This window comes from Leuresthes tenuis, unplaced genomic scaffold, assembly GCF_036924035.1.
Source record: "Leuresthes tenuis unplaced genomic scaffold, fLeuTen1.0.hap1 SCAF_17, whole genome shotgun sequence".
Taxonomy (NCBI): Eukaryota; Metazoa; Chordata; class Actinopteri; order Atheriniformes; family Atherinopsidae; genus Leuresthes; species Leuresthes tenuis.
Window position 1 is genome coordinate 2,685,265 of NW_027325371.1, and position 121,896 is coordinate 2,807,160.

Below are 121,896 nucleotides of genomic sequence, written 5' to 3' on the forward strand. Positions count from 1 at the left end.
GGTTATGTTTTAGTTTCTTCAAAGATAATCTCATTCTTTCAGTTACCACCCAGCTCTCAGGACCATAGATAAGGGTTGGAACGAAGATGGACCAGCTTTGCCTTCCAGCTCAGCTCCCTCTTCACAACAACAGATCAGAGTAGTGCCCTCATTACAGCTGACAACTCCCTAATCCATCTGTTTATGTCTTGCTCCAACTTGCCACAAGATACCAAGATACTTAAACTCCTGCTTTTGAGGTAGAGACCCATCCCTGACCCGGAGGGAGCATTCCATCTTTTTCCGGTTGAAAAGCATGGCCTCAAATTTGGAGTAGACTTCCATCCTCGGCTGCAAACTGCTGTGTGCTGAAGGTCATAGCTTGAAGAAGCCAACAGAACTACATCATCCGCATAAAGCAGAGAACTAACCCTGAAGTTCCCAAACCAGATGCTCTCCTCTCCCCGACTACGCCTCGAGACACTGCCCACGAACGCCACATCCAGGATCGGTGACAAAGGGCAGACCAGTCAGAGTCCAACATGCACTGTAAAAAAGCTCGACTTTGCGCCAGAAATGCGGACACAGCACCCTTCAAAAGTTGTCTGGGGTCATCCTTAGAGATAGGGTGAGCCGTTTCAACATCCGGAAGGAGCACAGAGTAAAGCTGTTGCTCATCTTCATCAAAACGAGTCAGCTGAGGTGGTTCTTTGGGCATGTTGAACTGGGAGGAAGCCCTGGGCAGACCCAGGACACACTGGGGGATTAAATATCCCCACTGGCCCGATTAGTGTTGGGGATACTCAATGAACCCAACAGGACCTAATAATCTGTAACCCCCCCGGGGCAGAGTGCTACCCTGGAGGGGTCCAACTCCCAACATTAAACCAAAGCATTCCCTCTGTTGCACATCGATGAATGGCCAGTAGCAACAGCCCCAATACACCATACTCCCAATTCAGCTCCAAAATGACACCACAAACAACATGTTCCTATACTTTTTCCAAGCCAAAAAGGAGCATGTAGAGTAGTTGGGCAACTCCCATGCGCCCTCCAGAATCCTTGAGAGGGTATAGAGATGGTCGAACACTACCAGTGGAAAGAAACACATTATTCCTAACTGTCGGGTTGAACTATCGGCCAAACTCCTCTGCAGTACCGAAGCACTGATTTTACCAACAAAGGTGAGTAGTGGGACCCCCTTGTAGAAAGAAAACACCTTCTGGTCCCCCTTTCTTAATAAGTGGAACCAACACCCCAATCTGCAGTCGACTCAGCCAGAGCAGCACAATTAAATGCAGATCAGAGTCTGAAGAAACACATTTATGAAAGACATATCAAGAGATGATTGCTGGTTGCTATCTATCCCTTAAATTACCTGCTCCAGTGTAAACAGTGCTGTACAAATGCTGTCAGCTGTTGTTGCAGTCCCACAGTTTTGTATGGAGGTCTGGAACTCTTGCAGAACTTGCTCTTCTAAAGTTTTGAATAAAGAAACAAACCAACTTAATAACACTGAAGTGCATCTTCAAGTTTAATCTGTGACAGTTTAGATTTATTGTGTCAGTATTTATTCTGTAGACTCACCTCCTCCTTGCCCGGATCTCCAGCTGGCTATCCAGCAGGTCAGGCCCACAGGGAAGGTTCGTCCGTTGTCCAGACAGATGGGCTGGATGTAGTCGGTCAGGGTTGGTTGGGTTGACAGCTGCAGCAGCGCAATGTTGGATCCGGTCAGGTTGCTCAGAGTGATGTTTGTCACACTTAGGGACACCTCAAAGGGGTTTGATCCGTTCTGCTTCAAACGACCCAACACGACCGTCCACTCAGACGCTACAGGGGAGCTGTGGTGAGAAGACAAACTAAATTAGGACAAACAATAACCGAAAACATCGTACTGACTGCAAAAAAGAAGTTGGACCTTTTCAGGTTTTGCTGTTTAGGATGTAGCTTTCTTTAATTTGCGTTCATGGTGATCATGAGGATAAGCTGTAATAACGTTTAATCTCATCATTGTCCAAACTAGCCAAATATCTAATGTCATCAACCTTCAGCTGTAACTCACCCTGAGAAGCAGTTTGCATTGCTCATCACCGAGTCCACAGCCACCAGCGTCCCACCGCACACATGCTGTCCATTCTTCTGCAGGCTCGCCATCCACGGCCACTCGCCAGCCCTCGCCACTACACTTCCCCCCAAAATACGAGAATTCAGTGGGGCTTGTCCACAGACCACCGCTGGAGAGAAACATAGAACATGTTAAAAATGTCTTGTAGATCAGATCCACAAATTCAAATCCATGTTATTTACTCAGATTTTATTCAAACCCACACAAACACAAAAAGGTTTCAGCAAACGTTTTGTGTAAACATTGCACTCTTCAAAAACCTGTTAAACTGATTATAAGAAATGGTCAAAGGTTTAAAAAATCGAAACATGACAGGTACTGACGTATGGGTGTGGTGCTTTGAGGGGGACTTATTGTAGTGGTTGTTGTAAGTGTTGGCAAGGAGGTGTTTGGTGTGGTGGTGGTTGTAGAGTCGTTTTGAGTGGTTGTTGTAGGTGTTGTTGATGTTGGCGAGGAGGTATTTGGTGGGGTGGTGGTTGTAGAGTCGTTTGGAGTGGTTGTTGTAGGTGTTGTTGATGTTGGCGAGGAGGTATTAGGTGTGGTGGTGGTTGTAGAGTCGTTTGGAGTGGTTGTAGTAGGTGTTGTAGGTGTTGACGAGGAAGTATTTGGTGGGGTGGTGGTTGTAGAGTCGTTTGGAGTGGTTGTTATAGGTGTTGTCGATGTTGGGGAGGAGGTGTTTGGTGGGGTGGTGGTTGTAGAGTCGTCTGGAGTGGTTGTTATAGGTGTTGTAGGTGTTGACGAGGAAGTATTTGGTGGGGTGGTGGTTGTAGAGTCGTTTGGAGTGGTTGTTGTAGGTGTTGTCGATGTTGGGGAGGAGGTGTTTGGTGGGGTGGTGGTTGTAGAGTCGTCTGGAGTAGTTGTTGTAGGTGTTGTTGATGTTGGGAAGGAGGTGTTGGGTGGGGTGGTGGTTGTAGAGTCGTCTGGAGTGGTTGTTGTAGGTGTTGGCGAGGAGGTATTTGGTGGGGTGGTGGTTGTAGAGTCGTCTGGAGTGGTTGTTGTAGGTGTTGTTGATGTTGGTGAGGAGGTATTTGGTGGGGTGGTGGTTGTAGTGGTGGCGGTTGTAGTTAAAGTGGTTGTAATTGCCGGGAGGCCTGGGCACGAGACGCTGAGGTCACTGTCAGTCCCAGTGGATGTGAAGCTGATAAAACCCGGCTGGTTACTTGTTATCTGGTTGTTGATCCATGTCTCATACTGGGACACTCGAGCATAAACTCCTGGTAGATTAGGCTGAGCACATCCTGCTCCAAAACTAACAATGCCCGCCTGAATCCACCGACCGCCCTGCTTACTTACCAGCGGACCTCCTGAGTCTCCCTTCAAGACCAGAAACATTTTGGTTAGAGCAAGTGAGGAGAAGGAATCTTTGCAAGAGGTAAAAATCTGATGAAAACACGTCAAAATTATTACCTGGCAGGAGTCTTTCCCTCCCTCAGCTAACCCGGCACACACCATGTTCTCTGTGATTGCGTTCACTCCATAGCTACACTTACACTGTCTGTTTCCTACAATTGGCACCTCCACCTCCATTAGGTTTTGTGGAGAAGGAAGGGACACTAAGGGAACAGACACAGATACAGTCAAAGCAGTCAGCTACCCAGAGAGCCTCTGGGCTTAATCTAGGCTGATTTTAGCACTTTTACATAAGATATACTTTTATTGTCGTTAATTTTATTGATGGAAAAGACGCCTTCATTATTCAAACTAATGGGTTCAGGTTAGGGATGCACCGATCCGCTTTTTTAACCTTTGTTACCGATATCTGAGGTTTAGTATCTGCTAATATAGATACGATACCAATACAGAAAAACAGCACAGAATTATGGTAATAAACCGTAGGATCATTCTTTTGTGCAAGGCAACATCAGACTTGACTTAAACATTTTTTTCCTATTTTTTTAATAGATATAAATGTACGGAATTGCTTATTTATTTTATGATTGTGCACCAGTAAAACAATCTGAACCATAAAAATATCATTGGTTTAACTGGCTTTAAGTGTAACTGGTTCAGTTTTTTCACCACTTGAGGAGGCACAAAGCCCTTGGATGGATGCCAATGTTGAACAGGACAAGGGGGAAAAAGAAAAAAAAAATCACCCTATGTGGATCGGCCCATTGTCACGATCTCGAATTTTCTTCGATATCGGTATCGATATCCAATCAAAATATAGGATCGGTGCATCCTTATTTGGGTTTAATGAACATTTTTTGTGCCTTTAATAGACCGGTTAGTAGAGAGAGACAGGAAAGGAAATGCAGGACAAGCAGCAAAGTTCGGTACAGTCAAGAGGTACTGCCAACACAAGACATGCTCTTTATCAAGCTGCCCCTATTTTAGTATTTTATTCTATTCTATGACCCACCTCCACTTCCAATGTTGCCCCAGCCAGTGACCCAGGTGTCAATGCCGCTGAAGAAGGTGCTATTTGAGGCCGCCAGGCAGACGGGTGCAATGAAGTTGGTAAAATTCACTGATGAAGACAGCCTCAAGAGGGCGATGTCGTTGTTGAAGTTAGTTCCTGAGTTGTAGTCAGGATGACGGATGATCTGTGACACTGTCTGAGACACCTCATTAGGGTTGGATCCTTCCTGACTCTGACGACCCAGAAACACAGTCAGGCCCGATGGGTTGTTACTGAGATCAGAAGAAGGGACATTTTAAAGGTTGATCCTCCGTGTTTCACGCAGCATATTCATTTATTTCTTAAATAATGTAAATTAGTTTAGACTAGAGATTTTCAAGATTTGGCTTTAGCCTGTTTGGTGTTTATGAGATTAAATTATATAATAATGAGTAACACATAAACATCAAGGACTTGAGCTTTGTTTCAGGAAGGTGTTTTATTCCTAACTCAGTCCCCGACTTTGATGACTCCTGATTCAGAATAAACCACTTGTGTCTCTGTTGCTACTGGATACCTGAAGAACATCCCACCAGATTTATTCAGAAACTGATAAACTGTGAAGCTCTATGAGCTCTACCCTTGTTGCTCACCTTGAGAAGCAGTGAGCAGCACTCAGCACCCACTGATTGTTGATGAGGGATCCTCCACAGAAGTGACTGGAGAAATGCAGACTGACCTGCCAGGGCCAGCTGCCTTCAGGAGCAACCTGTCCTCCAACAATCCTGGTGTTGAGTCGTGGCTGGCCACAATCTAAGGAAAGACACATTAAAATCTGAATTATCTGTCTGCTGTGAGCAGGATCACAAACTGCTGCAGTAAAATTTGTTATATTTGTTTCATCTGGACTCTAAATTGGAGTTTGACTAAAGAATAAAAAGAGTATAAATCAGTAAATGTTGCATTATGTAGAGAAGCTTTGACTCACCACTCAGCTGTGACTCCGACTCTGAAAGATAAAAGCAAACAAGTCAAACAAAAGATTTGTTCGCTGTGAAGCTTCAAAGGTTCAAAGCTGGTGTTAACAGAGTTGTGATTCTCCACCATTATCCCTCTGTTCTGTGTGAACCAGTCTTTCCTTTTTTTCCCATCACAGCAGAGCAAAAAACCTACTTTTAAATCCACCACATGAACACTGATCAGACGGCTGCAGCAACATCTTAATGTGACACTTTACTTTAGACCCTTTCCTGATCATTATTGTGGGTTTTGACACATTTTCCTTCATGAACATGAACTCTGGCCCTGAAACTGATCCAGGTGTGTGCACTGAGTAGATTCTTACCTTGATTCAGCAGAGCCAGCACCGTCACCACGTAGATCAGCTCCTTTAAAGCCATAACTGTAAGATAGCTTCTTCAGATCAGCTCCAGCATTTATAACTCGCCCTTCCTCTATTTTCTCGTAAAGTCACACCTCCGTCTGCAGTCACCTGTCCAACGACACGCCCAACACCTCACCTGTTCCTCCTCACATCAAACATCTTTTCCATTTAAGGTTGTTCACGTCATTTTCTGGAGCATTTCAAAGCCATCTTGGTTCTGCCCTCATTTGCTTTGTAAATAGAACTGAATTGAATTGAATCAACAGAGTTAAATCATGCATTCAAACTCGACTCAGTCACAAGTTACAGATACTTAATCTGAAGGAAAATAGCTGAATATTGGTGCTGAATAAAACAGTTCTCTTTGTTGTTGTGTGATTATCAAAGTCTCCATTAATCCAAATAGATGTTTCAATTAATAATACACTCAAGACAGTTTATTCTGGTATTTCCTCAAGCATTGCCTTCCAAGCCAAGGAATGAAATTAAGTTTAAAGGCTGAATTTAAAGGTTCTATGTTCTGCTTTTCCATCTGCAGATAAAATGTTGTATTATCGTCTCAAATATCATTCAAAGTTAGAATCTATAGCACAGGGAACTTGTTTCTGCAACTTTTCACTCACTCGTCATAGTTTAGAATTTCCTTGTTGGGTGAAATTCTCCAGGCAGAGTGTTTCTATGTTACTGAGTGATCTGGTACTTTCCAAAGCTTTTGTTTTGTTTTTGACCAACTAACTACAAACTATTTGGAGAACAGAATCACAGTTTGTTCTTGTTTGTGATTGGTTCTCTGATATCAAGTCTGCCCATTTTACTGTAAATCCAAACCTAGATTAATATCAGTGCTGAGACACTGAGCTCATGGAGACATTCTTCAAGATCCAGAAAGCAACAATGAATGTGTTTTCGACCTTTAAATATAGCACGCAAACAAACACATATCCAGACTTTAAGGTCATGCATGACATAATGGTTAAGGAGACGTTTAGAGGCATTTCTATTGTTCCAGGTTAGACATTGTTCCCTGCAAAGGTAAACTGGGTCTGCAGGTTGAACTTCAACAAGGAAACTAAATGGTAGTTAAGATCAGTGATAGAAAAGCAGGGAAACAGGAGTGCAAAGTCATTTGCATGAGGCCAAATGTTTCTGAACAGAAATCCTGAAAAGGAAAAGAACGGAGGTGGGTTGGGTCCGAACAGCCTGGTCTCAGCAGAGCTGTTTCTGTTGGGCTGGGAGAGGAATCAACAGATACAGTCTCACACATTTCAGTAAGACCTCAGGAAAAATTATGTGAAATGGTTAAAAAGGGCATATTATGTCAGTTTTAAATATTTATGATGGAATGTTTTTCCATTCTTGTGTATTTAATCCTCAGGAGTACTTACATCGTTTTATCCATCACGTTGCTGATTTATATCTAATTCTGCAACAGTTTAGTGTTTAATCTCTTGTGATGTTGCTAGTTTAACCATTTTGGAGTCTTTCGGTTGATGTCAGATTAAATTCCTGTCAACATAAACATCTTAAACACATCTGCTTGCCTTCCTTTACACTTCGTCACAATCAGATGGCTTTGTTCACCACAGCAACGAGCAACAAAACAGTGAAGGCAGGATATGGAGAGAGAGAGGTAGCGATGTGAAGCTGCTGAACTTTAGACAAAAAGTGAAACCATGTCGAACACCAGAGATCTCTAGAAATTAGGGTTGCACCGTTACGATATTTGGATCAAATATCGGTACCGATATCTATGAATATTCGAGATCGGGTATCGTGACAATGGGCCGATCCATATTGGCCGATCTTTTACATTTATTTTTTCCCCCTTGTCTTGTCCAGCATTGGCATTAATCCATCCTTCTGCCCCCTCTAGTGGTGAAAAAACTTGTTAAGTTGGGACAAACTGATATTCTTACCAAGCCAGAGAAACTATTGTTTTGTTCAGATGCTTTTGTAATGGATGTTTAATTCCCATTTGCACTGATTGCTATTTATTTTGAAAGGTTACCAACCAAGCCAGTGAAGTTATTGTTTTTTTTTTCTCAATTTCAGCTCCTTTATTATTTAATATTCTGTTTTACATTTGATTTTGAATCCCTTTTTGCACTGACTGAACCAGTTACACTTGTTATATTTTTATGGTTAAGATTGTTTTACTGGTGCACAATTATTGAATAAATAATTAATTCAGTATATTTATATCTATTTATTTGTTTTTAAGAAAATGGGAAAGAAATGTTTAAGTCAAGTCTGATGCTTCCTAGCACAAAAAAATTTTCTTTTCCACACAGTGACACTTACTGTTTATTACCATAATTGTGAGAATGCTTTAAGGCATTCTCACTATTGTTTTCCGGTTTCCCTTTATTATTATTATTCCGCCGTTTTTTGGAGCTTAACTACTCCTGCAATCTTTCACCGATTTCAACAATTTTGGTATCAAAACGTTCAGCTTGTTCAGGAGATTTCTGCTTTAACCTTTGGTGTTGATATCTTTTACACTTTTTAAACTATTCAACTTCTATTCAACTTTTTTCCTCATTCAAATTAATGGAAATTTCTTTCAACTCTTCAAAAACTTCCTCCTCTTTCCAACCTAACTAGTTGAGCATACGTTCAGCTAGAGACACCATTCAAACTTTAAAATGTTCACAAGACATTCAGCTATTACCAAATGATTCAGCTTTTTCAAATATTAAGCCAATTTTGAAATATGACAGTTTCAAAAACATGAACATTTTTGCTCCTTCTTGATTTTTATGCATGAAAATAGGACAGTTTGGGGCTCTCCTATTTTAGAGGGCTCATAACTCAGCCATACGGTATCACAGAGACATCATTCAAAGTTTATATGTGACAGGAAAGACTCCACTTTAACTGTGGTAAAGGGCTTGTCGATATCTTATACAGCTTTGACACAACGGCAATTTACGTTTTAGGTGTCCAGAGGACCTCGTCTCATGTCGCTCACACTCTAACTGCCACTCTAAAATGATTTTTAAAAAAAACTTCCTCAAACAAATGCCTCTCACGTCCAAAATGTCTGCCTGATCTAAACAAATTATACATCAAAACGTAGGTATTTTAGTCCTCTTTCCCACAAAGTCACTCTCATTGAGCTTGGCCTCACAGATTTCTCACAAACCACCTCTATGCGCAGAGAGGCGCACTCCAGCTCCCATACTTTTCCATTATAAACAGGCCGAGCAATGAAATCAGTGTGAAAGACTCATTTTAAAACTGCCATAAAAAACAAACCTTACACAAGATCAGAATAAAAATTACACCTCTGGCTTCCCACATCCCTTCTGGCGCTCACGGTGCAAGAATTATTGGGATACGACTTCTACTTTTCGAACAGCGACCGTTTGTTCCAGACTTGTGCTTCATTATTAAACCCCCAAATTTTAAGGGGACAAAGTGAGGTGCAGATTTGTCAGTGGGCACGTGCAGCTGTTGCCCATAGCAACTAATGAGGAGGCCAGACTCAACATGGCTGCCGTATTGTAAAAGCTTTACGCCAGCCTGTGTTATATGTGCTCCTAATGCAATGTAACATGATGTTATCTGTCTCTCAGCCATCACAGCACAATATTCACACTAAATATTCACATTTTCCTGCATTTCCTGTTTGTCATCTTTCTGATTTTTTTCCCCTTTTAGTTTTGCATTGTTCTTCTCTTTGCTGTACTTCTCTGCCTTCATCTAGCTCCAGGCCCTTTCAAAAATACATTCCAGGCCTTTTGAAACTGCAGCAAATGACTTTCTACTAATATTTCACATTTTTAGCAATATTTAACATAACTAACTGCACATTTTTCCACAAACAAATTCAATCCTTTAAATCTTTCTGTTGTTTTTAACCTTTCAACTTTTTCAACCAAGACTTCTGCATTTTTTTCCAAAAGGTTTAAATGATTCCACTATTTTATTTTCACCTTCACTGCTTCAACCAGGATTTCAGCAACTTCTTGTTTAGTTATGGGTGCCAATGGCAAAGGCAAGGCCCATATATTACTATTGTTCATACTTATTATTATGGGTGCAAGGTATTCAGACTGGATTTGCAATATTTAATGCTTGACTGGCAATTAGCAGGTCTCTCAGCAAGGCATCTTCCAACTGCCAGTCCTTTTTGCATTGTTCTTCTCTTTGCTGTACTTCTCTGCCTTCATCTTGCTCCAGGTCCTTTCAAACATACATTTAAGGCCTTTTGAAACTCCAGCAAATCATTTTCTGCTAAATATTCACATTTTCCTGCATTGTTTGTCATCTTTCTGATCTTTTCCCCTTTTACTTTAGCATTTTTCTTCTCTTTCTTGTACTTTTATGCCTTCATCTAGCTTCAGGTGGCTTAAACATTCACATTTTTCTGCATTATGAACAGAATTCATCTCACATCTCCTTCTTTAAACCTTCAGTTTTTTCTGCTAGGTCTTGTAACTTTTTTTAAGACATTTAATCAATTCTGCCTTTTTTCCAGTAAGTTCAAGTCATTCCAATATTCAAATATTCAATCTTCAAATTCTTTCAACCCAGATTTCAGCAACTGATTTTCTGCTAAATTTTCACTATTTTCAACTTTTTGAGCATGGTCAACTAATCCATTCAACTTAAAAAGCATTCTCACAGCTGTTTCGCAGGAACAGCTTTTTTTTCTAGTTCCACACTATTTGTCTATATCGGTATCGGCCGATACTAAACCTCAGATATCGGTATCGGCCGATACTAAACCTCAGATATCGATATCGGTATCGGTCCATACTAAACCTCAGATATCGGTATCGGTCGATACTAAACCTCAGATATCGATATCGGTATCAGAGATGAAAAAAGCAAATTGGTGCATCACTACTAGAAATGTGCTAGAACAGAACAAGAAAGTCTGTGATGGAGTTTACAATGTGAAATGTGTCATTATAAGAATAAATTTAGTGAGATTTAGGAATCCAAGAAGAGTGCAAAGTCCCACTGAACACAAATGTGGTAACAGGAAGTGATGTAATACGTCTTACTGCGGGAAAACATCAGCACATCAGGAAGAAGAAGTGACTCTCAAAGCCCTGTGTAACAGCACAAGTGGAAGTTATTCATTAAACATTGGACACAGTTATATTTAATAGGTATTAATGTAAACAAGCCTGACATGAATTAACATCTTATCGTCGCTGCACAGCACAACAGAAAATGTTGGTCAGGAAGGATTTTTCCTTCATTCATAAAGCAGGTCAATACAACAAGAAGACATTTAGACAATATTAATGCTTTCCTTGGAAGACTCTTTGGTTTAATAAAGGATTAGATACTACTGATTATAGTGCAGATTGATCATTATCATTTCAGTGCAAATACTGACAATGAAAATTAAGTGCTAAGAATTTCAGATAAAAAAATATACTCAATAATAATAATATAAGAGGTAGTTCGATGAACAGGCTAAACATTCACATCACATTACTGAAACATCTAAAATATGATGCTCCAAATCCACTGACTGCAAAGTAATGCTTTGTTCATCAAATCATTCTTCTTAAAATGGATGTTAAATGGTCTCATTTAACAAAAATTATTCTACAAAATCTAACAAAAAACAACCAGGCTTCAATAGAGGCCCAAAATATTATTGAAACATATACAACTGGAGCCCTGAGTGGCTGATTCATCGTGCTTCTGAGTCAGTTGGGTTAGGGTTTATGCCTATAAAGTGGAAGATTTTAGTACATTTTTGCATTAATTTGTGCCTGACACATCATGTAAATTAGATTAAACTGAACTCCTCTATGAGAAGAGTTGGAGACACAAGGATAAGACGAGGAGATGGAGGCTGAGGAGGACAGAAGAGTGAACAGGAGCGCTCCCGTTGGTCGTCATCACGGTGGTCAAGGTGGTGGAGGCCGTGGTGGCCGTGGTGACCGTGGTGACTGCGGTGCTGTTGTCAGTGGTGCTGGTGTTGGAGGTCGGAGACAGGAATGTTCCCAGTGACCGAGTCAGGAAGGTCTGGAAGCGACTCAGTTTTTCGAAGACCATCACTGTGTCCTCTCGTTTCTGCCGGGTGGATGTGCCTACAAACGATAACACGGCCGCCTGAAACCAAGATCCATCGCTCTTACACATGAGCGGGCCTCCAGAGTCACCCTGAACAAACAGAAGGGAAACTTATCAGTTTGTCTAATCTTTTGCAATATATGATGCAAAGACTGTTTTCTTGTGTAGTTTCATGTGAGGTTTTATGCCAAGCGCAGAGATTTTTCCCATGACCACAGGGATGGGTTGGAATGAAGAAAACAGAAAATTTTGCCTTCCAGCTCAGCTCCATCTGTCCACGTCTCGTTTTAAATTAACATCACTTGTTCCAAGGAACCAAGATACTTAAACTTTTGCATTTGAGGCAGAGACCCATCCCTGATCCGGAAGGTGCACTTCACCTTTTCCCAGCTTGAAGAAGCCAACAGAAATGCATCATCTGCAAAAATGTAACTCTGAGGTTCCCAAACCAGACGTCCTCCCCTCCCAGACTACGCCTAGAAATCCTGTCCATGAAAGTCACAAACAGGATTGGAGACAAGAGGTGACCCTGTTGGAGTCCATCATGCAATGCAATCAAACTCGACTCTGTGCCAAGAATGTGAACAAAGCACCCTTGGGAGGGTATCTGGGCTCAGTTTTAGAGATAGGGCGAGGACTTTGAAGGGGCTCAGAGTATAGCCACTGCTCATCTACATCAAAAGTAGTCAGCTAAAGTGATTCATCTGTCTGTAGAGCATTTTTGGACATGTTCAACTGAAAGGAGACCCTGCGGCAGAACCAGAACACCTCAGGATCTCCCAGGAAGAGCTGGAGAGTGTCACTGGGGAGAGGGATGTCTGGGTTTCCCAAAGGACTCCATGACCCGACCTCGGATAAGCAGAAGACATTGCTCTGGATGGATGGGTTTAGTTTAGTGTCTTGATCTTGGGTCTTGAGTCTTTGATCTATGACCTCAAGTCCATAATAGAGCTTAATTGATTGACTGAATAAATCCACCTTTGCTGGGCTGAAACTATTGCTTCACACTTTGAGTTGTTCATTTTCATCGCAGCCTCTTCACACTTTGCGATAACCCCCCCCCCGATGGGTGTTGAAGGTCACCCCTGAATGAACCCAATAGGACCACATCACCTGCAAATAGCAGATATACCAACCTGAGCCTACTGAACTGGACAGTTTCTGCTCTTTGGCTCCCACCATTAAATCAAAGCATTTCTCTCTGGTGCATATGACCAAAATGGCCAACGGGCCCAGCAAGCCATATTCCCAAAGTAGCTCCAAAAGGATACCCAAAACACCATATTCATATCCTTTTTCCAAGCCCAAAAGGTACATGTAGAGTAGTTGGGTGACTCCCGTACACCCTTCAGAATCCTTGAGAAGGTATGGAGATGGTCCAGTACCCCATACCCTGTATCAAAACCACAATGGTCATAGCTGTGAACTATCAGCCAAACTGCTCTCCAGGGCATAGGCACTGACTAACGCTAACGCTACGAAGCTGAGTAGCGTGATCTCATTGTAGATCTCATTCTGGTGCCCCTTTCTTAAAGGGTAACTCAGGTATTTTCAAACTTAGACCTTATTTCTGGCATGAAATACGTTCATCTACTCACCGAGAACAGTTTGGTGAAAGTCGGCGTCCTTCGGAAGATATTTAGATTCCTCGAGATCCATATAACGGAGTGAACGGGGCTTAGACGATACAGCCTCTAAATAAGGCATTATCTGTCTTTATTTCACCAATACTTTAAGAAGAATGAATGAATGAACGTGTGCTATAGCTCTGTTAGCTCATAGCTGCTGTTATGTGGCTACTTGCAGCTAAAGGAGAGCTAACGGAGGGAATTCTACACAGGCACTCTACTGGGACCACTTCATCCACACGCCCCCCTGCAGCACAGCTCATTCACTCCGGTAAGAACGTCCATCTTACTCAAAGCCGTCGTTCACATTGTCAAAATCTGATAAATATCCTGCCATGTTGCACAAAACTATCAGTAGCAAACTCTGTGTGAAGTTAGCCGACTGTCACAGAGCACGGAGTGAATAAACTGTGCTCCAGGGGGGCGTGTGGATGAAGTGGTCCCAGTAGAGTGCCTGTGGAGAAATCCCTGTTAGCTCTCCTATAGCCGCAAGTAGCCACATAACAGCAGCTATGTGGATATACACTGATCGCAAGTTATCTAAATAGCTTCTGATGGACCCCGACTTTCACCAAACTGTTCTCTTTGAGTAGATAAACGTATTTCATGCCAGAAATAAGGTCGAGGTTTAAAAATACCGGAATTCCCCTTTGAGAGAGGGAACCACCCTCGATATCTTATTGGTGTTTTTCAGTCTTTTGCACAAACTCAGCTCCTGGCGTGATATTTTATGTCCCTCAACGCAATTTAGAATCACAGGGATCAAACCTGCCTTAAAAATTAACTCTGACCCACAGAGGAGGGTGGTTGCTCAATCCTCTTCTCAGTTAAGTCCAGTTGGGCTCAATTGATAAAGGTCCAACCTTTTGTTGTCTAACCTACGTCTGGCTCCAAAGTAGGGAGCGGTATTTCAAGCTATTTGTATTTCTTCCTTGTTTGTTATTGGGATCGCACTTTGTCTGGTCCCTCATCCAGGATTGATTTGCCACGTGAGACCCTACTGAAAGGAAACTGCCCCCAACAACATAAATCATGGCCCTCCATCACGAAAAGATAGCACTTTGTGCAGGAATCTGAAGAAACACATTTATGAAAAACATGTCAAGAAATAGTTTGTGATTACTATCTCTGATAATCCCATGATTTACCTGCTCCAGTGTAAACAGTCCTGTGCAAATGCTGCTGGCTGTTGATGCATTCCCACAGTTGAGTATCGTGGTCTGGAACTCTTGCAGAACTTGCTCTTCTAAAGTTTAAAACAAAAACATATGGTTTAATCTGTAACAGTTTAGATTTATTGTGTCAGTATTTATGCTGTAGACTCACCTCCTCCGCGCCCAGAGCTCCAGCCGGCTATCCAGCAGGTCTGGCCCACAGGGAAGGTTCGTCCGTTGTCCAGACAGATGGGCTGGATGTAGTCGGTCAGGGTTGGTTGGGTTGACAGCTGCAGCAGCGCAATGTTGGATCCGGTCAGGTTGCTCAGAGTGATGTTTGTCACACTTAGTGACACCTCAAAGGGGTTTGATCCGTTCTGCCTCAAACGACCCAACACGACCGTCCACTCAGACGCTACAGGGGAGCTGTGGTGAGAAGACAAACTAAATTAGGACAAACAATAACCGAAAACATCGTACTGACTGCAAAAAGGTTTTGCTTTTTAGGATGTAGCTTTCTTTAATTTGCGTTCATGGTGATCATGAGGATAAGCTGTAATAACGTTTAATCTCATCATTGTCCAAACTAGCCAAATATCTAATGTCATCAACCTTCAGCTGTAACTCACCCTGAGAAGCAGTTTGCATTGCTCATCACCGAGTCCACAGCCACCAGCGTCCCACCGCACACATGTTGTCCATTTTTCTGCAGGCTCGCCATCCACGGCCACTCGCCAGCCCTCGCCACTGAGCTTCCCCCCAAAATACGAGAATTCATTGGGGCTTGTCCACAGACCACCGCTGGAGAGAAAACATTTTCTGTGTAAGCACTGCACGATTTTAAAAAAGCTGTTAAACTGAGTTTTTAACAGATACAGATAAGTTTAATAAGACTGAAAATTAATTTGTCAGTAAGACAGAACATGACAGGTACTTACGCTTGGGTGTGGTGCTTTGAGGTGTAGTTGTTGTAGTGGTTGTTGTTGTAGTGGTTGTTGTTGTTGGGGGGGAGGTGTTTGGTGGGGTGGTGGTTGTTGAGTCGTCTGGACTGGTTATTATTATTATTGAAGGTGTTGTAGGTGTTGTTGATGTTGGTGAGGAGGTATTAGGTGGGGTGGCTGCTGCAGTGGTGGCTGCTGCAGTGGTGGCTGCTGCAGTGGTGGCTGCTGCAGTGGTGGCTGCTGCAGTGGTGGCTGCTGCAGTGGTGGCTGCTGCAGTGGTGGCTGCTGCAGTGGTGGCTGCTGCAGTGGTGGTGGCTGCAGTGGTGGTGGCTGTAGTGGTTGTAATTGCCGGGAGGCCTGGGCACGAGACGCTGAGGTCACTGTCAGTCCCGTTGGATGTGAAGCTGATAAAACCCGGCTGGTTACTTGTTATCTGGTTGTTGATCCATGTCTCATACTGGGACACTCGAGCATAAACTCCTGGTAGATTAGGCAGCGCACATCCTGCTCCAAAACTAACAATGCCCGCCTGAATCCACCGACCGCCCTGCTTACTTACCAGCGGACCTCCTGAGTCTCCCTTCAAGACCAGAAACATTTTGGTTAGAACAAGTGAGGAGAAGGAATCTTTGCAAGAGGTAAAAATCTGATGAAAACACGTCAAAATTATTACCTGGCAGGAGTCTTTCCCTCCCTCAGCTAACCCGGCACACACCATGTTCTCTGTGATTGCGTTCACTCCATAGCTACACTTACACTGTCTGTTTCCTGCAATTGGCACCTCCACCTCCATTAGGTTTTGTGGAGAAGGAAGGGACACTAAGGGAACAGACACAAATACAGTTAAATAAACAACATGTGACCATGAAGAAGTTTTTTTTAAGAAGTTTTGACTTGTCAAAGCAGTCAGCTACCCAGAGAGCATCTGGGCTTAATCTAGGCTGATTTTAGCACTTTTATATAAGATATACTTTTATTGTCGTTCATTTTATTGTTGGAAAAGACGCCTAGATGCAAATTATATAAATAATAAAAAACAATGAATAGTACAAATATACAGATAGGATTGCAAAACCCATCACACATAAAACATTACAGGAATCACCAGGAAAGATCAAAATTGAATGTGACTTAATTACTGGTGGTGGTTAATTTCCTATTTGGGTTTAATGAAAATTTTTGGTTCGCTTAATGGACCGATTAGTGGAGAGAGACAGGAAAGAAAATGCAGGACAATCAGAGAAGATTAGCACAGTCAGGACTCAAACTGGCAATCACTGCAAGAGGTACTGCCAACACAAGACATGCTCTTTATCAAGCTGCCCCTATTTTAGTATTTTATTCTATTCTATGACCCACCTCCACTTCCAATGTTGCCCCAGCCGGTGACCCAGGTGTCAATGCCGCTGAAGAAGGTGCTATTTGAGGCCGCCAGGCAGACGGGTGCAATGAAGTTGGTAAAATTCACTGATGAAGACAGCCTCAAGAGGGCGATGTCGTTGTCGCTAGTGTCTGGGTTGTAGTCAGGATGACGGATGATCTGTGACACTGTCTGAGACACTTCATTAGGGTTGGATCCTTCCTGACTCTGACGACCCAGAAACACAGTCAGGCCCGATGGGTTGTTACTGAGATCAGAAGAAGGGACATTTTAAAGGTTGATCCTCCGTGTTTCACGCAGCATATTCATTTATTTCTTAAATAATTTGAATGAATTTAGACTAGAGATTGTTACAGCGGCAGAGACACAAAACAACCAAAACCTGATGTAACAGCCAGCAAAACAAGCAAAATTACCTCAATGAATTACAAAATAACAACAAAGACACTCTTAACAACCATAAAGAGGCATAAAAGTGACAAAATAACCAAAAACAGTTGCATAACAGCCACCATGAGACGTAAAACAGCTACTAGGACAATATAATCATTTATCATTCAGTCAAACAACAAGATTTGGCTTTAGCCTGTTTGGTGTTTATGAGATTAAATTATATAATAATGAGTAACACATAAACATCAAGGACTTGAGCTTTGTTTCAGGAAGGTGTTTTTTTCCTAACTCAGTCCCCGACTTTGATGATCCCCGATTCAGAATAAACCGCTTGTGTCTCTGTTGCTACTGGATACCTGAAGAACATCCCACCAGATTTATTCAGAAACTGATAAACTGTGAAGCTCTATGAGCTCTACCCTTGTTGCTCACCTTAAGAAGCAGTGAGCAGCACTCAGCACCCACTGATTGTTGATGAGGGATCCTCCACAGAAGTGACTGGAGAAATGCAGACTGACCTGCCAGGGCCAGCTGCCTTCAGGAGCAACCTGTCCACCAACAATCCTGGTGTTGAGTCGTGGCTGGCCACAATCTAAGGAAAGACGCATTAAAACCTGGATTATCTGTCTGCTGTGAGCAGGATCACAAACTGCTGCAGTAAGATTAGTTCTATTTGTTTCATCTGGACTCTAAACTGGAGTTTAACTAAAGAATAAAAAGAGTATAAATCAGTAAATGTTGCATTATGTAGAGAAGCTTTGACTCACCACTCAGCTGTGACTCCGACTCTGAAAGATAAAAGCAAACAAGTCAAACAAAAGATTTGTTCGCTGTGAAGATTCAAAGGTTCAAAGCTGGTGTTAACAGAGTTGTGATTCTCCACCATTATCCCTCTGTTCTGTGTAAAAGGTTTCCTGTTATATGAGGACATCGTCTGCTGCTCCTGAATCCAGAAAGCAGCAAACATCTCATCCTGGTTCCTGGACAGTAAAACAGTTTCTGTCCTGGGCCTTCACCACACTGAACGCTAACTTCATCATATCACCATTTCAGTTCAGTCATTCTTCATAGAGAGCTCTGCTTACTTAGTGCTAAGAATTTATTTGGTTTACTTACAATGAGAATAAAGGAATCTAATCTAATCTCTCCAGCACTTTTGTTCTCTTCTACTGAGTAAAACTTTGCAAACACAACTTAGGATCAGGTCAGAGACACAAAGAGATTTGGTTTCATCGCATGATAAAAGCATTTATTGCACTGATTCATCAGAGCTGTTATGATGGAAACTGCGGTCATACCGCGTGTCAATTCAATAAATGGCTGAAATGAAGAAAAACTATGCTATTTCACGCTCTATTTTCTCTGAAAACTACTTTGTCCTCTATGCTGAGAAAAACCTGTGATCATAACATGCTGAGATAAAGTTTGCTGAAAGTGTATGATAGAGGTCTACTTATGGGCGCAGTCACACACACACACACACACACACACACACACACACACACACACACACACACACACACACACACACACACACACACGTGCATCTCGCCCGTATTTAAGGCGGCAAACATCGCCGATAAAACCGGTGATTAATGTCCCGTTACTTTGACTCATTTCCATCGCAGCGTGTATTGAGAGCAACAACTAATGGTGCGTTCCCGTTGTAAAGGGATGTCGGAATTTCTTAAATCCAAGTCAGATTTTTAATCTGAGCCCCACGTGAAGTCGGATCCGGCTCGTAAAGTCGGATTAATTTTACCAGCCATACATAGAATTCATGCTATCTGCTACCCGCGTAAACAGTAGTTACATACTTTTTTTGTACGTTTGTAAGACTGCGATGCGCTGGGAGCTCAACTTTGGACACACATTGTTCCGAGTTTTATTGTAATTGAACGCACCAAAGGGACGACTGTCACTCCCCAGGGTCCTAAAGAGGAAAGGGTTGCTGCACGTGTGTCAGTGACGGAGCGGATCATTTCAGTTCAAGAAAAAAAGAAACAAAATTAAGAAAACTAAAGACATCAGAGCGTTTTTTAAGTAGTAAGTAGGCTATCCTACGATGATTGTTGTTTATCTATGATTTCAAATAGTTCTACAATGTCTTTTTAGTGCAAACTACTGGCCCATGGGGAATCACAAAAGTAACTATTTGAGCACCAGTTAATGCCCAAATTACTCAAAAATAACTTATTGAGATCAAATTATTTGTTAATAGCTTGGTTCCCCCCAGTTCAAAAATCCCACATGCGCCCCTGGGTCTACTACTAAATCAAAATGTTCTTTTAATTACACAAAAGCTTCTGCAACCTCAATGCTAACATTAAAGCTTGGCCATAAGGTCTAAAACTGATTCAATTCTTTCCCTTTCAGTGTTTTTTTCCTTGAAATAACTCAATCAGCATCCCCTGGTGTGCAGGCAGATTCCTGCATTTCCACGAGAAAGAGGGTCTTTCTGACATATTAACTATAATTGTACAAATATAAGAAATGACGAGTTTAAAAGTCTTGGTATTGATTTGTGACCAATGGAAATGTCTTCCAATCACCTAACAGGTGACATTTTAAGGGAAAACGGGTTTATCCATAAAGCATTAAAATTCAAAAAATATTCATTATTATTTGCTTTCTCTGAGAGGTTTTTAAACGTTAAATATCTGTAAAATCAGGAAGAATCTGCTGGGACTGAAACAAGTTAATGAGCCTTTTCAAACAAATAAAAATGACTCTGAAAAATGATTTTCTGTCTAATTTATCACCTGATTCATTAAGGAAAGCAGCTAACGTTATCACAGGCCTTCCATCCATTTTCTACTCCCGCTTAATCCAATTCTGTGTCGCGGGGCGGCTGGAGCCTTCCCCGCCTAACATGCATGTTTACACGGGAGAACATGTGATCTCAGGAAGCCTCGGCTGTGAGGAGTCGTGCTAAACAACGCGCCTCCATGTACATTTTTAATTCAGTATTACAGAAAACACCACAGTCATACATGTGGAAACATCCCAAATAAATGCTCAGATGTCATGAACAGGTCCTTCAGATCAGGAATTTATATTAGTGTTAAAAGTTTCCCGAAACAAAGTGTTTAACGTCTCAGATAGATTAAGTTGTCATGTTTGAATCCCCCCCCCCCCCCACAGAGACAGCCGACTGAGCAGCATGTCACGTTAGCCCTCAGGATAAGTCTGCAGGCGTCTGAACTCAGAGGTGGAAATGTGCTGAGGTCAGTCGTCTCAGCAGAGTGTGAACCAGTCTTTCCTCTTTTTCCCGTCACAGCAGAGGAAAAAACCTACTTTTAAATCCACCACATGAACTCTGATCAGACGGCTGCAGCAACATCTTAATGCAACACTTTATTTTAGACCCTTTCCTGATCATTATTGTGGGTTTTGACACATTTTCCTTCATGAACATGAACTCTGGCCCTGAAACTGATCCAGATGTGTGCACTGAGTAGATTCTTACCTTGATTCAGCAGAGCCAGCACCGTCACCACGTAGATCAGCTCCTTTAAAGCCATAACTGTAAGATAGCTTCTTCAGATGAGCTGCAGCATTTATAACCAGCCCTTCCCCTCCTTTTCTCTGTCACTCAGTCACACCTCCGTCTGCAGCTCAGTCACCTGTCCAACAACACGCCCAACACCTCACCTGTTCCTCCCCACATCAAACATCTTTTCCATTTGAGGTTGTTTACGTCATTTTCTGCAGCATTTCTGTTCCCTGTGAACATTTGTGTCTTTTTAAAATGCATTTGTCTTCAGAAAGAAATGAATTGTTGTGGTTAAAACCATTTTCTTTGCTTTATTCAGCTGAGATTTGTTCTCTAGAACCCTTTAGAACACAAGAGTAACTTTATGCATAGAATAATTTAAACATTAAAAAGGTTAGCAACAATTTAAAAACTGTAAGGTTGAGGACTGCCAGGAAGGGAGACTGGTGAGAAAGGTGTTGACATGGCAGGAATAAAGACAAAATGGACGAAATCTAAACAGAACAGAGGAAGGACAAAGCAACTGCTTACAAAACAACAAGAAAATCCCAAGAGGGCTGAGTTAGAGCATGCAGGGATCTGAGAAAATGTATCCTGGGGGAATAATTAACAAATGAACAGTGGATGAGACAATCAGAGCTGGAAACCAGGTATTATAGAACCAAAATACACAAACTCTCCAAAATAAAACAGGAGACAGTCAGACCTGTTAAACCCAATCAGGTTGTGAACTGGGAACATCTGGCAGAGGCTCCTTCACCTGCGGCAGATGTTTTCTCACATATCGGAGAAGGCTGGGGCATGGAATCGTGTTCAGGGCCTCCGTCATGGACGGAGCTGAAGGTCGTTGGTGCCTGTCATGGCTGGTGGACTCCAGCTGTGAGGGAAGCTGTCGAGCTGAAGAAGAAGGCCTCTCCAGCTTGGTTCCTGCTCCAATGGGTCACCTTGAGCAGCTGACGGTGACCAAGTGACTGAAAGGGCTGCAGAGCCACAACTCAGGCATGGAGGAATTCGGTGAAGCCATGGAGAAGCACTCAAAGATGATCTGGCAACTCAGAAAGGGGAAGCAGGGTCTGTCCCAGGTTGCTCTGCTGACCCAAACCCAGGATCTCCTTAATCTGACCAGATGTCCTCCACAGAGGACAGTCTGAGGCCTGGGGGAAGACTCGCTCATCACCATGGCAGCGGAGGCTGAGGTAGTTAAAAGGCTTCCTGCCCATAAGGTGAAGCACATCTGTACTCTTTATTCTACGTCTTCCATTGTGGCGTCACTATTACAGCCCTGGCAGAACCAAGCCCGGTAAAGAACAAAGGTTATTTGTGACAGATTACTAATTATTGAACTCTATCAATCCTTATTTAACCTGAAAGTCTCCCACTGAGACCAAAGATCTCTGGGCCAAAACCTTCATGCCTGCACATCACGTCTGGGTTTTCCCAGCATTAACAGGAAAGAACGTCTGCTGGTAAGAGAACGTAACGTACAGCACGTGAACTACGCTGTGCATGTGTCAGAGTTCAGGGCTGAAAGAATGTTAAGACCTCTGACAGCAGTTATTGTTTACCAGACACTTTAAAGCGTGTTGGAATGTCACTCTGTAAGATCTGCTTTTTATTGGCCTTTCTTTAAGCTGCTGTTGCTCGTCTTCACGGACTGAGCCCCGAGGCATTGATCTACGGTAATATTATGTAAGCTCCTTTTTGCACGTGTCCATGTTCAGAAAATTAGAGATTTGAACAGCAGTGGAGCAAATATCTTCAACCCAAATGAAGCTCTGTAAAAAGTAGCCTCACTAACAAAGAATCAGGTCCCTTTCATGGTGAATCTGAGCATGTGCTGCTTCAAGTTGTACAGTAACTGAGCTCAGATGTTGCTCTTTCTTTGCATGGGGGAGTTTCAACACAAAGCGTGCTGCTCTGAGTCTGCTTTCAATGCAGATCAACAACATTCAGCATCAGTTTTCAGCCTCGTGTTCAGAGCTGCTTCAGTTCTCTGTGATTCTGCAAAGAGAAGCTTTATTATCTCACCCTGTCTGTTGTTTTATACCCATCCGCTTCGGCAGGTCACCTGCTGTTTTATCTTTCTTTAGGAGTTTTTTGTGCTTAATTACAGATAAATTCAACGGGTTTTGTTTCTGCTCGAGTTAAAACTTTATGAGCAAAATAACTGAAGGCTCAAAGGGACGTGAGCGCGAAATAATGCAGTAAAAATCTGAAGAAAAGTACCGTACAATAACATTCAGATTGCCCCGGAGGCAACTGACGTAAGAGCTGTTTTAATGGACTTATTCCAAGAAGTAAAGAGTTACCAGCAGCTGACTGGGAGGAAGGAAACAGCTCTGAATACTAGTTTAATGATCTCACAGCAACATGGAACAAGGCCACGAGTTTAGAGTCAAGCTCTGACTGACGAGACTCATAAGAAATAAGAAAATCCATCAGGCTGAGTCACAGGGAAGAGTTCACAAAGTAGATTCATCTGATCAACAGACAGAAAAGTATTGGTGCTGAATAACACCGTTCTTTGCTTTTTAATACAAGTTTCTATCAATCCAAACAGACGGCTCAGTGTTTCGAAATCAAGTTTCTTCTTCATCAAAGACATGAAAGTAGGTTTTTATTAATATTTTATCATATCATATCAGCAGTAATTTAGCGCATTTCATTTCTTGGACTTGAATCTCTCCCCTGCACCCACATGCATGTCGTTAACTTTGCATCCAAAACTGCATTTCAACGGCATTGATGCAGGACAGTGGAGCTGAAAAGTCTTTTATTCCTTTTCTACTCGCATGAAAACACAGTTCAGAGTCGACATTGTTCTGTTCAGGAAGCAGACGCAGACATAACTTCAGTTAACGCAACTAAACAACAATGCAGACGGAGGACTGAACTAACTGGGTCTGTGGAAACAGTGACGATGTGGGAGAGAGCAAAGAAACCCTGAAATTATCTTTCCAGAACAGAGAAAGCACCGAAAGAATCGGAGAAGACGTGAAACTTGGTGTAAAAACAGAGCAGCAGCTGAAATAAAAGCTAAATAATATGAAAAAGATGCAAAGCAAACACATTAAGAAAGATTTCAGACCAAAAGATCCCACTGGAACTTGAATAATTACAGATCACATGCTTTAAATACATGAAATACATAAACATTTAAGGACAAAGTGGGGATATTGATCATCTTAACTGACTTTTACATCCTTCTTCTGGTCAGCAGGCATCAACTCTGCACATTTTACACAAATAACCTGCGTGAGAGAACCTGAGCTGATATCTGGAGATGATGAGCTCCTGCTTTAACGAGTCACTTTGCAGAGTTTCACACAGATATTCTCCAAGGCCCGGAAAGCGACTCTGGACGTATTTTAGACCTTTAAATAAAACACGAAAACAAACTAATGCAAAGCCAGACTGTGGCGTCATGGTCAGGGGATTTTTACAGGCATTTCTATTGTTTAACGCGTGCCAAACTGGATCTGCAGGTTGAACCTCAACAAGGAAGCACAATAGGTGGATGATCGGTAAGATTAGTGCCAGAAAGGCATGGAAACAGAAGTGCAAAGTCATTATGGCGTTGATCCACGACAGGAAACAGAACACTCTGATCTGGTGAAACCAGAATATTAACCAGCAAAGAAAAGAGATAAGATATCAGCTCCTTTTCCATTTAAATGTAGGTTTTAGAAGGCCTCGTGTGGTCATTCTAATCCACCATCAACACACTGTGAAGATAGAAAAACAACAGAAAACATCCATAACCCACCATAAACAAGGTCAAGTTCATTTGAAGCACATTTCATGTACAAAACAATTCAAAGTTCTTTATATTAAATAAAAGCATTGCAGCGGGAAGCAGAAAAAGCATTAAAAATATGTAAAATAATTCAAATTAATTCAAATGAATAGATAAGTTAAAAGATTTCATGCAGAGATACATGAGAAAAGACATGTTTTTAACCTGGATTTAAAAATGTCTACATTTGGTGACAGTTTAATCTCCTCTGGCAGTTTGTTCCACTTGTTTGCAGCATAGAAGCTAAATGCTGCTTCTCCAGGTTCAGTCTGGACTGGACCAGCTGACCCGAGTCCTTGGCTCTAAGAGCTCTGCTGGGTTTATATTCTCTGAACATATCACAGATTCTGGGATTTATAAACCATCAGCAGGCTTTAAAATCTCTTCTGTGACTGACTGGAAGCCAGAGTAAAGACTTTAAAGCTGGTGTGATGCGTTCAGGTCTCAGAGTTCTGGTTAAAACTCCAGCAGCAGCGTTCTGGATGAGCTGCAGATGTTTGATGAAGTCCAGTTTAAAGACCAGTACAGTAATAATGAATAAACTGAAAAAGATGCATATCTGCACACTGTGAAGATAGAAAAACATGACAACAGAAAGCAAGAAAAGACATGCGGAAATAACTTTGGCAACTAAAATAACAACAGATGAATAAAACTAACAATGAGGAAACAACGAGGATGTGAGACACGCAAAGAAACTTCATGTGGTGAGTCATTTTTGACTGACATCATTGATACTTTCATCCTTTTATCAGGATTTATATTAAATTCAGCAACAGTTTCATGTTTAATCTCTTTGTGTTGATGGTTCCAGTGACAGCTTCCACCTGCTTTATTACTGCGCTGATAACCTGTTTAGCATCGTTAGCGCTCAGGTTGTACTGATGGAGGCTGTGTTCTCCTCCTCCTGCCAACACAGTGGAGACCATAACAGGAGGAGGTTCATGCTTTCATCCCTCTTTGTTGGTGTTTACCACCTGAGACGTAATAAATGCACAAAAAAACAATTTTCTGGTGAAAATTCGCATGAAGAGTGGCTGCTTTCAGTGACAGTGAGGACGCGTTATCTGACACCTGTCATCAGTGAGAATCTGAGCCGTGTGCCAACAGGAGTGGCAGCCAATTAATGACAGTAATGACAGGTTAATGACCTCAGAGTTTCTGGCCCTGCTCCATCATCACATTCCTGTGTAAAAACCTTAATTATATCCGCTTATTTAACCCTGAATGCAGATTAAACTCTGTTAAACTGCCCACCAGCTGGCTGCCGTTGTGGATATTCATCATTTAGATGTTTTCATCGAAGGCTGAAACCTGTAACAAGGACGCAGTTTGATGGGGGCTTGAATGTTTTGTGACCTTTATGTTAATTTGTCCTAAAACCTGCAGCTCGTAAGAAAACGATCATGAGAAAATACTTCCAAGTAACCCCTCCCATGCTCAGTTGGTACTGAGGGGCCAAGAAAGTCCTAAAATGCTCGATGTGACTCGTGTTGCTGAGTCGTTGCTTGAAGCGACTCGTGTTGGTGAGTCGTAGCTTGAAGCGACTCGTGTTGGTGAGTCGTAGCTCGATGTGAGTCGTAGCTCGAAGTGACTCATCGCCTAAATCCTAAAAACAAGCTGCACGCTCCCAACTATTGAGGAATGGATAATAACTGTACATGAAATACACTTAAAGACCACTTTATCACTTTATCAATCACCTGTGAACACAAACAGCTGATCAGCCAATCGCATGGCAGAAACTCAACGTATTTAGGCATGTGGAGGTGGTGAAGAAAACCTGCTGATGTTCAAACCGAGCAGCAGAACGGGGATTTAAGGGACCTTGAACGCGGCATGTTGGTGCCAGACGGTAACTCCAAGGAAAGCAGAACAGCATCTCTGAGCCAGTGGAGCCCTGAAGAAGATGGGCTGCAGCAGCAGGAGACCACAGCGGGTGCTGCTCCTGTCAGCTGACAGCAGGAAACTGAGGCTACAATTCACACAGGCTCACCAGAACTGGACAACAGAAGGTTGGAAAAACTGGTCTGACGAGTCTCCAGTTCACGGTCAGAATGTGGCGTAAACAGCATGAAAGCATGGATCCATCCTGCCTTGCATCAACGCTTCAGGCTGCTGCTGGTGTAATGATGGGGGGGGGGGGGGGGGGGGGGTATTTTCTTGGCCCCTCAGTACCAACTGAGCATCGTTTAAATGCCGCAGCCTTCCTGAGTATTGCTGCTGACCGTCTCCATCCCTTTATGAGCCCAGCGTCCCATCCTCTGATGGCTGCTTCCAGCAGGATAATGCACCATGTCCCAAAGCTCATATCACCTCAAACTGGTTTATTTAACATCACAATGAGTTCCCTGAACTCCAACGGCCTCCAGTCACCAGATCTCAGTCCAACAGAGCAGCTTTGGGATGTGGTGGAAGAGGAGATCGGCATCACAGATGTGCAGCCGACACATCTGCAGCAGCTGTGTGATGCTGTCATGTTAATATGGACCAAAGTCTCTGAGGAATGTTTCCAGCACCTTGTTGAAGGTTTGCCACGAAGAATTAAGGCCGTTCTGAAGGTAAAAGAAGGTAAAAGCCTTTTACTAAGAAGGTGTTCCTGAGAAAGTGTCCGGTGAGTGTAAACACTGTGGAAAGTTATCCTGTGAACCTCATAAGATCTTTCTCTCTTCTGCTTTTTGCATTTTACTCCCCGGTTCTTTTGTGTAGTTACAAAAACTGATGGATCTAAAAATGGAAAATTACGGAAAAACACTGTTGATCAGGACATTTGGACTTTTTCCAGCGTTTGTTCCCGTTTTCAGTGGGAAGCAGAAGTAAAAGCATCCCCAGCCGGACTGAGACCCGCTCTGCCGGGACCACAGAGCCCTTCGGATCTCTGCAGAACTGTTCCATCCAACATGGCTCAGTAAATGTTCTGTGGAACAGCTGACAAAGCCGTGAGCTCAGAGCTGAGGCAGTCTGAAGGAGGTCTGATGTTCAGCAGTTGCTGCATTACACAGAACAGTGAAAAACAACCTGTGGATGTGGTTTACGGTTAAAATGAGCTTTCATTCCACTTTAATCTGCTGCTCCAGCTGACTGAACACATTGTGAAAACAGTTCAAGATCAGGTTACTTATTCTTCTTCTTCTCCTCAGTCATCCAACCAGTTTGCTTTGTTTGTTTTTACGTGAGGTTGAAGTACTTCTTACACCCTGCTCTTACAGCTTTGTTTGGTAAAATGTGAGTAATGATGCCAAACATGTTGAAGTTTACTCTGCGTCACACTTCCTCAATGACCCCGAACAGATCAAACGAAGCTCTGAACAGCCATTAAATGCCAAAGATGAGGCGCTCACAGCTCCCTCTGCTGGACACCCAGAGTATCTGAGGCTGTCCTCCATCATGTGGTTTGACTGGTTTGACTTCCACTGTCGTGCTTTTCAGTCTGAAAGCTCAACACGCTGCACCTGCTCTGCATGTTTCCACAGTTCAAGTCCAGCTGCATTCAGAAAAACTTCAGAAACGATAAAAAGAGGACACAGAAGCAGCGACTTCAACGTTTTAAGTTTCGGTTTATTATAAGAAAATACAGACGGATGCTACTGACAACTATGTACACGGCGTGAGAAACGGGCGAGAGTCACACGCCGACTGACGCCACTTCGCAGGCTCTCACTTTTTCGACAACTTGGCCTGTTTGTTTTTGGGAGGCGCCCACTTCAAACACATCGTGTCCACTGTGAAGGAGAGAAGAAGAAGAAGAAGAAGCGTGAGACGCGTCACATGATGAGCGAAGACACCAAATCAGCACCGAAAATTTAACTCCTGTGAGTAATAACTCAGAATAGATCATTCAGGAAGCAACTTATCAATCAATCATATCAGAATTAAAGGATCAAAATCAATATACACCCTGTACTGTTCCTTTATTCTTCATTTATATGACAAACTGAGTTAGAAGTGAGACGAAACGTCCATTATACAAACTCCAAGAAGAAGAAGTAGGAAGAAAAACGCTTTTTATCACCTCAAAAACACTCAAATTCAAGGATTTGGTTGATCTCCAGACATGAGAACATGAATTTATTCAGCTGTGAGGAGATAAAACAAGGCTTAAAGCTTCTAAAGCTCACAGGAACATTTAAAGCGACGTATTCAGTGAACATGCAGAGGAAGAGGAAAGTTTCATCAACGATTTTAGCATTAAAAATGCTAAATAGTTCATTTACAGATGCACAAAGAGAGAAAGTCTATTCCCATCACCACAAAGCTGCTGAATGAGTGAGAATAACTGAATTAGGATTATTTGTTCAAATAAATAAATAAAAAATAAGAGAAGCGGGAATATTGAGGTAGAACACCAGAATTACAGCTTTTATTCATGTATTTAACATGATTTTTTAGGGTTTTATACGGCTTAAACAGAGCATGAAACTGAGCAGCCGGTAGACATGCTTCAGGTTTATGAATGTCGACCATCATGAAACAAACCAGGAGTAACTCCAATGTTCAGTGGAAGTTCGCCTCCTTTTTCACGTGCGTTTAAAGACGCCGTTCGCACCCGTTTAAATCCAACACGGCGTGTGAAACGGACAAAGAACAATAAATCTGGTTTAAGTTTTGGAGCGAAACTACAACTCGTGTTGCCGAGTCGTAGCTCGACTCGTCGCCTAAATCCTAAAAACAAGCTGCACGCCCTCCAGCGCGTCAGTGAGAAACATCTGAGGAAGTTCGGTTCCCTCGAACTGAAGGTAAACAGGCTGCACCTACCTGTGATGGGAGGCTTCTTGTACTGGGCGCTCTTCAGGTGCTCCTCCACCAGTTTGGGCGTCACACAGATGACGTGCTGACCCTTCCAGTATTTCACCATGTTGAGCGACTGCAGCGTGCTGATGATGTCGCTCTGTGTGATGCTGGTCATCTGGCTGCAAAACAGCAGCAGACTCGTCTGACAGAGGCAACAGGATGAACTACAGGATGAACTACAGGATGAACTACAGGATGAACTACAGGATGAACTACAGGATGAACTACAGGATGAACTACAGGATGAACTACAGGATGAACTACAGGATGAACTACAGGATGAACTACAGGATGAACTACAGGATGAACTACAGGATGAACTACAGGATGAACTACAGGATGAACTACAGGATGAACTACAGGATGAACTACAGGATGAACTACAGGATGAACTACAGGATGAACTGGGTCTGCTAACTGATGACAGGTGTTTAAAGCTGTAAACTCTTAATCTGAAAAAACAAAGCATGAAAACAAGCCAAACTGGCCTCTGTAGTTCAGCTTCCTGCCCCTTTCTGCGGTTTCTACCTGAGGTCTTTGATGGACAGCGTCCCTCTGAAGTCTCTCAGGATCTCCAGCAGCACCCAGGACCAGTAACTTCTGTAGCTCAGCTTCCCCAGATCAGACAGAGGCTTCTCAGGGGAACCCACCGTGTTCTCCAGCTTCGACAGCTCATAACCTGCACCAGCAGCAACACGTTACACGTTAAACACTCCAAACGTTTAGATTTAAGGTCTGAAAAGTGTCCAGATTTCACAGCAGGTTCATTTTCTTCCTTCTGACAATTTATTAGAAACCAAAAACTGATTCAAAGTGTCTCAGAAAAAGAGAGAAAACAGCATGAATGCCAAGTAAAACTGATGTAAGATGGAGGGTCAGAGGGCATCTCAGGTGAAGGTGTGCAGAGTTAATGGACACTTCATTGTTAATCACTCTGGTTTTACTCACTGAATGCGATGAGGAACTTTCCGTAGCCTCTGCGCTGGTAAGGCGGCAGCGTGAGAATACACGCCACGTTATTTCCATCCGGAGACTCTTTCTCCTGAAAAACAAACCAAAGAGAGAGCTAAAGCTTCTCCTGACGCAGTGTTCCACCCTTCTGCTGTGATGCACAGAGCCGTCTGGGAGGTTTGGAGAAGCTAAAGTCGCTTCCTTCTGTTTCAGCTCCCTTTCAGGCTCCATAACGTTCAGAGACACGGGTCAAAGCTTAAGATGACAGCATCAGCTGTCCGGAAGATCATTAGGAAGACAGAATGCTCTGTGATCACAAATAAGTCCTCAAAAGTCCTCAAAGACCCGTCCAACAGATCAGAACCAGTCCTCAGGAGGCCGGTGTGTCTCTGTCAGAGACGACTGTCCTCAGAAGAAGCAGAAACACTCAAACTGTCTCTGTAGGACAGGGATGTCAAACTCCGGTCCTGGAGGGCTGCTGTCCTGTAGGTTTTAGACGTTTCCCTGCTTCAACACACCTGATTCAGATGAAATGGATCCCTTCCAAAGATTGTTAAGTTCTGCAGCAGCCTGCTAATGATGCATCGATCTGAATCAGGTGTTGGAGCAGGAAAACATCTAAAACCTGCAGGACAGCGGCCCTCCAGGACCGGAGTTTGACGTCCCTGCTGTAGGAGGACTGCCAGCAGTGTCTGAAAGGCTGACAGCAAACTGTCTGGGTGGGTTTGTCTGTTTACGAGTAAAGGAGTAAAACACGTGAAGAAGACCATCAATCAGCAGCTGAGAACCTGTGTCAGTGTTAGAATGAAGCAGAAACCTCAGTAAAACCTGGGAAACACGATGCAGCAGGTTCCTTAATTCAAGGCTTTGATCAGGATTACCTCCACAGGCGTGTTTTCTCTGATCTGTTCACATGTTCGACTCGTGCTCCTGCTGTGAGGCCGCTGTGTGTCGGCCATTCACTGCAGACTGCAGAGACCTCTGGGTCTCAGGGAAAACCGTGTCATTATCAACCAAACATGTTGGGACACTGAACAGAAGGTCAGCAGGTCAACTGGGCCTGGGAACCAGCATTTCCTGTTGATATAATCACCCCCGGAGGAGGAACTTTAGGCTAAGACTGAGGACTTTTAGTTCCACACAGACGAAAGTCCTCCATCCACAGAATCTACCATCTCTCCACAGTTTTTGGTGCATTTTAAAACTTGCAGACATAAATAAAGTTAATTCAACGCTTACAGCTCTGTCAGATAAAGAATGAAGGAGTTAGGAAGACAGAAAACTCTGCTGTGGAACAGTGCTGCCACCTGCTGGTCCCAGCCGGTGTATCACTGCGTTTACCTTCTCTGACATCTTTAACAACTCTTCACCCTCTGGTTCATTTCTTTTACTCTTCATACACACATCTGTGTGCTTAAGCCCAAAGCAGCTACTCGCCAGGGTGAGTTTCTGTGTGTGTGTTCGTTGGCTGAGGAAACGCCGTCATGTGGAGAGTTCAGGTGCGTTTACGGACGTTACCTTTCATCAGCACCTGGACACCTGCTGTGTGATTTAATGCAGTAACACAGACAGAATGAAACTGTTCCTCCAGTCAGAAACACTCCAGCTCTCTCTCTCTATATATATATATATCTATAATTACTCTATTGATCCCAGAAGGAAACAGTTTAGCAGTTAGCTGGAAGTTAGCAGTTAGCTGGAAGTTAGCAGTTAGCTGGAAGTTAGCAGTTAGCTGGAAGTTAGCAGTTAGCTGGAAGTTAGCAGCAGATGCTAGCAAACAATTCTTTCTCATCAACAGTAATGGACCGAGCCTTCTTTCTTTATCAGAAACCTGGCAGTTTTTCCACTGGGCTCTTACATCCTCTGAGGCTGCTGATACAACTGAAAACAGAACTTTCACACAAAGGAAAACTGTTTTTGGGGAGTTTCACACCTGCTGGTGACTTCAGACGCCCTGATATCTGCTCCCAGGAGCAGGAAGAAGGGATTTTACACAATATGTCCCCTTTGATTCGATCCAACTGTGAGATTCTTCCTTTGGAAGCTTTGGAAATGAATGTATTTTAATGCCATTTTCGGCCCACAGACACAGCCCTCCGTGACGGGACTCACTTTGGAGAAGTAGCCGACGATGTGCGCTCCCTGCTTGTTGACCTCCGTGAGAATGTAAAAGATGAACGGCTCCACGTCAAAATACAGCGTCTTATGGTCAAGAAACAGCTTCGCCAGCAGACAAAGGTTCTGACAGTAGATCTGCAACCAGACACCAGCATTCACAACATAAATATTCCCTCAGAGTAACGGAGGCATTTCGGATGAATCCATGATGCTCACCTTGTGGTCTCGCCCGTCCACTTCATACACAGATATGTTACTCCTCCTGTAGATCTCTTTGCCTGAAGGCTGCCTCCACTGACAGTTTGACTGAGGAGGAAGAGATGTTCTCATCATCTATTTGACCTTTGACCCAAACATATCGAGCCCACACCACTGCTCCTGCTTTTAGCCTCTGACCCAAACACTAAAAACCTGAAGAAGAAGACTCAGAGCAGGACTGACCAGGTGGTGTCTGAACGTCTTCTCGTACTTCATGTATTTGAGACAGTACTCGCAGATCCACAGCTTGGGCTGCTTGCCGTAGTCCTCAGGAAACGGCGAGAAGTACCAGGCGTCGATCTCAAAGTTTCCGATCTGGATCTTATCCACATATTTCACTTTGGTGATCTGCGGGGGAGGCATGAGGTTATTTAGCCAGAAGAAACGGCACCAAGAGCAGCAGAAACAGGCCATGGTTACACACCGCCTCGTGCTCCTTCTCCAGCGCCGCGGTCGTCGGGTCCATCTCTGCATACGTCTACAAAGAAAACCAAAGCCAGATAAACACGACGCACCCCAGCAGCATGACCAAAAACTGCACGGCTTCACCGACAGCCCCACCTTCTGCACATGGTTGATCTCGTCGTGCTTTCGCTTCTGGTTGCGAGTGATCTTCCTCTCCGGCTGCTCGCCGAGGTCACCAACACCTCCGATCTCTGTGCTCTTTCTCACGGCGTCCTTCACCGTCTTGGTCAGCGCCAGGCGGGACTTTCCCACCCATTCATCCAGGCGCCTGTTGACTGCACCAAAGAAAATCAGGTGAATATCCTGGAGAGCACAGGTGACTTCAGGGGTTAGTTTTGCACTTACATCCCACGTAGTGAACATAAAACTCCTCTCTGCCCTCCTGCTCGTTCAGCCGGGACTGAATCACCTCTGCTGTGTCTGAAGAAGGAGCAAAAACAATCTGTCACTTTTTTAATTTGAATTAATCCAGCTCTCATATCATCCAAACTGCAGTTTATTCCACATGGTTGAACATTTTTGGAGATTTAAACTGAAGTTTACACTGTTCGGCTTCATCATATCTGCCGAATCTTCCAGAAAACTTTATTTAAAATCAGTGTCCGCAATAACAACACTTTAATTTAGAAGTTTGTTGTGAATTTCTACGCTAAAGTATTAGCACGAGCAGGTTAACAGACTCACGCCACGTCTTGTCGGCTCTTTGACACAAATACGTCTCTCCGATTTCCACCGACACCTCCTGCTCCCTGCCGCTGCCGAGCACCCCGCCCCCGTCCGGGGTGTGCTGATTACTCGAGCCGCTGGCTTCTCTCGACCTGCCCAAGGCCTCCGCTTCGTCCTCTTCCCCGCCACTGCCGTTAGAGGAGCACGGAGCCGGGATACTGCTGTCCAGGTCCCCGCGCTCACTCTCGGTACGACTGGAGTCCATGTCGACGTCCATCCCGGACTCGGAGTCCTTGTTGCTGGAATAATTCTTGTGAAACGAGTTCCCGCCAGTCATAGCTGATCGTTTTCCAAACAAATGCACGCTGTGACTCTGCGCACTTTGAGTACAGGGGCTGGTCCTTCCGCAACAACAACAAAAAAAAACGGCCAAGATGGCGTCACAGAAAACAAACGCCTCCTTTAACACGTAACGACTACATCTCCCATGAGTCTTAGCGCCGCGATGTGCAAAGTTCTTATTTTCTATGGTTTTATTTCGTAACTTTCTACGAATAAAAAGCTTTACGTTTACTATCGAGAACATCAGAAAGTATATTTATATAGAGTTGGAGTATATTTTCAGATTTACTCATTATTCTGTTAATTTTATGTCGTTATCTAACAATTACATAACAAACCGCTTAAACCACAATCTCGAACATTCTTTTGTAATGATTGTGCAATATAACTTAAATTGATCTGATTGCCTGTGTAATGGGGTTGTGCTGCGTTTCAATAGATTCTATAAGCTGCTAATTATTTCTTTACTGAATTTGGCTTGTTTTGGCAGCAGAAAATGCACTTTAATGTCATTGTACCGAGACAAATAAAGATCTATTCCACACCATGTCATACATGTAGCTGTGTCTCAGGAGAATATGAAGTCATTTTTATGGCTGGTAGCTGCAGCTGGACTCTGTGAAGCACTTTGGTCAGCCTCGGTGGTTTTTAAATAAAGGTGACTTGACTTTATTGGAATCACATTTTCTTTGAGAAAAAGTATTGCAGGAATCAACAAAGTTACACTGAGTATTATTAAACACAATGAACAAAGAAGATCACAACGATCTGCATATAAATTAGTTAATTCCATTAGTTTCAACTGAAAATGTCTCAGGTTGCAACATTTTGATATTTCTTTGGCATTCAGATAGAGCCTCTCACCTTCTTCTATGAGGCCATTTTAACACAGATTCAGTGAACTGAAATTGAATAGGTTAAAGTGAGTGAATAACTTACATTTTAAGAGTATTTACCTTTGAACGGTGCAGGAGGCAGCAGACCCTCTCAGTATCTACGATCATCTATCACTGCATCAAATCACCAAATGTCAACATAAACAGATTAAAAATTTGATTTAACCAAAGAGGAATTACAGTCACACTGTAATTCACTGAGATCCAGGGGGGGTTTAATGTTAAGTCCTTTCAAGTCAAATGGCATCACAACAAGAAGCAACAGCCACCTGTATCTGACATTAGTGAGCATGGAGGTGCAAACCGGGCCGGCTGAGGCGACACCACAGTGAACGTCACGTCCGTTGCAGGGCTTTAATCCAAGCAGGCTGAGCATGGAGCCGCACACACACTTGTTCACTGACCCCCCAGTTGCCTTTTGTCATAGCACCTCCTCCCTTCCCCTCTCCACCACCTTCTGGTGGAAGCCCCTCCCGTGTTGGCCTCGGTGGGGTCCGCTTCCGCTGCTTCTTGTGGCTCGACTGTCCCAGTGGTGCCGTGGAGGCCTATTGGCCCCGGCGTGTGGGACGGGTCTGTGGGGGCCCCTTCTCCTGCCTCCATGGCCCCGACCGCCTCCAGAATCTGCGCCATGTTTCGGGCACTCGGCCTCTAAACCCGACTGGTATGTGGCCCGATGTTCTGAAGAAGCCTTCACCTCCGGCTGCACTGCACAGGCTTCCCTGCCGGTCCTGGACTGACACCCCTCTAAGTGTTCTTGCATCTGTCGGCCCTCATCGCCCTGACTTTGGGCTTTTATCGATGCTTTAGTGCAGTCTGAGGACAGAGAGAGTTGGTCCAGGTGCTCTGTGAGGGGCGCAGCTCTTGCATGTTGGGGTCTGGGCCTGCCCCCTCTTCTGGGTCCCCTCGTGTGGTTCTGATGCTTGTGGCCCTGAGCGCCTCTACAGTGAAACTGTTCTGTAACAAACTGCTCCACTCTGACAGCAGCTTCGGTGGAGCAGGAGGATATCTGGGGCCCCGTGGAGACGTCAGCCTCCGGGTTTCCATCTTCAGCGGCAGGTGGAGCCTGGAACACGCAACGCTGTTTAAGTTTTACACTGAAATGTGAAATTAGATCTCAGGAAAAACACCTGAAATATTTTTATGAAGAAAAGGAAACGAGACAAAAAGCTTCTGATCAGTAATCAGTCAGTTAAATGGATTTAAACGAGGTCCCGCCTCGTTCTTCTTCGTGCTTTCTGGCTTCATTATCACCTTAAACCTCACCAGAACTGTCCTCAGTCTTACCTCGTTGATATGGATGAGAAAGCGGTTTGATTCCACCTCAGGGTCGATGATCCCACCTTTAGCCATCTGTCTATCCAAAAGCTTCTGCAGCTCACGCCACTTCTGCTGGAAGTCTGAACCGATGGCTGCCTGGTCGAGCTGAGAGGAAAACAGAGCCATCACTGAGCAGCTGCTCTGCCACTCGGGCCTTTGAGCTGAATCAGGCGAGAGGTTTACCTCCGGCAGCTGAGGCGCAGGAGAGGACAGAAGCTGATCGATATCATACATCAAAGGCTCTCTGCACACCGGACACACCACAGTCAGCTCCTATCACAGCAGGCAAAGTGAGGCTCAGAGAGATCTTTATGTCTTACTCATGATTATATCATTTCATCTCATAAACACCAAACAGGCTAAAGCCAAATCTTATTGTTTGACTGAATGGAAAACGATTATATTGTCCTTGTGGCTGTTTTGCAGCTGTTTTTGGTTATTTTGTCACTTTTAGTCACCTTGTGCCTCTTTGTGGTTGTTAAGAGTGTCTTTGTTGTCATTTTGTAATTCATTGAGGTAACTGACTGATGATCGGTGCAGCTGCTGATATCTGACCTGATAGTCTGCTCGCTCTCTGGTCTTGTCTTCCTCCAACTCCTTCTCTCTCTGGCGGAGCTCCTTCTCCGAATGGCTGACGTAGCGGCCGAGGCAGTGCGAGTGGAAGTAGTGGTAGCAGCTCGTCTTGGTGAACATCTCTCCCTCCTGAGACCAAGACACGGGAATGGATCAGCTCCTTTTTATCAGATAAAGCTTCAGGAACAATGCTGGCTGAGACCCGACTGCTGAGCTGCCCAAAGAGGAGCAACGGCTGCCATAAATCAACTGAAGGGAAGCGGCTTACCTTAAAGCCATAAAGGCAAATGACACAGTTTCCGTGAGGAATATTGCTTTCAGTCAGGATTTCTTTAGCTTTCTAGAAGAGAAAAACAGTCGACTTGAAGAAAATTGGTGCACAGAATTGGATTAATATCATTAAAAGGGATAATGAACAGTTTCCACAGTCACCTCAATGAGCTGATACAACACCGGGGAACCCAGACTGGACTGAGCCTCCAACTGAAGACACTTGTGCACGCTGAGAGGGAAATAAATGGAAAATCATTTCAGGAACGTTATCAGAACCCTTTGTTTGAAGTTTCTGATAAATGAGTCTGTTACCTGCTGAGTTTATCATCAGAGAGCCCGCGGGGGTTATGGATGGTGATGTCAGGAGAGGACGAGGGATACTGAACAGACAGAAGAGTCAGGTGTTATTTATCTATTTCAAACAGTTAAAGAATCAATCACAGTCTGACATCCACCAGAGGAAACTGCTCCGCAGATTTAAACATTAAAACACCATCAATAAACACCAGAAACATTTTCATCATTATAACTGACCAGCAAACTTTCAGATTCAACACCTATGAGTCAGATTTCTGAGGGAGTGGCAGCTGGAACCTTTCCTTATTCTAAAGCGAACGTCCTACATCTGCCAACTCATTCTACTGTAAAGATAATTATCTACATAAAGTGCAGATTTCAGACAAATGCCTGCAAGTCCAGCCCAGTAAACATGTGAGTCAAAATGTCCAGTTTATGGTTCTGATAGCAAGACAAAAACAGTCCTCACTGCAGATAAGCAGGTGACACCAGAGTCTTCCAGCTGTGAGGTGGGTGTGATTTATGGGTGTAAATGACAAAAGAACAATGTGAGCCACTTAGTCTGAAACTTAAAGCAAAATTTACCAAGAAATGGCCCAATGAAGAGAAATAAAGGGTTATGGGATGGCCGAATCCACCCCAGTGTCAGGAAACATGCAGGAAGTCACTCAGACATGATGCACAACATCAGCAAGAAGTTCCATCTGTTAAACACTCAGCTTCCAGAGAGGAATAAATCACTCAAATGCTCCACACTGCAGCTGCCCGAGAGCAGGTGAGATCATGAGCGGCGCACCTGCTGATCGAGGGTCAAAGTCAGAGTGAGTCGGACGAACTGAGAGACGGAGTCCTCCGCTGTGGACGGGTACAGAACCAGGCTCACCTCCCAGGCCCTGGAGCAACAGCACAACAGCAGATAAAACAACAATCTTTCAAACAGACACAACAGATGCAGCTCTGAAGGCTCCAGCTCACTTCTGAAGCCCCGCCTCCTTACCAAGGCTGTTTATGGGGTGAAATACAGAAGCACAAACTCTCTTTAGCTCTTATTGCTGCAGTGGAGCTGGAGGCGGTCAAGAAATTAACCTCTAAAAGACGCCTGAAAGTTCCTGGAAATAGTTCCTGTGGTAGAACACATGCTCATAGATGCTAATATTTCTTGCAGCGTGGATTTTTCTACAGTCCTCTTTACTGGAACCAATCAAACATCTGAAACTCTGATGTATTCCGGGAGAAGAGAATTACTCCTCACACTGTTTAGAGTCCTGGGATGGAGTTAATGACACTCATATTTATTCTAACAGAACCTTTTGGCTACTCTGAATAAATTAACCTCCTCAAAGGCCTTTGTGGCATACCACAGAGCTCCATCCTGGGCCCCCTTTTATTCTCTATTTTCATGCTACTTCATGGACAGTTTATTCAGTACCATAATCTACATTTAAACGGATGACACTAATCTGTACATGCTGATGAAACCCACTGCACCCCAGAAGAATCATTAATCTCACAGCTTGTCATACACCAAAAATGTCACTTCTTGAATTCGGTAACGATAGGTCGAATTGAAGAAGTCGCTTTGGATAAAAGCGTCTGCTAAATGCATAAACATAAACATACGTTGGAGGTCATTTTGTTTGCTTCCTTCAGTCCAGTTGGTTCTAGTCTTGGTAGTCTTTAGTATCACCCAGGCTGCTGAGAATCTAAGAATATCTCATTCTAACCTCCGACTGAATAACGCTTTTTGTCTGTCTGGAGACTGCGATTCCCTGCACCGAGGGCAGCTCAACTTATTACAGGACAGAAAGGCACGAACACATCACCACTTACCCTCAAATCCTTGAACCCAGGCTCATGTACGTTTCTCCTCGACCTACTAACCGGGATCCTCTGGCAGGCCTATTTTCAACCACCTATCACTCCAGATACAACAGCTTGAGCCCATTCACAGCAACCGACCAGTGGAAACAGCCGCTGCCGGCTGTATTCGTGTTCGACTTTATTGATTGTGATGTGCTGTTGCTTTTAATAGCTTTATTTGAACTGATTAGCCAAAGAAAAGGGCGTCAGGAAATGCCTGACAGTTAAAGAAAGCTTGCTGTGAAAGGGCACAAGCTGCTTCGGCGTAATAATCATCGACCACTTTCGTTCTCGGGGTTCTCAGAGTCTGACCTGCTATATGGAACTCTTCAGCCAACAAAATCAGACACCAAGTCTGTAACTACCTTCAGACCCGATTATTATTCAAAGATCCTTTCATTTGCCTCCAGTTTTATCTTAATTTCAGGACTTACTTGTTGTCTGCAAATCACTGCAGAGACAGAGATGTTTACAGGTCTGAGAGGTGTGTCAGATGAGTCGTTATCAGCTGGTCCCGAGTTAATTTTGATCTAATGTGGAAGTTCAGTTTGTCTAAACTAAATGTATCTTTAAAAATAAGTCACAGACTAATTTATCTCCTGAAACGCCTTGAATTGCCTTTATGATGCGTATTTTATCCAATTATTTTTTATTGTTTACTATACCGTATTTCTCTCTGAGCTTTATGTAGAGCATTTTATATTGTTTTAGTGTGCTGTATGAATTAATCTGCCCTACTTTCACAGTGTTCATGACAAAGGAAACATCTTTCATGCTCGGATATATATTAAATAATCAGCAGTCCGAGCCAAATTCGCAGATGAGCTCGTGTTTTCTCACCCATCATTGGTCCTGTCCACCTGCAATTCGTCCAGGTAAATGGACTCCAGCACCTCAATCTCAGACTGCACACTGCGGAGGAAACATAAAGGCTTTAAACCGTGTGTCTGCCTCAGTTTACCGTTTTATAACCCATTACATGAATGGAACTAGCATGTTAGCATCCCGTTAGCTAACTGCCAGACCTGCGACATTTCATCCCATTTTAAAAGCGGCCGTGGATGAGCGGCGCGTGTGTGTGAAGTAAATTCAAGACGTGTCATGTAACCTAAAAAAGAACTGTGGGCAGAAGTCAGACATGTTGTCAACAGACTCACTCGTACTCCGCTGCCATCATGTTTTCGCTGGTTGCTGCTGCTAAGCGGATGTTACGTCACCGCTCAGACCTTCAAATTAAGAGCGCCGACACAATATTCTGAAATATCCGGTGACGATTGTGCTCAGTCTGAACGTTGATATGCTAGTCAAAACTCATATCTACACTTATATCGATAGCTTAATCGTCCATAATTCCTTTGAACGTCTAATTGAATTTGAATAATATGTAATCAAAATGATTGAAAATGTCGAATTTCAGGAAACGCTCAACGGGAATTTGAGCTCAAAGTTGGTGGAGAGCAGTTTTAATGACCAAAAATGTCAATAAATCTAATTAAAAAAACAAATCACACAGCTATTATATATTGGATAATATTTTTCCATTCAAAGCTTCTTTTTAAATCTATAAATGTTCAATAAAAGTGTATGTTGATTGATGTTTTTGTTTTTTGCCTGTTGGTGATGTACAGTAATAGATATTAGACGTATAATATATTTAATTCGTTGAATAGTTTTTATAAATACACGATTCCAAATGCAAAAAAAAGAAAATATGAAAAAAGGATGATATACACAGGATTTGCAATAACTCGGGTGCTCCAGGGCAGTTTCGGGCCGGGGAATGTGCACAGCAAAATTCAATGTGCATTAAAAAGAGTCAGAAGTATGTAGTCTTAAGGTCCACAAATATTATGTAGTGTTGCTTTAATACCATCGTATTATGTGGATATACTGTGAAGTGTTGCAGTTCATCCCTGTGACCACCTTTGGACCTAGATTATTATTTACCTATTACCATAACGTTTAGACTTTTAGATAATTAGTGAGTGGTGAGGTCAGTTAGTGAGGAAAAACTAAGAAAACAAACAAAATTGGTCTTTTTAAGTGAAGATAATACGGCAGAAAGAAGCTGAAACGTTTGTTATTAACTGTAGGGGGCAGCACACACTGCTATCGAATGATATACAACCGTTAGAAGAAGAAGAAGAAAAATAACGTAGAAGAAGTCGAAGAAGTTAACCCGCCATAGAAGAAGAAGGGTAATGTTGTTTTGAGAAATTGTTAATTCAGAAGCTAATAAAACGCACCTCCGTCATAACATGACAAAACCAGCCTAAGTTTAAATGCCGAACACAGACAAGCTGATTCGTAATTTGTGAAGAAAAGTGTCCGAAAATGGAGGAAATGATGGAATCCGATTCTGTGGAAATGTCTGAAACCGGAGAGTATCACCGGGTCGCTGATGCGTGGGAGACTGTCACTGCAGTTCTGGTGAGTGGGATCGAGCCCCGGACACGAGTCGCTTAGTGATCCTGAGGCCAACACGGGAGTGGACCGAATTCCATTGAAATATCTGAAGATTTAACACTTATCGATTGTAGCGATGGTTCATTATGAGTGAGACTTAATATCGGAGGTTTAACTGATTAGTACAAGTATTTTGTTAAATTCCGCCGACATGTCGATGTGTTTCTTGCCTGAATTATAATTAGAAATGAGTAGTCAAATTAATAATGGCGACTTTGAGTGCCATGAAAGGCGCCTAACAAATAAAATGTATTATTATGTTATTATTATTATTAATAAGAGGAAATCCACATGGTTGGTTGAAATAAATCACAAATGACCATAACATATTTCGATAAATACATTTCCTAGATCATCAACAGAAGTGTCAAAGTAGTAATAATAAACCTTTAATAGCGACATAGATGGCAGAAAGATTCAAACACAACCACTGAGATGTGCAAAATGACCACAAAACAACGTAAAACTGCAGCGAAGATGGATAAGAGCCACGAAAGATCGGAAAGGGATTTAAGGAAAAATAAATTAGTAAAAACAGTCAGAGACGACTGAGAAGAGGGTAGAAACAAGCATAGAAACGTGTAAAAGAGATGCTAAATGAACAGGAAAGATGGAAAATCACTACAGTGGGCTGCAAAACTATCACCACAATATGCAAATAGCCTTTAAAAGAAGATAAATGATTATAAAACATCATAAACAGCAAAAAAAGAAGCCAAATGAGCACAAAAAAGATTAAAGAAACAGCAGGTCAAAGTAAGCTGAAAAAATAAGAACTGAAAGCCTCAAAATGGCGGCAAAATGAACAGATACAGATGTCCAAGTTTAATTTCTGAATCATGGATGGAGTCGGGGAGGTTCTACACCAGTTCGCTCTGATATGAAGGAGAAGAACTAAAGGGACCAGTCTTGATAATTAGATGGATTTGGGCCGGAAAATGAATCATGAGTCTGTTTAAAAGCACCTGCAACACATTTCTGATGCTGAGGAGCTCGCTGTGATGGAGCCTTTTTCTCGTCTTGTGCGGGTCCATGTGTAGGTGTCTCGTGGCTCCTCGGTGCCGGAGCAGAACCTCTCGGACTGCCTGGCCCTGCTGTGCAGTCAGGGTCTGGGCCAGCTGCTCGGCGTCTGGCTGCTGGAGAGCATGCAGATGCGCCTCTCGTCCTCGGTGGTTCCAGAGTTCTGGTCTGGACTAAAACAGCCGGAGAACGAACTCGAGGAGAGGGACCGGGCCTTGGTTCTCCTCAACGCCTTCAGGACTCTGCTGGACCGTCTGGAACCTTTTCTGAGCAAGTAGAAGAAATGAAGCGACATCACTGCAGTGAAGGTGAAGCATTTTTAAACGTCTCTTCTTCTTCTTTGCAGGCGGTTTGGAGCGGTTGGGGGCGTGGCAGGACAAGGGCTGTGGTGGACTGCATGGGCCGGGGTCCAGAGGCCTCCAGGAGCGCGCCTTCACCACCATCAGGGCCCTCCTGCTCTTCTCTCCGTCCCCGGTCCTCCAGGAGCGAGTGCTGGAGTTCTACAGCAGGACCTTCTCTGTCTACATGAGGCAGGAGGTGGGCGGCGAGGACGGCGCCGAAGCCCCAGACGGCCCTGAGGGAGGGGCCTGTCCGGGCTGTGGGGTCCCCACGCAGCAGTGCTGGTGTCAGAGGGCCCTGGAGCAGCTGCAGGAGCTCAGCCACATTCTGTGAGTGGGTCAAAAGTAACTGTCCTGTGTTTCTGTAGCTGCTTTCTGTAGCTGCTTTCTGTCCTGTGTCTCTGTAGCTGCTTTCTGTAGCTGCTTTCTGTCCTGTGTTTCTGTAGCTGCTTTCTGTCCTGTGTTTCTGTAGCTGCTTTCTGTGTTTCTGTAGCTGCTTTCTGTTCTGTTTCTGTAGCTGCTTTCTGTAGCTGCTTTCTGTAGCTGCTTTCTGTAGCTGCTTTCTGTTCTGTTTCTGTAGCTGCTTTCTGTTCTGTTTCTGTAGCTGCTTTCTGTAGCTGCTTTCTGTAGCTGCTTTCTGTTCTGTTTCTGTAGCTGCTTTCTGTTCTGTTTCTGTAGCTGCTTTCTGTAGCTGCTTTCTGTAGCTGCTTTCTGTCCTGTGTTTCTGTAGCTGCTTTCTGTAGCTGCTTTCTGTCCTGTGTCTCTGTAGCTGCTTTCTGTAGCTGCTTTCTGTAGCTGCTTTCTGTTCTGTTTCTGTAGCTGCTTTCTGTAGCTGCTTTCTGTAGCTGCTTTCTGTTCTGTGTTTCTGTAGCTGCTTTCTGTTCTGTTTCTGTAGCTGCTTTCTGTTCTGTTTCTGTAGCTGCTTTCTGTAGCTGCTTTCTGTCCTGTGTCTCTGTAGCTGCTTTCTGTAGCTGCTTTCTGTAGCTGCTTTCTGTCCTGTGTTTCTGTAGCTGCTTTCTGTGTTTCTGTAGCTGCTTTCTGTCCTGTGTCTGTAGCTGCTTTCTGTAGCTGCTTTCTGTAGCTGCTTTTTGTCCTGTGTTTCTGTAGCTGCTTTCTGTAGCTGCTTTCTGTTCTGTGTCTCTGTAGCTGCTTTCTGTTCTGTTTCTGTAGCTGCTTTCTGTAGCTGCTTTTTGTGTTTCTGTAGCTGCTTTCTGTCCTGTGTTTCTGTAGCTGCTTTCTGTGTTTCTGTAGCTGCTTTCTGTCCTGTGTCTCTGTAGCTGCTTTCTGTCCTGTAGCTGCTTTCTGTCCTGTAGCTGCTTTCTGTCCTGTAGCTGCTTTCTGTCCTGTAGCTGCTTTCTGTAGCTGCTTTCTGTTCTGTGTCTCTGTAGCTGCTTTCTGTAGCTGCTTTCTGTGTTTCTGTAGCTGCTTTCTGTAGCTGCTTTCTGTAGCTGCTTTCTGTAGCTGCTTTCTGTAGCTGCTTTCTGTAGCTGCTTTCTGTAGCTGCTTTCTGTCCTGTAGCTGCTTTCTGTCCTGTGTTTCTGTAGCTGCTTTCTGTCCTGTGTTTCTGTAGCTGCTTTCTGTAGCTGCTTTCTGTGTTTCTGTAGCTGCTTTCTGTAGCTGCTTTCTGTGTTTCTGTAGCTGCTTTCTGTAGCTGCTTTCTGTGTTTCTGTAGCTGCTTTCTGTGTTTCTGTAGCTGCTTTCTGTAGCTGCTTTCTGTGTTTCTGTAGCTGCTTTCTGTGTTTCTGTAGCTGCTTTCTGTAGCTGCTTTCTGTGTTTCTGTAGCTGCTTTCTGTAGCTGCTTTCTGTGTTTCTGTAGCTGCTTTCTGTGTTTCTGTAGCTGCTTTCTGTAGCTGCTTTCTGTAGCTGCTTTCTGTCCTGTGTTTCTGTAGCTGCTTTCTGTCCTGTGTTTCTGTAGCTGCTTTCTGTGTTTCTGTAGCTGCTTTCTGTGTTTCTGTAGCTGCTTTCTGTAGCTGCTTTCTGTAGCTGCTTTCTGTAGCTGCTTTCTGTAGCTGCTTTCTGTGTTTCTGTAGCTGCTTTCTGTGTTTCTGTAGCTGCTTTCTGTGTTTCTGTAGCTGCTTTCTGTGTTTCTGTAGCTGCTTTCTGTAGCTGCTTTCTGTGTTTCTGTAGCTGCTTTCTGTGTTTCTGTAGCTGCTTTCTGTAGCTGCTTTCTGTAGCTGCTTTCTGTCCTGTGTTTCTGTAGCTGCTTTCTGTCCTGTGTTTCTGTAGCTGCTTTCTGTGTTTCTGTAGCTGCTTTCTGTGTTTCTGTAGCTGCTTTCTGTAGCTGCTTTCTGTAGCTGCTTTCTGTAGCTGCTTTCTGTCCTGTAGCTGCTTTCTGTCCTGTGTTTCTGTAGCTGCTTTCTGTAGCTGCTTTCTGTGTTTCTGTAGCTGCTTTCTGTAGCTGCTTTCTGTGTTTCTGTAGCTGCTTTCTGTAGCTGCTTTCTGTGTTTCTGTAGCTGCTTTCTGTGTTTCTGTAGCTGCTTTCTGTAGCTGCTTTCTGTGTTTCTGTAGCTGCTTTCTGTAGCTGCTTTCTGTGTTTCTGTAGCTGCTTTCTGTAGCTGCTTTCTGTGTTTCTGTAGCTGCTTTCTGTAGCTGCTTTCTGTGTTTCTGTAGCTGCTTTCTGTGTTTCTGTAGCTGCTTTCTGTAGCTGCTTTCTGTGTTTCTGTAGCTGCTTTCTGTGTTTCTGTAGCTGCTTTCTGTAGCTGCTTTCTGTGTTTCTGTAGCTGCTTTCTGTGTTTCTGTAGCTGCTTTCTGTAGCTGCTTTCTGTGTTTCTGTAGCTGCTTTCTGTAGCTGCTTTCTGTGTTTCTGTAGCTGCTTTCTGTGTTTCTGTAGCTGCTTTCTGTAGCTGCTTTCTGTAGCTGCTTTCTGTCCTGTGTTTCTGTAGCTGCTTTCTGTCCTGTGTTTCTGTAGCTGCTTTCTGTGTTTCTGTAGCTGCTTTCTGTGTTTCTGTAGCTGCTTTCTGTAGCTGCTTTCTGTAGCTGCTTTCTGTAGCTGCTTTCTGTCCTGTAGCTGCTTTCTGTCCTGTGTTTCTGTAGCTGCTTTCTGTAGCTGCTTTCTGTGTTTCTGTAGCTGCTTTCTGTAGCTGCTTTCTGTGTTTCTGTAGCTGCTTTCTGTAGCTGCTTTCTGTGTTTCTGTAGCTGCTTTCTGTGTTTCTGTAGCTGCTTTCTGTAGCTGCTTTCTGTGTTTCTGTAGCTGCTTTCTGTAGCTGCTTTCTGTGTTTCTGTAGCTGCTTTCTGTAGCTGCTTTCTGTGTTTCTGTAGCTGCTTTCTGTAGCTGCTTTCTGTGTTTCTGTAGCTGCTTTCTGTGTTTCTGTAGCTGCTTTCTGTAGCTGCTTTCTGTAGCTGCTTTCTGTAGCTGCTTTCTGTCCTGTGTTTCTGTAGCTGGTTTCTCTTCTGTGTTTCACGCTCGGTTGGTGGTTGCAGATCGAAGCTGCAGCTGCTGGAGTGGGTCAGCTCCGAGGCCGTCACCTCCATCCTGCACAAGCTCATCGAGCAGCGCATGGAGCAGCACTGCCGGGGCGAGTACGAGCGCTCCTTCCTGCTGGAGTTCCAGGAGGTGAAGCCACCTTCCTCAGACACGTTTCACATTGTCAGCCGCTCGCTCTGAACGTGCACGTTTCTGTGTGCGCAGTGGCTGGAGCTGGTGCTCGGCTGGCTCAGCAAGGTGTTTGCCAGCGAGGTGGACGGAGACGCTCCGGTTCTGGGTGGCGCCAGCGCTCCCACTGGGTCCGGCTCCGTCATGAAGCAGTGGAGATGCCACATGCATCAGTTCTTCTGCAGGATCTACGTCAACATGAGGATCGAGGAGCTCTTCAGCATCATCAGAGGTGAGAGTTCACGAAGCAGTGTGAGTTCCTTCTGCTTCAGAAAAACAGTGAAAAGAAAAGAAAAACCGAGCCGGTGCCAGTAAGAGGGATGGAAACCATTAGTTAGACCATGTTGAGTGTTTTCTATGAAAAGGCGTCATCGACTCATTCCTGCTGGCGATGTTTGATGTGATTCTGGTGCAGTTCTGGTGCCGTTCAGAGGTCCGGACACGCCTTCTCTTCCTTTATCTTCCCTCTCTGACTCAGTGCTTCCTCCTCTGTGGTGGTTCAGAGCTCAGAGTACGTCTCTGAACCGGCTCGTGTTCGCTTGCCTCTCATCTCTTCTCCTTCCTCTCTTCCAGATTTCCCAGAATCCAAAGCTGCGATTGTGGATCTGAAGTTTTGTCTGGAACGAACTAACCAGCGACAGCAGCTGCTCACGTCGCTTAAATCTGCCTTTGAAAGCCGTCTGCTGCACCCGGGTCAGTTCCTGTCTGTCAGAGACATTAGAGGCAGGATCTTTCCACGACGCTGCATCTGAAGGACGTTTTCCTTTGGATTCAGACATCAGTTTAAGTGTTTCTTTCCAGTCGTGTAGAACAAAAGCGAAAGAAAATGAAGACTAACTGAATGTCTGTGAAATCTGTCGCCCCTCCTGCAGGCGTTCACACGTCGGACATCCTCACCGTTTACATCTCGGCCATCAAAGCTCTCAGAGAGCTCGACCCATCGATGGTCATCCTGCAGGTCGCCTGCCAGCCGATCCGAAAGTACCTCCGGTGAGTCACGGTTTACTCAGTAAAGAAAAAGTCTCTTTGTTTCCTGAACTGCTGTGAAAGTAAGTTGATGTTCATTTATGTCACACGGGAGCGGAAAGGAAACATTATTTCCTTGTTTTTGGGGATAAAATGTGAGATAAAACTCACACACGGCTGGAACACGGCTGAAACACGGCTGGAACACTGCTGGAACACGGCTGGAACACGGCTGTTTTTGGATGTAGTTTGAGGAGTTCTTCTCTTTTACAGATGTGTGACCCCAGAGAACAGGCTGATAAACAGGCTGATAAACAGGGAACAGGCTGATAAACAGGGAACAGGCTGATAAACAGGCTGATAAACAGACTGATAAACAGGCTGATAAACAGACTGATAAACAGGCTGATAAACAGGCTGATAAACAGGCTGATAAACAGGCTGATAAACAGGCTGATAAACAGGCTGATAAACAGGCTGATAAACAGGCTGATAAACAGGCAGAGCTTGGGTCACGGCTTCGGTTTGTGGTCGTTTCAGGACTCGGGAGGACACGGTGCGGCAGATCGTCGCCGGTCTGACCGGAGACGCAGAAGGCTGCACGGACCTGGCGTCCGAGCTGTCCAGAGGAGACCCGGTGACTCTGGAGATGCAGGACAGCGACGACGAGGGCAACGACCCAGAGGACTGGGCTCCAGACCCCACCGACGCCGTACCCGGTCAGTGAACGCATCGTGTGCTGCTGCTCAGTTCAGTTCATTTGACTCAGGTGTTTCTGCTCGATGTTGTCAGATAAAATGGGGTCGAAGCGGCGCTCGTCTGACATCATCAGCCTGCTGGTCAGCATCTACGGCAGCAAGGACATCTTCATCGACGAGTACCGAGCGCTGCTGGCCGACAGGCTGCTGCACCAGCTCAACTACAACACCGCCAGGTCCGAGCCGCTTCTTCACAGCCAGGTTTCTTACGTCTTCGTGTCGCTCCTGTTGTTCACGGCGGTTCTGATGTTTTCAGGGAGATCCGGAACGTGGAGCTGCTGAAGCTGCGGTTCGGCGAGTCTCACATGCACTACTGTGAGGTCATGTTGAAGGTATTTAGACACGTTTGGGTCACTGAGCCCGGAAGGAGCAGGCAGGAGGTGTGGCACTCTGCTGAACCTCGGTGTGTTCCTGCAGGACATGGCCGACTCTCGCAGGATCAACAGCAACATCTGCGAGGAGGAGTCGAAGCTGAGCGAGGAGGAGCAGCCGCCGGAGCAGCCGCCGCTGTCTCTGTCCGCCATCATCATGTCGTCCGAGTTCTGGCCCACGCTGAAGGAGGAGAAGCTGGAGCTGCCCCCCGTCGTGTGCCAGGCCATGGAGGCCTACACCCAGCGCTACGAGAAGCTCAAGGTGGACATTTCCCAGCTTTCTCCCATGTAAACAAACACTTTTAAACTTTTATCTGGGGCATTAATTCTGTCTTCTGTGCTGCAGGCCATGAGGACGCTGAGCTGGAAGCCCCACCTGGGCTCCGTCACTCTGGACGTGGAGCTGGAGGACCGAACGCTCTCCAACCTCACCGTGTCCCCCATCCTCGCAGCCATCATCCTGCACTTCCAGGAAAAAAGTAGGGTCTGATTTAAAACTAAGCTCATCGTGTGGTTTGTGCTTCAGAGGTTTGGTCAAACTGGAGCTGCTGAAAGCTGCAGCTGATAAAGAAATGTTTTCACCTCGGATTATATGGAACATCAGAGGTCAGGATTTGTCTTGTAATACGTGACCTTTGCTGAGAAAATGAACAATATAAATGACAGTTTCACTTAAAAAAAAAGCTTTTTATCTGTGATGGGGACAGATTTTAAAGAGAAATTCACCTTTTTCTGTACTTTACAGAAATTTTTTGGGTGTCTGAAGTCACTATGAACTCAAACGTTTGACATTTAGGAGCCCTTCGGATTTTTAGGACACATCCAGCGTCCTCCATCTTTGTCTCCACCTAACCTCAGTGCAGATGATGCTGCGTTCACTGTACCTTAGAAGTGTGGGACATTAAAGTATTTTATTCCTGATTTTTGCTTTGATATTAAAGCACGCGTGAGAGGTTTGGGAGCCTTAAATCCATCTGCTTCGGACTGGTTTTGAAGTACTTTGACTTTGACTCGCAGCCATTTGTTTTTATTACGGTGGAGTTACATCCCACAACCGTACTGGAGACAAATCAAATCTGTTCTCTGAACTGAAGGAATAAGTTGGCTAATAAAGCTCTGTCAGAATGTTTTTCACAACAAGGAAATCTGACTTTTAATCGTTGTTAGAAAGTTAGAAATTCAAATTTTACTGTTTGTCATTGAATGCAGCATCAGTTCTTAATGTTTGCTGCTAAAAGCTGAGACAGAACACGGAGGAATGAATAATGAATTCATTAACCCTCCTGCAGCTGTTGGGCTGTTCAGCTCGGGACTAAAGGAGGGATCAGTAGCTGCCGCCCTCGACATTAAAGCCAAAAAGTTCAGGTTTCAGCACCTGTTCGATGCTCCAGCTTCCATAAAACTCATCTCTGAGATCACAGCTCGAACCTTAAAGGTTGAAACGCTCCTTTGTCACCCGTCAGGTTGCTGGACCCTGGAGGATCTGAGCACCAAGCTGGGCGCCCCAAAGGAGCTGGTCCACAGGAAGCTGGCTCTGTGGCAGCAGCACGGCGTGCTGAGGGAGGAGGCGGGCGGCCGCTACTACGTGGTGGAGACGGGCTCGTCCAAAGAGAAGCTGGACCGGGGAGTGATGCTGATCGACAGCGACGAGGAGCGGGACTCCAACACCACCACCCAGTCTGAGCAGAGGGAGGAGAAGCTGCAGGTGAGCACACGCTTCCTCTTCTTCTTCTTCTCCTGTAACCTTCCCAGCTCCTTTAACCTCAGTCTCTGCAGGCAAGTCTTTAAACGTCCGTTTCCCAGCTCATTAGTATTGATTATTACTGGTTAATGATTGGTTCTGAGGCTGCGGCCAACAGTTTTTCAGCATATTTTCAGCAGATGTGTGGAAACTGGAGCCTTTTCATAGTCACTTCTTCTTCATGTTCATTGTAACTGATACTCGTCCAGATTTCTGTGGCGACGGCAGCTTCTCAGATATTTTTATCAGTAATCAGTCGTTTAAAGTTTGATTTAATTTTCTGGGAACCAGCTGATAATCAAACATTCGTGCACCCGATAAAAAGGCCTCATCACCTCTCCTGGTTCTACCCTCACATAAAAGGTCATTGAACAGATATAAAACCAGACTTTAACACCAAATCTGAGCCCTGAAATGTGTTAAAACGTCCTGGTAAAGACACTGATGTGAAACTGTGTCCCTGCAGCTGTTCTGGGCCTACATCCAGGCCATGCTCACCAACCTGGACAGCATGACGCTGGACCGCATCCACTCCATGCTGCGCATGTTCGTCGCCACGGGGCCCGTCGTCACGGAGATGGACGTCAACGAGCTGGAGGCGTTCCTGCAGAAGAAGGTCAGGGAGCATCAGCTGATGGTGTCTGCAGGCGTCTACAGGCTCCCCAAAACAAACTGATGGAGGATGGCGTGCTGCGTTCAAGGGCACTGGGAAGATTTCACTGTTGAACAAACTGCTGACGGCAGAAAGTGAAAATACTTCAGCTCAGCCTGAAAGGAAAGATTCAGCCTTCAGTTTTCCTTCTCTGTGTGATGCTGCAGCTGGAAATGAAATGTTGTAACAGATGTTTCTGAATGATATTTGATTGTTACAAAAGCTTTTTCATTTCTCGTGTGTTTGCCTGAAAGTGTTTGACATTTCCACGTTTGTTTGCATCTCAAACATCAGTCAAAGTTTCCTCCTAACTCAGTGTGATTGGCAGAATGTCTGCAGACCTACAGATCGATATAAAACGCCCAATAGAATTCACTTTAAAGGTGACATATTGTGTAAAATCCCTTCTTCCTGCTCCTGGGAGCAGATATCAGGTGTGAAACTCCCCAAAAACACAACCCTGGGATTTATTTAGTTTAATTTGTTTCATTTAACGAGCCGTTCTGAGTCCTTAAGTTGGCTCCGCCTCCTCTGCTAAGCCCCGCCCACTCACAGCCACCCTGCTGGACGGATGAAGCCAGCTTCTGGTGGAAATGTTCTGCTGTCAGCTGTACTGAGGAGCATGCATCTTCCATCCAGCAGCAGCCTCAGAGGATATAAGAGCCCAGTGGATAAACTATATCTGAGGCTAATGTTCCAGCAGAGTTAGCTAAAGACTGTGAATGTGCAGCAGCCACTTTTCATCCCACTGTTTTAACAACTTGGTCCAGTTCAACGCTGGACTGAAGGAACTGAGCCACAAAGAGGATCAGTTCCAACTCTCAGAGCCTGAACTTCAGAGCAGGGAAATGGAAGCATCTGAGAAATAACTCCTCATGGTTTATTTACTGATTTATTTCCTCCTTTAGCAGCAGCTAACGCTAACAGCTAACGCTAACAGCTTAGCTAATGAAATAACTCCTCAGGGTTTATTTACTGATTTATTTCTTCCTTTAGCAGCAGCTAACGCTAACAGCTTAGCTAATGAAATAACTCCTCAGGGTTTATTTACTGATTTATTTCTTCCTTTAGCAGCAGCTAACGCTAACAGCTTAGCTAATGAAATAACTCCTCATGGTTTATTTACTGATTTATTTCCTCCTTTAGCAGCAGCTAACGCTAACGCTAATGAAATAACTCCTCATGGTTTATTTACCGATTTATTTCTTCCTTTAGCAGCAGCTAACGCTAACAGCTAACGCTAACAGCTTAGCTAATGAAGATGTCGTACACCTACTTCTAAGGAGTTAATGCTGTGCGAGCTCCTTGACTCCAGTTCAAACATTTAATTCCTTGTGGAAGTAGCTGCTGATCTCACCAAAAAGGTGGGTTTCATCTTCATAAGACCCCAGAAAACTAACACCTTTCCAGGCTGCAGTCGGTGAATAAATGAGGTGTTCAGCCTGAGACCGATTCCGGATTAAACTGGTTTTAAAGCAACACCAGAGAAGTTTGTGAACCTTAAAACTAGCCTGGAGCGCCCAGAGGACGAGACGCCACAGTTCAGGGCTTCGGTTTTCGGTTGTTGGATATTGATGTGCACGGCTGTGCACGTGCAGGGCTCACATCGACATTTATCTCTATGGCAACGCCTTCCAGCTGTAGGGGGAGCAAACGAGCACAAAATGAGCCAAATTCTCTGGTGTCATTTCAACATCCACAGCTTTTTAATTCAAAGTTAAACAATTAAAGCAACTAAAACAAGCAAAATGACCCAATGACCTCATCGAAGCAGGATTTCTCTGTGGGTTTCTGTGAAAACCTGCTTTCAAACAGCAACTTATCTGAAAAAAGCATCAAGAACTACGTTCAGGCTGTGCTTCGTGTTCGTTTCTTCAAGAAATCTCTTAATTTTATCACTCAAACGGAGACAAACCGGTGGATTTATTGCTTTATTTGGATTTGGACACATTTGCAAAGGCAACAGATTGACATTAAAAGACAAACATTTCGTATTACTGACCTCATGTAAGGAGCTCGTCACACACGGGTTACGATTTAGTATCAAACGGTTCCCTTTCAGTGGTTAAATGTAGAAATTAAAAAAACAAAAGACATATAACAGGTTTTTGAGCCAAGTTAAAGGAACATGCTGGTGTTTTTAAATGTGTTTTATTACCAGAGAAGCCTCAGAGTAAGAGTCCAGGCTGAGGTTCCAGTGAAATGAACCAAAAGTAATGAAAAGATTTCATTATTCCGCCATATTTCAGCCTCTCTTTGTGGATTACAGTGAGCTGGAAGCTCAAAGAGTTCTTTTCTTAAAATGTCTCATTTAAGATTTCACGATGATGGAATTAAAGAAGAAAATGGATGTTTAGTCATTTAATTTCATCCTCCGGTACGATTACAGTGTTCAGCTGGTTCTGAATCCTCAGTTTAACTCCTCTGTGAACTAAACTGAGTCGGGAGTCGAGTATTTTACGGTGTTTTTCAGGATGAGACGCTGTGGCGCCCGTTTCTTCCCACAGAAGCTGTAAAAACACCAGAATGCTCCTTTAACCTGCCCGGCTGCTACATGCAGTCAGTGCTGGCAGACTGGACTTCCCTCAGTTATCTTTGCACAGTGAAGCAGAAGAAGAACCCACCACCTTCCCTCCTAAGGCACAGCGTCCCGTCCGCCCCGCGGCACCGTGGCGTCGGCGTCTCAGCAGCATTTCTTGCCCCTCTTCCTGCGGTCGCGGTCCTTCTGGGCGTTGATGTTGACGGTGTCCTTCTCCCGCTCCCGCTCCCTCTCGGCCCGGTTCTGGCTCTGCTTCTTGGCCCGGAGAACCATGCTAGTGAACGCCATGAACATCTGGACAAAGCAGCAGAGCAGAGAGTTCAACGTGCACATTTCTAAAGCGCGCACGTCACAGAAAGCAAAGATCTGAGACTTTTTATTCCCGCTAAATCCAGCTCAGGTTCTGTTCAGGTTCTGTTCGGGTCATGGAAGCTGTTGGGCCGGAGGCGGGGCGACCCTGACTGGTCCGACAGAGACTAACGACCGTGCACGCTCTCGCCGTAACGGCTAACTGAGAGTCAGCAACCTGCCAAAGGAGCGCTGACGAGTCCCAGCAGAACCCTGCTTTGGATCAGGACCAGAGGTGCTGCTCAGTGGTTTTAATGTTTTGGCTGATCGGTGCAGTTTGCTTCAATTAACTACAGGACTGCGTGGTCCCGGTACCGGATGATATTCTGTCTTCAGAACAGAGCCTCTGACAGCAGAACCGAGCTTCTGACAGCAGAACCGAGCCTCTGACAGCAGAACCGAGCCTCTGACAGCAGCTTCAGTGAAAGGAGGAAACACTGCCTGAATGTACTGATTCTGTAGAGAAGATAAAAATAATCTCACCTCTTCCACGTTTATATTCTCTTTGGCGCTGGTTTCAAAGACCCGAACACCCACCGACTCCCCGAAGTTCACAGCGTCCTGGGTGTCCACCTTCCTCCTGGAGGGGTCGTCGCTCTTGTTTCCCACTTTGAAAAGAAGGAAATCAAACGCTGATGAAACCCGTCAGAACATTTCACCTGCAGACGATGAACCGCCCTCACAGATCAGGGACTTCATTCCAGTCAGAGTCTGCGTTTCCCACGGTCAGTGAAGGCATCATCATCTCACTTTACTTCTGTTCTTCTAATCAAACCATTCGGCTCGGGTGAGAAATAATGAATCCCCCCCCACATCGAGCAGCTTCTGACAGAAGAATCGAAGCGTCTGTTTTCAGACGCTTCATCAGGCTGTGGTTTAACGGCACCGATCAGAGAGAATCGGAGGATTTCAATCCTCTGCTGCTGTCTGTTTCACATGAAGCGAAGTGGACCTACCCAGGACTTTGCAGACGCTGTCACAGTTCTGGGAGATTTCATTCAACCACCTCTTCACGTTCACGAAGGACTCCGGGTTCGTGACGTCGTACACGATGATGACGCCGTGCGTGTTCCTGTAGTACCTGTGAAGAAACCCGACAGCAGGATGAACACCTGGCGCCACCTCAGCTTCGTGTTCTGCATCTGAGGAAAGCTTTTTCTTTACGTTGAGGTGATGGTTCTGAACCTCTCCTGGCCCGCCGTGTCCCAGATCTGCAGCTTCACCCGCTCCCCATCGATGTCCACCGTCCGGATCTTGAAGTCCACGCCGATGGTGGTGATGTAGCTGCCTGCAGGAGCGTCAGAAATCACAATGACACCAACACGCCGCCACAAAAAGAGCCACAAAAAGAGCCACAAAGCAGGAAATGTCATCAGCTGTGGAACCAATCAGCTGTCCCAGCTCAGCCTGTCTGATATTACAGGAGGAGGAGATCGGATCATCCAGAACAGTCAAACTCTCAGGCCCAAACTCATGTTTTAGGCCTCCACAGTGCGTGTGTCGGTGCAATACCGCCACTGACCACCAGGTGCTGACTCCAAAAGACTTTTCTGAGGAGAAACTTTATTTCTGCAGCTGTGGCAGTGAGCTGCTCCTCTGCAGAGTGGAGCATTAAAGCAGATCTCACATGTCGCTGAGACACAAATGTAGCCACAGCTTTCAGATTAGAAGAGTTCAGGCCTTGTTTTTAGCTTTCCTGAGACAGCGGGAACCATTGAGCCACATCTCAGATTTACACTGAAGCGTTCGTACCTCGGTTTTTTTCTTTCGCAGCACAAAAAACCCCCCAAAAAACTTGAAATATGTTTAAAGTAAATGATCACAGGAACTCTTCTTTTTAAGAAGCTGCCTGCAGCAGCTCATAAAACAGCCTGAAATACACCCGGAAAGGATCAGAATGACGCCTCACGGCGTGCTGAAAATGTTGGATTAACCCAGTTTTTACTTCTTATTTCTTCTGTGAAGAAGTAAAAAGTTTAACAGCAAAAAGCACAACTGACTCCTCCAAAGTGAAACTTCTGAAGGGAACTCAGAGAAAAGGAGCATTAATGAATATAAATATAGATAATAAGTGTGTGAAGAGGAAAGATGAATGCAATTTAAAAGGAAAGATGTGCCAACCGACTCATTCCGTGTCTCTAATCTTTGGTCCGAGGTAGTTTCTTTATCTCTGCACCCCCCCCTCCCCTGCAGCTCTGGACATGCCAGCACAGCTCTTAAACCCTGAGGATGAGATGAGTCATGGTGATAAAACCTCTGCCAGCAAAGAAGAAGGAAATAAGATGTGGAAACTCACCAGAGAAGGAGTTGTCTGCGAAGCGGAGCAGGAGGCTGCTTTTCCCCACATCTGAGGAGGGAACAGATCAGATTAGCCAGCAAGTTCAGCCTGTTCTGTCCCACGTTTAGCTGCAGAAAATGAAACCGAGGCGGCTTCCTCCCAGTTAAAGAAACACAGGCGGGTCGGGATGATAAGAGAAGCGAAACAAAGCAAGAAACGAGGGCAAAGTTCCAGCTTTGAATGTGTGATTTAAAGCTGAGGAGCTGCTCCACAAATAAGCCGTTAAAAGAAACCGTTCAAAGCTCCAGATTTGACCCACTGGCTGTAAGATGCTGAGGAAGAATCAGCCGGGATGAGTCCGAAGGTCTGAAACTAACAGGTTCTGAGGAGCAGAAGCAGTGAAACATTTAGAAACTAAAGGAGCTGCGGGAGCTTCCTGATGGACAAAAGAAGCTCCCTGCAGGGCGGGGGGGGGCTGGAAGTAGGTTTAATGCTTTGGGTTTACTCCCAGCCCCTCGTCATCTTATTTTACGGGCCGATACCAACGATAACGACGGGTTCAACCTTTCATTTGTCACCTTTGGACGTTGAGAGCATCGGTTTTACGAGCTTAAAGCTCAGCAGGTTAACTGTTCAGTTAGCTGAAGGTTAAAGGTCAGCAGCATAACTGTTCAGTTAACTGAAGGTTAAAGGTCAGCAGGATAACTGTTCAGTTAGCTGAAGGTTAAAGGTCAGCAGGATAACTGTTCAGTTAGCTGAAGGTTAAAGGTCAGCAGGATAACTGTTCAGTTAGCTGAAGGTTAAAGGTCAGCAGGATAACTGTTCAGTTAGCTGAAGGTTAAAGGTCAGCAGGTTAACTGTTCAGTTAGCTGAAGGTTAAAGGTCAGCAGCATAACTGTTCAGTTAACTGAAGGTTAAAGGTCAGCAGGATAACTGTTCAGTTAGCTGAAGGTTAAAGGTCAGCAGGATAACTGTTCAGTTAGCTGAAGGTTAAAGGTCAGCAGGATAACTGTTCAGTTAGCTGAAGGTTAAAGGTCAGCAGGATAACTGTTCAGTTAGCTGAAGGTTAAAGGTCAGCAGGTTAACTGTTCAGTTAGCTGAAGGTTAAAGGTCAGCAGGATAACTGTTCAGTTAGCTGAAGGTTAAAGGTCAGCAGGATAACTGTTCAGTTAGCTGAAGGTTAAAGGTCAGCAGGATAACTGTTCAGTTAGCTGAAGGTTAAAGGTCAGCAGGATAACTGTTCAGTTAACTGAAGGTTAAAGGTCAGCAGGATAACTGTTCAGTTAGCTGAAGGTTAAAGGTCAGCAGGATAACTGTTCAGTTAACTGAAGGTTAAAGGTCAGCAGGATAACTGTTCAGTTAGCTGAAGGTTAAAGGTCAGCAGGATAACTGTTCAGTTAGCTGAAGGTTAAAGGTCAGCAGGATAACTGTTCAGTTAACTGAAGGTTAAAGGTCAGCAGGATAACTGTTCAGTTAGCTGAAGGTTAAAGGTCAGCAGGATAACTGTTCAGTTAACTGAAGGTTAAAGGTCAGCAGGATAACTGTTCAGTTAGCTGAAGGTTAAAGGTCAGCAGGATAACTGTTCAGTTAACTGAAGGTTAAAGGTCAGCAGGATAACTGTTCAGTTAACTGAAGGTTAAAGGTCAGCAGGTTAACTGTTCAGTTAACTGAAGGTTAAAGGTCAGCAGGATAACTGTTCAGTTAACTGAAGGTTAAAGGTCAGCAGGATAACTGTTCAGTTAGCTGAAGGTCAAACAAAGGTCAAACAGCAGAAACGCTGCAGAGCTCAGCGGTTTCCACAGAAAGGAAGCACAGCGACTGGCTGGCCTGTTGGAACAGTTCTGGGTCTGAATCATGAAGCTTCAGGCGGGTCCAGACGATGGTTTTCAGGATACAGCAGCAGAACGTGCCGCTAACTGAAGCTAAAGGTCAGAACCGAGCGTTCTGTCAGAGATGAGCTTTCATTTCATGTCATTTCCTGCTCAGTAATGTCCTGCAGTCACAGCAGCAGGAAAAACCTAGAAGCTAATCTGAACCAGAACCTCTGGAAGAACCCGGCGTGATGATGATGATGTCTGAAACCAGTTCAGCCGTTCCTCAGTAAGAAGGTCGGTTTCATCACCCCGTGTGACCCCGTGTGACCCCCAGCTGAGGGGCGAGAGGTTTGCAGCTCACAGAGTCTGTGTTTAACAACAAAAAGCCTCCTGAGAGGAGCTTTGGCTGCTTTTCCTCCTCCCTGGGATTAAAAATCTGAATTTTTCACGTTAATCTGAGCTCGTCCCGAACAGGACGCCGAACCAGACGCCGTCACGGCGTTCTTCTCCAACTGGAACGCAGCGAGCTGCTGCTCGCACTCCGCAAACATCTGCAGCTCTGAACCCGAAACCCACAGCGCTTTCTTTGGCGCCGGAGGGTCCAAAGACCCGAACAAAAGCAGCAGCAGACAGAAGAGGGCGGAGCGGCTGGAGGCCCACAGCGAGCTGCAGAGACCCGGCAACACGGAGAGAAGACCGCCATGTGCCGACTTCGCTCACTTTCTAACCAGCATTCAGCTCTGATGATGGACCCGACGGCACCAGCAGGGCCGAGTGGACCACAGAACCTGCAGAACTAACAGAACCGACAGAACTGACAGAACCAACAGAACCAACAGAACCTGCAGAACCGACAGAACCTGCAGAACCAACAGAACCTGCAGAACTGACAGAACCTGCAGAACTGACAGAACCGACAGAACCTGCAGAACCTACAGAACCTGCAGAACCTGCAGAACTGACAGAACCTACAGAACCTGCAGAACTGACAGAACCTACAGAACCTGCAGAACCTACAGAACGGCTGACAGAGGCGCAGGGAGAGCGACGCCAGACCAGCAGGAACACATGAAACAGCCCCCAGCTGCAGGACCCGCCCACCTGGTTCTGCTGTGATCCGAGGCCTCAGCAGAACCCGATAGAACCAAACACCTGCAGCGTTTCACTGGGTTCGGGCTTCCTGCTGCGGCCGCCACAGCGAGGCTGAACGTTGATCCTGAAGTAAAACATTTCCATCCTCAGAGGGCGGCCATTTTGAATATGAACCACCCTCCCTGAGGTGAACCGTCTGAGTCGTTCACCTGCAGAGATTAACCCACACCGAGAAGCTTCCCCCCCCCCGTGACCTCCAATCTGAACATGCTGAAACTTTCAGGGATAAAAGCACATCTTTCATTGCTTCCTGGAACATTTAAACACCTGTGGAAGCCTATAATAGGATGGATGTGACCCTGTGTGGACTCATCTGAGAGGGGAAAACTGAACATATCTGCCATTAATCAATTCCTGTGCAGAGAAAGCCTGAGGCTACTATATGTTAGCATTTAAAGGATGATCTGAGTGTATTTCAGCCTGATTCATGCCCCATTAACATGTCTGTGGGTCTCAGCTGCAGAGGACACCAGCAAAAACTCTCCAAAAACTCTCCAAAAACCTGATTTCTACAGGAACACGTCAAACATCGGAGTCCAAAGGGAACAAATGTGTGGCATTAGGGATCTAAAGTGGATCATAGAGCAGAATCTGAGTTTTAAATGAGCTAAAATGTACTAACTGGAGTCTCCGATGATGAGCAGCTTAAAGAGATGATTGTAGTCTTTTCCTGCCATTTGAATGGCCTCTGGTTGAATTTCCCAGTAAAGTCAGTCTCATGTGAGGACGTGCGCTTCCTTCTCTCCACGTGCACATGCAGTTTTAGTGCTGAATGCTAGCAGCTCAGAGGCCACAGCGAGGACATCTCCCGTTGAATCTCTGCACGGTTCGTTCAGCCGCAGTTTCGCTTCACGTGTTCATGCCGTCCTCTTTGGTTTCGGGGTAAAGCCGAAGCAAAACGTTCAGTACGAGCCGATTCTCCACAGCTCGCCGTTCACGATTCATGCTTCAGAGCCCAGGCCGGCTGCATGCTTCCACCTCGGTTCCAGTTCCACCCAGTGATGCTCCTGCAGGGGGTTTCCAGCCGAGTCAGAGCAGCGTTGACTCCCTCCCGAGGACGCAGTCCCACGCCTTCACACCTCCATGACAGAGGGCATTTAAATGGTCAGAAATCCAGTTATTTCCCAGAAGTCATGGCTCCAGAAGCAGCAGCAAACTGAGATGTTCCTCTTTCCCACTGCAGCGGTTCCTGTAATCGATCCCTCTATTTCCTTCACTTCCTCTGGCGGTCAGGTGGAAAGTCACCTGTTCCCCGTTCCTTGCCACGAATAGAGCTCTCACTTCTTCTGCTCAGGATGCAGAGGTGCTAAATAAAGAAAAAAGGAAAGAAGCTGTTGGACTCGGTCACGTTAGCATGATGATCGATTCATTTTTCACCGCCTCCTGCAGCTTGTGCCCCTCCTATCCTCCCTGGCTGCTCCTCAAACAACAGCTGAGTCACTAAATACAACTTCCTCATCCTGCTTTACCTTTTCTATCCTAGAACTCAGCTGAGGAAGCTGCTGTAGTCAAGGCAGCAGCAACGAAACCCCCCCGACAGCCAAACTACACAGCTGTCACAGCCATTTTACTCTGTAGGATTTTAAAGGTTCGCATTTTATTTACACGAGTCATGAGACTTTCAGCCGAGGCTCATTCCCCTCCGAGACCACCGAGCAGCTGATGTTCGACAGCTACAACAAAGGCAGCATGAGCAGAATGATTCATTCTTATTTGTGGATCACTGTATCAGCCTTCAGTTCATTCAAATTAGCTCCAAATCCAAAGAATAAATCATAAATCAAGCAAAGAAAAGTCTCTATTTGCTTGTAAATTTGATTCTTAAAAGCTTGCCTGCCTTTTTTCTCCACGTTTCCCACCAGATCATTTTAGTTTCTGCATCATGAACGACACCACACCCATTTTTAGGACTTTTCCTTCATTTTCAGCTCATCCCAGAGTTGTCCAGTACCTCTGACTCAATTCATTTCATGTCCTTCTGAAGTGAATACTGCTTTAACTTATTGTTTCTAATCCAATTATCATTATTCAGAACAATAGAAACTGGCTGGCTTACACGGCGACAGTTTTCCATGAAAACAGGAAAGCCTGGAACCATAGAAAAGTGAGCTAATCAAGCCCCTTCGCACTCTTCCTGCTCGAGGAAAAGCTGCGCAAACTGCGGCTTAAAAAAGTTGAGATTTAATCCAACTTCACAGGAGATTAAATAATACCGTTTTAAATGGATATAACTATACTTTTTTTAAATCTTATACTCATAGTCTTTCATTCGGCTGACACAATTTTCCTCAAACTGCTTTAGATTCAATAAAACATATCGATTTAGATCAAGAGTTGACGCCGCTGGCCGTTTGAAGAGCCTCTGGGGGATGGATACATGTCGCGGATTTAACTGACAAAAGTTTGGTAATTATCACTGAAAATTAAGCTTTACAAATACAGAGGTTAAAATTAACCGTTCTTCATTCGGTTTTGATTGTAAAACATTTTAAAGTCTCTGAAACTCACACCGATGCAGACTTTTTGTTGACCGTTGGTCCAAACTGTCCTAAATCCCAGCAACTAAACTACGGACCGGTTAGTGGTGGCGTTAAAGAGGTATTAAACTATAAAACGATTAAAACGGCTGGATATCACAACCGAAAGGGATAAAGAGTCGTCGACGACTCGTAAACTGAGTTTAGGGAGGCGGGCACCAGTGCTGATAACCGAGAAAACTTCCAGATTTGTTTATCCAGCCTGGAGTGACGGAGTCTGGGCCTGATCCTGGCCTGTCGAGACGTTGGAGCGAACTTCCCGCTCCGCGGACCAACTTTAAACCGGCGGGGGTCGCATTGGAGGACGTACCTTGGTTGTCCGGCGGTCCTGGAGTTCAGGCGGCTGCTCGTGTTTTCATCCCCGCGGGATAAGTCGGTTTTGTCCCGTTGGAGCACCTCTTCGCCACCGCGCGACCACACCTGACTGACTGCAGCTGGTGACCCACGCTCATCAGCTGATGCTGCGTTCAGGTCATGTGGGACAACTCTGCGCCGTTCGGCCGCTGTGTCCACACCGAGGCACTGTGATGGCATCCTTTTTCCACGTGGAAAAATCTCAACACTCATCTGTGTTTCATGCTATATTTATAGAACTATTTCCCTCTTTGATATGTAAAATGTATTTTTAATTCTATAAGATTCAGATTTATGTGTAAAGCGCCAAATCACAACAAATGTAATCTCAAGGCACTCCAGAGACAGTCCAGTCCAGTTCAAACCATTTATAACACGATTATATCAAATAGATAGATTCCAAATTAATCCAATTCATACAGAGTCTATTATAAAATGTTGCTTCACTAAGGAAACCAACAGATTGCACCGAAACTTCTCTTTGATCCAATCTCATCCTGAGCTGCATGAGGCAACTGTGGAAGGAAAAAACTCCCTTTTAACAGGAAGAAACCTCCATCAGAACCAGAACCAGGAAGGGTCCATCTGCCTGGACCAGCTGGGGCTGAGAGGACAGGAAAGAGGGGACAACAAGCAGCGTAACACCAGGCCAGAGATACCTGCTGAGAGAGAGAAACACAAGTTAATGACAGCAATGATGTCAGAGGGAGGAGAGGTGCATCATGGGAGGTCCCCCAGCAGGCTGGGCCTATAGCAGCAGAACTATGGGATGTTTCAGGCTCACCTGAGCCATCCCTAACTATAAGCTTTATCAGAAAGGAAAGTTTCAGCCTGATCTTAAAGGTAGAGAGGGTGTCTGCTTCCTGAAGCCAAACTGGCAGCTGGTTCCACAGAGAGGGGCCTGATAACTGAAGGCTCTGCCTCCCATTCTGCTTTTAGGGGCCTGATAACTGAAGGCTCTGCCTCCCATTCTGCTTTTAGGGGCCTGATAACTGAAGGCTCTGCCTCCCATTCTGCTTTTAGGGGCCTGATAACTGAAGGCTCTGCCTCCCATTCTGCTTTTAGGGGCCTGATAACTGAAGGCTCTGCCTCCCATTCTGCTTTTAGGGGCCTGATAACTGAAGGCTCTGCCTCCCATTCTGCTTTTAGGGGCCTGATAACTGAAGGCTCTGCCTCCCATTCTGCTTTTAGGGGCCTGATAACTGAAGGCTCTGCCTCTCATTCTGCTTTTAGGGGCCTGATAACTGAAGGCTCTGCCTCCCATTCTGCTTTTAGGGGCCTGATAACTGAAGGCTCTGCCTCCCATTCTGCTTTTAGGGGCCTGATAACTGAAGGCTCTGCCTCCCATTCTGCTTTTAGGGGCCTGATAACTGAAGGCTCTGCCTCCCATTCTGCTTTTAGTGGCCTGATAACTGAAGGCTCTGCCTCCCATTCTGCTTTTAGGGGCCTGATAACTGAAGGCTCTGCCTCCCATTCTGCTTTTAGAAACTCTGGGAACAACAAGGAAACCTGCAGCCTGAGAGCAAAGTGCTCTGTTGGGGAAATATCCAACTGTGAGATCTTTAAGATGTGATGGAGCTCGGTCATTAAGAGCTTTATATGTGAGGAGAAGAATCTTAAATTCTATTCTGAATTTAACAGGGAGCCAATGAAGAGAAGCTAAAACTGGAGAAACATGATCTCTGCTGTTAGATCTCATCAGAACTCTGGCTGCAGGGTTTTGGATCAGCTGGAGGCTTTTCAGAGAGTCTGTGGGACAGAACAATAATAAAGAATTACAGTAGTTCAGTCCTGAAGGAACCAAAGAAAAAGTAAAAAAGATTTGAAACACTACTCTATCGATGGTTTACTTTCTGTTCCTCTGAGGTTTGTGTGAGATGAAAAGTCTTGTCGCCGCCGTCTGTTTCAACATCTGGTCACAGTTCACGTTGAGCAACATTTCCGTCCACACCTTGTTTCTGCTGTCAGAGAAAAATTCATGTTGAAATAAACGTGTGAGTCAGCAGCTGCTGAGAACCGAGGCTCAAAGGAAACGTTGTGTTGCTGAAACGTTCCTGAAAACCGACTGAAGTTCAGGGGTTTTATTTAAAGATGTTTCATCATTCTGAGACCGATTTTCTCTCTCAGATTCAACTAAAAACTTTGATCATGTCTGCTGAATTTGGCTTAAAAAAGCATGTTTGTTCTGCTTTTATTGGCAGTCTCTTCATGCCTCATGTTGGAGCCTCACTGAAACACAACCTCAGCATCTTATATCTTTTCTGAAGCCTCCCAAACGTTTCACAGAATGAGACGAGATGACATCAACATCTATTGGGCAGGAAAAGAGCCTTTAAAGCTGTTTAAAGGAAGAGGAGGACGGGCCCTTCAGTGTCAGATCGAACTACTACGATGCTGATGTGACCCGTCGAGTCACACAGGAAGCTTAAAGAGAGTAAAAACACACCTGATACAGGCTGTAGTTTCAGGTAAAACATGCAAACAAACAGATAGAACAGAATATGTGGAGAAGTAATTAAACGTTGGTGTGCATCTGACTTGGAATTTATACTAAATAAGATGGATGACAGATAAACAAATAGAAACTCCAGATGAATAAAGGTGGAACACTCACATGTCAAATCATAAAAGAATGAAAATGTGAACCAAATCTGCTGTTTTAGGAGTTTTTAACGGTTTGATTTTAACTTTAGATCCAGGAGACTCGTCACATCCTGTCGTCCCAGTTAGATAAATCATGCAGGAATACAAGGTGCTTCTGGTCCGATTTATCAGGCAGAAGTTTCTCCTCTGAAATGGCCCCACTCACCTGTGGTGTCCCTCAGGGCTCTGTGTTGGGGCCCCTCACTGATTTGCAGATGATGTACAAACAGCTGCCTTCTTCTCTGAATGACACCAAGTCACAGAGGAGCTTTGACTTCCTGAACTCAAATGAAAATAAGACCCGGGTTACAGTGAACTTCCTCATGTGGACACTTTCGTTCCGTCTGTCTCTAACATTCATTCTTATGTGAAGACGTACGAGATGTCAGATCCAGTTCCATCTCCCTCCTACAGATGTAAACGGGGTGATCACTGCCTTCATTACTGGAAATGTTTGCATGTGGGCTTAGATCAGTCAGTCACTCAACTCTCCCTCCACTGGCTTCCTGTTCAGCAGATTTATTTTAAAAGGAAGTTCTTTGCTTCCATGTACAGGCTCCAGCTTACTTCCTTGAGTCCTTAAGTGCACACATCCCAGCTGAAGACGTGCCGTCAGCCAAGCAGCTAAACAGGCTAAACACAAAAGGTGAAGCAGCTCTAAATGATGTCCCAGCTTCTGCTCCCACTGCTGAGCAGCTCAAATCATTACAGGAGAGCCATTACCTCTCAGAGTTGAGCTGTTTAACGCTGTTCCCTGCACTACCAGGTCAATAATAACCGCTTTAAGTTGGATTTCCACAGATATTTAAAAACTTCCACACAAATAAAATGTACAATTACCTTTTATTATTATTCTGATGAATCATTTTCAACAAAGAAGTTAACCACGTTTCAGTTTCTGCTCACGTTACATGAAAATCTGTTACATGATAATAACCAAAGAAACAGACGGCTGGTATCTACAGGTGGAACACAACAATCAGTACAGGTACAGAGGAGCAGTGTTAACGTCATGTTTAGCTGTGTTCGTCAACGCTTCCTATTCAGCTCATAAAAAGAAACGGCAGCCTCACATCACAGCTGCTTAAAAAACACAAACAGGAGTTCCCCCGACAGCAGAGTCCAGTTCAAACGCAGGAAGAGGAAGCAGCGGCGAGGCGGCGCTCATTTCTTTCGCCTGCTGCTGGACGAGCGACTCGGTGACGGTCTGCTGCCGCTCCTGCAGGACGGAAACACACAAGAAATCACTTTTATTTTGTGTTTACAGGCCACCAATCAGACCAGAGACGTGGTGTCAGCTGGATTTATCCGTTAGAGACTCGTTAATGTTAAAAACCGGAGGTCTCAAACTAAACTGAGAGGACTCAGTGGCGTCTTTTCTCTCTTTTAAAGACACAGCTGCTTATTTTATCTAAGATGAACCAATAAAAGAGGCTCCTGTTTCAGCCCCTCTGCACTGGCTCTCAGTGCTTAAAGAAGTTTGTTATTGGCTGCAGCAGAGCTGACCGGCACACCGTTACAGGACTCTTCAAACTCCCCTTTTCTTCCATCAAAGTGTGATTTGTTGCTGCCTCAGTTCTGAGAAATAGATTCTCAGATCTCAGATTCAACTAAAAACTTGAATCATGTCTGCTGAATTTTGCTTAAAAAAGCATGTTTGTTCTGCCTTTATTGGCCGTCTCTTCATGCCTCATGTTGGAGCCTCACTGAAACACAACCTCAGCATCTTATATCTTTTCTGAAGCCTCCCAAACGTTTCACAGAATGAGACGAGATGACATCAACATCTATTGGGCAGGAAAAGAGCCTTTAAAGCTGTTTAAAGGAAGAGGAGGACGGGCCCTTCAGTGTCAGATCGAACTACTACGATGCTGATGTGACCCGTCGAGTCACACAGGAAGCTTAAAGAGAGTAAAAACACACCTGATACAGGCTGTAATGGTGTCCGATGACAGCTGGATTTATCTGTTAGAGACTCGTTAATGTTAAAAACCGGAGGTCTCAAACTAAACTGAGAGGACTCAGTGGCGTCTTTTCTCTCTTTTAAAGACACAGCTGCTTATTTTATCTAAGAAGAACCAATAAAAGAGGCTCCTGTTTCAGCCCCTCTGCACTGGCTCTCAGTGCTTAAAGAAGTTTGTTATTGGCTGCAGCAGAGCTGACCTGCACACCGTTACAGGACTCTTCAAACTCCCCTTTCCTTCCATCAGAGTCATTTGTTGCTGCCTCAGTTCTGAAAAATAGATTCAACTTGGAGTTGGTCATTCAGTGAATACGGACCTTTGGCGAGGAGAGGCCGGCGCCGCTCGCATGTGTCTGGGAGGAGAATAACTGAGCGAGCGAGAATCTCTCAGCGAATCAGCCGGCACCCGGTGAGGCCTCGCAGGGCTGTGAGAAAAACACAAAAGTCTTCAAACCACCGACAAGCAGGTTCTCAAATAACAGATCCGAGGGAATCTGAGATTTAAACGTCAGGAAAACATCTTTCAGTCTTCTTCCTCCAGTTCTCAGTCAAAGAAACAAGAGAAGGGTTGTATCATTTCTGAAGAATATTACCTCTTTTTCTTTGTGTCCTTTTCTTCTTCAGATGACGATGAGGATGAGGATGAAGAGGAGCTTTGGTCTTTCACTGCCTTCCTGTTAAAGAGGAAACGACATGATAAGAAAATATACTTCAGGAGGTTTTCTGTTGGGACTCAAGCTGAAACGATTCCTCCAGTAACTCCATTACTGCCCCATTTCACACCGTGCTGCGTTTGTAGCAGCTTGATTTGTTAGCTTAGCACGATAGCACAAAGTCAATGCTACAGCAGCTCAGCAGAAAGCAGCCAGTTCATATATCGAGTCCACAGAGTGGACCAAACACAAGGGAACATTTCATGTTAGCATTTTAATGGAAATCAGTCGGTTTGTTAGCTGAGAAGGAAGCTAGCAGAGAGCAGAAGGAAGCTAGAAGAGGACAGAAGGAAGCTAGCAGAGAGCAGAAGGAAGCTAGAAGAGGACAGAAGGAAGCTAGAAGAGGACAGAAGGAAGCTAGCAGAGAGCAGAAGGAAGCTAGAAGAGAGCAGAAGGAAGCTAGCAGAGAGCAGAAGGAAGCTAGAAGAGAGCAGAAGGAAGCTAGCAGAGAGCAGAAGGAAGCTAGAAGAGGACAGAGGGAAGCTAGCAGAGAGCAGAAGGAAGCTAGCAGAGAAAAGAAGGAAGCTAGCAGAGAGCAGAAGGAAGCTAGCAGAGAGCAGAAGGAAGCTAGCAGAGGACAGAAGGAAGCTAGCAGAGAACAGAAGGAAGCTAGCAGAGAACAGAAGGAAGCTAGCAGAGGACAGAAGGAAGCTGAGGCAACTTGTGTTTATTGTGTTGGACAAATAATGGCTAATTTCTGTTGAAATGTCACCAGAACTGCCCCGTTAGCACGAGCACACCATCCTTAATGTGCCTCTGCCCATCAGAGCAGCTTCCTGGAAGCTGTTAATGTGAACTAATATTCTGAGTCCCATCAAAGTAGAATAAAAACAGCTCATTTTATCAGACCGTGTTGTGTCTGTAACATCAGAGGCTGCTGGTTAAGGTGTCGTGTTAACTGCTGTTATTCTGAGTCACTGTGTTGTCTGACAATAAAACAGGAAATAAGAGGCTTTATTAGGATTTCAGCTACATTAAAATACAGTTAATGAAAGCGGAGACAGTAGAAGAGAAGCTAACAGATGTTAGCACAGCTGGATGTTAGCTTGAAAGCTAATCAATCAAACTAACTGTCTGTCTGCTTTGAAAACAAACCCATCTGCGGGCTACTCACCCTTTCTCTTCTTCCACTTCAGAGTCAGAGCTGTCTGAAGAGGAGGATGAAGATGAAGAGGAGGAAGATGATGACGATGAGGACGAGGAGGAGCTGGAGCTGCTGCTTCTGTTGGCTTTAGCGCCAGCAGCCGCCTCGGTGCCGTTTACGGCTCCTTCTTTCCTGACTGCTGGTTGGGACGGCTGGCGGGCCGCCGGTGACGGCTGCTTCCTGTTTGGATCTCGTGGCGAGGGTCTGGCGTCTTGTTGGCGGCCAGCCGGAGATCTTTGGGGGTTATCAGAGCGCCGCGAGTCCGACTGCGAGCTTCTTCTGCCTGACGCTGGAGCAGAGGACGAGTCTCTGGAGGGCCCCAGCGAGCTGGAGGAACGACTCTTCGGCTCTGGTTCCGGCCTTTTCACATCTTCCGGATCTGGCCTCCGACTCTTCTCCGGTGCTTTTGTGTCTTTTATCTCTCGAGGCGGTGACGGCGAGGACGAACATGAAGAGGAGGAGCTGGAGGAAGAGGAGGATGAGGAGGAGCTGCGGGGTTGGGGAGCAGCTTTTGGCTGCACGGCTTCCTTTTCCCTTTCTCGGTCTTGTGCCTCCCTCTGTCTCGTCCTCTCGTGCTCTCTTCTCTCTCGGGAAATGGAGCGACTGGTCCGCCGCCGCCGCTGTGGAGAGGGAGACCGGCGGGACCTGGAGGTTCAAAAATAACCTTTAGTGCTGACATTTGCACCTTCACATGCAGCCGCTGCAGCTCTGTGGACACTTCAGGGCTGCAGGGCATCTCTGTACTGCATCAACATCTTATAGTGTGAACACTGATAACTTCCATGAAATATCTGTAAACAGATTAAAGCAACAAAAAATATAAAGTTTTCCAATGTTGTCAATTTCAGAAGTGTTCAAATAATGGGAAGATTAACAGAAATAGTTTAGAACAAAACGTGAATTCAGTTTCAATCCAAAACCCAGTTTTTATGGCTCTTCGGCTACACTCTGCTTCGTTTCCTTCCTCGGTTTCCTTGACGATGAGCAACAACCTCAGAGGCACATTACCACAAACTTGTGGACTGAAGCAATAATAAATGTAACTGCCATTTAATTTTGAGATTGATTGATCACCCAGTCTGAGTAGCAGCATCCTGAGACGGACCGTAAAATATTTAATTGTAATTAATCCATAGTTAACTCGTGATTAATCACAAAATAAATGTTTTAATATGTTCCAAATGCACCTAAAATAGATATTTTTTTATATTCTTATCAACAAGGTAGCAGACTAATATGCAAATGTAATTTACCTCTACATTAACAAGCCAAAACTAACTGTCCTGATACAAACTGTCCAGAACATTCTTCATCCAACAAGCAACAGCAGAAGGACATAATGACCTGAATGTAACATTCACACTTTTAGAGAACAACTTCACCCGTTCTAACTGTGTCTGACCTGCCGTAGGTGGAGGAGTCTCTGTTACAAACTACTGACTGAGGATCTCTGCATCAGCCGTGCGTTTAGCTAAAGGTGATATTTACGACTCGACGGACTCCGGTGGTAACTCAGTTCACATCGACAGTAGATAACTTTGGTCCTGTTGAGAGAAGCATCTGGCAGGGTTTTGGAGATGAACCAACCATTAAAAAGACTCTTTTCTTTTTACAGTTTAGCTTCTCGTCCACCAGATTAGGCTACATCCCTTCCTGATTTGTCAAACTTCACGGCTAAAAAATTAGTGCCGTTAAGAGAAGTTTCCGTTAATTCCTTATTAACGCATTCATTTTCACATCCCTACCTGAGAACATGTGAATCAGAACTGAAATAATCCAGAAAAGCCAAACCAAGACCGAGCCCTAACTTTATTAAAAAAGAATTTATGTCATAAATCTAGATCCGTCGATTTCTTGGAGATAGAATTAGATCAAACAATGAATCCAACTCTGCAGGTTTAAGTTAAGAACTTGGCATTTAAATTCCAACATTTATAAAGTTTTTCTCTGCTTTCAGAAGGCCGAGTCGCTCTGAGATTTACTAACCCGACACCCTGCCTGACGGCGGCACATTACAGACTGGGTTTCTGAAGTGGTCTGCTGTATGGGAGGCATTACCTGTTTGGGAGATTTGGTCTTCTTAGGATTCTTGATGTGGACCTGCTGCGCCTCCTTGGGCTTCTGGACCTGCTGCGCCTCCTTGGGCTTCTGGACCTGCTGCGCCTCACAGCTCTGTCCCGCTCTCTATCTCTATCCCTTTCCCTTTCCCTCTCCCGAGCTCTATCCCTCTCCCTGGCCCTCTCCCTATCCCTGTCCCTTTCCCTGTCTCTGTCTCGCTGCCTCTCCCTGTCCCGGTCTGACCAGGCTGGAGGAGGAGACGGTCTTCTGGACCTTGATGGGGGTTCCTGATACTGTCTCGGAGGTGTGCGACGGGCTGGGGAAGCGGGCCTCTGAGGGGGCGTCCGCGACCTCCTGGCAGGGGGACTGGACCTCGTGGTCCTCCTGATTCCGTCCCTTTCCCTCCCTCGGTCCCTTTCGCCAGCTTTCGCCCCCAGAGGAGAGTACCTACTGCTGCCTTTGTTGTCTGCTCTGCTGGGTGGGGAGGGAGGGGGACTGGGGCTGTCCATCTGTGTGGGGCTGTAGCGTTCCTGTCCTTTCGCCTGAGGCAGGCCCTCTTCTGCAGGAGCTCTGCTGGATGGTCTTTCCCTCTCATGCTTGTCCCCTCCAGCCTCTCGGTGACTCTGGGATCGTTTGGTTCGCTCACCCTCAGAAGCAGAGGCAGAAATATCTTTTCCACCGTTGGCCAAATACCTTTCAACTGCCTCTCCGATGGCAGACGGACCGCTTTTCTTGGGGCTACTACTTTCACTCCCTGCTGACCCAGCTTTCTTGGCTTTCTCCTCATCTTCAGAGGATGATGTTGAAGAGGAGGATGAAGAAGATGAAGAGGATGAAGAGCTATCGCTGTCACTGTCACTACTGCTGCTACTGCTGCTGCCGCTGCTGCTGCTGCTACTGCTGCTGCTCCCTTGTTTTTTCTCCGCCGGTTTCACCTCGTCTTCACGCTTCTTATCCCTTGCGGGGCTCCTCGCCTTCTCCTGCCTCACGGGGCTCCGCGGCCGCTCCGAAGGTCTCGGCCCATCTCTTCTGTTTTCTGCAGACGATCGGACATCCACCTCGACTCTCTGCTGCTTCGTAGGATGCCTCTTCTCTTCTTTAGACCTGTCCCTGTCTGTTTCTCGCCTCCTCTCAATCTCCCTTTCTCGTTGGCGTCCATTCGTGATGGGAGAGCTTGGGGCGGGCAAGAAGGAGTCACGGGACGGATGTTCATCCCTTCTCCTTTCGTTTCTCTGCTGGTGAGGAGAAGCTTCTGCCTCATGCCTTTTAGGATTGTCTTTCTTGTCTCTCTCATTTGTTGTCCTTGAGTTGGAGGGCAGATCTCTCCTCTCCTTTTCAGGGGGAGGCGAAGGGGACGAAGAGTCATGTGTAGTCTTTTTGTCCTGTTTGTTCTGTTCTTTTTCCCGCTCTGCATCTTTACTCCTTCCCCGAGTTTCTTGTTTAGGAGGAGGAGACGGAGAGCGGGATGAGGAGGTGTCATGTCTGATCCTCTGAGGTACACTCTCATTTCCTTTCTCTCTTTTTTCTCTGCTTCTGGAACGCCTCTTCCTCTCCATTTCTACACTCCTGGAGCGTCTTCCTTTCTCCATCTCAACGCTCCTTGATTGCTTCCTTTTCTCCATCTCTATGCTTCGAGAACGCCTCCTTTTTTCTATGCTCCTTGAACGCCTCCTTTTCTCTATGCTCCTAGATCTCGGCCTCCTCCCCATCTCTATGCTCCTAGACCTCGGCCTCCTCCCCATCTCTATGCTCCTAGACCTCGGCCTCCTCCCCATCTCTATGCTCCTAGATCTCGGCCTCCTCCCCATCTCTATGCTCCTAGATCTCGGCCTCCTCCCCATCTCTATGCTCCTAGACCTCGGCCTCCTCCCCATCTCTATGCTCCTAGACCTCGGCCTCCTCCCCATCTCTATGCTCCTAGACCTCGGCCTCCTCCCCATCTCTATGCTCCTAGATCTCGGCCTCCTCCCCATCTCTATGCTCCTAGATCTCTGCCTCCTCCCCATCTCTATGCTCCTGGATCTCGGTCTCCTCCCCATCTCTATGCTCCTGGATCTCGGCCTCCTCCCCATCTCTATGCTCCTGGAGCGCCGCCTCTTCTCCATCTCTATGCTCCTGGAGCGCCGCCTCTTCTCCATCTCTATGCTCCTGGAGCGCCGCCTCTTCTCCATCTCTATGCTCCTGGAGCGGCCTCCCTTCTCACCCTCTCTCTGTTTGCTTCTTGATCTTCTACCTTTCTCCTTCTCAATGGTTTTTGCCATCTGCGGAGGAGGGGAGGGAGACGAGGAGTCATGTCTCTTCCTGGTTTTCTCCATCTCCCTCTGTTCTTTTTCTCTCTCAACATTGGGCCTCCTCTACATGACAGAACAAATATTAGTTTGGTGTCTACGACTGGACAGCTTCAGTTTAGGCAGTAAATAAAAGTAACGCACTCAGAAACTTACCCGATCACCTCCCTGACGTTGTGGGCTGTGCTCCTCATAACCACGTTTCCTCTTGTCTGGCGATCTCCCCTGTCTTCCCTCATTGACATTTTTAGGGGCTTGGTCCTGTTGACGCGATCTTGGTGGAGGTGGAGACTGGCTGCTGTTAGAACAAACAGAAGTAGAAACATTAACCGAATACCATCCTGAATTCAGTCACATTTTTTAGGATTCAAATGAACTAATTTATAGATAAAAACATTTCTGATTATTCTCGGTTTATTTATTGTGTGAAACTGTTTTAATTAGCCTCCTTGTAGGCTGAAGACACAAAGATATGTAGCCTACTGTGATATAAAACATTAAAAGTACCGGATTTTAGTCAAAGTCGCACCTTTTTTCATAGTTTGGCTGGTCCTGCTACTTATATATCAAAATATATATAATTCAACATGTTTTTAGATGTAAATTCATACTGACTGACATGAACCAAGGGGTAAACATTGCTGTCTACAGCCATGAGAGGACACTCTAGGCTTGTGACAACTACATGCTAACAAAGAAAGCTAATCGCGGGCTGAAAGCAAGATGGCCAAAGCTGGGGGAACGAGTCCACAGGTGGGTGCTTGAACAACGGTGCAGTTACGTCTCAACGCCCTGGTACTTGCCAAGGAGATGAATATAAATGACTTTGCAGGCGGGCCTTCTTGGTGTTACCGCTTCATGCAACACAACCGCCTCTCTATAAGAGCACGGACAGACTCCGAAGTCAAGTCAACAGTTTCCGTGAGTTCATTGAAAAGCAGGTAACTGAACACGTGTCACAGGATCATATTATCAACATGGACGAGGTCTGATCTTGGATCTTGTGAAAGGAATTTGTAAATAAGTGCAAATTACAGTCCGGTGCGATCTAAATATGTTTTTTTCCTCTTTGACTGATGCGACTTATACTCCAGAGCGACTTATAGTCCGGAAATTTTGGTAACTTTTGGAACGGTGTATCGGACACTCGGGTGGAGAGAGGGGCGGAGCTTTGGGTAAGGCCAAACGGATTGAACTGGGAACATCTGGTGGAGGTCTCTGTCCACAAAGTCTTCAGCTCACAACTCCAGGAGAATTCTTCTCACATAGGTTGGAGACATGGAAACCGAATGGACCGTGTTCAGGACCTCTATTGCAAATGCAGCTTTCAGTGAGGGAAGCTGTCAAACTGAGGGAGGTTTTGTTGTGCCGAGGGTCACCTGAAGAAACTGACAGGTACCAAGTGGCTAAAACAGCTGGTTGCTGAAGCAAACCACCAATGCTTTGGGAGCAAGTCGTGAAGCCATGAAGCAGGACTTTTGATGGACCTCTGCTTTTGGCAAACCATTTGCAGCTCAGACAGGGAAAGCAGGATCCATCCCAGGTTGTGCTTGGCCTGGAAGGAGAATATGAAGATCTCCTCAATCCGACCAGCATGTCCTCTATTGAGGAGGCAGAGTGTGAGAACTTGGGAGAAGACTTGTCCAAACCCTTCAGGTGGTGAAGTGCCGAGGCTGGACAAGATTCGCCTTGAGATGCTAACGGCTCTGGAACCGGTGGGGCTGAGACATCTCTTCAATGTCACATGGAGGTCTGAGACAACACCCGAGTTTCCTTCAGAGGGGGAAGGAGCTCACTGGAGGGATTATATATGCCATCTGGCCTGGGAACGACTCGGCATCCCACAGGAGGAGCTTGAAGGTATCACTGGTGAGAGGGATGTTAGCTAAAGACTGTTTAAAAGACTTTTCATCCCACTGTTTTAACAACTTGGTCCAGTTCAACGCTGGACTGAAGGAACTGAGCCACAAAGAGGATCAGTTCCAGCTCTCAGAGCCTGAACTTCAGAGCAGGGAAATGGAAGCATCTGAGAAATAACTCCTCATGGTTTATTTACTGATTTATTTCTTCCTTTAGCAGCAGCTAACGCTAACAGCTTAGCTAATGAAATAACTCCTCATGGTTTATTTACTGATTTATTTCTTCCTTTAGCAGCAGCTAATGCTAACAGCTTAGCTAATGAAGATGACGTACACCAACTTCTAAGGAGTTACTGCTGTTCCTTTCTGAAAGATGAACATTACTGTTCCCACATTACTTTGTTAGCTGAAGCTTTCTAGTTGAACGGTTCCGTTCTGTAACTCAGACAACCTGCAGCTGTGTTTAAGGTGTGTTTCCAACACAACACCGGTCCTCTCCTCACTCTCGCTGCTACATTGAACGCCGTGTACCGCTCTGGGTGTGTTAGTGTTACATTATCTGCATGCTTTTTGTCTGTCCACAGTTGAAGTTTGATCTGTATGAGCTTTTATCAGTTTCATACCTGTGAGCAGAGCTGGAGGAGACGCTTCTGTGTCGAGTCGACTTTGTTTTTGGAGGACTCGCACTTTCACTCCTTTTTCTTTTCTTCTTTGAAACCTTCTGTTTTTCATCTGAGGAGCTAAATGTCGATGAGACGCAGAAACAGATGAGGTTAAATAACAAAAACAGGATTATTAAACAGCAACAGAGTGGTCTCATGATAAAACACTCACCTGTCAGCTTCTCCTTCTTCTGACACCTCACTGAAAAACATTTACGTTTAAGCATCACCGTAAAACCAAATGAGCTCAAATAAAAAGGAAAGAATATGGTTGATGAGTACCGTTTCTTTTTCTTCTTTTTGGATTTCTTCTTCTCTTTGTGAGGAGATGGGGAACGACTCTCTGAGCTGCTTTGAAGGGAAACCAGAGAAAACGTCAGGTGCCCCCCTCTCTGACACCTTTTTCAGTGTTAACAGGGAAATTATCTCACCTGTCTCTGTTCTTGTTTTTCTTTTTCTTCTTCCGACTCCGTTTCTTGGCAGGAGAATCTGAATCCGAGTCTGAAACTTCCACCAAACTGACGGAGAAAAGAAAACGGACAAATGAGAGAAGGTGATTGCCAGTGAAAGTAACACCCAGCCTGTGCTGTGAAACCTCTGCAGATGGTCCAGAACGCGGCGGTGCGTCTGGTCTTGGATCAGCCTAAAAGAACACGTCCCCCCTCTGTTCATTGAGCTCCTCTGGCTGCCCTTAGCCGCCCGCATCAGATCCAAGTCCCTGATGTTAGCTACAAAGAGCTTAATGGAACGGCTCCATCTACTTGATGCTCTTGCAAAGGCTTCTGTCCCAACTGGGTCCCTCCGTTGGTCCCAGGATTGTCGTCTAGCAGCTCCTACACCACGCCTAAGACAATCCAAACTCTGTTCATGTGTCGTCCCACGATGGTGGAATGACCTACCGAGCGCTACCAGAACAGGGGCGTCCCTGTCTATCTTCAAGAAGCTCCTGAAAACCCAGCTCTTCAGAGAGCATCTCCTATCCCAGCACTTACCTTGTACTTCCCTCCCCCCTCTATCTCTGCTCTTTATCTTTCTGCACTTCCTTCTATGCCTGCACCCTATCTCTACTCTGTCCCCTCTGACAGAGTCGGACTCCTGGGTTCCTTCTATGTAGCTTATTGTTAGCTTTTTATAGAGCTGTTATATCTTCATTTGTAAGTCGCTTTGGATAAAAGCGTCTGATAAATACAGAAACAGAAACAGAGAGTTTGGCTTTTATTTCTTTGGCTCCCCCTACAGTTGTGGAATGGAACACCACTGTCAGGAAAACAAACCTCTATAGCCCAGTTCTAAGACCTGTCCTTCTCCAGAGGAACTGTTTAATTTTGCATTCCCACATGAGTCGGGGGCCTCGACAGGGACTGATGTGACGCAGCCGTCTGCGACAGACGTGTTACTTTAGCGCCACTCAGCAACAAAACAGAACCCGGGAAAAGTAAGGAGAGAAGAAAACAACAGCACCAAGAAGCTAACATGGAGAGCGAGGAGGCCACCGTGTTCATGCTCTGCATGGCGGTGATATTAATCATGGACGATCACATCAGGCGTCTGAGATGGAGGCTGGAAGAGCTCACAGCGAGAGTCAGGAGACGGAGAATCCAGCAGCGGGCGATACTTCTTCCTTTCATGGAGGAAAGAAGGAGAGCAGAGCGCCGCAGACAAAGGAGACGAAGTTTAACTTATTAAACAGGCGCCGGTTGGGTCCGTGTCGTATGAGGAAACATTTCAGACAAGGGGCGGAGCTACAGCCACCAAACACCTACATCATGTTCCTGTGGAGCCCAGAAAAGACTCTGAAGGAGCTGAAATGGTTCCAGGAACTGAGGGCCGTGGTCCCTGGTTCCTGTATGTCCGAAACAACGGCCCTATCCCTGAAAAGGTTCTAGGAACTGCAGAAGGTTCCTACAGTGGTAATGTGCCCCATGTAAGCCCAGCACATGTCGGTGTCTGAACAGCAGTATCTCAGCTCCTCTGGCTCTCATGGGGAGTTTCAGGCTGACTCGGGGTCATATTCTGTGGTATTTTCCTCCTTCTGGCAGAGGTTGGTGCTGTTGTGTTGTGGCATGTGTTCAGGCCGGTTGGGGATTGAACTTTTGTGGCTCCGCCTTCTTCCAGGCTCCCAAGCAGACCAGATTCAACACGACATGAGCGATGTGATGCCGAACCTGCTTCTGTGTGGATGGATAAACGTGTCACTTCCATCTCGTCTGGATAGCAGCTTGGGTGAAAAGCCCATCTAGTTCTAAATTGCTCCAAGTTAAAGGGTAGTTTTGTTCAACTTTATGATGGTTTGTTTGTCATTTTGGCCATACTCACCCCGACTTTAATCTACTGCTTTGTCTAATAAAATCTCTCGAAGGGCACAGCAGAAACTGGTGTGTCTCTGGTCTGGAGTGAGGACAGAAAGTGACCGCCGTGCATGTGTTTGCTGCTCACGTATATTTCTGCTGCTGCAGCCGCTCCCTCTCCAGGCGTTCCTGCTCCCTCTTCTCTTTCTCCTTCTCCTTGCGGTCAGCATGGAAGGACGATCCGTCCACATAGTCGCTGGAGATGCCGAAAGCAGCGCGAAGGCGGTCGTTCTTCTGCTGGTTGGCTGCAGCCAGAGCATGCGTCTCCGTCACACTGAGGAAGCAGAAACACAGGAAAGCATTTAACGATGGAGAATCACTCTTTACAAGCTTCAATATTTAGGGATAACCATAAAAACATCCTGCCAGATGTTACCAACCCTGAGAGTCTTTTCTTTTAAACCTGAAGGCTCCATCCAAGCAGAGACAACACTAAACCTGCCCTAAGTGTTGCTACATCTAAAAACAGCTGATCTTGCTGCAGCCACCAGTCTGTCATCGAGCTTAATCGGATATTAGCATTATTAGCATGTGCAGTGAAACCAAGCAGGGCTGCAGCAAATGATTATTCAGGAAATCCAAGTATTTGGATAAGAAATATACTTCTGTGATAACTATTTAAAAGAGGAAAATCTAGACTCTGAACCAGTTTTTACATGCAGCCACAGTTAGGCTGGAAACACAACATTCCTCCTGATACTGATAACAGGACAACAGAACAGCAGCTATTAGCTTTCTAGCTAACATCCAGCTGTGCTAACATCTGTTAGCTTTTCTCCTACTGTCTCTGCTTTCATTAACTGTATTTTAATGTAGCTGAAATCCTAATAAAGCCTCTTATTTCTTGTTTTATTATCGGTCTGATAAAATGAGCTGTTTTTATTCTGGTTGGACTTTGATGGGACTCAGAATATTAGTTCACATTAACAGCTTACAGGAAGCTGCTCTGATGGGCAGAGGCACATTAAGGATGCTGTGCTCGTGCTAACGGGCAGTTCTGGTGACATTTCAACAGAAATTAGCCACTATTTGTCCAGCTTCCTTCTGTCCTCTGCTAGCTTCCTTCTGTTCTCTGCTAGCTTCCTTCTGTCCTCTGCTAGCTTCCTTCTGTCCTCTGCTAGCTTCCTTCTGTCCTCTGCTAGCTTCCTTCTGTCCTCTGCTAGCTTCCTTCTGTCCTCTGCTAGCTTCCTTCTGTCCTCTGCTAGCTTCCTTCTGTCCTCTGCTAGCTTCCTTCTGTTCTCTGCTAGCTTCCTTCTGTCCTCTGCTAGCTTCCTTCTGTCCTCTGCTAGCTTCCTTCTGTCCTCTGCTAGCTTCCTTCTGTCCTCTGCTAGCTTCCTTCTCAGCTAACAAGCCGACTAATTTCCATTAAAATGCTAACGTGACATGCTCCCTCGTGTTTGTTCTGCTCAGTGCTAACAGGCTCTTACAATGGACACACTGTTCAGTATTTTCTCTTTTCTTTTCTTTGAAATGCTCCCAAACTTTGGAGATTTTTCCTCTTTTTCTCAGATTTTGCTCGTCGTTGTTTTCTCCATCAAATCAAGCTGCTCCAAATGTCCAGTAATAACTGTCCGTGTGAAACAGGGCGACCCCTGGTGTCTGAAATAAAACACCTGTATGAAGCTCTGTCCATCCCCTCCTGTCATATGCAAACTTTAACACTTCAAATCAACAAGCACCACGAATGAACGCTGAGAACAAGACTACAAGATGCTGTTGTTAGTTGAAGTGACTAATGGAGAGTTTAGAGCTTTTTAAACGTGGCCACGTAAAGGCTGATCGTTTCGTAAACTGTTGAGTTGTGTTGTACTCACGATGGTTTCTGAGCGGTGGTGGGAGGAGGCTCCTCCTTCTCCTGCAGCATCATGCGGAAGCTGTTCACCTTCTCCTCAATCTCCTCTGCAGAATACCTGAAACACGGGAAGTTTAACAGTGTGAAGACCTGCAGCTTCTCTCACACTGCAGCAGCTAACATGAAAAACTGAAGTTTTAACTTAGAATTTTTTCTTTAAGAACAGAGATTCCGTATCATGTTTAATCTTTGGATCTGAGTGATAGATGGTATTTCTTTGGCTTCTAGTCCTACAGGGAGGAACCTCTGAGTTATTTCTGACCAGGATCTGTCCTCTGACTCTCATATAAAACAGGTTTCTGCCTTCTTCCACCTTCGTAATGTTGTTAAAATCAGGAACATCCTGTCTCAGAGTGATGCAGAAACACTGCTCCATGCATCTGTTCCTTCAGGACTGAACTACTGTAATTCCTTATTATTGTTCTGTCCCACATACTCTCTGAAAAGCCTCCAGCTGATCCAAAACCCTGCAGCCAGAGTTCTGATGAGATCTAACAGGAGAGATCATGTTTCTCCAGTTTTAGCTTCTCTCCATTGGCTCCCTGTTAAATTCAGAATAGAATTTAAGATTCTTCTCCTCACATATAAAGCTCTTAATGACCGAGCTCCATCACATCTTAAAGATCTCACAGTTGGATATTTCCCCAACAGAGCATTTTGCTCTCAGGCTGCAGGTTTCCTTGTGGTTCCCAGAGTTTCTAAAAGCAGAATGGGAGGCAGAGCCTTCAGTTATCAGGCCCCTAAAAGCAGAATGGGAGGCAGAGCCTTCAGTTATCAGGCCCCTAAAAGCAGAATGGGAGGCAGAGCCTTCAGTTATCAGGCCCCTAAAAGCAGAATGGGAGGCAGAGCCTTCAGTTATCAGGCCCCTAAAAGCAGAATGGGAGGCAGAGCCTTCAGTTATCAGGCCCCTAAAAGCAGAATGGGAGGCAGAGCCTTCAGTTATCAGGCCCCTAAAAGCAGAACAGGAGGCAGAGCCTTCAGTTATCAGGCCCCTAAAAGCAGAACAGGAGGCAGAGCCTTCAGTTATCAGGCCCCTAAAAGCAGAATGGGAGGCAGAGCCTTCAGTTATCAGGCCCCTAAAAGCAGAACAGGAGGCAGAGCCTTCAGTTATCAGGCCCCTAAAAGCAGAATGGGAGGCAGAGCCTTCAGTTATCAGGCCCCTAAAAGCAGAATGGGAGGCAGAGCCTTCAGTTATCAGGCCCCTCTCTGTGGAACCAGCTGCCAGTTTGGCTTCAGGAAGCAGACACCCTCTCTACCTTTAAGATCAGGCTGAAACTTTCCTTTCTGATAAAGCTTATAGTTAGGGATGGCTCAGGTGAGCCTGAAACATCCCATAGTTCTGCTGCCATCTGTTAGTTTTCTCAGCTGGGCAACTTTTTATGAATGAATGAAGAAATAAACCAAATATTTTTTACCCTTGCTCTTCCATCATGTCTTGCAGCTCGGCACATTTGACCTCCAGCTGCCTCTTTCTTTGGTGCTCCAGGATGTCGGCGTTGGGTTGTCTGTTGAGCTGACTCTCCAGCCTCTCCCGGTCCTTCTCATCCCGCTCGCCGCCGCGTTCGTCCCGCGGCCGCTTGACCCGCAGGCTCGACAGATTACGTTGCACATAGCCATTGGTGCCGCTGCCTCGCGGAGTCGTCAGGCCAATCCCATTGTACATGGTTCTGTGAGGATAACAGAGGTGCAGCAGGTGGTTAAAGGGACATTACACCAACATATCAGAGACAAAAACTGGGGTAATCCATCCTCCTCCAAAGCTGTAAATTCTAAATGTACTAAGTTCTACTTTTAATTCCGTGAAACTGGGCTTCCTTACAATAAACTAACAAATGACAGCAATAAACGTCTCTGCTCTTGCCTTCTCAACACAAACCGTAAATGAAAAATTATTGATACAAAACGATACATTTGAAACTTTCATGAGACTCAAAATGAGTGATAATTAATTAAGCTTCATTCAGGCAGATGTTACGGGTCGGGCTGACTGGAACGGAGGTTTCTTCCGTTTATAAAGCCAATTAAAAGGACTTCTGGCTGTGAATCAGTGATCAAACTATCAAAGATAAAATGTGTATGAGCCTGGAAAGATCTGCGATGTGAAATCTATGAGCTAATCTGCATTTTCAAACTGAGGAAAGTAAAAGTATCTCCAACATAAATGTATATGTAGAACAGAATAGAATGTTTTTAAATCGCCATTATACAGAGCACAATGAGATTAAGAGGTGGTAATGTATTTCAAACCAGGTTCCAGTATTTCTAACAGTATGTCCAGAGAAAAGCTTTTAGTTTTAAATCCCAAACAGCTCGTTACTTTGTCATTCCTCACATCTTAAACGCTCAGGGACTTCACGCCATAAAATGGCAGACATGCTAAACCTGCACTTGCCCAAGAGCGTTGCACTGGCTGTGTTAACAGTTTTCAACTAAAAGAATCCGACTGACAAACTCGTTAAAACACCAAACAGTCGAAAAATCAGTGCAACATCAACACAAACGACCATAAGAACGACGGCGGCATTTTGTTTGGTGTGAGCCATGTTTTTCACAGTTACTGAAAGTTTACGACACTGAAAGAGAATCCGAAGATCTACTCACTCCTACAAACATAACGTTTTATCCTTAATTGCAATTTATTTCAATTGAGATTTATTTTTATGGCGCTTTAACACGTGCGCCAAATCAGGCCTGTTGCTACGTCTGATGATAAGATGGCACATTTTTGACAAAGAACACTGAAAGAAACACTCTGACTCCAAACAACATGACAATTACCGGGCCTAAAACTGTCTGATGTAACGCTGAGTTTATAAACCAGGCGGTAGATTGAACGTTTCACGTTTATTTACATCTGTAAAGAAGGCCCAAACACACATAAGCATAACTATCCACAGCTAAGCTAGGTAGCTAGCTAATTGTTACGTACCAGCTTTTACTCCGGAAGAGGAGAGAAAACGGTGTCGATGAAACTTTGGCTTCTGGTAACGTGTCGTATAATCACACACCAATTCTGAAATTTATTACAACTGAGTCCTTGAAAGTTAAAAAAAATAATAATAAAGAAATACTGCTAGCTTTGTTAGCTACCAGCTAGCTGATCGTGTCTCCAACCACAGGATAAGCGAGATGAAACCAGGTGACGTCATACGCACGATCAGACGGTTAAATTCTGTGACGTTCAAGTACAGAAGGAAAGGTGGAATATTTAACTTCACTGTGAACTTGAAACCGGCGCTCCAGCTATGAGTTAATTTATGTACTGATCACTTCTGAAAAGGAATACAATTCTATATTAAGTATTACAGCAATTTCCCAAGCGAAATTCAACTTATGTGGTTGATTTTACACTTAAATCTGAGAATCTTCAGTCACAAAATTGTTAACATATTTTGATTTTTGGAACATCAAAAACAAATCATTCACTGTAACGCATTCGGCTGTTCTGGATATGTTTGTTTATACCCAATAAATTGGGTGAACACATTTTCAGAAGCTGAATTTATAATGAAAATAATAACTTAGCACATCATAGTCCGTGATCCAATGAGCTGAGGCACACGTTTGTGACCCCACACATTAATCTTCTCAATAAATCTTCAAACAAGGTTTTCAGCAAATTGTTTTTAGTTTATTTATCTACTAGTGTTGCATATGACTGGCTTATCAATTGAAGAAACTTTAGCTAGAAGCCAATTTATCAACATTTTAGAATTGCTAATGGAAAATCAGTTTTTGATAGTTTAAAGGGGGAATTTTCAGTTCTGAACTCCATTATATGACGAGATCTGGAAGCACAATATGGTCAAAGTGCCTTTTCAAACCAAGCAATTTGATTAACTGTCATTTTTTAATCCTAATATTGGGATCCTGTTCTATAGTGGCGTGTTTATGATGTTATAAATACTATTTATTATTATGCTTAGATTGCACATTCTTTCAAATTCTCCCCTGAAAACTTTAAACAGGGTGGTGCTCCAGTCCATTTTAACAAATGCAAGAGATTAGTGGCAGCCTGCTGCGGCAGCTCTGGAGATACTTTGGATTCTGTGCTGCTGGAAACATTTCTGTAGGTAACTGGCTGTTTTCGTTACATCTGTTAGGATACTTTAGCATCCAACAGTGAAAGAGTTTGCATTTTGAAACAGCTGACTGAGCCCTCAGACCCGAAATCAAGATGAGTTGAAAAGGAGACGTCTGGGATGCAGAGCAGGAACAAAATGGAGTAAAAGGAGAAGGAAATTTAAACAGTTTTCCCCTCAGTATTCACAGGAAAGTGAGATAAATGGCATGTGAAAGTCTGGAGCCCTTATGAGGAACAGCTCTTTGCGCTGCGCTCCAGATGTTGAACTACTGGCTGTGAGTTTCTGTCTGTGTCGTCTACTGAGAGAGTTCACCTGTTACCTGTGTGTGACATCATCAGTTAAGTTGTTGCTAAGCTACAAAAACAACACCCCAAACCATTTATGACGACCTCTAAAGGTCTCTACCACACCTTCCTCTCTGCTGCACTTCAACTTTCTACATGTTTGTCAGCTGACTTTCAATTTGACTGATAACAGTTCAAAGTGCAGCAATATAATTTCCCTTTAGAGATGAATAAAGTATTATTGGATTGAATAAAAGATAATTTTGTGTTGACAGTCTTTATTGTCTCAAAGCCATGTTTTTCATCAGTCTGACCACCAAGGCCATCCGAATAAATCAGTTATTTTTCAACCAACGTCTTAAGGCAGATCTTAAGGCTGGTTTTCATGAATGCTGACTAAGGAGGAACCTTATTCAGCAACAGAGACACACAGTAGCTCACTTATTTTACGCTCAGATTCACCCTGAGGAAGAAAAAGCCTTTTTTTCAATTTTCCTCTTCCAATCCAATCCAACTTTATTTGTTAAGCACTTTAAAAGAACCACAATGGACCAAAGTGCTGTGTAGGATCAATAAAAACATAATAAATAAAAGGTTCACAGGAATCAAAGCTGTGGTCATAACAGAACATCACATGATTACATGGAGATTACAGAGGTTAAAAGTTTAATGTCATACAGATCTGAACCTTCCAATAGTCAACAGGTAGAGCTCCATGCAGACCTCAATCCCATCCAGAATATCAGGTAGGAATTTCATACCAGACTGATCTGTGGCAGCTTTCCAACCAAAGAGCAGAAGAACAGTTTTACATTTTTTCCTTTTCCCAAAATATGTTTTCTGAAATGCTTTTTCTCTGCCTCACTGTTTCTGTCTCTGACAATAGACTATAAACAAAATCCAGTGCTTTTAATACAATTTAGTCCGTACTGTTATGTACCCTCATCTCTCTCTTAACTCTATACACATACAAGCCTGTGTGAAGCAGATTACCTGCTTGTTAAAAAGAATAGAATAATAATAAAAAAATCGGCAAATATGAATTTTATTTTATTTTATTTTATTTTATTTTATTTTATTTTATTTTATTTTATTTTATTTTATTTTATTTTATTTTATTTTATTTTATTTTATTTTATTCAATTCAATTCAATTCAATTCAATTTAATTCCTAAAAGGGCGTGTCTCTGAGGGTAGAGGGATAAAACTCTACTTCCCAGAATGCACCTGGTAGATTGTGACGCAGTTCTGAGATAAAAACATCCTGCCCCAGTTTGACCGTTAGAGACGCTCAAGTAGCAGGTGAAGAGAGTAGTAACCTGAGTGTCACTGCGGGTCGTTTCTCTGGAAATACAAGATTTACTCGCCAAACGATTGGTTCGACAGCCATGGCTGAAAGCGACAACAAAAGCGCAAATGTTTTCGTGAGTATAATATAATGAATTTGATTTTAGTGGCAAATTTTATAGTCTGATTTGTCTGATTACGGGTGGGTTAGCATGAGCTGCTAATCTGACGGCGCTCACATAGCCGATGCGGTTCCTGGATTTATTCACTTAAATTTATACATATAAATATACGTACATATGTTCATTTAGCTTAAACTTTAATTACAAGCGGCGACCAAAGTGTTGCTGCTTGTGTGTGACTGACAGTCGCTGAGGTTAGCTAGCAGGCTAATTAGCCCGTTAGCTTCCTGTTTTAACGCGAACACAAAGATTTCGCTTTAAATGGCGAAAAACGTGCGCTGATACAGCTAGACAGTAGATTTTTAAAGCTTAAATGGCTGAAATCACGTTGTCGTTGTTGTATTTGATGTCATTTTAAAGCGTGTGTGTTTTGTGGTTCCTGCACCGTCATGTTGGTTTTATCGTTCCTTATCGCCAAAGGCACACACACCCTAAAATGCACTATTAAACCGGAAAAATGGCTCTAAATTCAATTTAAAATGTTTACAGATATAATGAGCCGGCCTGTAACCATAAAGGCACCATCGGGTCGAGCATATGAAGAATAAAACCACTGCTAAATATTTTAAAGGCGCTGATGTGGTATTTTAAACCATCTTTTAATAGATGGATTTTGAAGGTAATTTTCTGTTTGATTTGAAGTGTTTAATTTTGTGGCTAGGCTCAGGAAACTGCCCAGCTGGAGGAGCAGCTGCAGGGCTGGGGGGAGGTGATCCTGGCTGGGGACCGGGTCCTGCGCTGGGAGAAGCCCTGGTTCCCCGGAGCTCTGCTGGGCGCGACCACCGTGCTCTTCCTGTGAGTCTTTACGGAGCTCCACTCGGCACACAGCCAGTCTCACACGTTTCCTTCCCTTTAACAGTGATGCAGATGTCACCACACATCATTAACACCCACTTTCTCGGCTATGTTTCTGTGATGCTCAACGACATGTTTCATTAAACCTTCTTATTACATTTTGAGTCATTTTAAACGAACCGTATTGAGTTGAGTTTGTTGCATCTGCATCAGCTTCTAAATTGTTCTGGAGAATCCTGACATTTGTTTTTGTCAGAATCATTTTAGGCCAAAGTTAAATGCTACATGTAGAATAAAGTTTCTTTGAGGAACTCTTCCTCTCAGATTTGGTTATTTCTTCATGATGGAATCTTTCATCATCCTTGCTTTGCTGAAATATTTAAAACCCGATTATTTTCCTCCTATAACCAGCTATAATAACCAGACTCAGAAGCCATGCAGGGCTTTCCCACATTGTTGAAAACAAGGCGGATTATCGCAGATTAACTTTTAATGAATGAGCGTCTGTTGTGACGTTCTTCTGTTTGTTAAAGCATTTCTTGAATTAAGTTTTCTCCAAACTTAAACCGGAGCATTCTGACTGTTTTTCTCATAATTCTTGGCATCTGTGGAGCGTATTTTAGATGCTCTGCTTGCTTTGTCCTCCTCCTCCAGGCTGGTTTACTACTTGGACCCATCAGTGCTGACCGGACTCTCCTGCTCCGTCATGCTGCTCTGCCTGGCTGACTACCTCGTTCCCACCCTCGCACCCCGAGTGTTTGGCTCCAATAAGTGGTGAGAGCTGCCTGTGTTTTCAGAGGGAAGACTGACATGGTTTCATTTAATTTGTTGAAAATCCAAATGAGGCGGCAGAATTAACTTGGTTCCAGTTTATTTTCGGTCTATCTTGGGTCAAATTCATGACTTTAAGACAAGAGAGCGAGCTGTCATACCTAAGATGGTATCATCTGAAACCAGCCGCATAGGATGTCCCAGAGCGCCGTGAAGCATGCTGAACAACCCCTCGAGTGAGTGTTTAAATGGCAAGAACCAGACACCGGGGGGGGGAGGATAGAGTGACAGCCAGCAGTTGGCCCACTGTGTTGAACGTGCCTCCTCCTGACATCTTTAGCCTCCTGATATATATCAGATATTTAACACTGCGGCACATTCCAGCAGCAGCGAGGATCATGGCGAGTCGTTTTCCTGCGGTTCTCTGAGAAGGTAGCTGCAGGAAATTAGTCCAAACGTCCCAGAGAACAGCTGCTGTCGACCTGCAGAGTGACAGATACTCGCTGAGACTGTGAAGGACAGCTGGAGGATCTGCTGGGGCCGGTTAGATGAGACCCGTCACGGTTCTGCTGGAGGACTGAAATAGGGAGCGATGGCTAAGCAGAAAATGAAGGCAGCTCTCCAGCCGCCCTCATCCAGGGTCTCGCTCTTTTTACAGCACTGTGACATAGAAATGTGGGATGTTTCAGATGCTTTCAATGACTGATTAACAGGGAAACTGGGCCTTAACTCAATTATTTTACTAATCCAGTCTTTAGGGGGAATTTTGGAAAATGTACTCATGTCTACAAAAGGCCTTTGTGATCCAAATAATGAGGCAAAAGTAGTCCCTTTACTCAGTAAAAGCTGCGTTTCCTCAGCAGATACTAAACATCTGGATTATTATTACCTGTAAATGTGGTTCTGGGCTGTGGAAAAGAGGAGTGGACCTTAGTTTATGAGGCTGCAGTTTCTGCACTGCGCCTCGGATAAATCTGCAGCGTGTCATTCTGCGGCTCTGTGAAATCAGGGCGAACCACAGAACTTACTGGGTGCTTTCTGGACCATAAGGCTGAGCTGATCGTCCTTCTGGGCTCGGCTTTAACTGAACAGAAACTCGGGTTTGGTTTTAATCGCCTCCCAAACTGATTGTGTGCAGGACCACCGAGCAGCAGCAGCGTTTCCATGAGATCTGCGGGAACCTGGTGAAGACTCAGCGCCGGGTCGTGGGCTGGTGGAAGCGTCTCTGCGCCCTGAAGGAGGAGAAACCCAAAATGGTACGAATTTAATCCCAGGAATGAGCCGAATCTTCACCCTGCTGCGCTGCAGCAGATGGACTCTTTGGGTTTATTACAACGGGGAGCTTTCTCTGTGCTCCAGATAAAAATATCAGCTGACTTGGCTTAGCTGTTCCACTTAACTGAGCTCAAACTGGGTTACAGGCTGAGATAACCGGGTTTTTCACAGCTCGTCTAATCACATTCCCTTTATTCAGTCTCTGCTGGTAAACACAATCAGGTTTGTTGTTGCATCTGTGAAGAGGAGTCTTTTAAACTCACGAGCCTGGCTGTAACGTGACCTCCCTGCTCTCTGCAGTACTTCGCCTCGGTGATCAGCAGCCTGCTGGCGGTGGCCTGGATCGGACAGCAGGTGCACAACCTCTTCCTCACCTACCTGGTCGGTGAGTATGCTTCAACCGGCAGAAAATGGGCCAAAATGGGTCTTCTTCCTCTAAAGAAAGGAGGGTCACATGATCCACATGATGGCCTTGAATTAATTCTTTAAACAGAAAAGGGGAAATAAGAATTTTCAACCCCAGAGGTTAAAATGTGTTAAATATCCAGACTTCTTGTCCTTTTAAAGGCTGGAGACTGAACAGCTATTCCATCTCACAACAAATCGATACACCTTTCTTGACTAAAGACAAAGTTATTAATCATATTGGAGAAGTTTGACCTCAGAATTTATCAGCCAGAGCCTGGAAATGCTGAAAAACTGCAAAAACTCCTGCTGCTGTGACTCAGAATCACAGCAGTCATGGAGATCAATACCTGGATGACTTGCACAGGGTGTGTTTCATATCAGGGACAAGAGCTGAGGTCATTTATCCCTTCGGGCTGTTTGGAGGAGCTCTGCTGTGGCTTTAAACTGCATTAAAGGACATGCTGAGGCAGGCAGGCGTCTGTCTCCGGTGTTTGATGCCAAACTGAGAGAGAAGAGCTTTTTATTCGGCTCTCAAACTCACACAAAGATAAGAAACATTTAAGGCTGCTTAGAAAGTCCGGAGTAGCTGTATAACGCATGTTCTCCACCACCTTCTCAGGGGCGTTCAAGGTGGAAAGGAACCGCTGGAAAAATGTCCCAAACTGATTTAAATCCCTTTAGAAATGTTCACTGGTTGAACTGCTCAGTTAAAATCTGATTTAACTGTAAGAAAATCCTATTTTTTCCATATCCTGGGCTGATGTTTTCAGTCACATCTGGAATTAATTAACCCGACCTGTAAGTTGTGTAAATTCCAAATTTACAAACATGACCTAAAAGGTGACATATTGTGTAAAAATCCCCTGATTCTCTGGGCCTTAACTCAATTATTTTACTCGGAAAATGTACTTATAAAACCAAACTCATGTCCACAAAAGGTCTTTGTGATAGAAATAATGTAAATGTAATAAATTTATTCAGCCCTTTTACAACAATCTATTTCGGTACCAAAGTGCTTTACAGCAGATAATAAAGAAAAGAATAAGTAGAAAACAATAAAATAACAGTAAACGCAATAAAATAAAATACAGCAAAATTGAATAAGATGATATAAAAGTGTCGCCATTCTACTGGGTATTAAAAGCCATCTGAAATAAATATGTTTTTAGCCCTGATTTAAAGAGGCCCAGGTCAGAAATAATGAGGCAAAAGTGATCCCTTTACTCAGGGAGGTCCAGTAAAAGCTGCGTTTCCTCAGCAGATACTGAACATCTGGATTATTATTACCTGTAAATGTGGTTCTGGGCTGTGGAAAAGAGGCGTGGACCTTAGTTTATGAGGCTGCAGTTTCTGATTCTCATTAAGCGGACTCCACCCCCTTCTGATAAGCCCCGCCCCCTTCTGGTAAGCCCCGCCCACTCTCACACACCCCATTATTTCTCCACAGTGAGCTTCCTGCTGCTGCTGCCGGGCCTGAACCAACACGGCGTCATCTCCAAGTACACAGGCATGGCCAAGAGGGAGATCAACAAGCTGCTGAAGCAGAAGGAGAAGAAGAACGAGTAGGCGGCGGCGTCCCGGGTGAACGGCGGCGGTCTCAGAAAGACGATCCGTGGACTGGGAGGAGGAAGAAAGTTTGAAGAAGAGGAAGCTGGAGGGCAGGAACTGCAGCGAGCCTCCTGCTTTGCGTCGGAAAGCAAACCGCACTTTTGTTTGTTCTCACGTTGGACACATCTAACATTTCCACATTTAACCCTCACCACCTGTAAAACGTGCCCCGGCACCATCTGAAGTCTCACGTGTTCAGCGTCGGTCGTGCGCGTTTCTTAGCGTCATCGTGCTTCGTTTTAAAGTGTCAGTAATGCTTTTAAACCATTCCCTCTACTTAGTGACTACTGAGCAGTTCCCGCAGCATTACGGCATCCTTTTAACCTCCCTGTCCTCAGTGATTATGTATTATTTCGGGGTTTGAGGTGAAAAAAAGGCTGATTATGAACGTTTTACCCTTTTTTTTGTGCTAATTCTGCTTTAGTTGTGAAAAGAAAACTGGATTTAAAGCTCACGGGGGGTCAGATTGTCGGGCTTACTGCTGTACCGCTGCTGCTGGACTCGTGCTTTTAAACCCACAGTGGGGGGGTGTGCGTGTGTGTGTGTGAGTGTGTGTGTAGCTCAGTTCATTCATGTCCTTTTATTGTTATTTTTGTGTTCTTCCTCCTCAGTCTTTGTTTCGACTCCATTCATTTTGTCTTTATTGGAGATCTCAACAGTGAATAAAGTTTGATTTAAATCGGTTCTCGGAGGTGTCTGAAGGTCATTGCTCGCCAGGGTTCTTCTTCTGCTGCTGCTTCTTTTTCTGCTGCTGCTCCTTGTTCTTCTGCTGCTGCTTCTTTTTCTGCTGCTGCTCCTTGTTCTTCTGCTGCTTCTTTTTCTTCTTCTGCTGCTGCTTGTTCTCCTTCTGCTGCTCCTTGTTCTTTTTCTTCTGCTGCTCCTTGTTCTTTTTCTGCTGCTGCTCCTTGTTTTTCTGCTGCTGCTCCTTGTTTTTCTGCTGCTGCTCCTTGTTCTTCTTCTGCTGCTCCTTGTTTTTCTGCTGCTGCTCCTTGTTGTTCTTCTGCTGCTCCTTGTTTTTCTGCTGCTGCTCCTTGTTTTTGTTCTGCTGCTGCTCCTTGTTCTTTTTCTGCTGCTGCTCCTTGTTTTTCTTCTGCTGCTCCTTGTTCTTCTTCTTCTGCTGCTCCTTGTTCTTCTTCTTCTGCTGCTCCTTGTTCTTCTGCTGCTGCTTCTTTTTCTGCTGCTGCTCCTTGTTCTGCTGCTGCTGCTCCTTGTTCTTCTGCTGCTGCTTCTTTTTCTGCTGCTGCTCCTTGTTCTTTTCCTTCTGCTGCTCCTTGTTCTTTTTCTTCTGCTGCTTCTTCTTCTTCCATCCAGCGGGGGAGACTGTGTTTCTGCACGGTTTTGATGTGTTTTCAGCCATTTTCCTCGTGTGTGGGGGGGGTGGCCGTCGAACCCGATGAGCTGAAAGGTGCTAAAAGAATCTGATTCAACATGAAACAAAGATTTTGTGTTTGCTGCTTCCTGGGGAACGATTCACTAAACCTTAAGATATAAACTCCTTCCTCTGATTTCTATTAAAGTTCGACAGAAATGCAGATTTTACACGATGGAATAAATAGAAACTAAATGTTTGTTAAACGACTTCCTCCAGAAGTCCCTTTTAATGCTTTTTAAACTAACTCAGCGGGTTCCCAGCATGCTTTGCTCCTATTAACGTGGGTCTGTTGGAGCTGCAGTTTAAACCTTTCTGAAAGGATGAAGTGAAACGATGCAGCAGTTCACACATTTAACAGAATTCTGTCACATTAACCTGCATCAGAGACACTTTAATGCTTTTAATCAGATGTTTGCGGCTCCTTTGTTCCTTCCTTCCTCTTTCTGAGTGAGTTTAAAACGCTGAAAACTACCAGCAGAAAGTCTCTGGTTGTGTTTCACACTGAAGATACAGTCAAGAAAAAAGACTTTCTTTCAGTTCTTATCTTTTATCAGGACAGCATTTGCATGAAATAGATCATCTGGTCTTTACCACATAAAAATAGATGAATGAAACCTCAAAAGTTCATGACTCAGCTCCTCACACACTGTCATGTGACTGAGGAAGGAACAGAGGACTTCTTGTGTTCTGACACATTAAACTTAGAGCTGAAAGAGGACAAGACAACATGAGCATTAAAGAGAAAATACTGAGTTTTGATCCAAAGCTCCACAGAATAAAAGCTGAACTGGTGACGTTTGTGCAAAAGAAAGTAAAACGAATCAAAGCTCAGATGATCTGAGGGAGCATTCGGGTGTAAATTCAGGAGGAAAGACACCAGCAATGATCTTAGAGAAGCAGCTGCTGCTGCCCATCAGTCTGGGAAGGGTTATAAGGCCATTTCCAGACTATCTGGAGTCCATCATTCTACAGAGAGAAAGATTATTCACAAGTGGAAAACATTCAGGACAGCTGTCAATCTTCCCAGGAGTGGACGTCCCAGCAAGTTCACCCCAAGGTGAAGAAGCCCAGAGCTACATCTCAGACTCTACAGGCCTCAGTTAGCATGCTAAAGGTTAAAGGTCACCCCAAGGTGAAAAAGCCCAGAGCTACATCTCAGACTCTACAGGCCTCAGTTAGCATGTTAAAGGTCAAAGGTCACCCCAAGGTGAAAAAGCCCAGAGCTACATCTCAGACTCTACAGGCCTCAGTTAGCATGTTAAAGGTTAAAGGTCACCCCAAGGTGAAAAAGCCCAGAGCTACATCTCAGACTCTACAGGCCTCAGTTAGCATGTTAAAGGTTAAAGGTCATGACAGCACAGTTAGAAAAAGACTGAACAAGGATGGCTTGTTTGGAAGGGCTGCAGGAGAAAGCCTCTTCTCTCTAAAAAGAACATGGCAGCACAGCTTAGGTTTGCAAAGCTGCATCTGAACAAAGCTCAAGACTTCTGGAACAATGTCCTTTGGACAGACCAGAGCAAAGTGGAGATGTTTGGTCCTAATGCACAGCAGCACGTTTGGAGGAAACCAAACACAGCATATCAGCACAAACACCTCATACCAGCTGTCAAGCACGGTGGTGGAGGGCTGATGATCTGGGCTGGTTCTGCAGCCACAGGACCTGGGCACCTTGCAGTCATTGAGTCCACCATGAACTCCTCTGGATACCAAAGTATTCTAGAGTCAGATGTGAGGCCATCTGTCCCACAGCTAAAGCTGGGCTGAAACTGGCTCATCAACAGGACAAAGATCCCAAACACAGCAGCAGATCTGCAGCAGAATGTGGGAAAAAGAAAAGAATCAAGGTGTTGCAACGGTCCAGTCAGAGTCCAGACCGACATATTTACTGTAGGATTGTAAATGTGTCGTCAGTAGAGTCTGAGCGCCCTGCAGTCCGTCTCCCAGCGCCTCGCCGCCCACAGCACGGCGTTTCTGGTCCTTCTCCAGTTCTTCGCTTCACCAACTGACTTCTTCTGTTCACCTGCACACAGGTGAGTTCATTTGTGTTTAACTTACAAACAGAACAACAGAACTATGACCGTGAAAGGGGGGAACTGCGTCATCATCATGTTGTTTCATATCAAACAGCAGAGATGATCCAGATGTTCTGTTTGCCAGTGTTTTGAACGGAGTGCTGCAGTTCCCCGCCGTGGCCACAGGAGGGCGGTAAAAACAATAAAACGTGTTTAATTCACGGGACTCTCATATGAAATATGAGATGAAATAAAGTTTTTAAAGAAATGAGAGTTCTAACAAACTAAACCTGTAAGAATGTCATGTTGGTGGCACTGTGTTGGTCTGCTGCCGGCCTCAGGCGACCAGCTGTCTGGTACCAGCACCGTGTGCTCGGCTTTGCTGGTGGTCTGGTACTCTGTGGGATCCTGCGGGTTGGTGAGCTCTCTGACGGCCTGGCCACTGCGATACCGAGCCCAGTTAGTCATCTCAGGTTCTGCTCTCTGTCGAGATCCAGATCAACTTTATTAGTCCTAAATGGGAAAATCTGCTGCTGCAGTTCTCCACTGGAGATATAAATGGTAAAATATAGAAATATGAACAGAAATACACACATTAAACACACATTTGGAAATTTAAAGAATAATAAGTAACAGATGATAAGAAATACAGACAAACTAAGTAGTAAAATAGTAAATAAGGTGGCATTGTGTCGCAGAAAGAGATGATTTCCTGTGGTAATTGAGTCTCTTCATGAATGAGCTCCTGTGACCGACCAGCCCGCCATGGAGCAGGTGTTTAGTGCTGTCCTTAACTTGGATAACATCCTCCTTTTCTGAAACCAGCCCCAGAGAGTCCAGTTCCACCCCGACAACGTTACCGGCCCAGACTGCGTCCGCCACCCTGAGCTGAGGATACTCTGACCACCGTGGACCCGAGCATCGTCCGGTACATCCTGAAAGACCCGAAGCCTTTCCTGGAGACGGAGTCCAGTCCAGTTTCCTGTTAATGTGCGCCCCGACACATCTGTAATCCTGAACCAAACGCATGGAAACAGGCGTCCTTTTCCTCCTGCAGTTCCTTCGCCTTTCCCACGTTAAGCTGCAGATGTTTCTGTTCACACAGTCCAGTTTTCAGCCTCATCTCTGGTACCTCCAGCCGCAGCAGGGCCAGATAACCCTGAGATAACCAGCCACGGCCCTCATGCACCCCAGCTTCCTCCTCGAACTATTCCTTCCCTCCGTGATGGAGCAATGGGAGTAAAGTCGATGCTCTTTGTGGGTAAAAACGTGGCTTTTTGCCACCTTACCGGAGCGATGTGTTTGGGCCCGTGAACCTCGTGAGTGTGTGACATCAGCGCGCGCCGCGGCGCCTCGCTGCCGTCGCTGAGGTCCAGCTGGCTCTGACGCTGTGAGGGGAAACTGGGGTCCCTCAGGCGGAAGACGAGAGGACGACCGTCTGCCGACCTGCCGGAGAACCCCTAAGGGAAGAGGAACCAAATCATCCGGTCATATATGAGAGCTTTGCTTGTTTTTATGATGCCATTTAAGGTCCTGGAAGTTTACCCGACCGCACCGCATCAAATCACCTCCGCACGCCCGAGATGGTCAGGTGTGGATTGAGTTCAGAATTGGACTTAATTAAACTAGAAAAGATAAATAATGTGTAAAACTCTTTATGTTGCCACTAAAAAAAAGCTTTTAAAAGACGAGAAACACGGTAATTTTGCTCCTTTTTCAGGGAAGACCCCATCAGACCAGGTCTTAACTTTATCCACTGGGTTAGATTAGTGTATAAAGGCTGCTTTAAAGGGGAACTCCGGTATTTTTAAACCTGGACCTTATTTCTGGCATGAAATACGTTCATCTACTCACAGTTTGGTGAAAGTCGGCGTCCTTCTGAAGATATTTAGATAACTGGAGATCCATATAACGGAGTGAACGGGGCTTAGAGGATGCAGCCTCTAAATAAGGCATTATCTGTCTTTATTTCACCAATACTTTAAGAAGAATGAATGAATGAACGTGTGCTATAGCTCTGTTAGCTCATAGCTGCTGTTATGTGGCTACTTGCAGCTATAGGAGAGCTAACGGAGGGATTTCTACACAGGCACTCTACTGGGACCACTTCATCCAGACAGATAAGTATAAGTATTGGCATCCTCTAAGCCCCGTTCACTCCGTTATATGGATCTCCAGTTATCTAAATATCTTCCGAAGGACGCCGACTTTCACCAAACTGTTCTCTGTGAGCAGATGAACGTATTTCAGGCCAGAAATAAGGTTTAAAAACACCCTTTAAGTAAGTGAAAACTTTATTCTTTCAGTCAACATTTGTACTAAACTAATTTTACATCTGTTGACCACATAAAACCAGGTTAAGATTATGAACCAACAAAGGAGCGTAAATGCTGCTCGAAATCTTTCTTTTTTCCACAGGAACCACATCAGACCAGGTCCAGATTAGAAACCTCGTTATCTAGACTAAATCTTGAGTTTGGATCTAATTTAGGAGCCCACAGCAACAACAACACATGAAAGCACTGACGTGGGCGTGTGTGGTTGTGTAGCAGGACGAGGTGCCCCCCAGGTGCAGGGTGCTCCCATGTAGATGTCTCGGTCTGGAGCTCCTCGGTTTACTTTGACCGTGAGAATGACAGCAGGACAAAATCTGGTCTCGATCCATCATCCGGTCCCTGAAGCAGCAGAACCAGAAACACCATCACCATCGTGTTGTAAGTGCAGGAAAAAGCAGTAAAAGGGAAATATTTTCGAAGAAAATAGGGTTGAAATACATTTCTGAGGCTCAGTTTGTGCTAAAAACACGTTGACGTAACATTTGTCTGTGTTTATACAATTCAAGTCGATAATTCTTCATTCGCCCTGGAAGGGAAATTATACGGTGGCAGGATTGATTACTATTAAAGATCAGCTGATGTTAGATAGTTAACTAAATAAAATATAAATCAGCTGACAAACATGTAGAAAGCTGATGTGTAGCAGAGAGGAAGCTGTTAGAGTTGTTCCTGCAGCCAGGTCTCTGCCTGATATTCCTGCTGTGTCCTCATCAGGGCTCCAAGCTCGTCCATTTTATCCACCAGAGATCTCACATTTCCCCTGATGATCAGGGGAAGAAATGTTTTAAACTTCCTCCTTTTCCTCCATTTTTTTCCTGCTCTGCATCCCGGACGTCTCCTCTTTCAGCTCATCTTGATTTGGGCTTATTCCAGGCATTTCTTGGTCTTTGGAAAGCTCAGTTAGCTGCGGCCATCTTTGTTTTTCTTGTATCGTCTTGTTGTGTTGTTCGACACACGTTTTTTTAATATATATTAATTTCTTATTGAATTATTTATACTTATTCTTACTTTGCATATTAGTCCTACTACTTCCTCCCACCACCCAGAACCATACATGTTAGGTTTACTGGTCACTCTAAATTGTCCCAAGGAGTGTTTATTTAATTTAGTTAATAGAAATATGAACTTCTGAATTATTTCCGGCAATATTTTATACATTTCTGTCTGCAGTTTTACTTCATTAAGCATATAATTCTGAGCTAATATTCATTAATTTCTCATTTAATATATTTTTCATTGTGTAAATACATTTTTTGTGGTTATTTTTGTGTAATTTCTTTGCATATCAATCTTTTTATTGAGCCATTTATGTAAGTTTGTTTTATATTTTGTCAGTTTAAAAGGGTCAAATACTTTCATAACGACACAAGACGACAACCATCACAAGGACAAAGTCAGACAACAGAGTTTCCAAGAAGACTGAACGACTGACTTTGCACAATCTAATGTTTTATCAGCGATCTGCAGGATTCAGCCTTTGAGCACAGAGCTGCTCTCTGACCAACAATCTGTCAGACAAAGCTGCCGTGCAAACATTTACATTCATCTATACTTTCCCCACATGTGAAGCCATCGATCACAGAGCACTGAGAGAAACACCGACCGTAAATGTGTGCAGAATTAAGCAGAAACAGCGCTGGCAGCCAGCTCTGCTGTCACTTACCTGAGAAAAGGTGGCTTTCTGTTGTCACGGTGACGAGAAAACAAGAACTCTGCTGCACTTTTAAACACTGCAAACACGAGTTTACCTTTGAAACTTGTGCTCAGGTGAGCTCTGTCCTCTGCTGAGTCGTTTGTGTGATCGTTTGAACACGAGTTAAAGGACTTTATCTGGTTTAGTTTTAATGTTATACTGAGCAGTAACTAATAATAACAGACTGTCGACAAAGCAAAGTGTGTTCAGTCAGAGGTTTCTTCAATGCAAAAACCTTTCGTTACCTTTACAATGACTGTTATTAATTCTTTATGCTGTAAAATAGTTCTCCTCGTTGGGATTAAATATAAATTCAAGTGATTTTGAGTGTGGATGGTGAGATTTGACTTGGACCTAGTATTCATTTATAAAAGCTAAATCCACCGCAGAATGTCTTCTGCTTTGGTGGAAATAGGAGGCTAACATGTTGATAACAAGTGTCTGTTTCAATGTTTACATTGTAAAAGTGCAAAATCTGAAATAACTTGAGTTTTCAAAAATGGTTTAGAATCCTAAAATGTTTATTTCTCTATGAACTGTGAAGAGAAGTACAATTGGGAATGAGAAGAACCAATAATCCTGTTTGTTCTGAACCTGTTTTGATTGTTCAGTTTCATTACTAACTATATTTAATCTTAATAAAAACGAAATGTTAATAATTTGTTCGTTGAAGTAAACGTGTTTCTCCGCGCCACCTTGTGGCCGATAAAAGGACTCGCAGCAACGGACGGTGAACTGTACACCGGCCGGTGTTTTGGCTCGCGCATATACCTGTCTGTCATTCACCTGTTTGGCTTTTGGATAAATTCTGAGGTTGAATGTAACCTGTTTTATCCACATAAATGGCATCTAACGGTAAGAAACGGGGCTAATGTTAGCAAGCATCTGCACCTTTCTGTAGCTAACGGTTATCGAACGCGGCTAATGTTAGCAAGCATCTTCACTAAGATGTAGCTAACGGTTATTGGACGCGGCTAATGTTAGCAAGCATCTTCACTAAGATGTAGCTAACGGTTATTGGACGCGGCTAATGTTAGCAAGCATCTTCACTAAGATGTAGCTAACGGTTATTGGACGCGGATTAGCGGCTAGCTGCTTCGCACGAAAGTGTGATTTTTGTGTTTTATTATCATATTAGCATTCATTAGAACCTCTTATTAATGTTTTTCCTACTGGAGGACAACCTCACCAGCTAACGGCGGCTAACAGTGACATATGTAACACTGTAATAGCTGCAGTCCGCTGCGTTGCGCTGTGTTTGGTTAGCTGGCTGTTAGCCGCTGCCCCAATCAATGATGGCGGCCCCGCCTCTCGCACTGCGGACCCGGTGTCAAGCGGTCTGAACGGGCCGAACAGCCGGCATCTCCTGTTAGTGGCTCCACATGCCTGCAAATCTATTAAAAGTACATTCCGATCATTCAGTGAAGACAAAACAAATCTAAGTGTAATAGATCTGTAGAAATGTTTCCAGTCCAAGGTTTGTGGTTTAAAGTGAAACTAATCTGATGCAGTCAGATGAAAAAAAAGTAAATAAATCGAGATTTTTTTGTGTTTTATTTGAGCAGAATAAAGTTTTTACAGTTTAATAAATGAGATCTTAAATCCCATCAACAGTTACAGATGTGTTACTGTGTTTTTCTCTTGGGTTTATTAGAATATTATTCTTATAATTAAGATAATTGACTTCTGGTTTAATTCTAACCCTCTGCTTTGTTTTTCCCTCCATAGATTACTCCCAAACATCTGCCCAAGGGTAGGTTAATTCAATCAATTGTACCAAAATCAATTATTACATGTAGGCCATGTTCAGTAGTAGGTATAATTTTGGATCCAGATGTTGGTCAAAACAAGTCAGAAAAACTTGAAAATTAAAGATTAAACTAGCCAGAGAGATTATTTGATAAAGTATGAACCCATTAAATAGCTTAGGGTTAGAGCAGAAGTGTTCACAGTCAGTGTTTAAGATGTAAAACAGTGGTTGGTGTGTGCAGTTATGGGTCCTATGGTGGCGGTGGTGGTGGAGGAAACCAGAGCTACAGCCAGCAGCAGGGCTACGGAGGCTACAACCAGAGCTCCGACAGCAGCCCCGGCTCCTACAACCAGGGAGGTTATGGCAGCTTTGGTCAGCCTCACTCAGGTAGGGGAAGCCTCAGTAACAAGTACGGAATCAGCATTGAAGTCACGCAGTGATCTGCAGTGCGTGACTTCCTGCTTTCTCTTAGGAGGATATGGTTCTCCACCCTCCAATCAGGGTGGTGGTGGTTATAATCACCCCAGCCAGTCCTACAGCTCTGGGGGATACAACAGCAGCAACCAGCAGTCGTCCTTCTCCGGTTACAGCCAGCAGCAGCCTCCTTCATCCTCTGCAGGGTAAGACCCCATCAGCTCCTCGTTTTCTGCTTTTACGTGTAGAGTTTCTCTGGGAGGAAGTAAAGGCAGCGTTACCAGACTCAACGGCCCTGTTGTGGACTGTCAAAGAATTAAAGACAACAAATAATCCCATCTTTGTTGAGTGTACAGCTACGTCTCTGTAGCGTCGGTCCGAGAATACGAGGGAAAGATTCACAAAATGCTCCGAAATCCTGCTCAAATGATGTGTTTAAGGTTGAGTTTCCTCTTCCATTCATCTGCGATGCTTCAGTTGTTCAGCCATATTGGTTTGTAGTTTTTTAAGAAAGCCATCCTTGCCCTAATAAGTTCAAGGTCAGACGACTGTAATGGACTTTATGTCTCCCAGCTTCTCTCAGTCGCCTTCATCTGGTGCAAAACGCTGCTGCTGCCCTTCTTTTAACCAACACTAACAGATGTGTGCACATCACTCCTGTTCTTAACTCCCTTCACTGGCTTCCTGTCCTTTTTATAGAACTGATTTTAAACTTTTAATGTTTGTTTTTAAAGCTCTTAACGGCCTCACCCCATCGTATTTATCTGAGCTTTTAACTGTCCGTAACCCTGGCAGAGCTCTGAGGTCAACTAATCAACTTTTGTTGGAAGTGTTCAGGTTAAAATAGAAGCCCTGGGGTGACTGAGCCTTTTCTGTTGCTGCCCCCAGGCTCTGGAATAAGCCCCCCCCCCCCCCCCCCCCCAAGATGCATCTTATTTCTGACCTGAGCCTCTTTAAATCAGGGCTAAAAACCTTATTATTTCAGATTGCTTTTAATACCCAGTAGTATGGTGACACTTTTATATTATCTTATTAAATTTTTGCTGTATTTTATTGCGTTTACTGTTATTTTATTGTTTTGTACTTATTCTTTTCTGTATTTATTATCGGCTGTAAAGCACTTTGGTACGAAATGGATTGTTGTAAAGGGCTGTAGAAATAAATTACATTTACATTTCTTCTCTTTGCTATGCAGGTATGAAGGTAACTCGCAGGCCCCTGGCTTCAACCAGCCACCCAGCGGTGGACAGGGTGGGGGTGCTTACAGCAGCGGTGGGGGTCAGACGGGTGCTTTTGGAGGCAGTGGGAGCCATCAACCTCCGTCTCAGCATGGAGGCGGACTCTACAACCAGCCACCAAGCTACAGCTCTCCTCCTCCAACCAGCTACAGTCAGCAGAGTCAGTACAGTCAGAGTGGAGGTGAGGGTCCGCTTTGTGTTTTATTTATTTGTCTACTGGCCCCCAGTTTCATTTTAAAGGTGACATATTGTGTATAAATCCCTTCTTCCTGCTCCTGGGAGCAGATATCAGGGCGTCTGAAGTCTCCAGCAGGTGTAAAACTCCCCAGAAACACAACCCTGGTATTTATTTAGTTCCCCTTTGTTTGAAAGTTCCTCATTTAACGAGCCGTTCTGATTTTCATTTCTAAAGTACGTCACTCCTCAAGTTGACTGAATATCTCTGAGTTTAACACAGAGACTTAAACAAAAGTCTGTCACATAAATCTCAATAAAACCTCAAAGTATTGTGTCAAATATAAAATAAAAAATCAGGGTTTATTAAGTCCTGCTGGCTGCAAACGTAAATGCAACCCACCAATGAGTGAATCGGACTGTTGATGCCTGAAATGTCTCTCAGGATACGGAGATGAAAGCCCGCCGCTGAGTGGGGGAGGAGGTGGAGGCTATGGCGGTCCTGATGGGGGTTATGGAGGTCAGGATGGCCGCGGTGGCAGGGGCCGTGGCGGTGTGTTTGGAGCTCGCGGTGGAGGTGGATACGATCGCGGTTTCGACCGAGGCGGACCAAGAGGAAGAGGCATGGGGTAAGTTAAAATATCCAGAATCCATTTTATCTGCAGTTAGGAAGGAATCTGAGTGTGGTGATGATGTGATGTTTTCACCCCTTTGGGTTCACCTTGAACTGCTCTGCATACTGACAGATGGAATAAGGGGGAACGCCCCTCACTTGATAAATTATCACAAAGTCTCAGTGCTGAGAGCAAAAACCTTGGTTTACTTTACTTTTAAAGCCTCATTCCTTGTGTGCAAATGGTTCTGACTCCAGTCCAAAACCTGCTAAGCAGCTCAGGATATGTGCCCAGAGGGTGGACCTCAGCTCTGAACCCAAAAAACCAAAGCAAGACACATCAAAACAAGCTGCTAATTCAGGATGAGGAATAATTTATGGTTTTATTCATGCCAAAAAGATGCCACAGAAGAGCGTTTATCTGCATGGTCCAACATGAGAGACGTTACTTCTGTTTCCATATCGACTCTTTAAAAGGAAAATGCTGCTCAGTTCAGTTATTTATGTACAACAGCAAAAAACACAGTTAAAATAAATGTTAAAATGTTAAAATAACAGCAAGAAAAAGTCACTGTTAACAGCAAAAAAACATCTGACAGAATCAGACAGGAAGAGACGGAGACTGCAGGTCAGATACCTGCAGAGAGAAAGAAAAGATACAAACTACTGAGAAAAGATACAAACTACTGAGAAAAGATACAAACTACTGAGAAAATACACAAACTACTGAGAAAATACACAAACTACTGAGAAAATACACAAACTACTGAGAAAATACACAAACTACTGAGAAAATACACAAACTACTGAGAAAATACAGAAACTACTGAGAAAAGATACAAACTACTGAGAAAATACACAAACTACTGAGAAAAGATACAAACTACTGAGAAAAGATACAAACTACTGAGAAAATACACAAACTACTGAGAAAAGATACAAACTACTGAGAAAAGATACAAACTACTGAGAAAATACACAAACTACTGAGAAAATACACAAACTACTGAGAAAATACACAAACTACTGAGAAAATACAGAAACTACTGAGAAAAGATACAAACTACTGAGAAAAGATACAAACTACTGAGAAAAGATACAAACTACTGAGAAAAGATACAAACTACTGAGAAAAGATACAAACTATTGAGAAAAGATACAAACTACTGAGAAAAGATACAAACTATTGAGAAAAGATACAAACTACTGAGAAAAGATACAAACTACTGAGAAAAGATACAAACTATTGAGAAAAGATACAAACTACTGAGAAAAGATACAAACTACTGAGAAAATACACAAACTACTGAGAAAAGATACAAACTATTAAGAAAATACACAAACTATTGAGAAAAGATACACAAACTACTGAGAAAAGATACGAACTATTGAGAAAAGATACAAACTACTGAGAAAAGATACAAACTACTGAGAAAAGACACAAACTACTGAGAAAAGATACAAACTACTGAGAAAAGATACAAACTATTGAGAAAATACACAAACTACTGAGAAAAGACACAAACTACTGAGAAAAGATACAAACTACTGAGAAAAGACACAAACTACTGAGAAAAGATACAAACTACTGAGAAAAGATACAAACTTCTGACAAAAGGCACAAAGTTAAAGAGAAAGAAAATACAGAAACTACTAAGAAAAGACAAAGTTAAAGAGTGAAAAAAAGATAAAAACTACTGAGAAAATACAAACTACTGAGAAAAGATATAAACTATTAAGAAAAGACCAAGTTAAAGAGAGAAAAAAAGATACAAACTACTGAGAAAATACACAAACTACTGAGAAAATACACAAACTACTGAGAAAATACACAAACTACTGAGAAAATACAGAAACTACTGAGAAAAGATACAAACTACTGAGAAAAGATACAAACTACTGAGAAAAGATACAAACTACTGAGAAAAGATACAAACTACTGAGAAAAGATACAAACTACTGAGAAAAGATACAAACTATTAAGAAAATACACAAACTACTGAGAAAATACACAAACTAGTGAGAAAAGATACAAACTATTAAGAAAAGACCAAGTTAAAGAGAGAAAAAAAGGTGAAAACTACTGAGAAAATACAAACTACTGAGAAAAGAGAAGTCAAAGAGAGAAGGATGACGGTGAGATGAGGAAGGTTGCAGTGCCACAAACGGCTGCATTCAGTCACAGCACAGAAGTAACTGCAACAAACTGAGCTGTTCAACACATCCTAAAAGACTGAATAAACTCCCACTACGGTAAACTCCGGTCACTAAATAAAGGGACGGAAAAGCACCCGGGACACAACAGGTTGGACACAACATCTGAAACTGAGCTGTTTGATATCAGCAGCTAGCTGTTTGTCCTGCTGGGATGTTTACCATTGATGTGAGTCTTCGTGCAGTTTCACTGTGTGAGGAAGCTGCTGCTGGAGGTTTAAATCCAGCCTTTTCTGCTGGATGCCACAAACTGATGATGTCTACGATCAGGAGTTTCCTTTTAACTTGAACACTGAGGTCTGTGTGGTGGAATTCAGCTTAAAAAACATATAAAAGTCTATGTTCTGCTCTTATAAGGTATCACACCTGAGTTTCAGGTGCAGATAAGATGGTTCTGATAGTTCAAATCAGGGATTTTATAGCTGGGCAAGAATGAGTCTCTGACATCTGAGAAAAGGTTTCAATCCCAAAGTGTGAAATCAAAGCTTCCGTTGAGTCACTCTGTTGCATATTTAACTTTTATTTACGTCACTGCCATTATTTCAACTCAGAAACCAGAAGGTGGAGCCATGAAAAAGTTTACTACAGGTACAAATATTTAGTGGGAAACACCTGCTCTGTGTCATCGGATCAGTGTTGAAATGAAATACAACCCAGGACCAACACATGGGGTTTGGTTGCATGTGATGCGCACACTGAGCAGTTCGTGCACAAATTGTGCTCAGAATCAATCAATCGATCAATCAATAGTACAGAAATTCTGGTGAGATTATTATTATTATTATTCATGATTGACATTAAAATGAGAGAATTTAAATAAAAGTTCAAAGCCTCAATAAGGAAACCAACAGATTGCACTGAAACTTCTCTCTGATCCTGAGCTGCACGAGGCGACTGTGGAGAGAAAAAACTCCCTTTTAACAGGAAGAAACCTCCATCAGAACCAGAACCAGGAAGGGTCCATCTGCCTGGACCAGCTGGGGCTGAGAGGACAGGAAAGAGGGGACAACAAGCAGCGTAACACCAGGCCAGAGACACCTGCTGAGAGAGAGAAACACAAGTTAATGACAGCAATGATGTCAGAGGGAGGAGAGGTGCATCATGGGAGCTCCCCCAGCAGGCTGGGCCTATAGCAGCAGAATTATGGGATGTTTCATGCTCACCTGAGCCATCCCTAACTATAAGCTTCATCAGAAAGGAAAGTTTCAGCCTGATCTTAAAGGTAGAGAGGGTGTCTGCTTCCTGAAGCCAAACTGGCAGCTGGTTCCACAGAGAGGGGCCTGATAACTGAAGGCTCTGCCTCCCATTCTGCTTTTAGGGGCCTGATAACTGAAGGCTCTGCCTCCCATTCTGCTTTTAGGGGCCTGATAACTGAAGGCTCTGCCTCCCATTCTGCTTTTAGGGGCCTGATAACTGAAGGCTCTGCCTCCCATTCTGCTTTTAGGGGCCTGATAACTGAAGGCTCTGCCTCCCATCCTGCTTTTAGGGGCCTGATAACTGAAGGCTCTGCCTCCCATTCTGCTTTTAGGGGCCTGATAACTGAAGGCTCTGCCTCCCATTCTGCTTTTAGGGGCCTGATAACTGAAGGCTCTGCCTCCCATTCTGCTTTTAGGGGCCTGATAACTGAAGGCTCTGTCTCCCATTCTGCTTTTAGGGGCCTGATAACTGAAGGCTCTGTCTCCCATTCTGCTTTTAGGGGCCTGATAACTGAAGGCTCTGCCTCCCATTCTGCTTTTAGGGGCCTGATAACTGAAGGCTCTGCCTCCCATTCTGCTTTTAGGGGCCTGATAACTGAAGGCTCTGCCCCCCATTCTGCTTTTAGGGGCCTGATAACTGAAGGCTCTGTCTCCCATTCTGCTTTTAGGGGCCTGATAACTGAAGGCTCTGCCTCCCATTCTGCTTTTAGGGGCCTGATAACTGAAGGCTCTGCCTCCCATTCTGCTTTTAGGGGCCTGATAACTGAAGGCTCTGCCTCCCATTCTGCTTTTAGAAACTCTGGGAACCACAAGGAAACCTGCAGCCTGAGAGCAAAGTGCTCTGTTGGGGAAATATCCAACTGTGAGATCTTTAAGATGTGATGGAGCTCGGTCATTAAGAGCTTTATATGTGAGGAGAAGAAGCTTAAATTCTGTTCTGAATCTAACAGGGAGCCAATGAAGAGAAGCTAAAACTGGAGAAACATGATCTCTGCTGTTAGATCTCATCAGAACTCTGGCTGCAGGGTTTTGGATCAGCTGGAGGCTTTTCAGAGAATCTGTGGGACAGCCCAATAATAAGGAATTACAGTAGTTCAGTCCTGAAGGAACAGATGCATGGAGCAGTGTTTCTGCATCACTCTGAGACAGGATGTTCCTGATTTTAACAACATTACGGAGGTGAAAGAAGGCAGAAACCTGTTTTATATGAGATTCAAAGGATGGATCCTGGTCAGAAATAACTCAAAGGTTCCTCCCTCTCGGATGAGAAGCCAAAGAAATACCACCTTGAGTAACTATGTCACTCAAATGTTGTCCAAAAATAACTACTTCAGTTGTGTCTGGATTTAGAAGCAGAAAGTTCTGAGTCATCCAGGTCTTTATGTCTTTAAGCTGCTAGTCTGACCAGCTGACTGGTTTTATCTGGTTTCATAGATAAGTACAGCTGAGTATCATCAGCATAACAATGGAACTTTATGCCATGCTGTCTAATAATGTTACCTAATGGAAGGATGTATAAAGTAAAAAGAATCGGTCCAAGCACAGAACCCTGAGGAACTCCTTGACTTACTCTGGTGTGTGAGGAAGATTCTTCATTTCCAAGAACAAACTGGAATCCATCAGATAAATATGAGTTTTAAACTATGTGAGCACCAACATCACTGAATGGGTGGACTGAGGCAAACGCTGGTGTGGTAAGTTAGTTTTATAGAGACTGGACTGTATTTCATTCTCAAAGTGTTCTTGACCAACCCAGAGATGCTAGTTTTCCATTTCATTGTATGTTTTCCCATCCGTTTAAATCTCCCTCCACACCCGAGTCATCTCTGAAACCTTTAAAGGTCTGAAGTGAGAAACCTTCGATGGATCAGAGCAGCGTGAAGCTTTGGCTCAGATTGAGTTATAAACGGAGCCTCTTGAACGTCTGCAGAGCCTCGGCTGGTTCCTGGACGCAGTAACCGTGATTTGGCCTTCGTAAGGCAGGTGAAACTGATCAGCTGACATCCCGTTTCATTTAGAGCGATCTTTGAGTGTAAAAGCTGCTCAATAATCAAGAAAACAAGTTACGAAATCTTTAATTACAAAAGTATTCAGACCCTTCTTTAAGCTGTAGATCATCAGCCTCCAGGCGTCTTGATTAAGTCTTTTCCATCTCTACACACCTGGATGTGGACAGCTGACCTCCTTTTTATTAGAGATGCTCTCAGGAAGCATCCGATATGTTGAAAACTGTTTGTTTTGAGGCCGGTCCTCATGTTTCTGCTGAGGAGAAGCAGCTCATAATACTGCCAACACCGTGCTTCAGTGTTGGGACTGTATGAAGCTGCTGTGTTTGGAGTTGAGTTTCAGTCACATCAGATCAGCGAGTCTTCATCCTTCTGGTGTTTAAATGCAGTTTAACCAACTCCAAGCTCTCTTACTCTGTGTTACACCCCAAACTCTGAGTTTTGCTGAGATTATGAAGAGTCCTAATAGTCCCATATGTCTTTAATTAACTCTTAACTGAGCCACTGAAAGCTTTGGAAATAGTTTTATATCCAGATCCTTATTAAAGTCACAGAGAACTGCAGGCTGTTTTTGGACTTAATGTGTCGTGTTTTTGTCTATTCTCCTTTATGAGCCTTTCTAATCCCTAATCTGATCTAATCTTCGGACATTTTTGCTTCTTCTATACTCCTTTATGAGCCTTTCTAATCCCTAATCTGATCTAATCTTCAGCCATTTTTGCCTCTTCTATACTCCTTTATGAGCCTTTCTAATCTCTAATCTAATCTTCGGCCGTTTTTGGACATTTTTGCCTCTTCTATACTCCTTTATGAGCCTTTATAATCCCTAATCTGATCTAATCTTCGGCCGTTTTTGCCTCAGAGGTGTCCGTGGTGTTACGTTATGACTTTAAAAGTTCCTTTCATTTGCAGACATTAGATGGAAATCATTATTTTTAATGCTGCCTACACACTGAAATTAGGATGAAGGCGTATTGTTGCTGATATCGAGTCAATGTGATGATCAGACCTAAAATGATGCTCCTGTTTGACACACTTTGAGGATTATTCAAGCTACAACAAAGTCTGAATACTTTTGTAAATTGTTGCCTTTCAAACCTTCAAGAGAGACTCTTAGAACGGTTTTCTTTACGGAACAAAAGTGTTTTAAAGGTAAAATGAAGCCGACGGCAACTTAAGTACAAACTTGCCTAAAAGTGAACCTGTTTTATGTGTTTTAAGTTGTTTAAGGGATCAAGCAACTCATCAATTAAAGCCAGTATGTGTTCTCCCCTCCATGTTTGTCTTTTCCGCTACAATAACCTTTTAGACGTGTTTCCATGGCTTTGACAAACTAATAAATCACAATATATATACATATATATATATATATATATATTTGTATATATAACCATTGTGTTAGCACCACCTTCCCAACCAGCCCTGACAGCATCACGGTCATACTCTGCTTTAATCAATCTCTAAATCTTTTCCTAGGATTTTTCTTCTCTGCAGGCTGGCTTTCTGCCCAAAAAACATCATATGGGAGCTAGTAATCTGGGGAGATCTGTAGACAGCTGTAGTCCTGTTGTAGATGGAGGAAACATACATTTAAATTCCAGTAATTTGGGAGAAAAAGCTGCAAACATCCCAGAATGAGAGTGTAAAGTTTGTCAGAAACCTGAAAGTACCTGACAACCATCCAGAGATCAAAGACGTCCATGTTTGGGTTGGTTATATGATGGAGAAAATGGTAGAACAGGTTTATTCCTAAACAAAAACAAGGTCTTAAACCTGGCTTTTGTTCCTGAGGTCTGTGAAGAAGACCGAATGAGAACAAATTGGGTTTTAGTACGATGAGAGCCGATGAAGAGGGGTGGGTTTAAAGAAGAGACTGAGGGTGAAGGTTACCCACAACCCCCTGAGGGAAATCGCTGTGAACACCAGCCTTCAGTGTTTTTCTCTTCCTCTTCATCAGAATGGGCGATCGTGGAGGATTCAATAAGTTTGGTGGTAAGTGGCAAAAAACACAAACAAAAAGCTAAAGAAAGGAGGTCAGAACCTAAAGCTGGAAGTTGATGCCTACTGTGGTGACTTCCAACTGAAAAGCAGGGATGTATGTGATGTATGTGACACACAGCTTTGTGTTGCGTGGCGTTCAGGTGTCACCTGGATGGATAACAGCCTCAGGTACTCTTAGTGGCTGAAGGTGTCCAGCAGAGGGAGCTGTGAGCTCCTCTGTCGTGTCTCTTTGGCATTTAATGGATCTCCAGAGCTTTTTTGATCTGTTCTGAGTCAATAAAAGCTGTTGGTTCATTGGGGAAGTGTGACACAATCAATACGTCATGGCTCATATTTACCAGCCAGATAAAGGGAAGTAATGAGCGTTTAAGGTGTAAATCAAGCTTGATAAAGAGCTGAATGATAAAATCTGCCGAAACTAAACAAACACTCTGGTTTCTCAACGTGGTCGACCAACCAAAACATTAAGATTAAGCTCAATGAAAGGCTGTTAATCACACTGGTTTGTGATTTTTCTGGAGCGTTTTACAAGCAACGGTTTGTCTGTTACAAACCAGCTGAGGTGAAGCACCGGCGTTTCATGTTTATGTTTATGTTTGGGGGGGCTGGATACTGTAGTGGTATGATTTCCACCTTCCATGTGGGAGACCTGGGTTCAAATCCCCTGCATGAAAGGCATTACCTCCAGTAGGGGTCCTTAGGCAAGACCCCTTTACCCTATCTGCCTACCTGTAAGTCGCTTTGTCGCTAAATACATGAACATGTTTCTGTTTCTGTATTTATCAGATGCTTTTATCCAAAGCGACTTACAAATGAAGATATAACAGCTTTATAAAAAGCTAACAATAAGCTAACAATAAGCTACATAGAAGGAACCCAGGAGTCCGACTCTGTCAGAGGGGACAGAGTAGAGATAGGGTGCAGGCATAGAAGGAAGTGCAGAAAGATAAAGTGCAGAGATAGAGGGGGGAGGGAAGTACAAGGTAAGTGCTGGGATAGGAGATGCTCTCTGAAGAGCTGGGTTTTCAGGAGCTTCCTGAAGATAGACAGGGACGCCCCTGTTCTGGTAGCGCTCGGTAGGTCATTCCACCATCGTGGGACGACACATGAACAGAGTTTGGATTGTCTTAGGCGTGGTGTAGGAGCTGCTAGACGACAATCCTGGGACCAACGGAGGGACCCAGTTGGGACAGAAGCCTTTGCAGGAGCATTCAAGTAGATGGGCGGAGTGTAGCTTCCATCGATGGCGATTCAAGGACGTAACTGGTTGCAAAATGTGAACCATCAGAGTTGAAAGGTTGGATATAACCTGCTCAGTGTAAATATCTCCTGAATGATCTGCCAGATAAGGCTGATGGTTCAGAAGCTTTTTCTGAGCCTCTGATTTGGTCGTGTGGCCACAGTTTGGTGGATAAGCTGCTGGAATAGTTTGATGAAGCGATGAATCCTCTGCTGGGACGCCACTCTCTGACATTTCCCTCAGTACTGGACCTAACTGACACAATAAATGCATCAAATCAGTGTTTTACGCAGCTCCTGGTGAACGGTACCAGTCAAAGTTTAGACACACTCCACAACACCTTCACACGAGTGTCGGGCCCAACGATTTCCAACTTTAAAGGTGTTCTTTATGATATTTAAAAACCACAAACTGACAGGCGTGAGCTTGTTTATATCCAACAAAACATTTCCTTTCAAACTTCAGCAGAGCTGATTGCCTGCTCAGGTTAGAGGCAAATAATAATGAGTGTTTCATGGGTGAAAGTGTGAAATCTGCTTTAAAAAAAGCACCTGAGGGAGGCTTCAGGGATGTTTCCTCACAGCTTTATTATGGAATAAAAAGTAACAAACCACCAAAAATAAGTACTTCCTTCTTGTTGTCTCATAAAGCTTTGAGTTGATGTTGATGATGGACGAATCCCTGCATGTTTAAGAGGAAGGAACCACGAAGTTATCAGGTGTTTTACTGTGTGACACCTGTTAGTGACGGAAAGCAACGGGTTTGTCTCTGGGGTCTGATGAAAGAGCAACATCTGCTGCAAAGAAGGAACATTTATCCAGATGTTCTGGTGAATCAAGGTGCCAATAAAGCCTGAAGGGTTCAGTCAAGTTCTGGGGATCTAAAACATTTCTCCTCCTCCAAGAATCCTTTTTGAGCCGAGTGAACGTGGTTTACGGCGCACCGACATCAGCCCGGTGTGCACGGCTCCACAGGAAGTGTCAGATATGCACGCTGGAACAAATAAACGACAGAAACCCGTCAAACTGCATCCACTCACATGCAGAAAATGAACTCAAAGGCAGTGGCTCAAACATGGGAACACTCTTGGTGTGTAAAGTGGTAACCGTGACCGCCATCGGGCGCTTTTTGCCCTGAAATGTGCGTTTAATGAACACGTGTTTGTCGTGGTAAACGGCTCACATCACACACACTGACCAGAGAGAAGGGAAAGTAGTTCACAGTCTGATGTGCTGTAAGAAGCGTTCCTTTCCACAACTCATGACTGTTTTCTGTCCTCCGAAGGACCCCGAGACCCGGGACAGGGACCCGGAGGACCCGGAGGGCCCGGCTTCAGTATGTGTGTTTGTTTTTCTGCTTTCTTTTGAGGTCCAGCTCACAAAACCATCTATGAACCCATTTAAATCACAGCTTTTCCCTTCACCTCTCCCTAAAGCTTTTATCCTGGTTATAAAGACCTTTTTCACCCCCATCTGGAACCAAATGGTTTAACTGTGCAACAGTTCATGCTTTGTTCACATCTCTGACTCTGTTTCACAGACAGTAAATGCTTAAAAGACATTTTCTGGGATGATAACAGTCCAAAAGAGTTATTTCACGGCTCCCACGGTGGCTTCAGGAAGCACTCAGACGCCCCGTTCACTTTCTTTTCCTCTTTGTTTTGTGGCAGCAGTTTAAATTCTGCTTTGTTCTTATTAATCTACCCCATAATGACACAACTTTTGTTGCTTTATTGAAAAGAAAAAGCTGAAATATCACATTAATAGAAGTTTTTGGAGCCTCGAGGCTTTTTGGGTCGGAGACAACAAGCTTCGCACACCTGGATTCTTCGGTGGAAATCCTCCTGGGCTGAGTCAGCTTGGATGTGGACCGCCGGACTCTGCAGAGATGTTCGATGGGGTTAAAGGTCAGATCTGTGGCTGGGCCAGAGCTGTGGAGCCACTCCTGTGTGCTTTAGGGTCATCGTCTTGCTGGAAGGTGAAGATATCTCACCCTGCTGCTGAGAAACGGCCCCACAGCATGATGCTGCCGCCACCGTGCTGCACTGCTGGGATGGTTTCCTGCAGCTGACGAGCGGCGCCTGGTTTCCTCTGAGCGTAACGTTCAGTTTCATCAGAACACAGAGTGTCGTTCCTCGCAGTCTGAGAGTCCTTCAGCTGCTGTCGTGTGTTTTCTGGCTTCTCGCCGCTCGGCCCAGATCCAGATCCAATTTCTGGAGCTTCATCTCCACTCTGGAGCTCAGAGTGACCATCAGGCTCTCGGTCACCTCCCCCTCTAAGGTCCTTCTCCTTCGTTAGCTCAGTTTGGGCGGCTTCTTTTGGAAGATCTGTGCTTTTTGTAGCCCTCCTCAGATCGGTGATGTGCAACAATCCTTTCTGAGCTCTGCAGGCAGCTCCTTTGACCTCATGGTTTGGTTTTTGCTCTGATGTGCACTGCAGAGTTTACCTTCCCAAATCATTGCCCAATCAGTGTAATTTACGCCGATCAAGGTGTCAAAACATCTCAGCAACAATGAAGAGGAACAGGAGGCTCCTGAGCTGAATTTGAAGTGTTGTTGGATCTTATATTAATGTGATATTTCAGCGTTTCATGTGCAGATTAAAACGAAGTGAAGAAGGTCCGAATACTTCCTGAAGCCACTGGACGGATTTCTCACTCTTTCCAATAATAATAATGATCCCAAATGTTAATATTGAGCTCCTAAAATAATCTGAAGCTGTCATAATATACCAGGATCAGCTGTTTTAGTCTAGTTTCTACCATCAAAATGAGTTAAATTTGTTCCAAATGTCATTGGAAAACAAACCTTTTTGCTTAAAGAACAGCTTTTAGTTTCAGTCTGAGAGACTCAATCCTGATAAGTTTAAGTTCATCCTGATAAGTTTTCACTGATTTCTTGGATCGATCGATTCTCTTTGAGCTTCTTTTTTAAATAATCCTCCTTTTATATCCTCCAACAGTGCAGGACCAGGATAACTCTGACAACAACACCATCTTCGTTCAAGGCCTCGGAGACGACTACACGGTGGAATTAGTGGCCGACTTCTTTAAGCAGATCGGGATCATTAAGGTTTCCGTCTCGTTCTTCGTGTTCTGATCCGAATCGGGAGTTTTCAGTACCTTTGAAACAACAAACGGGTCTTTTCCCTGTGAAAAAGGGACCTTATCCAAGTCGTTTTTAGGACCTTTTTCTCTGAATTTGTTGTTGTGTTAAAACAAACTCGATTTTTGGCTCATAATTTACTTTAAAATCGATTCCTAAAGGATCATCCATTAGAATTCTAAAGTAAAATTCAGACATTTTCAGAGTTTTATTTTTTGGGGGTGTGATATGATCCCTAATCCTTCCTCTTAGGTCAACAAGAAGACCGGGCTGCCCATGATCAACCTGTACACCGACAGAGAGACGGGGAAGCTGAAGGGGGAGGCCACGGTTTCCTTCGATGACCCCCCCTCAGCCAAGGCTGCCATCGACTGGTTTGATGGTGACTCCTTTACCTTCATCCATCTGTGGTTTGGGTGGGTTTTTTACGGCTTTTATGTGAACCAAACGTCTCCTCCTCAGGTAAAGACTTCAACGGAAACCCAATCAAGGTTTCCTTCGCCACCCGCAGAGCTGACTTCGGCGGCCGAGGCGGAATGAGAGGAAGCCGCGGACGAGGAGGTGAACTTTCATCTAGTTAAACTCGTTTAAAGGGGAACTCCGGTGCTTTTAAACCTTATTTCTGGCATGAAATACGTTCATCTACTCACCGAGAACAGTTTGGGGAAAGTTGGCGTCCTTCGGAAGATATTTAGATTCCTCGCGATGAAGTGGTCCCAGTAGAGTGCCTGTGTAGAAATCCCTCCGTTAGCTCTCCTATAGCTGCAAGTAGCCACATAACAGCAGCTATGAGCTAACAGAGCTATGAGCTAACAGAGCTATGAGCTAACAGAGCTATGAGCTAACAGAGCTATAGCACACGTTCATTCATTCATTCTTCTTAAAGTATTGGTGAAATAAAGACAGATAATGCCTTATTTAGAGGCTGCATCCTCTAAGCCCCGTTCACTCCGTTATATGGATCTCCAGTTATCTAAATATCTTCCGAAGGACGCCGACTTTCACCAAACTGTTCTCAGTGAGTAGATGAACGTATTTCATGCCAGAAATAAGGTTTAAAAATACCGGAGTTCCCCTTTAAGTGACGTTAGGTCGCATCTCATAGCTTGATTTGATTATCCAACACGCACATGACTGCTGGGAGGTTCTGTTCTGTTGTGTAGGGCCGATGGGTCGGGGGGGATTCGGAGGGGGCCGAGGCGGAGGTTTCCCAGGAGGCAATGGAGGAAACGGCGCCGGAGGAGGAGGGCAGCAAAGGGCAGGAGACTGGAAGTGTTCAAACCCGTGAGTACGGAAGTAGAAACAGCTCGGTTTTATGGTACTTTTTATTGGTAAATAATTATTGTTCCTGCTCATTTCTCCTCAGTGACTGTGGCAACCTGAACTTCTCTTGGCGTAACGAGTGCAATCAGTGCAAAGCTCCGAAGCCGGAGGACGCCGATGGGATGCCCCCCATGGACAGAGGTGACAGTCTGCCTCTTCTGAATGATGAAATCCATGCATCTCCAGATGTGTCGGAGCTCATTCCAGCTTATATTACAGGAGGTTACGGTGGAGAGCGCCGGGGGGGGTTTGACCGCGGTGGCTTCAGGGGTCGAGGCGGCGACCGCGGTGGCTTCAGAGGAGGCCGAGGAGGCGACCGCGGAGGATACGGCCCCGGAAAGATGGACGCAAGGTCTGATACTCCCAAAGGAAACGCACATTACTGGCCGTACGGTGCAGTTAGACCAAGCTGACCGATAAAGTCATTTAAACCTGTTTCATTACAGTTGAGACAGGCCTCTCAGCACTAATGAGACCAACTGTTGAAAGATTTCAGCCTCTCAGAAGTTCATATGTTTCATTTTCATATTGTGATTAGAGGCCGGCGATCATTAGCATGTTAAGCTGCTGTTATGCTAACTGTAACGGTCATTTTTACTGGTGTTTGTGCCACGCTGGACTGAAAATGACGAAGCTACAATACAGGAAGAGCTGAAGGAGCAGAGGAAGAAGTCGTGTAAATTTGAACTAGTTAGAAATTAAAAGTTATTTAATAACTTTAGATGGACTTTAATTTGCAGCTTTAATAACGATGGCGAGGAAACTAAACACTTTATGACTAATTATATGTTACTGAAGGACTATTTTATTTAAAGCAAGTAGGATTCAGACAGAGAAAAGCTGCCATATATTTTATTTATGAAGTAAGAATTATTTACAGCATGTTATACTCACGGGTTTGTTTTTATGTCCGTTTATAAAAGTTTAACTTCTTATTTAATCATGTTATTGTTTAACTAAACGACAGATATTGACACCATCTCACAACCGTCTAACTTCTGCTGGTATAAACAACAGAAGCTCTGGTTCTCAACCAATCCCAGCCCTCCCCAGTCAGCAGTGGAGTGCCCCAGGGCTCCGTCCTGGGGCCCCTCCTGTTCTTCATTTACCTTCTTCCTCTGGGCAATATTTTCCACTGTTAGACGCAGCTCTGCCTCCCTCTAATCTGAACCCACCACCACTTCCTCCCGCTTCCCTCCTGCACACAACACATTCAAACTTTAATAAAGCAGAATGGCCTCTCATCGGTACCGAATCTACACTCTAAATTTGACCGCATTGATTAATTAGAGCACATTTAGTTATTTAAATTTCCAAAACAAGTAGAGGCTAAACCCTGGGCTGATGTGGCTGTATCCATGGCAACATTACCCCGCCCTGTTCACCTGCCCAGCTCAGCAGGACTAAATTAGTCTTTCTGGTGCTGTTTCATGTGGTAGATTCGACCTTTTCGTGAGTTCTGCACCATGAAAAAAGATCCGGTCCACACCTGAATACTACTGTCCCACAGCTCATTGGCCGGATGCTGACGAGGTCATCGAGTGCCCCAGGGCTCCGTCCTGGGGCCCCTTCTGTTCTTCATTTACCTTCTTCCTCTGGGCAATATTTTCCATTATTTCCACTGTTGGACGCAGCTCTGCCTCTAATCTGAACCCACCACCACTTCCTCCCTCTTCCCTCCTGCACACAACACATTCAAACTTTAATAAAGCAGAATGGCCTCTCATCGGTACCGAATCTACACTCTAAACTTGACCGTGTTTAACTACCTGCTGATAAAGAAATCAATCATCAGCTGTCCCGATCCCTAAAGATCGGTGGTACAAAAGTTTTCTGAGGGAGGGAGTCGTAGATTTCACCGTTTTGAAAAGTATCAACAGCATAAACGTTATACCAGGACAGAGGTTTGACTATGAAATGTTGTTCTTAAGCTCTTGCATGTAGAATGAAGACCTGCTTCCCATCTTTAGCTCTTCTTAAACACGTTGCTGGCAGCAAAGTTAGATTAAAAAGATTATAAAATGTAAAGATATGTTTAAACGTTCCACGGGTTGGGTCGGGCTCATGTTGCTGAAGGGGATTAATTAGAACACTTTTAGTTATTTAAATTTTCCAAAACAAGTAGAGGCTAAACCCTGGGCTGATGTGGCTGTATCCATGGCAACATTACCCCCCTGTTCACCTGCCCAGCTCAGCAGGACTAAAAGAGTCTTTCTGGTGCTGTTTCATGTGGTAGATTCGACCTTTTCGTGAGTTCTGCACCATGAAAAAAGATCCGGTCCACACCTGAATGCTACTGTCTCACAGCTCATTGGCCGGTTGCTCCACACCTGAATGCTACTGTCTCACAGCTCATTGGCCGGTTGCTCCACACCTGAATGCTACTGTCTCACAGCTCATTGGCCGGTTGCTCCACACCTGAATGCTACTGTCCCACAGCTCATTGGCCGGATGCTCCACACCTGAATGCTACTGTCCCACAGCTCATTGGCCGGTTGCTCCACACCTGAATGCTACTGTCCCACAGCTCATTGGCCGGTTGCTCCACACCTGAATGCTACTGTCCCACAGCTCATTGGCCGGTTGCTCCACACCTGAATGCTACTGTCTCACAGCTCATTGGCCGGTTGCTCCACACCTGAATGCTACTGTCTCACAGCTCATTGGCCGGTTGCTCCACACCTGAATGCTACTGTCCCACAGCTCATTGGCCGGTTGCTCCACACCTGAATGCTACTGTCTCACAGCTCATTGGCCGGTTGCTCCACACCTGAATGCTACTGTCTCACAGCTCATTGGCCGGTTGCTCCACACCTGAATGCTACTGTCTCACAGCTCATTGGCCGGTTGCTCCACACCTGAATGCTACTGTCCCACAGCTCATTGGCCGGATGCTCCACACCTGAATGCTACTGTCTCACAGCTCATTGGCCGGATGCTGACGAGGTCATCCTTGTGCTTTTGTTTCAGGGGGGATCGCAGACAGGAGCGGCGGGGTCGTCCGTACTGAGTCATCCTCCGAGGACAGGCCGCCCCCCCGGTCCTCAGCTCTCACCTTTTGTACGACTCCTGATCCTTCTCACTCAGTTTGTAGGAAAATGTGACTTTTTGTTTGTTGCTGGGACTCAAACACAGCTCCTTCTTTTTGATAACAGTGTGGTTGATTGTTGTTTCGTCCTCACCAGCAGACTGGAATCACGTCTGTGACCTAAAGGACACTTCTGCTGTATTTCACATCCTCTGGGTCTAACTTTGCACTGTTAAACTTCCTTTATTCTAATTAAACTGAGCGGACGGACAGAAAACCTTCACACACGAGGAAAAGTGTTTGTTCCAGGCAGCTAATTTCTGTGTTTCTCAGTCAGACTGAAGATAAACATTTAAAATGCCGACTGTGTTTGTTGGAAATGACCCTTTAATGTTGACTTTCTGCTCTTAAAACGGAGACACGTTGGTGTTTTTAGCAGCTGAACTTTAGCAGCTACGTCATATTTCTACCGTTAGAAACACTGCTTCCTGTTGCTGTCGCTACATGAAAACAAGCTACAGCTAATAATACGTTTTAATCTTTACGAAAACCAGCAGATTTGTCCGATTTGTGTTTATTATCTCTTATATTTCATATGTGATCTGAGCGCCAAAGTGAAAGTTACAACGAAAGAAACCAAATTATTGTTTGACTTTAAAACGTTTAAACTCTTCTCAGAGCAGCCAGGTGATAAAGATGGGATTAAAGATGTGTTTATGCTCTCTTTCACGTGTTTTTCTGATAAAATCCTGCTTTTATAACCTCCTCTGATGGCGTTAAAGCAGCTCGAAGACGGTGAGTTCGGCTGAACTGACGGGGTTGTAACTCCACCCAATTATCCCAGTCCAGCTGCAGCTCAGCTCCCAGTAAAGCCCCACAGAGACCGGGTTCGGTCCTCTGGGCCCATTTGTGCCTTCTGTTGTGGTTTAAGATGAAATAACGTCGACTTTATCCAGCGAACTGCTTCCGTTTCGACTCATTTTGTCTGAGAGTCTGAGCCTGAACCTGAGTCTGAACCTGAGTCTGAACCTGAGTCTGAGTCTGAACCTGAGTCTGAGCCTGAGTCTGAGTCTGAACCTGAGTCTGAGCCTGAGTCTGAGTCTGAGTCTGAGTCTGAGAACCTGAGTCTGAGCCTGAGCCTGAGCCTGAACCTGAGTCTGAGCCTGAGTCTGAACCTGAGTCTGAACCTGAGTCTGAACCTGAGTCTGAACCTGAGTCTGAACCTGAGTCTGAGCCTGAGTCTGAGCCTGAGTCTGAGCCTGAGTCTGAGAACCTGAGTCTGAGAACCTGAGTCTGAGCCTGAGTCTGTATTTAGGATCTTTGCTGCTTGTGTTTCTCATTATTTGGGGTTCTGCGTTTGCTGGATTTGTTGAGGAAACGTTCCTCTGCTTCTGTCTGACTCAGCAGTCTGACTCCACCTGCTGCTGATGGAGCTCCAAACAGGAAGCTACTGACGGCGTCTCAGGCCTCCGTCAGACTGGATCAAATAAAAAACTTCCCCTCTGATTCCTGCCAGTTTCTTCTTCCTTTGGCGGCCAAACCTGTTCCAGCTCGTCACTCGGCTCAGGGTCCTGCTGCCAACTCTCAGCTTTGTTTGATATTTTCACAGCAAAGAACTGGACAGACGGGTTAAAGCAGTGAAGAAGAGCTTCGAAGTGTCTTCAAACGTCCAATAATTTAAATTTAAGGCCTTAAAATGTCTAAAATGATCTTAAAATTGAATAAAATGTCTTAAATGCGATTTTGAAAGGTCTTAAAAATGTATTAACGTTACTTTTATTTAAAACAAACGTCAGTCTTGCTTTTAATTATTTCGATTTTCGAGGAGCTTTGCACCGCGGTCAGAACTCATCGACCACAGCGAGTTCGTGTGTTGGCGGGCGCCATCTTTTTTCTGTTCAGTTGCGGTGTTTTAATGAAGCGGGGGGGGGGGGTCATCTCCAAAGTTAACAGTAGAACAAAGATTAGAGGCTTCTGGTGTTTTTGGTTCTGTTCAATATGTTGTATTTTAATGTGAAAGAGCTGTAAAAAAAGCCTAAACTTTGCATGTAATTCCAGGAGTTTCCTTCAGGCCTTTTTTTGACAGTAAATGGGTCTTAAATTGTATTCATTATGGTCTTAAAAAGTCTTAAATTTGACTTGTTAAATGTAGGAAAATATATGTAATTACAAAAATCTCCAGATGTTTGTAAATAATCCGGCTGTGAGGTCTGGACCACATTAAACAGTTTGAGGTGAAGCTAATCGGGCCTAAAAAATACACTTTATTATGGATAAACTGTTCTTTAAAACCACAGCGGTGGTTTGTTTGTTTTACTGCCTCTGAAATGTACCATAAATGTTAGTTTTAGGGTCCAAACCAGCAGAACCTACGGACCGGGACGGATGCTTCCCCCTGAAAGACTTCTGTGGTTATATTCTGGGACAGAACCTCGGGACTTTCAGGTCGCAGTCGTCCTGGTTCTGGTCAGACTCGGATCTATGGATCGTCCACACCGGGCAGCACCAGGCCTGCACCAGCAGGTCCAGTTCTGCACCCACCGGTATTTTCCTTTTAATGCACATTAAACAGGGAAGAAGAGCAGAAGAAAACCCTGTTTAGGGTTGTGTGATTTAACAGGATTCAGAATTCATTATTTATGCTATTTTTCAGTCTTTTTAAGCTGAAGGGATTAAAAGCTGCATCACTGTTGGAGCCACAAACTCTTTAAAATTATCTTTTATCGCTATAACAGCGTTACTGAAGCCTGTTTTCCCCTTCAGGACATTATCATGTGTCAAATCTTTGTGATTAAATATAGTTTCATGTGACTAAACGGCACTGATGGGAACTTTTCAGGTTACTAAGGTGCAGGAGGCGGATGTCCTTTGAAGATAAATGTGACTTTATTGGCTTCTTTCCTGGTTTCACCGGCACAGATTTTGTCCTCTGCCACCCAACCATTGAATGCTTCTTCATACCTTTATCTTTCACCACTAATCTCACCTGTTCTTAAACCCAGACACTTCCTCATCGTCAGGTGGAGCCAGTTTGCCTCCACGTTTGGGCCTCTGAAAGTCATCAAAACAACGTGGTTTCGAAGTGGAACTTGATATTAAAAACAGTAAGTTGAGGAGTTCATTTGACAGCAGGCAGTCTGCCACGTGAAGACAAAGACTGATTGTTGAAGACACTTCCTCTTTCCACGCCTCCCATCGCTTTGTTTCAGTTGGACGTTTCGGCCCCTGAAGACCGAATGAGCCACAAAGCTTTATTTCAGTAAACAGGTGAGGACTGAAGAGGTGAAATGAGCCAGAATCACACTCTTTGTCGGCCCTACAGTTGTAAAAACACACCAAACACGTTCATTAGTTAAAGCAGATCAGTGGGTTTGGGCTGGAAACCCAGGTTCTGAGGGACGGTATCTCAGCCCTCAGGGCGCCGTCGGGCCCATTCAGGCACGACAAAGCTCAGTGTACTTCAGGCCGGGTCAGAAGCTCGTCATTTTAGGGTCCACACACATCTCTAAGGTTGCTTTAAGAACCAGATTCAGATGGAAAAGAAGTAAAGCTTGAAAAATGT

At 44.5% G+C, this 121,896-nt stretch overlaps 7 protein-coding genes across 10 annotated transcripts; 3 read left to right on the plus strand and 4 right to left on the minus strand.

The window, feature by feature from the left end:
* Positions 1-28,208: 28,208 nt before the first annotated feature.
* kat8 (K(lysine) acetyltransferase 8) lies at positions 28,209-34,337 on the minus strand. Its single transcript, XM_072369062.1, has 11 exons — positions 33,931-34,337; positions 33,592-33,666; positions 33,343-33,521; positions 33,206-33,259; positions 32,965-33,129; positions 32,740-32,829; positions 32,518-32,658; positions 30,403-30,496; positions 29,983-30,133; positions 29,419-29,573; positions 28,209-28,385 (listed from the first exon to the last, which is right to left on the minus strand). The coding sequence occupies exons 1-11, from the start codon at positions 34,247-34,249 to the stop codon at positions 28,321-28,323; spliced, it is 1,488 nt and encodes a 495-aa protein (XP_072225163.1). The 5' UTR covers positions 34,250-34,337; the 3' UTR covers positions 28,209-28,320.
* A 515-nt stretch (positions 34,338-34,852) lies between these two features.
* rnf25 (ring finger protein 25) lies at positions 34,853-40,708 on the minus strand. The gene is made up of 10 exons (XM_072369168.1): positions 40,628-40,708; positions 40,311-40,382; positions 38,407-38,503; positions 37,626-37,693; positions 37,473-37,542; positions 37,309-37,380; positions 37,023-37,169; positions 36,651-36,740; positions 36,435-36,572; positions 34,853-36,213 (listed from the first exon to the last, which is right to left on the minus strand). Exons 1-10 carry the CDS (start codon positions 40,645-40,647, stop codon positions 35,572-35,574), a joined length of 1,416 nt encoding a protein of 471 aa, XP_072225269.1. The 5' UTR covers positions 40,648-40,708; the 3' UTR covers positions 34,853-35,571.
* Positions 40,709-41,640: 932 nt separating this feature from the next.
* anapc2 (anaphase promoting complex subunit 2) lies at positions 41,641-51,608 on the plus strand. Its single transcript, XM_072369665.1, has 14 exons — positions 41,641-41,900; positions 42,977-43,226; positions 43,303-43,624; positions 46,715-46,847; positions 46,923-47,118; positions 47,460-47,579; positions 47,759-47,876; positions 48,393-48,571; positions 48,645-48,786; positions 48,867-48,942; positions 49,028-49,243; positions 49,328-49,460; positions 50,445-50,686; positions 51,189-51,608. The coding sequence occupies exons 1-14, from the start codon at positions 41,805-41,807 to the stop codon at positions 51,396-51,398; spliced, it is 2,433 nt and encodes an 810-aa protein (XP_072225766.1). The 5' UTR covers positions 41,641-41,804; the 3' UTR covers positions 51,399-51,608.
* Positions 51,609-53,292: 1,684 nt separating this feature from the next.
* On the minus strand, positions 53,293-62,497 carry LOC140273606 (ras-related protein Rab-35). Its single transcript, XM_072369221.1, has 7 exons — positions 62,353-62,497; positions 60,128-60,811; positions 56,558-56,608; positions 55,426-55,549; positions 55,218-55,342; positions 54,745-54,869; positions 53,293-54,207 (listed from the first exon to the last, which is right to left on the minus strand). Exons 2-7 carry the CDS (start codon positions 60,180-60,182, stop codon positions 54,058-54,060), a joined length of 630 nt encoding a protein of 209 aa, XP_072225322.1. The 5' UTR covers positions 60,183-60,811; positions 62,353-62,497; the 3' UTR covers positions 53,293-54,057.
* A 3,366-nt stretch (positions 62,498-65,863) lies between these two features.
* Positions 65,864-83,061, minus strand: srrm2 (serine/arginine repetitive matrix 2). 4 transcript variants are annotated; one of them, XM_072369631.1, is made up of 15 exons: positions 82,856-83,061; positions 81,342-81,593; positions 79,889-79,984; positions 78,163-78,348; positions 76,158-76,244; positions 76,009-76,077; positions 75,899-75,928; positions 75,688-75,804; positions 73,362-73,503; positions 72,616-73,271; positions 70,918-72,585; positions 68,830-69,504; positions 67,596-67,676; positions 67,320-67,427; positions 65,864-66,258 (listed from the first exon to the last, which is right to left on the minus strand). In XM_072369631.1, exons 2-15 carry the CDS (start codon positions 81,587-81,589, stop codon positions 66,204-66,206), a joined length of 4,218 nt encoding a protein of 1,405 aa, XP_072225732.1. In that variant the 5' UTR covers positions 81,590-81,593; positions 82,856-83,061; the 3' UTR covers positions 65,864-66,203. The 4 variants fall into 4 exon arrangements, with proteins under 4 accessions (XP_072225732.1, XP_072225730.1, XP_072225731.1 ...); XM_072369629.1 differs by having other exon boundaries at positions 70,918-73,271; positions 76,009-76,074; XM_072369630.1 differs by having other exon boundaries at positions 70,918-73,271; positions 73,362-73,500.
* Positions 83,062-85,571: 2,510 nt separating this feature from the next.
* Positions 85,572-91,306, plus strand: arl6ip1 (ARL6 interacting reticulophagy regulator 1). Its single transcript, XM_072369201.1, has 6 exons — positions 85,572-85,719; positions 86,426-86,559; positions 87,214-87,333; positions 88,469-88,586; positions 88,906-88,990; positions 90,461-91,306. The coding sequence occupies exons 1-6, from the start codon at positions 85,684-85,686 to the stop codon at positions 90,577-90,579; spliced, it is 612 nt and encodes a 203-aa protein (XP_072225302.1). The 5' UTR covers positions 85,572-85,683; the 3' UTR covers positions 90,580-91,306.
* Positions 91,307-98,747: 7,441 nt separating this feature from the next.
* fus (FUS RNA binding protein) lies at positions 98,748-120,271 on the plus strand. Its single transcript, XM_072369666.1, has 15 exons — positions 98,748-98,889; positions 99,763-99,787; positions 100,026-100,171; positions 100,257-100,404; positions 101,394-101,617; positions 102,056-102,239; positions 109,597-109,631; positions 112,165-112,215; positions 113,841-113,950; positions 114,236-114,365; positions 114,446-114,544; positions 115,147-115,267; positions 115,350-115,447; positions 115,526-115,658; positions 118,277-120,271. Exons 1-15 carry the CDS (start codon positions 98,877-98,879, stop codon positions 118,314-118,316), a joined length of 1,557 nt encoding a protein of 518 aa, XP_072225767.1. The 5' UTR covers positions 98,748-98,876; the 3' UTR covers positions 118,317-120,271.
* The last annotated feature ends 1,625 nt before the right edge of the window (positions 120,272-121,896 follow it).

Bases quoted from the DNA above. Each gene is read 5' to 3' on its own strand.
- rnf25 (XM_072369168.1), bottom strand. From the start codon at position 40,647: ATGATGGCAGCGGAGTACGA. The intron at 37,381-37,472 runs GTGACTGTGGAA...TTTCTCTTCTAG, and splicing joins TGTTGTATCAGCTCATTGAG to AAAGCTAAAGAAATCCTGAC. The intron at 36,214-36,434 runs GTAAGACTGAGG...TGCGTGTTCCAG, and splicing joins TTCTCATCCATATCAACGAG to GCTCCACCTGCCGCTGAAGA.
- fus (XM_072369666.1), top strand. The intron at 99,788-100,025 runs GTAGGTTAATTC...TGGTGTGTGCAG, and splicing joins TCCCAAACATCTGCCCAAGG to TTATGGGTCCTATGGTGGCG. The intron at 109,632-112,164 runs GTAAGTGGCAAA...TGTCCTCCGAAG, and splicing joins AGGATTCAATAAGTTTGGTG to GACCCCGAGACCCGGGACAG.
- LOC140273606 (XM_072369221.1), bottom strand. From the start codon at position 60,182: ATGGCAGGAAAAGACTACAATCATCTCTTTAAGCTGCTCATCATCGGA. The intron at 56,609-60,127 runs GTTAGTACATTT...TTCCCTCCTCAG, and splicing joins GCTCATCATCGGAGACTCCA to ATGTGGGGAAAAGCAGCCTC. The intron at 55,343-55,425 runs GTAAAGAAAAAG...GTTTCTTCACAG, and splicing joins TTCAGAACCATCACCTCAAC to GTACTACAGGAACACGCACG.
- srrm2 (XM_072369628.1), bottom strand. From the start codon at position 81,589: ATGTACAATGGGATTGGCCTGACGACTCCGCGAGGCAGCGGCACCAAT. The intron at 76,078-76,157 runs GTGAGATAATTT...TTCCCTTCAAAG, and splicing joins AAAAACAAGAACAGAGACAG to CAGCTCAGAGAGTCGTTCCC. The intron at 75,805-75,898 runs GTGAGTGTTTTA...ATCGACATTTAG, and splicing joins GAAGAAGGAGAAGCTGACAG to CTCCTCAGATGAAAAACAGA.
- arl6ip1 (XM_072369201.1), top strand. From the start codon at position 85,684: ATGGCTGAAAGCGACAACAAAAGCGCAAATGTTTTC. The intron at 85,720-86,425 runs GTGAGTATAATA...TTTTGTGGCTAG, and splicing joins ACAAAAGCGCAAATGTTTTC to GCTCAGGAAACTGCCCAGCT. The intron at 87,334-88,468 runs GTGAGAGCTGCC...GATTGTGTGCAG, and splicing joins GTGTTTGGCTCCAATAAGTG to GACCACCGAGCAGCAGCAGC.
- anapc2 (XM_072369665.1), top strand. From the start codon at position 41,805: ATGGAGGAAATGATGGAATCCGATTCTGTGGAAATGTCTGAAACCGGA. The intron at 41,901-42,976 runs GTGAGTGGGATC...GTCCATGTGTAG, and splicing joins AGACTGTCACTGCAGTTCTG to GTGTCTCGTGGCTCCTCGGT. The intron at 46,848-46,922 runs GTGAAGCCACCT...CTGTGTGCGCAG, and splicing joins TCCTGCTGGAGTTCCAGGAG to TGGCTGGAGCTGGTGCTCGG.
- kat8 (XM_072369062.1), bottom strand. From the start codon at position 34,249: ATGACTGGCGGGAACTCGTTTCACAAGAATTATTCCAGCAACAAGGAC. The intron at 33,667-33,930 runs GTGAGTCTGTTA...CTCCTTCTTCAG, and splicing joins AAGAGCCGACAAGACGTGGC to ACACAGCAGAGGTGATTCAG. The intron at 33,260-33,342 runs GTGGGGCTGTCG...TTTTCTTTGTAG, and splicing joins AGATCAACCATGTGCAGAAG to ACGTATGCAGAGATGGACCC.